At 43.8% G+C, this 124,209-nt stretch overlaps 13 protein-coding genes, 1 long non-coding RNA gene and 1 pseudogene across 20 annotated transcripts; 8 read left to right on the top strand and 7 right to left on the bottom strand.

Moving 5' to 3' along the window:
• Positions 1-2,347: 2,347 nt before the first annotated feature.
• Positions 2,348-5,331, bottom strand: LOC112881576. Of its 2 annotated transcripts, XR_003226493.1 has the most exons (4): positions 4,959-5,331; positions 4,404-4,831; positions 3,855-4,035; positions 2,348-2,747 (listed from the first exon to the last, which is right to left on the bottom strand). XR_003226493.1 is itself a non-coding variant. In XM_025946344.1 (3 exons), exons 1-3 carry the CDS (start codon positions 5,068-5,070, stop codon positions 3,913-3,915), a joined length of 663 nt encoding a protein of 220 aa, XP_025802129.1. In that variant the 5' UTR covers positions 5,071-5,330; the 3' UTR covers positions 3,587-3,912. The 2 variants fall into 2 exon arrangements, 1 of the variants encoding a protein (XP_025802129.1); XM_025946344.1 differs by lacking the exon at positions 2,348-2,747 and having other exon boundaries at positions 3,587-4,035; positions 4,959-5,330.
• Positions 5,332-10,681: 5,350 nt separating this feature from the next.
• LOC112883083 lies at positions 10,682-11,757 on the bottom strand. The gene is made up of 2 exons (XM_025948309.1): positions 10,857-11,757; positions 10,682-10,741 (listed from the first exon to the last, which is right to left on the bottom strand). The coding sequence occupies exons 1-2, from the start codon at positions 11,372-11,374 to the stop codon at positions 10,717-10,719; spliced, it is 543 nt and encodes a 180-aa protein (XP_025804094.1). The 5' UTR covers positions 11,375-11,757; the 3' UTR covers positions 10,682-10,716.
• A 3,091-nt stretch (positions 11,758-14,848) lies between these two features.
• LOC112883593 lies at positions 14,849-22,122 on the top strand (annotated as a pseudogene).
• A 2,120-nt stretch (positions 22,123-24,242) lies between these two features.
• LOC112879356 lies at positions 24,243-27,747 on the top strand. Its single transcript, XR_003226037.1, has 2 exons — positions 24,243-24,586; positions 26,990-27,747. It is a non-coding gene; the product is annotated as an uncharacterized LOC112879356 (long non-coding RNA).
• Positions 27,748-30,980: 3,233 nt separating this feature from the next.
• LOC112880072 (splicing factor 3B subunit 3) lies at positions 30,981-41,175 on the top strand. 4 transcript variants are annotated; one of them, XM_025944543.1, is made up of 15 exons: positions 30,981-31,368; positions 31,939-32,073; positions 32,187-32,266; positions 32,901-32,984; positions 33,705-33,810; positions 33,922-34,073; positions 34,169-36,080; positions 36,930-37,240; positions 37,983-38,301; positions 38,903-39,058; positions 39,156-39,294; positions 39,531-39,607; positions 39,789-39,910; positions 40,367-40,475; positions 40,554-41,175. In XM_025944543.1, the coding sequence occupies exons 1-15, from the start codon at positions 31,153-31,155 to the stop codon at positions 40,725-40,727; spliced, it is 4,092 nt and encodes a 1,363-aa protein (XP_025800328.1). In that variant the 5' UTR covers positions 30,981-31,152; the 3' UTR covers positions 40,728-41,175. The 4 variants fall into 4 exon arrangements, with proteins under 4 accessions (XP_025800328.1, XP_025800329.1, XP_025800330.1 ...); XM_025944544.1 differs by having other exon boundaries at positions 30,986-31,368; positions 37,986-38,301; XM_025944545.1 differs by lacking the exons at positions 30,981-31,368; positions 31,939-32,073 and having other exon boundaries at positions 32,184-32,266; positions 33,891-34,073.
• Positions 41,176-44,492: 3,317 nt separating this feature from the next.
• LOC112880729 (rRNA biogenesis protein RRP5) lies at positions 44,493-61,867 on the bottom strand. Its single transcript, XM_025945476.1, has 40 exons — positions 61,477-61,867; positions 61,144-61,361; positions 58,937-59,077; positions 58,668-58,844; positions 57,948-58,044; positions 57,064-57,176; positions 56,848-56,970; positions 56,697-56,768; positions 56,477-56,569; positions 56,216-56,326; positions 55,990-56,112; positions 55,449-55,637; positions 55,263-55,337; positions 54,943-55,079; positions 54,548-54,682; positions 53,676-53,815; positions 53,462-53,527; positions 52,984-53,090; positions 52,827-52,907; positions 52,681-52,755; positions 52,481-52,582; positions 51,741-51,894; positions 51,538-51,665; positions 51,051-51,134; positions 50,859-50,959; positions 49,827-49,980; positions 49,660-49,734; positions 49,431-49,581; positions 48,615-49,227; positions 48,226-48,286; positions 47,649-47,794; positions 47,387-47,570; positions 47,214-47,312; positions 46,815-47,146; positions 46,555-46,731; positions 46,203-46,299; positions 45,965-46,120; positions 45,629-45,865; positions 45,451-45,534; positions 44,493-45,040 (listed from the first exon to the last, which is right to left on the bottom strand). The coding sequence occupies exons 1-40, from the start codon at positions 61,673-61,675 to the stop codon at positions 44,918-44,920; spliced, it is 5,730 nt and encodes a 1,909-aa protein (XP_025801261.1). The 5' UTR covers positions 61,676-61,867; the 3' UTR covers positions 44,493-44,917.
• Positions 61,868-62,688: 821 nt separating this feature from the next.
• Positions 62,689-63,785, top strand: LOC112883067. Its single transcript, XM_025948286.1, has one exon. It carries the CDS (start codon positions 62,785-62,787, stop codon positions 63,595-63,597), a length of 813 nt encoding a protein of 270 aa, XP_025804071.1. The 5' UTR covers positions 62,689-62,784; the 3' UTR covers positions 63,598-63,785.
• Positions 63,786-64,798: 1,013 nt separating this feature from the next.
• On the bottom strand, positions 64,799-70,445 carry LOC112879379. Its single transcript, XM_025943618.1, has 8 exons — positions 69,984-70,445; positions 69,197-69,360; positions 67,893-68,098; positions 66,701-66,955; positions 66,503-66,589; positions 65,770-65,942; positions 65,503-65,612; positions 64,799-65,195 (listed from the first exon to the last, which is right to left on the bottom strand). The coding sequence occupies exons 1-7, from the start codon at positions 70,394-70,396 to the stop codon at positions 65,504-65,506; spliced, it is 1,407 nt and encodes a 468-aa protein (XP_025799403.1). The 5' UTR covers positions 70,397-70,445; the 3' UTR covers positions 64,799-65,195; position 65,503.
• Positions 70,446-75,710: 5,265 nt separating this feature from the next.
• LOC112880782 lies at positions 75,711-76,889 on the bottom strand. The gene is made up of 3 exons (XM_025945537.1): positions 76,524-76,889; positions 76,023-76,171; positions 75,711-75,920 (listed from the first exon to the last, which is right to left on the bottom strand). Exons 1-3 carry the CDS (start codon positions 76,849-76,851, stop codon positions 75,711-75,713), a joined length of 687 nt encoding a protein of 228 aa, XP_025801322.1. The 5' UTR covers positions 76,852-76,889.
• A 165-nt stretch (positions 76,890-77,054) lies between these two features.
• On the top strand, positions 77,055-81,018 carry LOC112879312 (DNA-directed RNA polymerases II, IV and V subunit 11-like). 2 transcript variants are annotated; one of them, XM_025943536.1, is made up of 6 exons: positions 77,055-77,176; positions 78,032-78,119; positions 78,577-78,666; positions 78,746-78,824; positions 78,913-79,008; positions 80,670-81,018. In XM_025943536.1, exons 2-6 carry the CDS (start codon positions 78,067-78,069, stop codon positions 80,712-80,714), a joined length of 363 nt encoding a protein of 120 aa, XP_025799321.1. In that variant the 5' UTR covers positions 77,055-77,176; positions 78,032-78,066; the 3' UTR covers positions 80,715-81,018. The 2 variants fall into 2 exon arrangements, with proteins under 2 accessions (XP_025799321.1, XP_025799322.1); XM_025943537.1 differs by lacking the exon at positions 77,055-77,176 and adding an exon at positions 77,564-77,624.
• A 383-nt stretch (positions 81,019-81,401) lies between these two features.
• Positions 81,402-87,192, top strand: LOC112880626 (DEAD-box ATP-dependent RNA helicase 52B-like). 2 transcript variants are annotated; one of them, XM_025945344.1, is made up of 7 exons: positions 81,402-81,559; positions 82,199-83,051; positions 83,145-83,228; positions 83,891-84,133; positions 85,047-85,214; positions 85,399-85,512; positions 86,427-87,192. In XM_025945344.1, the coding sequence occupies exons 2-7, from the start codon at positions 82,239-82,241 to the stop codon at positions 86,955-86,957; spliced, it is 1,953 nt and encodes a 650-aa protein (XP_025801129.1). In that variant the 5' UTR covers positions 81,402-81,559; positions 82,199-82,238; the 3' UTR covers positions 86,958-87,192. The 2 variants fall into 2 exon arrangements, with proteins under 2 accessions (XP_025801129.1, XP_025801130.1); XM_025945345.1 differs by having other exon boundaries at positions 81,440-81,563.
• An 8,959-nt stretch (positions 87,193-96,151) lies between these two features.
• On the bottom strand, positions 96,152-98,152 carry LOC112880780 (putative UDP-rhamnose:rhamnosyltransferase 1). Its single transcript, XM_025945536.1, has 2 exons — positions 97,703-98,152; positions 96,152-97,370 (listed from the first exon to the last, which is right to left on the bottom strand). The coding sequence occupies exons 1-2, from the start codon at positions 98,150-98,152 to the stop codon at positions 96,366-96,368; spliced, it is 1,455 nt and encodes a 484-aa protein (XP_025801321.1). The 3' UTR covers positions 96,152-96,365.
• A 2,032-nt stretch (positions 98,153-100,184) lies between these two features.
• LOC112880743 (coatomer subunit gamma-2) lies at positions 100,185-107,669 on the bottom strand. Its single transcript, XM_025945496.1, has 18 exons — positions 107,386-107,669; positions 107,094-107,191; positions 106,893-106,943; positions 106,367-106,480; positions 106,080-106,280; positions 105,878-105,979; positions 105,563-105,670; positions 105,263-105,493; positions 104,100-104,350; positions 103,849-104,020; positions 103,185-103,340; positions 103,054-103,104; positions 102,681-102,821; positions 102,405-102,605; positions 102,179-102,310; positions 101,925-102,098; positions 100,956-101,195; positions 100,185-100,647 (listed from the first exon to the last, which is right to left on the bottom strand). Exons 1-18 carry the CDS (start codon positions 107,432-107,434, stop codon positions 100,453-100,455), a joined length of 2,667 nt encoding a protein of 888 aa, XP_025801281.1. The 5' UTR covers positions 107,435-107,669; the 3' UTR covers positions 100,185-100,452.
• Positions 107,670-110,003: 2,334 nt separating this feature from the next.
• Positions 110,004-111,857, top strand: LOC112882276 (putative UDP-rhamnose:rhamnosyltransferase 1). Its single transcript, XM_025947294.1, has one exon. The coding sequence runs from the start codon at positions 110,247-110,249 to the stop codon at positions 111,735-111,737; it is 1,491 nt and encodes a 496-aa protein (XP_025803079.1). The 5' UTR covers positions 110,004-110,246; the 3' UTR covers positions 111,738-111,857.
• Positions 111,858-112,856: 999 nt separating this feature from the next.
• On the top strand, positions 112,857-113,267 carry LOC112880779. The gene has a single exon (XM_025945534.1). The coding sequence runs from the start codon at positions 112,857-112,859 to the stop codon at positions 113,265-113,267; it is 411 nt and encodes a 136-aa protein (XP_025801319.1).
• Positions 113,268-124,209: the final 10,942 nt, after the last annotated feature.

Genomic DNA, 124,209 nt, shown 5'->3' with positions numbered 1-124,209 from the left:
TCAGGCTGAAATTTACAATCTGCCATAAAAAACGGTCCGGATATGGATCGATTTTTTATGACTCCAAACCTGACTCAAACCGACCCGACTCAAAAATTATATATAAAGAATCGGGTTTTATCTGAACCGACCATGTGTTAGGACGGGATCCGGCCAAAAAAATCCAGCCGGATAATCGAGTCAGTTTTGCTCCGAAGGTCGAGTTCGTCCCTCAGTTTCGCAGGAGCCAACAATTTAGTCTTGCAACTCTTGTTTCATCCTTTAAAAAAAAAACTCTTGTTTCCAGGTGCAATCTAGTCTTTTGGACTGACTGGCTGTCCACGTGGCATCACCCGCTTCAGCCAAAAAAGTAACTGCAAAATTGTGATTTCTAATTACCTTTGGTTTGTCCGTATGGAGTATCCATCTTTCGATTGTATTGCCTGAAGCATGCACAAGACAAGGATACATTTCCCATGGGTACGCCTTGGGTGACATGGCACACTAATACGGATGGACAGTAAAAACGAGGGAGCACATTGAACCTGGAAATCTAAAAACGTAAGTTCCATAGGACTAAAATGGCCTATGTTAAAGTTGAGGATGAAATTGACCATCCGTGCAGAGTTTAGTGATGAAATCGCTTATTCCTCTAAAATTGTTCTTTTTATATTTTAATGCAAGGATAGCGTAGCTTGCGTGTAGGATGGAAATCTCACGGATGAAACTTAGAAATAGACACGACTATTTGTAGAGTCAAGTAAAAAAAAAACTCGGTGTTTTTCTTTTCGACCCGAACCTGAAGGATGAAATCGTCTGTTCTCCAAAAATTTATAGCCCGCTTCAATCTTGTCTGCACAAGCGTGACGGTCGCACCACAGCAGGCACGCACTCAGCCACTCATGGAAAGAGTACCAGCAGGTGCTGGTGCTTTCTGCATCGTCTCTGCGCAAATGCTCCTAGCTAGTCGCCAGCAGTAGGATTGGTCGGAGCAAGAGAAAAGACGTGCAGCTTGCTTGCTTTTCCTCAAGCCTCTTCCGGGCACACTTTTTGGTCTCCTCCTCACCCTGCTCGTTGCACCTCCATGTTGCTTTCAAGTGGCAGTGTGACACGCTCCACAATGCAGCCAACTTTTGTACTGCTTGTAGGTTTGCTTCGCCTTGCATGAGGGCAGCAGCTAGCATTTGCTGCTTTCTAGGCAAAAAGAGAGAGAGAGAGAGAGAGAGAGAGAGAGAGAGAGAGAGAGAGAGAGAGTACATCATCGTAAGATGATAGAATGCCACTCGACAGACGATCCTAGAAAAATATTAAAACATTCCTTGATGGTATCCGAAAAATTCTCCATGTCAAATAAGGGAGGCAAAATTTGCTAATATCATATAGGGAAAGTGCCATATAGAAAATCTTCTCAAAGTTTAATGACCTAAACGGCACCAAAGTACCTGCAGTAACCATTTACTATCAGGATGACAAGGTGTCGAAGATGAACTTATACCTTGATTGTGTACCCTCTGGCTTCATTCGTAATACTTTCCCTCATTTACCTCATTATCACCATGCTCTTGAATGGCCATAAATGTAGGAAGTGTTACTCTCGTTTTACATTCCACTATGAAATCATGAAAATTATTAATATGTATCTTAGGTTTTATGAGAAACTTATGTGGCAATGCTAGTCAATGTACTCATCGTCAGTCTTATTAACGTGTAATTCTCAGTCATGATGTATGCATATTCAAATAAGTGTAGCAGTATGCTTGGACAAAATGAATGTGCCAATAGTTAGTCCTGCTTTACGCCACACACAAGAGGAAATATGATTTCCATAAAGTAAGCTTAAAACTGAACAATCCTGGGTTTGATATCATAATACAGTAATCTCCTTTGAAAAAGAATACATTGTTCCTGGTTTAGAAACAGGTTTAAGATTATATGCAATGAAGACATAAGTATTGCTTCGCTAAGCTCGTTATGCAGAAGGCATTGGTTCAAAGGTATTCTAAATTCAGTACCTGATAAAGGAGATGTTTTCACCCCCAAAAGAGAAATGGTAAATCAAAGGAATAAAGTACAGTATGCTGACATCCCTCCATTCATGGCCACTTGGATTCAAAAGTGACATTTTATCTTCGCGTTTGTTTTTGAAATCGGAGTTCCAAAAACCTGCTAGTACCTGGCGGCCTTGTGATATTAAGCAGAGCAATGAAGTAAATTAGAGAAATTGAAATTTTCTTATGCTTTATTATCGAATGTAGATGCTGAAATTTGATTTGTACATATGGGATTAGAGCTGCCTTTTATTTTTGTAACTTTTGAATGGAAATACAAAAGCGTTACCACTCCACTCAGGAGTCATGCATGAGGAAAATATTTACAGGGCGACAGATTCGAAGACCAGAAATAAGCAAATTACATTCTAAGTATGGGAAAAGGCTATGTAAAACACTTCATCTCGATAAGGACTGACTAGTTTTCCAAATGCACCGTGCACGCAACCATATGCAAGGTGCACAAAAGAACAAATTAAATATGTGAATAAACACGCAACAAACTAACAAACAATCTTTTCTTCTTTTCACATGGCCTTCTTCCTTGTGTCGGCATCACCGGAGCAACGATGCCACTTGGCAAGTTCGTCTCCCTGGCTCGCTCCATCCCATTCACAGAGACTTGCTGGAGTTGGCTTCTTTTGACCACCTAATAGGGACGGCAGATTTTTACCCCATGGTATTCCTTGCATTACAAGTGAGTTACTTCTTCTTTTTCCCCTGAAGTTTTTGCAATAAATTGGGTCATTAGCAGTGGTAAGAAACAAGTGTGCCTTTGTTTGACAACAAGTCAACAATGATCCAGGAAATGGATTACTACTTTAGTTTATCAGACCTATGCCAGAAGCCAATTAGAAGCTCTACTTGTAATTATATTGAGCAAATTTTTATTGAGATATCCAATTTACAAATGTTATTATTTTTCTCAAATATTGTCTTGTACCCTGGGCTACTCGACAATGAAGCGTTTATCTTTGTAGATCCAGTGAACCTTTCATAAATGTTTGAAAAAAGTTTGTGATGTTCAGAACGGGAACGTTTCCCGGTTAGCTTAGTTTGCCGGGCGGTCGCACGGACACTTGTACTTCGCATCACCCGTGCACAAATGGCCAGATTGGTGGCATGTCACTGTGTGCACCTCGACACACAGTTTAGGGCGCAAAGTCGGCCAGCAGGGGCAAGAATTTCAGCGCAGGAGGGATTTTTGGGCAGATGTTGACTTTTGAATAGAACTTTCTTTGAGAAAAAGATGGCTAGGGCACTCTCCCCTTACCGACCAAGGCCTAACTGATTAGGGTTACACTGTTACAATATAGTGCTACAAAGGCTCTACACCCTACTAATTTAATACACTATGTTTAGGTATAAACAGTTTAGGATAAGCCAATTAGTTTATTTTAAAACGAATTTGATTGTCCTAAATTTCATATATATTTAAAAATGGAGGAAGTAATCGAAAAGAAATTCATTTAATTTAAGTAATAGAAAACTACTTCTAGCCTATTAACAAATCATTTGTTGAGTAAAATAAAAGTGTCATTCATAGAAATCCGCTCATGGAAAAAGGTCAAGAGGAGGAATTATTCATGTTCAGTTAATAACTTCTCGATTAAGCATTTCCTATTTCGGCACAAGTCAAATAATCTTTCTCTTATCTATCCGCTTGAACAAACCTAGCTATAATAATCCTTCCTTATCTGTATGTAATAAACCAAGGTCTAAGAACCCAATTATTTACAACCAATACAAACTATGTGCAGGTACGTGTGGTAGTGTACATTCAGAGTTTCAGACCACTTGGCCGTAGCATATCTAATAAGTTGCTACCTGCTACCATTGCAACTTGTGCTTGATGATGATACTCCATTCTGATGAAGTGATGAGATCAGAACCCATCGTAGAAGCCACCAAATGATATGTTGGCCCTGGTTGATGCTCCTCCTGCCCCCATCACGGATGACATGGCCTGGTTCAGCCTTGAGGTCTGTTGCACAACCTGCTGGATTCTCTGCACATCAAAGCATCTTCATCAGCCAAACTTCTCATGGATAAGACGAATAGGCTACAGCTGGAAGTTTCTGAATTTATAAGAACAAATAGCTTAAGCCGATCCAAGAATCTCCTAATTCTTTTTTTTTTAGCATAAGGACAAGATTGGATGGCCGGCGAATGCATTTAAGATGACAGGAACGCCCAAGTTGGGCCATCATAGTTAATCCAAGTATACAGAGAACCACAAGTAATAAGATAAGTTTAGTTGCCTGTCAAGCTCAAACCTTGCATATTCTGCATTAATTAGGTCAAAAGACTCATTCTAGAAACAAAAAGGGATTGTGGATTAGGTATACAAAGACAATACTGAATGAGTCATCGAACCTTATCATCGCCATAGAACTGCAGCTGGATCTTCTGCTGCTGCTGCCTGTGGTGGTGCTGCAGCCTGCCGCCGATCAGGAAGATGCAGACGGTGGCGGCGGCGAACCCGAACGAGCACAGCGCGCCGATCCCGTTCACCTTCAGCTTCCCCACGCTGAACACCACGCACTCCGGCCGCGCCTTTTTGTTTTCCGTCTTGACATCCTCTTCTTCCTCCTCGGCAAATTTGTCATCGTCGGCCTCCTTGGCGTCAGAGCTCTCGAACGCCTTCTCTTCCTCATCCTTGTCAGAGACCATCAGATCGGCAACACTAGGCACTGGTTTGGTCTCATCCAGCACGACGCCAATGTCCTTGCACTCGACGTCAGGCTCGTCGGCCACAGCAACATCTCCCGATGGAGGCAGAACATGTTCCTCTGTTTCTTGATCTGGCATGCAACCGATCACAAGAATAAGAGTCACTGCTGATCATGATCAGGATTAAGTAGATCAAGCACTGAAGTTTCCTTTTTTGTTTTTTTTGGTTTTTGAAAAAAGAGAGCTGAAGATTCTTACCATTAAGATGCATGCTGCCATGGCCCATGGAGAAGCTCCTCTTGTCAGGCAGGACCTCCCAGTCCCACAAATCCTGGCCTGCATCCATGGGAACACCTGCTCCTCTGTCCATGGCAAGCTGATGCAAGAACTAAAGCTGCAGGATCTAGCAGCTACACAACAGCACGAGCTTAGGCAGCAAAGAGTAGAAGTATCAAGGGCCTATATAGAACAGTTGCTTTCCAAGCATCAACTTGATAGGATTCCTGTCTTTCCCCTCTCTCTTCCTTCACTGCAGGGAAACAGGGTGCCAGTGGGAGGAAGCTATAAACGAGTGCAGGAACACGTCAGCATCACACACACGGCTTGGAGCTCCTTGCAGCAAGGGAGACGGCCGGGAGAGAGGAGCTTGTGTGTGGGCTTGTCCTTCCTGCTAGGTGACAAGGGTGAAAATAATGGCCTTTGGGGCCTACCACTCTGGACTTCTTCCTCCTTCGCACTCAAGCTTCCGCTGGACCGTTCTAGCAGAGCTGTGCTGTGCATTATTCATAGCAAATCCATAACAGGAAAAGTAAATCTTGCATGGGATGAAAACAATGGGCGAATATCTAAGTCTTGTTACTCACTCAAGCTGATAAATTAGGTAAAATATGCGATAATAATCGATCACTGATTATTCTCAGTAGGAATGATTTTCTATGATATCCTGGCATCTAATTCACATCAGAGTTACGTTCAATTCATCTGATCAGTAGCTCAGAAGAACTATGCTGCCTTGTAGGTTGTTTCCTGTATCATAAAGCTCCCATGTTTATCCTGTTTTAAGGAGACATGGCTAACCTTTGACATAAAATTCAAGAACATTCCCAGAAAGTAAATCACAATTAGATGCTGACTTTAAACAATAAATTGAAATATTGAATACATGCCAATTTGATATGAAACAAAGTGTGGTTTACAGGTTAATCAATAGGCAGATCTGGCGTTACGACACCACTTCTTTCTTTAACGTAATTTGACACAACACATCATCACGAAGGAGTTGTGAAAAGGAAATGAAGCCTAAAGAAAACAAAGACCGACCGGAGTGCAAACCAGAGCACAGGCTATGACAACGAGAGGCACGGTCAGAAGCTTCTGTAGAAAACCACTGTTAGAAATCTAGGCAATTTTCGGTATATTTTAATTCCAAATATTACTAGCAATTTCATGACATAGATGAGTGATAATGTGTTTAAGAGATATGTGCATGTGTTCATGTTATTCTCACTAATAAGCATGAACAAATAATTAAACCAGAATAGGTTTAGTATGTACCCCAAGGCGGGACCAGTGCCGGGGGCACCGGTTGCGCCGTTACCAGCTGGAATAGACATGCTATTCGACTGGCCTTGCTTGAAGTAGCCGAACTAAGTCGATGCAGGAAGGTGTTCGCAGTGCAGTCCCACGAACGGTTACGCCGGGAAGTAGACGAAGTAGTCGTTCGCACGAGCGGTTACGCCGGGAAGTAGACGAAGTAGTCGTTCGCACGAGCGGTTGCGCCGGGAAGTAGACGAAGGAGTCGTTCAGGGAGCGAGCAGTCGCGTCAAGACGCTCCCCAAAAACCTAATTGCCCGCGTCCCGTGCAGGACCTTCAGCGAGCAGAGGTTCCGGAGGCCCTGCTCTCGCTAGACCTGTGCGCGCAGTGCTAGCGGTGGGGAAAGCAGAAAGCAGCTGAGGGAGAAGGGAGAGGTCTCCTGAAGAGGAGTACCTTGAGAATGCTTGAGATGAGTGAGGATGAGAGGAGAGGGTGCTGGCTTATATAGGCACGAGATGACTCAGGTTCAACGAACCTGGACGTCATGAATGGCTTTGATGAGCGGCAGTTAATGTGCCTCAGGTTCAACGAACCTGGACGTCGTAAAGAGCCTTCAATGTCTGGTCATTAGTATCGACATTAATTCTCTGTTTTAATGCTCTTTACTGCAAAAACGTTCTCATCTCAGCACATCGCACCGCACGTCACGTCACGTCACGTCCGGCCGCGCACCGCACCGCACCGCACCGCACCGCCCCTCGCCTCGCCTCGCCTCGGCCTCGGCCACGGCCACGGCCACGGCCCGGCTCGGCGAGGCGAGCGAGCGCGCGCGCGTGTGGTTCACCGTCCTCCTCTTACCGGCTTCTCAAGCGGTATACACAAAGTCCACCTTTTAAGTCGGTTGAGATCCTCCTCAATTCCCGGTACGGAATTAAGCATTGATTCCCTAGCATTAATAGTGGGCTTTAAATTCTTTTAATTGATAGAATGAATGGGCCAAGCCCATTACTCCAACAATCCCCACCAAGAAATTCAAGCCGCACTAGAAATGCCCTCATTTCCTCATTGATATACCAGTATTCGACAGAGACTGTTAAGTTGAACTTCCATCTAGGACAAAGGCTACACTTATTCACAACTGTGCAATGGACTATGCCTTGAATTGCCAGTTTTGTGCAAACAAGTTTGACCAGAGCCCTACACTGGTACTAGGCTGCAAGAGCATCCCCGCGGTTTGGAGCTTATAAGTCATACTCCAGGCCCTTCTTGAGTTTTTAGAGAATACCCAGTTCTCATAGACCATGACCAGTAGTCAAACTCATATAGGTGTGTTCCTTTTAGATGTTCTGTAGGACAACATCTTTGTTTCAAGAAAACAACTCATTTGTTTTAAAGAAACCACCTGGAACACATTAAGGTATAGACCAACCTGCCATACAGATTAGAAGAGAAATGCACCTTATACACGGAATGAGCCCTTTTCATAAAGGTTCTCTTCTCACAGTCAGACTTTAGTTTGTTTCACCATCCTAATTCACGGGATCTCCGATCACATAGGACAGGTTTCCACTATAGAATGACTCACGTGGGTCTCAAGCCCAATTCCATAGATGCATTGTCTATCACATTTCGTGAAAAACCCTTTGTAAACTGATCTGCCAGATTTTTAGCCGTCTGAACATAGTCCAGGGCTATAACTCCGGAGTTCCTCAATTTTCTGACAGATTTCAACCGCCTTTTCACATGTCTAGATGACTTCATGTTATCCTTTGAACTGTTCACCTTGACAATTACCGTTTGATTGTCACAGTTCATTAGGATTGCCGGTAATGGTTTTTCAACTATCGGCAAGTCCATAAGGAGCTCACGAAGCCACTCAGCCTCAACAGTGGCGGTATCTAATGCTGTGAGTTCTGCTTCCATAGTTGACCTCGTTAAGATGGTCTGCTTGCAAGACTTCCAGGAAACAGCTCCACCACCAAGTGTAAACACATATCCACTTGTGGCCTTTATCTCATCAGCATCAGAGATCCAATTTGAATCACTATACCCTTCTAGTACCCTTGGGTACCCGGTGTAGTGAATTCCATAGTTCATTGTCCCCTTCAGATAGCGCATTACTCTTTCAAGAGCCTTCCAACGATCATCTCCCGGGTTTGAAACAAACCGGCTCAGTTTGCTTACAGCAAACGAGATGTCAGGTCTTGTAGCGCTCGCTAAATACATTAATGAGCCAATGATCTGAGAGTATCTCAGCTGATCTCGCATTATCCTTTTGTTCTTTTTAAGAATTAAACTGGCATCATATGGTGTTGAGACAGGTTTATAGTCGCTATAACCAAAGCAACTTAACACCTTCTCCACATAGTGAGACTGTGTAAGAATCACCCCACCATTGATCTCTTTTACCAGTTTTATATTAAGGATAACATCAGCTTCTCCCAGATCCTTCATCTCAAAATTTTGAGATAAAAACTCTTTGACTTCCTTAATCACATTAAGGCTAGTGCCAAAGATCAGTATGTCATCCACATACAAGCACAAAATCACTCCTTCAGCCCCACCATAGCGATAGTACACACATCTGTCAGCTTCGTTCACAACAAAGCCGGCAGAGGTCAAAGTTCTATCAAACTTTTCATGCCACTGCTTAGGCGCTTGCTTGAGACCATATAAAGATTTTAACAACTTACAAACCATTCCTTCTTGACCCTTTGATACAAACCCATCCGGCTGATCCATATAGATCTCCTCTTCTAACTCTCCATTGAGGAAAGCCGTCTTAACGTCCATCTGATGAACGAGAAGACCATAAGAGGCTGCCAGGGAAAGTAACACTCGAATTGTGGTCAATCGGGCAACTGGTGAATAAGTGTCAAAGAAATCTTCTCCTTCTTTTTGGGTATAACCCTTGGCCACAAGCCTAGCTTTGTACTTTTCAATAGTACCATCTGGCCTAAGCTTTTTCTTAAACACCCACTTGCATCCAACCGGTTTACATCCATAAGGACGTTCAACAACCTCCCAGGTTCCATTAGACATAATAGAATCCATCTCACTCCTTACTGCTTCCTTCCAATAGTCAGCATCAGGAGATGAATATGCCTCTTCAATGGTTCTGGGTGTATCATCTATGAGGTATACAATGAAATCATCACCAAAAGACTTTACAGTCCTTTGTCTCTTGCTCTTTCTCGGAGCATCATTGTTATCCTCCTCAGGATTTTCTACAAGTGTATGTTCATTGTGTTCTATCGGCTCAGCAGAGCCATCATTCTCGATGAACTCTTGCCTAGATGAACTTGTTTCATCTCTCATGGGAAAAATGTTTTCAAAAAATGTAGCATCTCTGGATTCCATTATAGTACCAACATGCATATCAGGTACTCCAGATTTCACTATTAAAAATCTATATCCAACGCTGTGAATAGCATAACCTAGAAAGATACAATCCACAGTTTTAGGTCCAAGCTTACGTTTCTTGGTTATTGGCACACTCACTTTTGCCAAACAACCCCATGTACGTAAGTATGACAGTGTTGGCCTTTTCTTCTCCCATTCCTCGAATGGAGTTATCTCTTTATTCTTTGTAGGAACACGGTTTAGGACATGACATGCAGTCAATATAGCCTCTCCCCACCATTCCTTGGAAAGTCCCGCTGTATCTAACATGGCGTTAACCAAATCCGTTAGAGTGCGGTTCTTTCTTTCGGCAACCCCATTTGACTGAGGTGAATAGGGAGGCGTCCTCTCATGAATAATACCATGTTCCTCGCAGAATAAAGTAAATAAATTTGAGAAATACTCGCCACCACGATCTGACCTAACTCTTTTGATCTTTCTCTCAAGTTGGTTTTCTACTTAAGTAGTGTAAAGCTTCATCTTTTGACTTCAACAAATAGATGTAACAAATCTAGTACAATCATCAATCAAAGTCATGAAATATTTTTTTACCACCTTTTGTCAACACTCCATTCATTTCGCACAAATCGGAATGAATTAATTCTAAGGGTGCCAAGCTCCTTGCCTCCGCGGTCTTATGAGGCTTACGAGTTTGTTTTGATTCAACACATACATGGCACTTAGAATTTTTGACAAAAGTGAACTTTGGAATTAAACTCAAATTAGCTAAGCGCATCATACAACCAAAATTAACATGACAAAGCCTCGAATGCCAAACATTTGTTTCATCAACGTTAATAACATTGTATGCAACTTTATTACAAACATCTGACAAAGAAAGACGAAACAAGCCTCCGCTTTCATAACCTTTTCCAACAAAAGTACCAAACTTAGACAAGATACATTTATTGGACTCAAAGACTAATTTGAAACCATCTCTACACAGAAGAGAGCCGCTGACTAGATTCTTCTTGATGGTGGGGACATGCTGCACGTTCTTCAGCTGCACGGTCTTCCCCGAAGTAAACTTCAGATTTACCGTACCAACACCAAGAACACGCGCATGCGATCCGTTCCCCATCAGCAAGGAGGAAGTCCCGCCGGTCTGGTAAGAAAAGAACAAAGAAGCATCAGCACAAACATGAATATTAGCACCAGTGTCAACCCACCACTCGGGTGAACCAAAGACTGAAAGAACAGTAGATAATAAATTACCGTACCCCGATGTTCCTCCAGGCTCGCTAATAACCATGTTGGCGGAGTCGTTGCCTTTGCGGTTCGGACACTTTGCAGCAAAGTGATCCGTACTACCGCACACATAGCAAGCTCCCGTCTTCTTCTTCTTCTTAAAAGTGGTTGTCTTCTTAGTCTTTGGTTGGTTCTGCGGTGGCTTTTTCTTGTTCTTGTGGGAGTTGTTCTTTTGAACAAGATTGGCACTTGAAGCACCAACAACTCCTTTCCCACGTATGTCCTTTGCTCTCGCCTTCTCCTCAACATCAAGAGTCCCTATGAGTCCATCTATTGTGAACTCTTGTCTCTTGTGTTTTAGAGAAGTAGCAAAGTCCCTCCAAGAAGGTGGCAGCCTAGAGATTATACCTCCGGCCACAAACTTATTGGGTAACACACATGGGGACTCTTTGCTGCAATTTTTGAGATCTTTTGCTAGAGTATGTATTTCATGAGCCTGTTCCACTACAGAACGGTCTTCGACCATCCTGTACTCAAGGAATTGCTCCATGATATACAACTCACTCCCGGCGTCAGATACTCCATATTGAGCCTCAAGAGCATCCCACAATGCTTTGCCAGTTGGCAGCCGGATATAAGAATCCACCAGGTTATCACCGAGAACACTTATGATCAAGCCTCGAAAGAGGATATCAGCCTCATCGAATGCACTCTCTTCCTCTGGAGAGAATTGCTCAGGCTTACCCTCTTTCACATGGATCACTCTCGATAGTGTTAACCATAGTATAAGCTGCTCTTGCCAACGTTTGTAATTTGAACCATCAAATGGTGGTGGTTTGATTGATGCAGCAAAGCTAGATACCGAAAGCCTATTAACAAGATTAGGTTTTTGGATTGTTAGAAATCTAGGCAATTTTCGGTATATTTTAATTCCAAATATTACTAGCAATTTCATGACATAGATGAGTGATAATGTGTTTAAGAGATATGTGCATGTGTTCATGTTATTCTCACTAATAAGCATGAACAAATAATTAAACCAGAATAGGTTTAGTATGTACCCCAAGGCGGGACCAGTGCCGGGGGCACCGGTTGCGCCGTTACCAGCTGGAATAGACATGCTATTCGACTGGCCTTGCTTGAAGTAGCCGAACTAAGTCGATGCAGGAAGGTGTTCGCAGTGCAGTCCCACGAACGGTTACGCCGGGAAGTAGACGAAGTAGTCGTTCGCACGAGCGGTTACGCCGGGAAGTAGACGAAGTAGTCGTTCGCACGAGCGGTTGCGCCGGGAAGTAGACGAAGGAGTCGTTCAGGGAGCGAGCAGTCGCGTCAAGACGCTCCCCAAAAACCTAATTGCCCGCGTCCCGTGCAGGACCTTCAGCGAGCAGAGGTTCCGGAGGCCCTGCTCTCGCTAGACCTGTGCGCGCAGTGCTAGCGGTGGGGAAAGCAGAAAGCAGCTGAGGGAGAAGGGAGAGGTCTCCTGAAGAGGAGTACCTTGAGAATGCTTGAGATGAGTGAGGATGAGAGGAGAGGGTGCTGGCTTATATAGGCACGAGATGACTCAGGTTCAACGAACCTGGACGTCATGAATGGCTTTGATGAGCGGCAGTTAATGTGCCTCAGGTTCAACGAACCTGGACGTCGTAAAGAGCCTTCAATGTCTGGTCATTAGTATCGACATTAATTCTCTGTTTTAATGCTCTTTACTGCAAAAACGTTCTCATCTCAGCACATCGCACCGCACGTCACGTCACGTCACGTCACGTCCGGCCGCGCACCGCACCGCCCCTCGCCTCGCCTCGGCCACGGCCCGGCTCGGCGAGGCGAGCGAGCGCGCGCGCGTGTGGTTCACCGTCCTCCTCTTACCGGCTTCTCAAGCGGTATACACAAAGTCCACCTTTTAAGTCGGTTGAGATCCTCCTCAATTCCCGGTACGGAATTAAGCATTGATTCCCTAGCATTAATAGTGGGCTTTAAATTCTTTTAATTGATAGAATGAATGGGCCAAGCCCATTACTCCAACAACCACCTCAAAAAGTTGAGATGCAATCCTAGATAGAGATGGACATTGGACAATCATGCTGGAGTCAAATTCACAAACTGACAATTTTAAGCCAGAGAGAGCGATTTCGTTCCTATCACGAGAGTTAGAGCTGCAATTCATCCACTCCAAAGAATTTTTCTTTTTCAACAGTACTTGTATTTCACAAGAATGGAAAAACTAATAACAATATTGTGATAACAAGCCTGGAAGAAAATCGGTCAATTTAAAACTAGATTGGCATAACTTCTGACGTGGCTTGGCAAAGCTACATTTTCATCTTTTTTAAATTATGAATACGAGCACGCTGAACACGATAAAATGGTTTTTATTACTCCCCACGGGATAGTGTTCTTCAAGGTTCAGAAAACCAAAACCTTACATTCCATGTAAGTTTCATAAACAGTAATTCAGGTGTTCAAGCAAATATTCAGGATTCAAAGCAGGCATTCAAATTCCAGTCAACTTTCAAGTGTGAAAACAAAGTTTCAGGAGGTTTAAAGATGCAAGACCGTTTCAAATAAATGTTTTAAGAGAAAACTTGGCAGGAGCTGTCTAACCACTTAAGGTAGAAAAGCAATGACAATTTTCATTTTCACGCTATTTTAGCAAAATCCAAAGGGATTTAGTGAAGAAATAATGAAGCTCCGGTCAACAAAAAGTAAAATGAGACACATTCAGACACCATGGTGCAAGATATGGACGATGTGCTAAGATGGAGATTACTGGTCCTAGTTACTAGGTACTGTTAGTTAATTAAAGCTGTACTTGTCTGTCAACCTGTGCTCCGGGCTAATTAGAACTAATAAAAAATAAGACTTATAGCTAATAATTATAATTATAATTATCTATCTCACATCCTCTTTCATCTATTAAATATTCTAGCATATACTCTAAAATACATATTTATCATTATCTAGTTGCAATAGATTTTATTTTGTATCACACCTCCATGTGCGTTTGATATATATTTAATTGAATCATTTGTGAATTGATATTCTTATCTCTTCCATTATACATAAATACAAACATATCATGGGTAGTATTTTTATATAAATAATAATATAAATAATATATTAATAATGATATAAATAATAATTTAGAATTTTATATTGGTGCACTTAATATTTTGTTATAATTATATAATTTGGATTCAGATTTAGGGGTTACTTTAACTTTTAATAATAATATTTGAATAATTTATATGCAAATTTATGGGGTTATTTGCATTATTTTTATAATGGCATAGGTGGGTAATTTATATGAAGATCAGGGGTTACTTTAGATTTTATAATGACAGAGGTGGGTAATTTAGATACATGTTTAGAGGATTACTTTAGTCTATTTTTATAATGGTAGAAGTGAGTAATTTATTAGGAAAGATAATAGATCCAATGATTATTATGATTAGAGTTGTCGGATTAATGACATGATATTTCTGATTTTTATAAGAATTTTTAGAATTTTTCTATTGTTTAGAGTGTCCATCTAGGATTGTAGGTGGTTTAATGTGCAGGTTTCAAAAGGAACCTAATAGTAAGATTTTGATTATGTTTTACTGATTTATAAACATAAAACGAATAGCCCCCGGGATCGATGTGTTGGAGGGTATGGAGGGACGCCACCTGGAAGTTGGAATTATTTTTTTTTGAAAATTATGGAAGTTGGAATCCCGGCGACCGTTGCTTCTGCTTCCGGGGAGGGACATCGGGCACGCCTTGACTGGGCACTGGCAGACCAGCTGCCAGTTGCGGAGGCGGCAGCGGCTGAAAGGCGACGGCGAGCAGCGGAGCAGGAGCGTTGTGTGGCTGCTGCTGTGTGTGGCGCAGCAGGCCAACCTCGGCCACGGAAGCTAGGTCAGCCGAGGTCCACCAGCGCTCAATTCTCCGGCCCACCAGCCCAGGGAAGCTGCAGCTGCGCAGGTTCATGAGGGGGCCCATTCTTTTTCTGTTCGCCTCCCCCTCCCCTCGTCCTCGGCGCGCCGCCGCGGGGCTCCTCCAGGGCCCAGCCGCGGCTGGCGCTGGGGCCGCCGCCCGTCCGCCTCGCCCCGCTCGCCGGCAGGGTACGTGCCGGTTGCTGCTCTGAAGCCGGCAGGTCCTGGCGGCTCGACCATCCGTTGCAATGGTAGCCCGGGAATCCAGCCAGCGACAGGCCAACACGTTCTTCTCCGCGGGCGCACGCAAAGGTCCGGTGATCGAATCGAACCCCTTGCTAATCTTGTTCCTGCTGGTTCATCCTTCCCGACAGCCCCGGCCGCTCCTTTGCTTTTACAGCACAAAGAGAGACGAGATTATGCTTTAGCTTTGGTCGTCAGGTAGCTTTGGTGAAATCGAAGCTAGAAACGCTGAGTCCCAATGCGCCTCCTTTGTGCAGTACAAGCACCAAAGTGATCACAAGGATCAGTAAGCTTCGTCACAAATGTACAGAGGATAGTTTTCTCTTTTTTTTTTACCTCATCACTTGCACCTGCTATCGCTATTGCCGACATTTCTCTAGAGCCCGAGTCGCTTTCTTGGCCTGAACCTTCAGCTCGGTGAGAAGTTCAGAGAGCACAGGTGCGTGCATATACATGTGCTTCTCTGCATTCGTTCATGTAATACCTGTGCTCAAGAGATGCCTCGCTCTAGCTAGTATGACTTGGGACCCAGACACCGATCGAACCAATGTTTGGTTGCATCCTCTCCCAAACTTTCTACAGAATATGGTGTACCTTTTGTGATTTGGTTATGCTGCAGGGTACTAGTAAACGAGTGAGTTTTAAGATAAAAAGGAAAAGGAATTCACAGGGCTCTGAACTTTTTTGGTCTTTATTGCTATAACCCAAGGGTAACTAATGCGTGGAAGATTGATCCCACATAATATTGGGGCTCAATGTGGCTGAAATAATTTTGAGTGGCATAGTAACATAAACATTCAGCTTCTCTTTGGCATATGTCCTTTGAGTGTGCTAGCAAAGCAAGCTAGGATGTTAATGCATCTTTTATCTTCTCATCATCTCAAAGCCAAAGATATGAACTGATTCAGTTCTCATCTGCACTGCAAATCAAAGTATATCTTCTCTTGCGTGCCTTGATATGCATGAAAATGTTAGGCTTGGTGGCCTTTAAAGACATTTGTCTTCAACTTATATAATCATTCTGATCATTAGCTATTCCATGCACATTGTTTTCTTATGACTTCCTCAACCTGGATTTGTTTATCCACATATACTGCTCTCAGAGCACAAGTCGGTGGTTTGCAATTTGGTTGAGCTGCAGGGTTAATAAAGAAATTCACAGAGCAGTGAACTTTTTTTTTTTGTCCAGGTTGCTAGCCCCAGGGTAACTAGTGTTTGGAAGATCGATCCCAAATAGTATTTGGGTTCAATGTGGCTGAAATTTAGGTGGCATTTCTTTAGATAAAAGAAATCTAGGTGGCATATTAACATAAGTATCGAGATGCAGCTTCTCTTTGGCATATAACCTTTGAGTGTGCTAGCAAAGCAAGCTAGGATGGCAATGCATCTTCTTTTCTGCTCTTTTCATCTCTGAGCCAAAGATATGAACTGATTTAGTTCTCGCCTGCAAACCAAAGTATATCTTCTCTTGCGTGCCTTGATATGCATGGAAACGTCAAGCTTGGTATCTTTTAAAGAACGTTGTCTCCAAGCCTTGATATGCCTTGATAATCATTCTGATCGTTAGCTGTTCCATGCGCATTGTGCTCTTACGACATCCTCAACCTCAACCAGTTTGTCCACAATTCCACATATACTGTTCTAAAAGCATATTGTGTGTGAGAGAAGAAAAGGGTGGTTATTGGTGGTGCTTCCTTCGGACACTGGTTGATCGGCACTGTGTGGCTACATGGATGAAAGAACTCAGAGCCAAGGTTGAGGATGTCAGCCAAAGGAACGTCCGGTATAGTCTCATCAAGGGCACTGGCCCCAAGCCTGCAAAAAGGGCTGGACCGTCAAGCACTTTGGATGGCATTGAGGAAACTAGGAGGCAGAAGGACCGAGCAAAAGTGGATCTTTCCCAACTGATCAACGAGGGGAATGACGATCTTAGAGTGATCGCTGTGTGGGGAACAAGTGGTCTTCTTGGCCAGACCACCGTCATCAAAGGAGAGTACAATAATCTGATGAGAAGCAAGAAGTTCAAGCTCTATGCTTGGATCAGGATTGTCCATCCTTTCAATCCACTGGACTTCCTTCAGTGCATCATGAGGCAGTTCTATCAAACTTCTCTTGAAGAAGCGCGGAAGACACAAGAAATAACAAGCATTGGGGCCCAGGTTCTTAAGAATATGGGGGTGATGAAGCAAGATGAGTTGGTTGATGCATTTACTGAGTATGTGAGTGAGAAGAGCTATCTGATTGTGCTTAATGACCTGTCCACCTTTGAAGAGTGGGACTGGATCAGCAAATATTTCCCAAACAACAAGAAAGGGAGTTGAATCATAGTATCAACAGAGCAAGGTGAAGTTGCAAGACTATGTGTCAGCCAAGAAAGTGTATTGTCAGAGCTCAAGCAATCATCTGTTGATCAGAGTATTTTTGCTTTCTACAATAAGGTAAATATTTATTGAAAGTTGAGGTTATGAACCATCCAATTAATTTATGTCTTGCTATCCATCTATAATTATCTTGATTAAATAAAAGTATTTGGGCTGCTGCATCTCATATTCTTTATGCTGCATTTTCACAGTCACTTGTATTAATATTTTTCAATCTTTTTTTTGGAATCAACCAACATAATAAAATGTGAAAGAATATGGAAATGAAATAAAACAGGATTACTTTGACAGTCAACAAACCAAAATAAGAGGTAGAAAGGGAACATTTTTAACCAAACCATCCACCCAGAGTTTCGAATATTATGGTTCACTTCGAGTGCTTGTCTCTGCTGCGATTAATGTCTGAGCTCTGAGGTGCAGTTGGACTAAACATTTGGGTCTGGGTGCCCCTCATGTTGTATTGTTGTGACAGAACGCCTGGGTTGTATTGGTAAAAGAAATGGACTGCTGCCAGTGCATGCCCCTTTCTCTGTTTGGATCCTCCCATGGGCATTATATGTGTACATTATAGGCATTATTATCTGTATTTCCGAAGCGGACTAGGATTTTGTTTGTACTAAGGATGCAGTTTAATTAGATTCATATAGCTAATACCACATTTAACGTAACTTTTCAAATTTAGACCTGCAAATTGTGCTACTGTTCTCCTAGTTCTGTATTAATTTCATACTTTTAGGAAAGTCCATATTAAGTAAAGAAAGAAAAATTATTACCTGGCCATCACAAAACCAGATTGTATGAGCTCAGGTTCAAAATAGGACTCCACATCCAATACAGTTCTAGCGGACTGACTGAATACATGTTAAACTGGGTTTAACTCTATAAAAGTAGCCAAGCAATACACTTCATTAGTATACTAGATTTCTTACAGTTTGAATTTGGAACAATACAATATTCTAATAGTTCGATTGTCAGTACTATAAATCAAGAAATAAAATAAGTTTGAACCATACAGATGCCTGTTATAATAACTTTTACTCAAATTTAGAGTTGATTAATCAATATGCATGCAGGTTGCAAACAATATTTAGGTTCTATAGTTTGCTGGATAGTCTCGTAACATTTTAAGAGCAAAAAATATTATTTAATGTTACAAATGGAGAGGAGAAGAGAGACTGAACTGCACGATTGTATTGGATAGCCCCAAAGAGAATAATATAGTATATGAAAGCACCCAAGCCCTAGAATGAAAGTACCCAAGCTCTAGAATAGAAAAAGGCTAAACTACCCTTGACTCGTACGTAATATTACACTTAACACCCCCCTCAAATGCAACGTGAATGCAATGACGTGGCATTTGAAGAGTTTGACACAATATAGTTGAACCTAGCAAGCAGACAGATAGCAGCAGCGACAAAAGATGGCTAGCGGGAAATCAGACCAGCAGATAGCAGCAGCCAGCAGAAACTGACCAAATTTGAATCGGCACAGCAAGGAGAAAATGGGTTGCAGCACAGCAACCGAAGATGATCCAGGCAAATGCAGAACTGCAGATAAAAGTGCGTGCAGTCTGGAGGCAGAGGAGGACAGGCGGTCGTCCTGGATGAGCAGACGGACAACCAGCGACGGGACGAGCAGCTGCGAGGAGGGGCAACGGAGATGGGGCCGCGATGGCAGCGGATGCAGTGCCGCGACGGCGGCAGGGAGGCGGGGACGGTGCCGCGACGGCGACGGAGGCAGGGCCGCGACGATTGAGCGCGACCTCGCAGACAGTCCGCAACGAGCGGACGTGCAGGGAAGATGGCGGCCACCTCCAGCAGCCGAATCCGCGACGGGAGAACGGCCGCAACGGGCCGAGTAGACGGCAGACGGCGGCAGCGACAGGCTGCACCGACCGCGAGGATGAAGACGGCGGCGGAGGAGGCGGGGACGGCCGGATCCGCGACGGACGGCAGCACGACGGGCGGCTCGAGGGACGCCGGCGGGCGGCAGACGGCGCCGCGACGGGCGGAGAAGATGGTGGTGGATCCGGCGCCGACGAGGAAGGTTACCGACGGGACCGCGAGACAAGGCGACGACGGACTGGCGGCGACGGCAACCGACGGGAAAAAAATGGGTACGCTGCTCTCTGCTGCTGCTGCGACTCGATCTACGTAATGGGTTTGGGGCTTGACTTGCCGCCCTTGACAACGCATCATGACGAATTGACGACGAGGGGACAACGCAGCATGACGAATTGACGACGATGGTGGCTGGCCGGATACCATGTTAGAATGGAGAGGAGAAGAGAGACTGAACTGTACATTGTATTGGATAGCCTTAAAAGGGGATAATACAGTACATGAGAGCACCCAAACCCTAGAATAGGAAAAAACTAAACTACCCTTGACTCATACATGATATTACACTTAATATTAAACACATACAAGATTGATAATGTGGCACAGAATTATTGTTCACTTTTGTTCAGGTTTATCAAAATGGAACCAAATTGACAATCCCAGGGTCTAGCTCAAATGAAGTCATAATCATCAGTACTGGCGACTCTTTGGTGCCTAGAGATGAGATTCTTGAGGATCAACATGTAGGCACCAATGACGAGATGGTCAGAAAGAGCCTTACTCGCACCGGGACAATTGCAGCTGCTTTGGAGGAATCTCTGCTCATCGGTCGAGAGAAAGAAAAGTATGACATTATCAATCTAATATCAAACCAAGATGCCCACCAACTTACAGTAATCTCTGTGTGGGGAATGGGAGGTCTTGGCAAAACTACTCTCGTCAAAGAGGTCTACCAAAGCCAAGAATTGAGCATCTTATTTGACAAACGTGCTTGCATCACAGTCATGCGGCCATTCGTTCTTGAAGAAGTTGTTAATAGTTTAGCTATGCAACTAGATGCAGCATTCTCATATAGGAAGGGCAATTTTGAAGAGTTGGCTAAACTTTTGGAAGGAAAGAGGTGTTTGATTGTCCTCGATGATTTGTCTTCTATTGAGGAATGGGACCAGCTACTACCAAAGCTCTCCAAAATGGGGAATACAAGCCAGATCATAGTCACAACAAGGGAAGAGAATATTGCAATGCATTGCTCACGGAAACCAGAAAACATACACAAGCTCAAAGTTCTCGAGTACAAGGATGCATTTGACCTCTTCACAAAGAAGGTACTGATGCAGTATATCTTTTGTCCATTGATTTCGTTTTTTAACTTATAAACACTACCAAAGAGATTTTGGAATAGGTGACTAGCATCGTTTACAAGTTGACGTAGTGGTCTTTTGTTTGTGCATTAACACACTGTGTCAAATACATTTTCTGGTGGGACTGTGGTAGTCAACTGCTAGGGATACAAACAGAACAAATATTTGTAGACCAACTAATCCAATGAAACCTGAGAAATCGTATGATTTGTGGTGAGGGGGATGGGTGCGTGGTGAAATGGCTTCGAAGCGAACGTTTGGCGTGGCAAGGCTAGTAGTAGTACTCAAGCGCAGGTTGTCAACGGATGGGCTAGGCTAGCGGTAGAATGGCAAGGACAGTGGCAATTTTAGCATGGGGATGACGAGAGGATCGGAGAAAGGGGGTGCTGGGCGAGCCCGTTCTCGGCCTGGAGATGGCACTCGTTCAAAAATTAAGTGAAATTTAAATGCACTAAAACTGAGGTGTTATAATTCACACGCATCGTATTGTCTGAAGCCGAAAGCATGCAAGGAGTAATGATTGCACGATATAGCTAGTCACTCGAATACGTAAATTATAAAGTTTACTGAATACATAATTGAAATTAGCAATACTTAAAAACTTTGTTTACCAACTACAGGTATTTAAGGATGCCACAAATTTGGATAACTATCCTGGACTGGCTGAAGAGGCAAAGCCCATTCTGAAGAAGTGCAATGGACTTCCCCTTGCTATAGTCACCATAGGTGGCTTCTTGGCAAAGCAGCCAAAGAGAGAAAACTGAACGAACATCTTAGCACTGAACTGGAGATGAACCAAGAGCTTGGGATAATCAGAACTATCCTTATGAAAAGTTACGATGGTTTACCGTATCATCTCAAGTCTTGTTTCTTGTATCTATCTATTTTTCCTGAAGACTACAGTATTCGCCGAAGACGATTGGTGCACCGGTGGAATGCAGAGGGTTACTCAAGCGAGGTGCGTAGCAAGTCTATGGGGGAAGTAGTTGATAGCTACTTCATGGAACTCATTGACCGAAGCATGATCCTACGCGTCAAAGAACCAAGAGGTAGTAGGAAAGGTATTTCCTCTTGCAAACTCCACGATCTCATGCGTGAAATCAGCATCTCAAAGGCAATGGAGGAAAATCTTTGTTTTAGAATGGAAGAAGGGTGCAGCTTAAACAACCAGGGCACCGTACGCCACCTCGCTGTAAGCAGCAATTGGGAGGGTGATCAAAGTGAGTTTGAGAGCATGGTGGACTTGTCCCGTATACGGTCATTGACGGTGTTTGGAAAGTGGAAGGCATTTTATATTTCTGATAAAATGATGTTGCTGCGTGTGCTGGACTTTGGAAGCACCTCAGGTCCTGTGCATTGTTAGATTCTTTAGCTTATGATCACTTCTGTTCTGTTAAGAACAGGAGAGAGATATAAGAGGAGTGGTTTTGTGGAGTGAAGCTAACAATATATATTTCTATATTATACAAGCTTAGATATGTAGGAGGGGTACATGTCCTTTTATAGGAATTTTAGGTCCGTGCTACAGTACCACTACAGTAACCGACATTATGTCAGCTAAAGCAAAATCCAAATTTACTAGTACTGGCAGTTGTCAACAGCTGCGTATAACTTAATGGCTAAGCAAAGTGCATTTGACCCTACTGGTCAAAACAAAACAAAACTCATAGATTATCTCACAGTGGATCATCACCTTGAGAAAATTGGGAAGCTCGTGCACCTAAGGTATCTTTCTTTAAGAGGATGTGAAGGTATTTTTCACCTGCCAGATTCATTGGGTAACCTGAAGCAACTCCAGACACTAGATATTACTAGGACACGAATAATCAAGCTGCAACAGGCCATCATCAAGCTTAGTAAGTTACAGCATGTTCGTGCGGGGGGACCTTATCATATATTATCCTCTTCTGGTGGCTCATATGATGAAATTCTGCTTAAACTAAGCGACTCAAACAAGCTTTCCATGTGGATGTGGACTGCCACTTTGATGGATTTTTGTTTTTCAATTTGCGGCCGCAAGTTTCTGGAGGGGATAGAGGGTGACTCAAATAGGCGTGATCTGTGCACTTTTTATTGGTGTGTCGTGCTCCCCATTATGGCGAGGCTTGCAGATCCATTTGCTGGTATTGTAGTGCCAAGAGGGATCGGGAAGTTAAAAGACCTTCACACTCTGGGTACCGTGAACATCTCACGGGGGAATTTGAAGGCCATCCTACAGGACATCAAAAGGCTCACCCGATTGCACAAGTTAGCGGTGACAGGCATCAACAAGAAGAACTGCCAAGAGTTCTGTTCCACCCTTGCCCATCTCAGCCGCCTGGAATCATTGTCAGTGTGCTCCTGAGATGATGCAGGCCTACGTGGCTGCTTGGATGACCTGCGCTTGCCTCCGAAAAACCTCCAGAGCCTCAAGCTGCGGGGCGCTCTGGGCAAATTGCCAGATTCGCTCGCGAGCCTCCAGAACCTTGTGAAGTTGAAGCTAGCATGCACCAGGCTAACGGAGGTGGATGGAACCATACAAGTCCTTGGCAAGCTACCAAACCTGGCCATCCTTCGTCTACGGTACGAATCTTTCACGGCTGAAGAGCCCAGTTGTTTCACTTGCTGTCGGGAGGCATTATTCCCGAGTTTGACGGTGCTGGATCTGGTATACTTGAATGGCATCAGCTCGGTGGAGTTTCGAGAAGGAGCAGCACCTAGGCTTGAGCTGCTATATTCCAATGGCGAAGTCTCTTTTTCTGGGCTGTCATCTCTCCGTAGCCTCAAGGAAGTCAAGATTGGTGAGCACTATCGTTACAGGCCAGAATGGTTGGAAGACGTGCGGGGCCAGCTTACCAGGAATCCAAACAAACCTGTTTTGAAGTTCAGAGAGTACTGAGGTGGAGCTCCGTACGCAGCCAGTCGATCCGGTGGTTTCCTTCACTTTGCTTGTTCACTATCCCCTTTTCCATTCTGTGTGTCTGAACGACGTTGCAATAGTATTTGTTTGGTGTGCGTGTGCGTGTGTGTGTGTGTGTGTTCATTTCCTTCTCTACTTCCTGTCGCCTGTGTCTCGACCTGATGCTGCCGGCGTGCTGATTGATTGCCCTGCAAGTTTTTCCTTTGTGTTATATATATATATATATATATATATATTGTGTATGAATCTGAATAAGTGGATAAATGGTATTTATGCTTCACCCTGCAGTACGGAGACTCGGAGGCAGTGGCATGTATTATTAGTTTATTACGAGCTGTACGTGCTTGTGCAAGCAATGAAGCAAGTACCGTTTGTTTGGACATGACTTGTTGCCAGTTTGTTTATTTTTCTAGCTCCATGATCTCTCAAATCTACGACTTGCAGTTTCTTTTAGTGCGTTCATGTGTGCGTGCATTCAGCTGCAAATCCAAGTATGCACAAGTCCCCGTTGTTCAGTCAGAAACTACTCTCTGATGAGTCGCGCACGCTCTGTGGCTTACTGATCATCATCATCACGCCTACTCCGGCGATGACCTGCTCCTCCGCCGGCAACGCCGGGCCGGGGCGGGGCGGAGAAGCGGCGGACGCGTAGTCGGAGTAGAGTAAGAAAAATTCTGTAGCGTGAGAGGAATTTGGCGCCAAGCCCGTTGGGTCCACCAGCGCCTACGGCCCGGCCCAACTAGCTAGCGATTGAGATTACCTGGAGCTGCCCTCCCGTCCAGCTTCTAGAAGCTTCCCGCCGCGCCGCGCCGCGCCGCCGCGGGAGCTTCGAGGCGGTGCCTGCCTGCCTGGCCGCGGGGGTGACCCCCACAAGCAACTCGTCGGCACCTCACCGGGGGCACGGGTTACTTTCTTCCCCTTTTCGGAGCGCTCCATAAGGTTCCGTTGGGGATTTGCTTCGTGGTTCAACCATTGGGATGCCTACTAGTACCTCCTTGTCCACCTGCGAATTCGGCCCGGGAATAGCGCGCCGTGTGGCATGTCATTAGCCCGTCCGTATGCGGCAGCGATGCCCAAGGAGGCGCGATCATCAGTCGGCGCCATACGGAATCTGGATCCTCTGGTATGTTCACTACTCTGCTCTAGTTTGACCCTCTGCATAGTGTGTTGTTCTGTGCGTATCTGTTCCTTCAATGGCGTGGCTCCCCCAAATAATTGTCGCTAGATAGGTAGCATATTAGCCAACTTCACGTTGTAAGGGGACTGTTTGAGAAAATGGTGGCTTAAAAATGCACTATATCATGGATTAAGTAATATTTGTATTTAATAATAAAATGCTAGATTACTTTTATACATATGAGCTTCTTGGCAAATAACATAAATCCTCATTTTTTAGTATTTTCATAGCCGTTTCCACTAAACTTACCATCAAATGAACCTTCCTTTGCTTGTTTGATAAATACTTGCAAATATCATTCAATATAAATTTTGCCTTTCAAATCATAATTATTACCCTAAGAACCAGTATTTTGTAAAAAGAACTACTTTAAAGTCTACAGATGTACCATGAAAATATCTCATACCTAATTTCTTTAAAAATCCACCACAAAAGTTTACATTATTGTTGTACATAGGAATGATAAGACTCTCTGGTGGCTCTATGTCGGCCGGATGTAACTTAAAAGAAGCTAAGTCTGTTTCCTGAAAAAAAAATGCAAAAGGAAAAAACCAAGCACAGCTCTGTAAAAAGGCATTTGTCTAGATGAAAAATATATATATATCTGTCACATTACTCTGCTTGCTGGCCATCATTCCTCATACACTCTTTTTTGGTACGGAATTGGCTCCTAGGAGCAGAAAACGGACCCAAAAGGTAGAGACACTGAGATAGGAAGGTGCAAAATCTTTGTCTAGTCTAATACATCAAAGACCTGCAAGGCAGAGGGTAAATAGGTGGCAGATCCCACAAGGAGTCAGATGGATCATTTCCCGTGTCAAACAACTCCTTATCCTGAACTCTGTCCATGCCGCCATTGGGGACTCTGTCCGTGTCAAACAACTCCTTCTCCTTCTTAATCTTGTCCACCTCTGAGCTTGCGGCCACCGAGCAAGCATTGTTGTTAGCCATGGTGCATCCATCCGTAAATGGCAGGCTGGTGTTGAGTGCCCAAGATTGTCCGTACTGCTGTGACGCCAGCTGGAGTTCTTCGCTTCCACTGATCAAGTATGGCCTGCAGACTTCCTCAGCTATGCTCTGAGCAGGGAGGATGGGAGTGCGAACTCCATTGCTGCTCATGGAGAAGTTGATGCTGGAGCTAGGACTGCTGCTGGGGCTGATGCTGCTGGTGGTCGTGGTGATGGTGCTCGTGCTAGTGCTGCTAGTTGCGGCGGCTGTGGTGATGGCGCCAGCACGATGGTATGCTGCGGGGAAGAAATTAACGGTAGGCGGGGCCGCATTCTTCTTCAGCTTCTTGTGGTTGAGGATGCCGCGGATCCTCACCGCGAGTGGTGAGTCCGGCGATGAGGCGTGCGCGCCAGCGGCGAAGTTGGTGCGCGTGTTTGCGCCCCTGAGGAGGCAAGCGGCCTCATCGTAGGCCCGCGCCGCCTCCTCGGCGGTCTCGAATGTGCCGAGCCACATCCGAATCTTCTGGGTGGTGTCCTTGATCTCGGCCACCCACCTCCCCGAGGGCCTCTGCCTGACGCCCACGAACTTGCCGCCGCCGCCGCCGCCACCACCACCACCACCACCACATTTGCTTCTCACTCTGGGGCTGGGCTTGGTTTCCTTTGTGACTGGCAGCTGGTAGGTGCATTGCTGCTGGGGATGGCTTTGTGGCAGCTGGAACTGGAGCTCCATTGGGAAGAATAGATCGAGGGCAAAAGTATCTTTGCAGGTGTTCTAAACTCTGGTCTGAACTTTGGGGGAGGAGCTGGTGTCTGAATATAAGGGGAGGCGCGATGTTGGGATGTTGGGTTTAGTGGGGGCCTTGTCATGTTCCCCTTGTCTCTGATGTCCAAATCTTCCTAGTGCGTTAGAGGATGGCTGAGTTTTCTAAGAGGGATTGGGGGCATTATGCTGTATTCCGTAGCTTATTTCAATGTGTTGATGTGGTCTTAGTGGCTGACATGTTTGTCCTTTACCCGGTTGACAAAATCAACCTTTGTTTCCCGGCCGTGAAACTAGCTAGGGTGACATGTTTGATGCTTCCTTGGTGTGGTTTACTGAACCATGGGTTTGAAGTTAAACCCCACCCCGTGGTCAGTCTTGTGGTTTATCTCTGAACTGTGGGCTGGGAATCCCAAAGAGTTACTGTGGTGTGGGCTTTGAACTTTCGAATAATTTACTGTGCATAGAAGTTTCCATCTTTCTTAAACAAATCCTTTTGTTGTTAGGTTCTTGACTTCAAGCTCTTCTATAGATCCATTTTAAGGGAGAGCGGTGGAAAATAGATCGAAATGCTTTGACTTCTATTGAATGCAGCTTATTGTTGCAATGAATTATCTGATATATCTTTTTATTCTGCAGGCCTTTGACACCTGCTGGTTCCATGAATATTGTATGAGATCCACAGAGGTTGCTGAATTTTTTGTGTACTACAATTTTGTAAGCCAAAAAAAAAATCTGCAGTTTACTGGTTACTTGTTCTCATGAGCCAGTCGCAAATTATAGAAGTTTCTATCTGGCCGGCACTGCATTAGATTAACTCAAACTGTGTGTTCTGTTTAAATGCTAATAGCATAATCTATCCGCTTTGTCCCTAGCTCTCTGCTAGCAGATATTTTACATGCCACACCATCTTCCCCAAGGAAACCGAGGCAGGTCATGGTGGCACGACCGTTTGCCACTTGGCGGCGCCATCGCATGGTTCATGTTGCTACTGACGACATGGGTGCCTGTCATAGAAGTAAACAAGAAAGACATCACCATATTAGAGTTGGAATTAAAGAATGGGCGGTGTGGTTAGCCACAATGCACACTGCAATGGCCGAGGCATGGTGCTTTGTTTAGCAGTCAGGTGCAACAGGGAGAGACCACAGACGTGGCTCCCATGTCTGAAGAAACATTCCTGGTGCTTGGTTCACCTGGAGTGCCTTTAAGAACGTTTGACCCGGGTTGTTGTCGCAATGTTGTAGTAGGCTTTGTTGAGTGTTGTTTCGTTCAGGACACTTCTAAGAACTTGATCTGTGGTGGTGATAAGTGGTAGCCATGTGAGGTGAGGGTTTTCAAGTAATTTTCATTCTTTACTGCACATTACTGGTTTCTGAAGTAGAAAGTTTCGTGGATGTGAAAGTGCGTTCATGTGTTAGTGTTACACAGTTAGAGATGGCAGTCTGCAAGTCAATGGTAGAGTTGGCATGTAGAGTAGTCAAGCTGCTGGTGACTTCATGAACAAAGTTTACATGCCGAAGTATTGAGCATGGCTGGTTAATCTATGTTGAGAAATGCAGATGTCAAAGTTAGTGGGCTCCATCATCTCCACTTAGAAAGAACTTTATTGTTAAACTAGTGCAGTACCGGCGAAAATTTTCCTTTTACAGTTTCTATCTAGAAAAAAAAGTAGTTGTGCATACTTCACATAGAAAAAAGAAGAAACCAGAAAGCCGCAAAACGTTTAGGCTTGCAATTTCAACTAAAATTTCAGTCACTGTGGATCACATATAAAATTCTTGGAACCAACAGGCAAAGGCCGGCAGAAACAGCCTAATATATTGTTATAGGTAGCCTCTGCTTCACCACCTCTGTTTCTCCGTAATGCACCTGTCCGGCCAATACTTCAGCTTTTCTCTGATTCTCGAGTGCATACCATGAAAGTTTCCTATTTTTTTAAGAAACACAGTATAGACGCAGACGCTCACAAATATACACGTGCACTCACCCTTATGAATACACGCATGCAACCCTGCCCTTATAAGTATCTCCGAAAGACTGAGCTGGCAAATCCTCGAGATTGACGAAGTCACCACCGGCGCCTCGAACGTCGCTTACCACTGAAACCACAACGTCATTAAATCCTAAAAGTTTCGCTCGCACAGGGAGTCGAATCCACCACTAGGCTATAGGCCCTTTCGCCCTTTAGCAAAATTTAGAATGTAGCCCCTTTCGCCCTTTAGCAGAATTTAGAATGTAGCTTGGATTTAAAATAAACCCTAGGCGATTTGAGATGAATTCCTCTATCCAAAAAAGAAACCTAACGAGTGACCATTTGGTATTAATTAATCATTTAATCCATAACACAGAGCTGAAGCTTAATTGACCAGTTAGACAGTTAAGCGCCTATGGCCAGCCTGCAATTTTATTGGCAATTTTGGCAGGCATGTAGCACGTCCTAAGGCTGTTAGAATGCCATGTGTGTTCATCTCGGGCCTTTGCTGATGTCACTTGCATTGCATCTCTGATGCTTATCAGTCAAATGGATGAACCAAGCAGAAAACCACTATCTATCAGGTTCAGCAACTGCTGCTACAAGGTTTGCTTATGGCATCATATATTTTTCACGCCTCATAACCGTGATCATACTCCCTCTATTTTTAAATATATGATATTTACTTTCTCGTATGAGGGAGCATTCCATATAATTGAGAAGGTAAAAACTGATTGGTGCTCTCAACCCAGCCAAACCATTTTGAGCCCCTTGCTCGATACATGAAATGTTCTGATATGATATGATATGATATGGCATGTTGTTGTGTAGGTTTCTCAGTTTCATATGTCACAGGTTTTCATAACATGTAGATTTCCCCACGCTGTTCACAAGCCACATGTAAAGAATAACTTAAAGCTTATGTTGTATTTTTGGCAATCATTAGGGAAATAAGGCTCAAATGGGAAGGTTTTATGATGACCTGGCATTATTGGTGGAGAACATGACCTTATATCCTTTGTTTTTTGCTAGCAAGATGCAAAATTACAACTTAGAACATTTCCACTGCAATATGTCTTTAGTTGAAACCTTTTTAGATTCAGTAACTAACTAAGAAATCGCTGCCCATACAAAAAGAATTCGCTCTGCTACGGGGGGCTCTTTCATCAATAATCCAAATTTCTAACCAAACATGCCGAGAGGCCAAGACCCAAAGATGTCTAATTAGTTAGAGATAGTTCATGGCCGCGGGAGATGTTTACAATTAATTTGTACAGTTTTAAGGTCGTTGTATGAACTCATATTGTCAGGATCATTAAGAAACTCAACGGTTCAATGTCACGTGATGGTTTTGCCTTATAAGATCCAAAATCATAAGTTTAAAGAAGAAGGGGAAATTCTCTGGAAGGCTCTCAAACAAATCACGCTTCCTTCTATGGTCCTGAAAAACTGAAACGCCCTTTTGTGACCTCCTTTTTATTTTCGTTCTTTTCCATGGCCCTCCCGTTAGACCCGTTAGGCCAATCTGTTAGGGTGTGAGGTTTGAAGTGAGAAGCAAAATTTTCTTGGACTGAACTACCCCTGCCATTCCCACACGCACCCCCGACCCCATCTCCCCCATCCTATCCCGTGAGCCCCTCGTCCTCTCCCGTGGCCTCCAGGCGGCGTTGCTCCGGAGGACCGGAGCAGAGGCGGGCGGCGCGCGGGCGGCGCCAGCGGGCGAGCGGCGTGCGGGAGGCGGGCGGCGGCGCCGGCGGGCGAGCGGCGTTGCTCCGGAGGACCCGAGCAGAGGTGAGCGGCGGCGTGCGGGCGAGCGGCATTGCTCCGGAGGACCGGAGCAGAGGCGGGCGGCGGCGCGTGGGCGGCGAGCGGTGGGCAGCGGCGTGCGGAGGGCTCCCCAGGGGCACGCGCGGAGGAGGCCCACCCCCAGGGCTGCGCGCGCGGCGGAGGCGCCAAGGGGCGCGCGCGCAACGCCCGGCGGCGGCCGCGTGCCTCCCGCCGCAGGTGCGCAGGAGCAGGCGCGCAGGGGCTCGCGCGCGCAGGAGCTCGGCGGCAGCCTTTTTGGCAAGGGGTACTATTGTCTTTTCACAGTCACTTAACTGGGAGTTAACTGCAGATGTAACGGCAGGGCCATGGAAGGGAAGGAAAATAAAATCAGGGTCAAATAAGAAGTTGCAATTTTGCAGGACCATACAAGAAAGCGTGATTTGTTTGAGGGCCTTGCATGGAATTTCCCCGAAGAAGAATCACCACCGAAAATGACATTTTTATTATGGAATAATGAAATTATTATTAGCATACTCTTCCGTCCGCAGTTGGTAAACAATTTCAAGTTGGCATTTTTGGACATTTGGCCCCAATTGAGGTGGTTGGCTCAATCAAGGATAAAATTAAATTTCATTTTCAACTTCAAATGCACAAATGCAGGGACAATGAAAACCCCAAGGAAACATATACACACGCACCAAAAAAAAATGAAGTGCTCCTCCTCCCTCCCGAAAACGGGTTACCTCAGAATACGCCAAAACCACTACGGTCACGTAATACCGCTTCAACAGATTTCTATAAAACCCAATAAACTGCCACTGACTAGTGGGCCCCACCAGCGCCGTGCTCCTCGCGCTGCCCCCCTCTCTTCGCTGTCGGTTCATCGGCTTCGCTAGGCGCCGCTGGATCCACCACCAGTTTAACTTGGCCTCGTCCCCCTCCCTCCCCTCCGTCCCACCAGCTGACCAGCGAGGCAAGCACGTGGCCGAATCAGCCGGCCAAACCCTAACCCTACCCCTTTCTCTCGCCCCGTCGCGAGGCCTCCCGAGGCTGCGGGCGGATGGAGGCCTCCACCGCCGACGCCGGTGGCGCCTCCGCCTCGTCGGCGGCGGCGTCCTCCTCCTCGGGCCCCTCCACCTCCGCGTCCGCGTCCGTGTCCGCCGACGCTGGCGCCACCCACTACCTCGCCAAGCGGGTGCTCCGGGGCAGCGCCGTGCTCCACGTCGCCGAGGGGTGCTTCCGCTCGCCCGACTCCGCCGACGTCGTCCTCGCCAAGGTCTGCTTCGCTCCCTCCCACTCCCGCAGGATTGCCGAGTCGTGTGCAGGGAGAATTTCGAGACGGGGAGTGTCTCCTTTTATGATTTCGTTTGCGGTCTGCTATGTGTTAGACTGTTAGTGGAGCGTAGGTGTTCTATGTCGCTGATTGTTGGGATGGTTTTCGGGAAGTGAGTATTCGGAGCTCCGGATCATCCAGTTGGTCATGATAATGCCGGACATTAGGTTGTTTTAGCCTGCAGTTTCAGAAGCGGAATAGCTTGTAACGTTGTCACCATATGGCAGCTTTGTTCATCATGACCATTTTCTCGGTCAAATATTGTTGTTAGTGAAGTTTGAATTGGGATGGTGGATGCTTGGGAGACAACTTTACTATTGCATATGTAGGGTGAATTAATGAATATATCTGAACAGAGATGTCTGTCTTACAAGGAATGCCATGCCTATATTACGAAAATAGCATATCTACCAATCTTGGGTTACAACTTAAAACTCTGCAGGGTTGATTTTACATAATGCTGCTGTTTCTGGTTCATGTTTCTTGTTTCACCTAAACGGATTTCTGCTGCAGGAAACTTCACTAGAGCTGGTTGCTGTTGGTGATGATGGTGTTTTGAAGTCAATCTGCGAACAAGACATGTTTGGGATTGTAAAAGATATTGGTGTCTTGCAATGGCACTCTAGGCACATTGGTTTAATTCCACAGGTGCTGTATTTTCTCACAGACCATAATGTTTGGCAATGTTCTCTCGCACACATTCCTGTCTATGATTGGTTTCAAAAGTGAGGGATTAATTACTTGATAATTTTCTTTTCCAGATAGAACACAAGGATCTTCTGGTTGTGCTTTCTGATTCCGGAAAGCTTTCCCTTCTTTATTTTTGTCCTGAGATGCATAGGTTGGTGACTTAGTGCTATTCACCTCTATATATTTATGCCTTTTTTCCTCTGTTGGTTGGAGCTAGATGCATAATTCTAAGTAATTATGCTGCAAACGATTATCTAGTCCTATACTGGTTTAATGATTACACATGCAAAAAGTATCCATAGGCACTAGCGAAAATTGAAAAATGTTATGGAGTTACAGTTTAGGAACAAAACGTAACAAATCACTTGCAGTATCCAACCCTGGAGTTTAAAATTCCAATTGCAACCAGAACTTAGAAGTGTTCATTTGTTTTTTGTACAGTAATTCTTGGAAGAGTTGTTGCCACATGTCCTTGGAACTTTTGGATGCCAGTTCACCTAGACTTGCCTTATATACCCCATCTTTCCCATTTGCTTCTCTCTCACACCTCCCTCTTTCCTTTCGGATACATCCCTGTCTGCTTTGCTCTCTAAGGCATAAATGGGCAAGCCCAACACTGCTGTTGGGTCCAGTTGACATGTTTGTCCAGAGTGGAGCATACACACTTTCTTCGCTGCAATTCATTCTCTGCAACTCTAATCTCATATTGTTTGACAATGAACACAGTTTCTTGGATACCATGTCCACAATTCAAATAAGTATTGACAGATATCAATTTACTGTAGGTTCTTCGCAATTGCCAATATTGAGTTATCCAAACCAGGAAATCTGAGGCATCAGCTGGGAAGAGTTTTAGCTATAGATCGAGAGTAAGTGCAAGTTTCTCTACTGAGATTTTTTTATACACCAAGTTCTCTAATGCAACTAAACCTAGCTCCTATTAGTCAGTGATGTTTTTCTCTGTATTTGTGCTATGCATTTACTTGATCATCAATGTTATGCCATCCCTTGTCCTGAGCAAAAGTTGCATGCATAATTTAAGGCAGTATTCCCATCATCAGCATTTGCATCATTTTTGTAGCCGACCAGTTTCTAAGTAGAAATATTCTAAAGATTATTCCAGGTTTAATGGCATAACGAAAATTCATCTTTCCTGTCAGAAACTGTACATTTTGTTGATGTCTAATTATGCTGACTTGACAGCTGGTGCTTGTGTGAGGTTTGGAAAAAATTACAGTTATCACTAGTTATGTGCACATGCATGCAACAGGCTGCTTAGCAATTTATGTCAGTATCTTGTGTTAAGATACTGTCAAATTTTATCCAAGCATTTGAACCACATTAGATGGTGTTTGAATATGATTTGAGGTTTTATGTGGCTTGGGTTCAATGGATCATGACTAGCTACTAGTATTTCTTAATACATGCATCGCTTTTTCCTGGAAGCTTTTTCTGTAAAATAAGGTTTTAAGCCTTTACTATAAGTTTTTCTTTATTATCCCTTGATGCTTGGCAACATACAGAGCACCTAAAGTTAAGAGATTCTTATTCTGAAGTTTCTTAACCTTATCTGCATGTTCTCTTGTCAGATCTAGTTTTGTTGCTGTCAGTGCGTATGAGGATAAGTTTGCTCTTATACATATTTCAGTGTGCCAGAGTCCTCATGGTTCTGGCAGAGGTGCCATTTATGATAAGGTGAGTCATTGAATGTTGTTAGTGACTTTCTTGATTCATGTTTCTTATCACAGTCTAATATCTACATTATATTATTCCAGATTTTGAAGATCTTCCATGTCATAATTTCAGAAATATTTTTATCCACCAGAAAATGAAGAGGATGTAAGAACTGTAAGTGGTGCATCTAGGACCAGCATCCGAGGTACAATTTGGACCATGCGCTTCATATCGACATCCCAAGGTGAAGAATACTATCCAGTTCTGGCGATGATAATCAACAGGTTTGTTTGGTATTTCACATAGTTGATAACTAGCAATTTGTACCTTACTAATTTTCTGGCATTCGGTTTTAAGTATTGTATTTAATTAATTCCAGGAAGGGCTCTGATGTGAATGACTTGTCATTATTTGGACATGATTCCAGCAGCGGTGTTATCAGCCACATCTCTAGTTATTCAGAAATCGGACCATTGGCAATTGACATATCAGAAATTCCTGAAATGCTTGGCTTTGCACTTCTGTTTCGTGTTGGTGATGCTTTACTGTTGGATCTTAGAAACCCAAGGAATGTCTGTTGTATCCGAAGAATTAGCTTGACAACTAGCCTGATTGGAGAGCCAGTCACTGTTGAAGATTCCTGTCCAGGATTAGATGTTGATGACGATGTGGCTGCTTGTGCTTTGCTAGAATTGAGAGATTCTGCAAATAATATACTGAAGGATGATGGTTATATGGACATTGATGGTGTTGACAGCAGAGGTAGTGTGAAATCAAGGATCGTTTGCTCATGGAGCTGGGAACCACCTGACCCTATCAGACAAGGATGGGCAAGGCTTCTATTTTGCTTAGATGATGGAGAATTCCATATTTTGGAATTTACTTCTGATGTTGAAGGAGTCAAGTTGTACACCTTTGAGTATGTTGATAGGAGTTTGCCATGCAAACCTCTTCTGTGGATGAAAAATAGAATGATAATAGGATTTGTAGAGATGGGGGATGGTATGATCTTTAAACTTGGCCATCGTAGATTGTTTCTTAAAAGCACAATTCAGAATGTAGCACCAATATTGGATCTAGCAATTGCTGATTACCATGGTGAGAAACAGGATCAGATGTTTGCATGTTGTGGTATGTGCCCTGAGGGCTCTTTGCGAGTTTTACGGAACGGTGTCAATGTGGAGAAACTTCTGAGGACTGAGGCTATTTATCAGGGTGTTGCTGGATTGTGGACTTTGAGAATGAAGACAAATGATGCTTACCACTCTTTTCTTGTGTTATCATTTGTGGAGGAAACCAGAATATTGTCAGTAGGACTAAGTTTTAATGACATCAGTGATGCCGTGGGATTCCAGCCTGATGTTTGCACTTTGGCGTGTGGTTTGCTGGCTGATGGTTTGCTTGTGCAAATTCACAGTAAAGGTGTAAAGCTCTGTTTGCCTACAGTATATGCTCACCCTGAGGGTGCCCCTTTAACTTCTCCAATTTGCACCAACTGGTACCCTGATGTCACTATCAGTGTTGGTGCTGTAGGACATAATATTGTTGTTGTCGCTACATCAAATCCTTGTTGCCTATATGTCCTTGGAGTTAGATCATCTTCGTCTTACCAGTATGAATTGTATGAGAGACAACATGTTCAATTGCAATATGAAGTATCGTGCATATCTATCCCGCAAGAGGGATTGAGATCTGATAATGTAACATTGAGTGGTGGAGAGCATGATGATTTTTGTAACAATCCCTCAGCTAATGTTAATGTCCGCAAGTTTGCTGTTATCGGAACTCATAAACCTTCTGTGGAAATCATCTCCGTGGAACCTGGAGAAGCATTAAGGTTACTGACTATTGGGACTATATCAGTGAACAATGCGCTTGGTGCTCCTGTTAGTGGTTGTATACCTGAAAACGTGAGGTTTGTTGCGGCTGAGAGGTTTTACATCCTTGCAGGCTTGAGAAATGGAATGCTACTAAGATTTGAATCAGAAGCAAGTGAGCGTTATTTTCCTGGTTCCTTCTACAAGGACTCTTCTATCCCTTCTGTTACTGCATTCCTTCAGTTGATTTCGATACGGAGGATTGGAATTACTCCTGTATTCTTGGTACCAATACATGATTCAGCTAATGCTGATATCATTGTTCTCAGTGATAGGCCTTGGCTATTACATGCGGCCAGACATAGTCTGGCATATTCATCCATTTCGTTTCTTCCTGCTTCTCATGTGACACCAGTGTCATCTGTTGATTGCCCCAATGGTCTACTGTTTGTTGCTGACAGCTGTTTGCATTTGGTAAGTTACTGTGACTGGTAAAACATGCAAAAACAAAAAATATGCATACATCTTTCTTTCTTATAGGGCATACTGAGTAACTGGACTGGGAAACCATAGTAGAATGACTTGAATTAAATTGCATGGTAATAAATATCTGAATAAGTATGGTTGTAAAGGCTGGTTTCTGTTGCAACAAGCACATTGAATGCAAATTAGTTGAAGTATCAGACTAGAAATTATTACTGTTGATTGAGGTCGTCTAATATAGAATTTTGGTCAAAAGCACATACAACTAGATGCTCCAATGGAAAAATATAAGTGGAAGAGGAAATTATTCCTTCTCTCTTGTTTCCCTTCGTTCTTCTATTTATTCATATTCAGTAACAACAATTTGGCAATGGTGCATGCTTCAGTATTTCCTTTTGTTTTAACAGTTCACGTTGGGAGAATCTATGAATTCTAGAGTTTTCCTTGGATTTATGACCACCTGTATTGGCAGTGGCAGACCTCTTAGCTCTCCTAGTATTGTTGGAACCTGCAACTAGAGACCTTTGTTTTGGGCAATTGCCTTGTTGAATTATTGTTTCATGTTTCATTTAGAATGCTTAAGTAGCAGTGCATCAGTATCTCAGTGTATGTCATGTGAAGTATTTACTGGTACAACATCAAATGCATGGTTTTAGTTCAGAACTACTATTTGAGATACTACTCCAGTGATGTTTGTTTTATTTTGTTCTCACTATGTGTGTGCCTGTAGTGTTCTCACGCGTGTATGTTTCTATAAGTGTGTCCATGTATGTGTGTGCTTATCTGCTGTCATTTGCATTTCAGTTTTATTGGTTAAAAGTAATCCATCTTCTTTGTCAGGTTGAAATGGTTCATGGGAAGCGATTGAACGCACAAAAGTTTTCAATTGGGGGAACTCCAAGGAAAGTGCTATACCATAATGAAAGCAGAACACTGTTGGTACTAAGAACTGGGCTAAGTGGTGCATCATGTTCTTCGGATATTGTCCAAGTAGATCCACAAAATGGGGTATTGCTTTCCAGATATAAATGTGAACCTGGTGAAACAGCAAAGTGCATGCAAATTACAAAAATAGGAAGTGATCAAGTTTTAGTTGTTGGAACTAGTAGATCTGCTGGACGGCCAATGATGTCAAATGGTGAAGCAGAAAGGTTCACACCTGATCTATCGTTTCTGATAAATTGATACAGTTTTGACAGATGTCTATGATTCATTAGCAATACTTCTTATTTGACTTGCAAATTGCAATACATAACATTTTTGCTTGTGTGGAGTGTAACTGTTGAGGATATCTTTTACCTTTCAATCTAGACTCAGCGGTATGAAATAGCAAGGTTTTATTCATGAACTTCATACCATGGTACTAAATCAGTGTGATTCTTTGTTGGGCCAGAAACATTTCCTGAAGTTAGTTTGAGAATTTTTTTGTCTATTTTAGTTAGCATAATACTAAGTTCTATATAAAGGTTTCCAGAATTGTTAAGGATTTAGATTTCTGTAAGCGTCTGAAACTACAAACCATGTTGGTCTTATATTTTCTCATACGGAGCACACGAGTTATGGAGAATTAACTTGCATTTCTCACTGGAATTTTGTAATAATGCCACATACCATATTTAAACATTAAAGTCATGAACCTGCATTGTTACATTAGAGTACAAGTTGTAACTAGTGTGTCTGGGATCAATAGTAAATGTTTCTCGCTGTAGAAGTTGTAAACTGGAACTGGATGTTGAAACAATTATTGTTCTTCATCAGGTTTCTGACTTCATCACTCTGGAATCTAGATGTGTTTAAATAGCTATCTGTGATTCTTATTGATTTTTTTTCTCAATGATCATCCGTGATTTTAGTTGAATGAAGCTAAGACTGGCTATTCTTTATTGATAAAAGCAGTACCAAGGGGCGCCTGATTGTTTTAAGCTTGGAGGCCGTTGAAAGTCCACGTGAGAGCAGTTCATTTATTCCAACTTCTAGTTTTAATCCATCTTCACATTCTGGCTCTCCTTTCCACGAGATTATGGGATATACAACTGAAGAATTTTCTAGTAACAGTCTGTGCAGCAGTCCTGATGAGTTTTGCTGCAACCAGATTCAAGCTGAACAAATGGCAGGACATTTGAGGTCATTGTCTCATGCTACATTGAGTGGTGCAGTTCTTGCTGTGTACCCATATCTAGATCGTTATGTGCTGGCAGCTGCCGGTAATACGGTACGATATCTGCATGCAACTTTCACTATATTGTGTCAAAACTTTGTTAAAAGGAACTGAACTCTCTTGAGGCAAATTATTTAAAAGGAAATTAGTAACACAGCATAGAAGCAAAATTGGGGATAACATCTCAGTCAACATTTATCTTGGAGAATAAGGATCTTGTGTGTAGAATGATGTCCTTGTCTTCATGATCTTTGGAGAGTATCAGAAGAATGTGTGCTGTAATAGATGAGTGCATGTGTTGGGAGTCTTGTAGAGATCTGTAGCTTAGTTCCTTAATGCAATAATACGCAGTTCTCCTGCATGTTGGGGGGGGGGGGGGGGGGGAGAAGGATTGCGGCTTAGCATCTGGAGTTGGGAAGATGTAAAAAAAGTATCTATGTCATTTTAGAAAGTTTGGAAGGAATATCAAAAGGAGTGTTACTCACCAGGAGAAACAGTGACTGTTATGTCATTTGACTATCTTTGTTCCTTTGTGATGCTATTTCTCATTTTCATTTCTTTTGTGGTGCTAAACATTTTCTTTGTGCCTTGATTGGTTGACTGCACTTGCTTATGTGAGCTAACATTTGTTCCTTTTCTTTCTCGATCTTGACAGATTTATGTATTTGGTTTTGCAAATGAAAATCCCCATAGGATGAAAAAATGTGCTGTTGGTAGAACAAGGTTTACAATAACTTGTTTGAAGACATTTGCATCACGGATTGCAGTTGGTGATTGCCGTGATGGTGTTCTATTCTATTCTTATAATGAGGTGATTCAATGACACATTCCTTATGGTTTTGTTATGTCATAGGGCTCTCTCTATTGTTAGTTCTAATCCGGGCTCCTCATTTATTGATTATTATCAGAGTCTTAGGAAATTGGAATTGATATATTCTGATCCTGCTCAAAGATTGGTGGGTGATATTGCACTTTTAAATTGTGAGACAGCTGTGGTATCAGATCGGCGTGGGAGCATATCTGTATTATCTTCCACAAGATTGGAAGGTAGGCACTAGGCACTTGGTGTAATGTTGATGCTACCCTTTTCTTTCTTCAATGGAATATTGAAATTACGTTTGTTGGCTTGTTCATAGTATTCCTGTTCAACTAGCATATATCCTGTGTTTAGTTGCATTTCTTTTAATTTTGTCTCTCAACATCTATTCACTATTTACAGTTGAAAGTTGCCTTTTAATGAAAGTACGTTTTTGTCTACTCATTTTTTAAAAACTTCTTTGCAGTTTCAGAAAGTCCACAGAAGAACTTAGCCGTAAATTGTTCATTTTATATGGGTGAAACAGCTATGAGCATTCAGAAGGCAAGTATTTTGTTGTTTCATAGATTGTTGATCTATTGCTTTGTGATTCACTACACTTGCTTTTTTGTACCAGTCCCTTGGAAAAATTCTCATCGTCCACTGCTTCCATGTTTCATATTTGAGAAATTTGTGGTTGATCCTATTTAGAACTAATGTAACTTATGCTTATGATTTATTGTAGGCTGCATTCAGGTATCGGCTTCCAATTGATGATGATACTGACCCGGTGCTTGAGTCTGCTTATGACTGTATTGTGGCAAGTACCTTGCTGGGGAGTCTCTTTGTCATGATTCCACTTACAAGGTATCTCAAGATACAAAACATTCCCATGCTTACCCTAATATCTGACATTTCAGTAACTCGCCCTAGACCATAAGACATGGATCTTAAGTGCATAAATTTTGCTAGGATAGATTTAAAGTATGAAGATCTATATTATAGCAGTACAATCTATATCTTTGCAATTCCCACTCTTAACCCATGTGGTTTACAGGCATATAATTCTGTCTAAATTTCTCTGGTTTCTAGCTCATGATCTTTTCCTGTCTTTTTATATGGGATAAAAAGAAAACTCATCAGGAATGAGAGCAAGAAAAGTTTATATCAACAATCATTTGTAAATTATTCCATTTACAGTTCATGCCCTGAGTTATTGTGATTTGCCATTTATAGACAAGAAACTACACTCATTTCATCTACAGCTATATGGGAGTTTGAATGTATGATACAGTTTCTGAAATGCATAAGTTGATACTGCAGTGAGGAGCATCGGCTGTTGCAAGATGTCCAAGAAAGACTCTCAGTACACCCGTTGACTGCACCGGTCTTGGGAAATGACCATGCAGAATTTCGTCAGCGCGGTATCCCGGTAAGATGTCACCATTATATCAGTAACTTTACCTAATACAGAAGTTTGTTTTCCTATTGCTTACCTTGTGATTTGCAGTCAGGAGTACCTCCCATTCTTGATGGCGATATGCTTGTGCAATTTTTGGAGCTCACTGGTGAACAGCAGCAAGCCATCCTTGCACATGCTTTGCCAGGGAAAGGGCCACGCAGGCCTGTCTCAGTCTTCGAGGTCTTGCGAACATTGGAGCGTGTTCACTATGCACTCAACTGAGGGTTTCTCCAAGCAAACTTGGTTGGCCTTGGCATTTTGAGATGGTCACAGCTGAGGGTTGATTAACCTTCACAGCTTTAGGCGGATGATTCCGATCTTTGGTTGCTAAAATGGGTGCCAGGATACTATCAGAATGTGCGGATGGTGATGCAACTGGAGCATAATAGTGAAAAACTCATAATGTGGTGCCTTGTTTGTGACTAGGCGAGTATCTTGTGGAGGCACCAGATTCATCGAAAGCCTTGTATGTACATAGGCAGCGCATGTTTGGAGAAAGGGCGTCGGCTTTGGTGGACTGTTGTATGGTGCCTCCTGACTAGAAATGCTATTCTTTTCGTTTGTTTCCTAGATAATGCAAGTTTCTCTGTAGGACTGTTGCCTGCTGGGCCAGTAGGTCGGATGTTGCATGAGAAGTAAGGAATAAAATGCATTAGCCATTACCTGCACAGGAAGTGAAGCGGATATTCACTTTGGGCCCATTTGGATGACACTGGTTAGTGCAACTGCGAGGGATGTAATATTCCTTAATGGGGACTTAGAAACTAGTGCTAGCTGCCTATTAATGAGATAACTAAAATGGTTTTATAGCATTAAGTAATTACCTAAGGGCCTGTTTGGTTGCTGGGCTAAGGCCAGCCTGGCTTAGTTTTCTGGCCTGGGCAGCCTAAGACTGGTTTGTTTGGCTGGCGTCTTTGCAACCGGTGAGCCGTCCGTCTTCTCACCTCCTCTCTTCTCCATCGGAGGCGCGTATTCCTACCACCTCTCTCCCCACCAGTCGGCAGGCTATCTATCTCATGAGTTTCTTTTCTCGATCGGCGGCACGGGTGATTCCCCAATCGATTTGACGCAAAAGCAAGCAATATGCTTTGTCGTGTTCCCTCTGAATCAAGCTGCAACGCCAGCACACTCTGCTCCTCCCCAATTGCCAGTACCCAGCTTCTCTCCCAAATCGACAAGCACGAGTGCAATCCAGTCCGTTCAAGCATGTGGTTCCGCTCTTCCTCCCTGCCTTGGCACCCAGCTCCGCGCGAGGTGCCGCTGCGGAGATGGTCACCACCGCGGCGGAGCAAGTCGTGGGCGCGGCAGCGGCGAGCAGCTGAGGGCTAGTTTTTTACCCTCAATCAGCAGTGGCATCTATATCTTACCCTCTTCTTTTAATATAAAGGGTGGAACCTATTTATCAGTGGATAGGGAGCTCCCTGAAGACCCTTCAGAGAGTGGAAGAAAAAATTTGAAGGTCTCCCCGAAATAGGAGCCTTAATAGAGGATTTGCTCGAGTATGTTTTTTATTCCACACTTCAAATTTAAGATGAAAGTTTATTTAGAGGGTCCGCTGGAGTTGCTCTGGTACATCTAATTCTAACTTCTAGCGGAGTCAGGCTAGAGGGACCTTGCTGCATTAGATAGGTCTGGGTTAGGTGCTTGGGCAGGCAACCAAACGCCACGAGGCTGCATCACGCAAGCCTGTCCAGGCCTAAACCAGGGAACCAAACACACCCTATGACGTTATGCAAGTAGAGTTGAGAGAGCAGGATAGGAGAAGGTAGGGAATACGGAAAGGAGAGAGAAAATAGACATAGTTACATAAATCAACCGTACTTCATAGAACTTACTATTTCATAGAACTTCCTATTGATAAATGGTAAAATAGCTATTTTAGTTTATCAACTTTATCCTATCGGTAAATTCATCCTTAAACTATCAAATCGGCCTATCTAATTTTCTCAAATTTTATTTTTGATCAAACTTATCCTTATGCAAGTGTAGTTCTCCAAATTAACACTGAAACTAATATAAAAGATCCAATTTATCCTTGCCTCCTACTTCCCCTTAACTTTTTAGAAACGCTAACCTAAACTTACATACTCAAGTGTTAGAATTTATATGCAGATTGTCTAATTTGAATAGCTAGAATTCAAGTTCTAAAAACAGATGATTCAAGTTACTCCATTGATCTGGAAATTACAAGCTCAAGTAAATTTTGCAATAATACATTGATGAAAATTGAGGAGGGAAGGAAGAAGCTAAAGGTAAAAGGAATATTTCGCATTATTCTTATGTTAATATGGGGAGTCACGTTACGATAAGGATAAGTTTGAAAAAAAAATAAAAGTTAAGGGATTAGATTGGTCTGGTCAATTTGAAAGTTGAGGGACGAACTTGACCCTTAGAGCAAAGTTGAGGGACTCAAACGTCTATTTTACCTTGATAAATTATTATTTCTCTTGCTCTAATTATCATCTAGTAATCCTCCAACTAACATTAATACGATATACTCCCTCCGTCCTCCGTCCCATGAAAAATGCATCTTGCCTTTGAAAAAAAATTCTACAAAAAGTGCAATTCCAAAAATTGCATCTTAACTACCTACCTAATTAAATAGTCAAATCTAATTTGCATGCGAAAACTAACTGCATGTGGCTAACAAATAAGAGCATGAGTCTTTTCAAGCCACCACTAAATTGTCTAAGAAAATTAAAATTACACTCTTCATAGGATGGAGGGAGTAACTCCATCAAAATTCAACCAGTGGCGTGTTCTCTTTTTGGTTTAGTTGTAAGAATGTAACAGTTGGAGCTTCAAATGCCGGAATTAGGTTTGCTCGGCTCATGATCATCAACGGGGTCATTACTTGATGTGGTAAGAAAAAAACAGACACAAGAAAAAGGGAGACGAGGAAGGTAGAACCAAGGATATCTAGATGCCACTAAAAAAAGAATATCTAGATGGATCCGAATTGTTGTCCTCTAATTAGGTTGTGACTTGTGTCCTCTCTTATAGATATTATAATAGGTGAGTGGCACATTCGTGTACTCGGGAATGCCAATAACTTATATTTTGTGCAGAGATGCATGATGACCTTGTGGCATAAACTTGACCCCTTTATCAGATTTTCTAGGGCGTGACAGAAAATAGGCTAGAGCTATCTAGGCATAAACTTGACTCCTTCATCAGGTTTTGACTCCTTTTGTAAGATATTTTTATTTTGTCATAAGTTAAATTTCTCTAACTTGGACAAAATTTATAGAAAATAATATTAACATCACCTCTCATACAAATTAAATGAAGCATCTGGCATATTTCACGATGCATTTAATGAAAGTAAATTGATGTTGTAGATATTGCATCTTTCTATAATTTTGTGCGAGGTTAATTTTTTGTACTTAGGATAACACTTACAAACCTTGGAGGAAAAGCTTTAAAGTTTCAATACAGCAAGCGCCTAAGAGAGGAATTTGATTTTCAGTCCCAATCCCTTGTTTGGTTCAGAGAGGTAATTAATAGAGTTAAGATTAAGACGGAACTCAAATCCTCTATTTGAAAAGTTGTATAATCATGATGAAGAATGTAGATACATCCATCTTCTACTTATAAAAGCATAATGCCCACCCAATTACCACCCCTCTTAGAAAAGTGGTCGGTGTAGGGTGGACCTCTAAACTCACGCTTCTCATCCTACCAAAATTCCCACTCTTTTCAAAAAAAAGAACTCCCACTCTCCCTACCTGGCATATCAAAATCTCCACGGATTAGGAATTCATAACCCTTGACAGCAATGTCATATATAAAGATGTAAAATTACAAGCATGGCAGCAAAGGGATTTTAAAATTTATGGCATAGAAGAGATTGTTTCAAGTTTTGATGATATAGAAGAATTTTGTACGCGCCCACCAAATAACGCAACAGTCTGCGGTTCCTTCAATCTCCTGAAAGGAGTGCATACCAGAATGTACGAGGAAAACTTAAGACTTTCACTTTTCGAATGAACCTCCAAACCAAAAAAATGAGATTAAAAAAACAAAAACCCTGACTTTTGGGTGATACGTGGGACAATATCGCAATCTTCAAAACCTAAAAACCTTTTATGACAGTTTAGTTTTTTTTCCTTTCAAACATTCGGCATTTTCATCGACATTATCACAACAATGTTCAATAGGTATGCCTGTCGACTGGATACAAAATATTGCTCCACAAATCACGATAGGGAACTTCCTAACATTCTCTCTTGATTCTGTCATGATCAAAATTGTGGACCTGGTGGGTTAACAAATCCTCCATTCTTGGCCGCATGTCTGCGGACATTCTGATTCTAGCCGTGTCAGCATCTTACTCCTGGAAGCAAAGATCACTGTAGCAAGTCGCGCACTGCATCGCCAGTGGTGGCAACCGTTCAAAGTCAGGGGTAGCTTTACTGGCTTTGTGACGGCAGCGAACTCTCAACATATTGCATTGCCTTCTGCTGCACATGCTGAATCCTTTCATTGTCTTCACCCAGTGATTTCTCGAACTTAAGGTACTTTTTGAACAAGAACTGCGAGACAATGAACACAAAGATCAGTGAAAATAATAAATGGTCCCTCTTGTTATAGCTTTTGACAAGAAAACTGTCGAGAACCGCAAAACCATAGCAGAACAAGTAACAATCCATCCAGAAGTGATTCAAGAGATCATACCAGCACTACAGCAAAAGGAACAAACATATGCTAGAGTTCAAGATTGAACCACAAATAAGAAATAAGCCTATGTCCAATCATTTCAAGGTTGAGTTTAGCAAAGAAATAACAAAAAATAAAAATAAGTAATATTTCACTCATTACATCGAGTGCACCCAGAAAAATAAGCTGCATGGTGAGAACAGTTCTGATTGAAGTTTCCGCATATATTTGTTATCATACAACATATAGCAATAAAATACTAAAATCCATGGGGAGTTAGCCAAACCTGCATCTTTTTTGGAGGTAGGGTAAGACAAGTAGCCCTATCAAATAATGCACGTATAACTTCTATGTCACCAAGGCGGATTTCCTACAAAATGTCAATATAAATGTAAACAAACTTGCATGATTTGAGAACACTACAGATGACATGATTTATATATGAAGAATTTAATGCTCCTTACTTGGTCTAGATAAACACTCCAAAGATCAGTTCTTTTTGGGTACTCCCGTAAGATTAGTTCAAATCTGGACCTTCCTTCTTCAGGCACCCCACACTTGAATTCTAGAATAGCTGTCTGCGAGAGGAACTTTATACGCTTTCTCGGTGGCAAACTTAGAAGGGCACGGTTTACAACAGCTTTGATGTAGTCAACATCCTTGCCTTGCTTGAGGGCAAACTGAATACGGCACAACCATATCTGCAGTTACATTATACAAATCATAATTATGCTCCAGATACAAATAGGATATAGTTCACTACCTCTTCCGCTCAAAAAAAAAGAAACTGACAAACTAACCTTGCAAGAAGTTTTGAATCTTTTGGTCATTCTATCAAGCAGTTCATCTGCAAGTTGGTACTGCTCAGTCCTCTCATACAGTGCGAGAAGAGCCAAGTGCAACTTCTTGTGATCACAATATTGCAAAGCTCTTTGGAATACCTTCTTGACAGCATCCTGGTGTACATCAACAGATGTATCAGTATATCCAAGTGCTACAACAGAAAGGAACCCAAAATATAACATTGCTCAATTTTACCTCCCGTGGGCTCCCATATTCATTCTCCAGATTAAAATATGCTACCCAAACATTAAGTCTCTCCTCCTCTTCTCTGGGGATTATTGTTTTTAAAGCCCTAAATGAACGAGGGAAATTGTAAAAGATGCAAACTGATGCAGCCAAAAAGTTTGAACAGAAAAAGGAAAAAACATATAATTTTAATCCACAGAAAACAAAGGGTAAGTCCCAAAAGAATGTTTCAACAAGGAAAATCTACATCCTTTGGAAACGAAACCAACAGAAAACTACCAAGATGATAAAAGAAAACTACTTCCTATCACAAAGATTATTTTGAACAATATTAGAATTAATGTTTGGACTGCAGACAGACCTCTCCGCTACTGCACGTGCTTTGTCAACATCTGCAAGGTCTAACAAACATGCCATATATTTTATCCAGACAAAACTACTATTCGGGGAGCTCCTGACCAACTTCTCAAAATCATCTGGAGTTCTTGGTATATCTCCCTGTAAAGCCCTTTCCTCCAAGGCACTAATTTCTAATTCCCTGTTGAAAACCATATAAGCATGTAAAGTCTGATGTATGTCAAAGAAACAAGGTCATAGAAGTAGAATGAAATGTCTGGATACCTTTGTTTCCTTGCTTCCTTCTTTAACCGTTTATCACTCTTTTTATCATTCGCTTCAGTTCCATTGGCAATTTCATGACCTTTATCACAATTATCCTCTAGGTCAGAACCTTCAGATTCATCCAAGGAGACCTGAAGAGGCAGCACAGAAGCCCTTGGTTCTGCTGTAGGATGAACTAAAGTTCTGTTGTGATATCCAGCCATCTGAGAGGCAATGCTGATGTCCATAGGAGCAATTTCATCATCCTCATCATCATTTGTACCAGCTGTTGGACCAGAATCGAAGTAAGATTTCTTCATTCCAAGGGATACTCGGTGCCGCTTCTCATCAATCTGAATGCAAAGTAGCGAATTTTAAAATGCGCAATGGCAAGAAGGCATGACAAAAGATAGACCTTACCTTCAGAATTTTGGCTTTAACCATATCACCAGCTTTATGGCAACAGTTAATATCTACGACTGGCTCATCAGAAAGTTCTGATACATGGCACAGCCCAACCTGCAAAAAGAGTGGTTATAAAATGGTACACACAATAATTTCAAAAAGCTCCGGAGTCTAATGACAACACCTACCAATTCACTGCTGCTAATTGTGATAAATAATCCATAGGATTCAACCCGCTTAACTTGGCCGTCAATGATGTCCCCAACATGCAAATCACTATAATTAATATCATCTGGCTTTTCTAATTTGCTACCAGTGTTCTTCCTAAGTGATGCCTCAACTCTCCCTGATGATGGGTCCGCAGACAAGACCCTGCAGTTTTTTTTTGTTAGATTCAACGGAGAATATATTTGTATTTTACATGAGCATTTGCAAATGGTAAGATCTCACCTTCCATGTACAAGCTTTCCTATGGGGAAATCCTTCTGCGGATTTTCAACATATTCATCTGATAAATTTGACAGGGTAATCCTAGCCTCAACCATTCGAGAAAGCATAATAAAACATCCTTTGGGATTAACATTCTTCACGTATCCCTAGAGTGTTAACAGGACAGCATATGTCACTCCACAATACAGAAGATACATTTCATAATAGATGGTCACTGAAAAAACTAACTTTAGTTCTTGGCATACTACCCTTCAACAATAATAAATATATAAAAAAAAGCTTAACATCTTGTATTCATTTATGGATGATTTTTTTCCCAACAGGTAGCAGTTAACCTTTAGAAAAAGAGGTAAAAGACACATAGGTATTCTGATATACAGCATATAGAGAATTTGCCCAGAGTTAATGTGTTTTGCCACTGACACTATTTACAACTTTTGTACGAATGAAGTAATAAATTGAATTTTTCAGGAATGATAAACTGATATATGTTAGAAAGTACATTACTAAATTGAATTATACTCTACCTTATTCACATGTAATGAAAGTACGTTACTACAAAAATGGGGGAAAATACCTTAATCTCAGTTCCAGGAAGCAGATCCTCTATCTTCTCAACACGATGCATACAGGTCGCCCTATAAAACAATTCATGGCGTAAATGCCAGTGGTAAGTGGTAGGTATACTTTATTCTCGACAACATTATTACAAGATTTTCCCTAACAAGGGCTTGCTTGGCTGCATGGTAGTGGCTCAGGATTTTATCTCCGAAAGTGAGACATCTGGGCCAATACTCCATATTCAAAAGAACAGCTACCATCAGCTAGAGCTAATACTACTACATACTTAGATGTCAGTTTGGAGTACAATTTCATTTTTTTTAAATGAAAGAACACTTATATAAATGAAATAACATTGTTCATTAATATCTCATTAATAAGAAAATCATGACAAAAAGCACTTACCCCTCATCAAATAGTCTTGAATTGCTAGAATCTATGCGAAGGTTTGATGAACGGAGTGATAGATCAACTCGAAGAGATCCTTCAGACGAGCGGCTCACAGAGATGACCTTGCACTTCACAAATTGACCCTCATGGAATCCAGACAAGGGTTCTGCCACCCATGAGTCGACAATTTCAGTATAATGAACCCTTCCATGAAGATGAGGTCCGATCTGAACGACAAGCCCACCAACACCAGGTAGAATTTTTTGAACACGTCCACCAATGATATCTCCTTGTTTTGTTTGTTCAACCAAAGAGGACTCTGATTGTTGTATTTTGTCTATATTATGTTGTGCACATTGGTTATCAAGTGCTTTCACCCTAAGCAATCTTTTCTCCCGGTTCACACTGATAACACGGCCTTTTACTGCTTGGCCTACACTGAAACGCTGCTGGAACTCCTTTAGTTCGCTGGGCTCAGAAGAACTATCAAGAATAAATAAATGGGCCATAACATTTCTTGATACAGTTAACCAGACCCATTCCTTATCCACCTTGACCACATAAGCACGCACAACAGCATTCGTGGTGTGATTTAGTTCTTTACGAGCAGTTGATTCTTCAAACTCACCTGGTTCAATTTCCAGTAATAAAGATCCAACAATCAGGAAAGAAAGCCATGTCAAACATTAAGAAACACAAAAAGGTAACAATGCAAAGCAGCCAGCACAGGATTTTAGTGATGGATGATCTGAAGGTAAGCCATATGACATACATTAGATAATTGTTTATTATGGAATAGACAAATTTGAAAAGACTACAAGTAAAGCGTACCCTTAAGCATAGACGGTCTAATAGACAGTTCCCATTTGAAATTTTTGCCACTCTTTCCAGAAGGTTCAGCCTCTGCAACAATTCTGGCTGTAAGCTTTTGCCCGATTCTGAGTTTACTAAATGGATGCTCAGCAGAATCCTCTTCAAGAACCTATCAGAAATGTATCACTAATTAGTGATTAGACAATATTACATAAGAAAGATATCTCAAGAAAGGTCTGATGTCTACCTCAGTAATATGAATTCTTCCATGAAGATTGGCACCAAATTTCAGTACAAGTTCTAGTGGCTTGATATCAATAACCTGAGGTCCAAATGATTTGTGTAAGCAAAGTTTGCAAACACAGAAAATAGAAACAGGTGTCAACTTTAGGATCTGAAATGAAAATAATTGACCTCTGCTTCAACAAGTGACCCAACTTTGTAGTCAGATTTCTTCTTAGCCCTTTTAGAACCAGAGAGGCCAGAATCCTGGGCTGATGCCTTTGGGAGCAGGATGAGCCTTCCAGAAGGGTCAGAACTTGGGGTATTTCCCACAATCACAGTAATGCTACAATGAAAGTGAAGAAAAACAAGTGGGTGACACAGTTGAAATAAGAAATAACGATATAACTATGTATCCTACAACAGTGGCTTTTTTAGATCATTAACTAAAAATGTTCGTAAATACCGAATTCATAAATCCAGGACAAGATTGGTATGGTAGGCTGTGCCAACATTTATACTTCCTTTTAAAAATAATAAGGCATGATTTGATTTGGAAGCCTCCAAAACTAGATTTGACTCTTAATTTCTGTTATAATCATACAAAAGTACATTCAAATGTGAATCCAATGATATAATTCCTGTATAACAAAAATTTATATCATGTGCCGCTAATTGTTGGTTAAAAAGTACGAGGTTTGACTCAAAATATGTGCACACCTAACAAAATGAAATGGAGTACCAATCAAGTGTCTCTAATACCAAAAACCTTATCAAGCTCAACTCAAGCAAGGTACAAGCTTTGCTTGAACACAAACAATCAGTCTTCTTTATTGTTCCGTTCCCATGTTCCTGCTTAAGCTATGATAATTGCAAGCTCGAGCAAATATTAAATCTGTAACTCCAAAAGAATTTATATCAAGAGACTAATTATAACATTTTTCTGTAGTGCTACAAATAGAAAGGCTCAAAGTTCCCTCAGTGTTAACATCAAAGCTGACCAGTAGGGTACTTAATTTTACTCGCTCCGTTCCAAATTATAGGTCGTTTTGGTATTTCTAGTTACATAGTTTTTGCTATGTATCCAGACATAGTGTATATCTAGGTGCATAGCAAAAATTATGGATTTAGAAATGCCAAAATGACCTATAATTTGGAACAGAGGGAGTAGCAGCTAACAATGCCAAAAATTGAATTCAAAACTGGCAAAGTTCCAAAAATTACCGTTGCCCATTATCATAGCGGTGGCAGGGAAGCAGTTGTGAGTTGTAATCCATCAGTGGTGCAAAACCAATGGCATAGCTGTACTCGGGGATCGAAAGAACCTGGATTAAATAAAAACACAAAAGGGTAAAATAAATTGCAATCAGCCTATTATTCAACAAACAAATTGGTCAAATGGAGTAATTTGCTCACCACATAGCTCTCTTTGACTATTTCCACAACTGCATTCACTTCCTCATGAAGCTCCAAGTCTGCAACTGCAGCCCTTTGGCGTTTCTATAAAGTGCAAAGAAGAAACATAATGTAAGTTTTGATAATACATGAACAGGACTAAATATAATAAAAAACTGCACCTTGTGCTAATTAAAACGTAAAGAAAAATTGCAGACTGAGTTCTGGATAAAGTGTTCATGATGTGATCCAGAGTTAATCTATACTGCCCAAAGCCAATGTGCACAAGTTTCTAACAATCACCACACATATGAAGGGCATAACAGCAAGCAATATATAGGCCATAATAAATTACTGATAACTTCGCACAAGACCATAATATATAGACCACACACAAGACGAACAAGCATGTAACCTATTTCAGGCACCTGCAATGCCTAACCTGTGTACAGTGCATGCCTGGCAAGGTATATTACTGATAACTTCGCACCAAAGGTACAATTATTACCTTTTTTGTTGCGACATTTCTGGCACTACGGACTAGCTCTGGTTTAAGGGATAAGTTGACAACTCCATCAGATAAATCCAAAACAAGACCCTTCACAGAAGATCCCACTTCTAGAGTACTGCCACTGACTGCAGCAACAGAAGGAAAAAAATTAGCATGATTGTAAGTGGGATGGTTAATATCATCAAAGGAGAATTACTTACGTTGATGATGTTCAATTAAACCAACAACATCCGGATGGTCATTGAAGTTAAGGATAATACCATATTCTTCTATTGCTCCCACCTCCCCCTTAACTAGGCTACCAATGCCAAAAGCGTGAGTCCAATCATGGCTTGAGTACTTCAATGCAGCAATCTATATCACAGAGGTAGACACAAGTGACAAGTGTATGTTAAAACATCATTACGAATGAGCTTAACATATGAGAATCATAAAAGCTAAGATACAAAAGGTACATCAGTTAAAAGTCCAAACTCTTAAATAATGAAATTTTGTTACAGATTTACTGGTGGTGGTATTTTAATCCAAACCCTAAGTTATTGAACAAATTACCCGGCTCTGACCAACAGTGTCATATGTCCAAATTATCACTAATGATAATGAAGTCCCCACAGCAAACTCACCATGTCCTAGGTTATCTTATAGAAGACCCACATCTATCCAATATGCACAAGCACATGAGCAAGATGCCCCATGTGTACACATTAAAAGAAAAGGAAACTAGCAATTGAAGAAACAAAGAAAACAAGAAACAACAGTTACAACAAAGGAAATAGCCATTAGCTACCCTGGTCCCCGCAAGAAAATATTAATTACTTAGCAGGTTCCACAAAAATCTCACATGCCCACACATCGAAGCCACTACTATTACAAGCTACCAGAAGATCAATGAAAACTTTTCTTCTACATGAAGTAAGAGGTAATTGTATTTTATTATAACCTTCTGATCCAAAAGAAAGTATCCTCGAATAAATGAAGAATCCGTTGATGAGCACATTGACTGTTGAAGTGAGAGTTTTACTCTAGCAGTTTCTGTGTTTACCTATTAGGGGGAGGAGAAACAAAGATTTAGAAGAACAAAAATAACAGATGATGATAACAAATATATATATATATATACCAGGAAATACGGAGACATACACTGAGTATATGACTCTGAACGGACTGGCCAACATAGAACACATCAGAAAGCTTTTCTACCCGCCTATCAACTGCCTTTGTGAAACAAGAAAAATTAGATATTCTCTTCAAAAAAGAAAGAAAGGCAGAGTTGAAAATTTTCTTACTTTGTCCTTGGGAGAGAAACCAGTCAAATGTCCAAGAAAGCGGACAAAACAACCAGCTTCTATGATGTTGCAAATATAACCCTAAGAGAAAAGAACTGTCAGCTGAGTTGATCATTAAAAGCTTAGCAAAAATAACTAGAGAAAAATAAAAAATTACATGCACTACAGCTCCAGGATGCATCTGCAATATTTCTGAAGGAATGTCACTTGCGCTATCGATAAGTGAGTGCTTTGCTGAAAGAACTAAATTTTGGCCTTCGATATCTGCAGAGCATGGTATTAGAAAACCAGAAGGAAAATTAGCAATGTGAAATCAATCTGAAGAACAACTATCAGTATGATGATGACAAGCTACAAGACTGCATGCATAACAGTGAACGGAAAATATGCCGTTGTAACATTCTGTTCACTCTTTCATAAACCATACAAGATACTCTGTCGATATTGGTAATGATATAATGATTTTAGAATTTCTTTAATATCATTTCCATATAGAAAGGTAAAGCCAAAATTGAAATCAGAGACTGTCAATGTTCTAAACGTCGACTATTTATGAAAAAGTAGCACAGGACAGCAAGAGGATCCTTCTTTTTAATATGCATTTAATAAGAAATGAAGAAGTTTGTTGACTTCACCGAGAACTAGGAGTTGGTTGAACTCATGCCCAGGTTTCAGCAGATTCTTCAACTGAGCAGCTTGACCTAATGAAAAAAAACTCAGTGGTTAGAGCACTAAACATATTATGAATAAACTGCAACAGAGAATATGAGTGCACCCACAAGAGGGAGGGAAATTTCTTGATTCAACAAAATAGTTACAAATCACGTAACATAATATATTAGGGTATACCATGATGGTCTGCCAAATGTTCATTTAGTATTGTCCCCTTGGAGAAGCCATTTACACTGACAACAACAGCTGCAGCAGTAAGTCGTTCCACAACACCAGAGACAATAGTACCTAACTTTGCAGTATCTGCTGGAATAACCCTACATGGGGCAAAAATAAATGCAAAGTTAAATGTAAAGCTACAAAATACGAAAAATGACCATTCTGGAAAAATTCCGTACAAGTTTGAAAACAAAGCAGAGAACTGGCAGGAACTTTTTCTTGTTTAAAGATGAAATTCATAGTTGCCAGGTGGGAGCATTACCCAAAAAGGGACTCGAAATCAAAGAAATTACCCAAAATATAGAAGCTCAAAGACACAACTTTGACATCATGTGGTAGAGGTGTCCAGTTAGACCATTCACAAACACTTTTGCGATGCTTATGGAAAACTTCAGCGCAGAGTACACCACTAAATGAAAAGTTTAAAAGTATCATGTAGATAACTGGTGATACTACATGTCCTGATGAGCCTAATTATTTTCTTGGTCTACAGCAGGTCAAGTTGTTCGTCTCCATCATTTTACTTTCTCCATCAAAATACTATTTTCTAAACTGGCAAGTCGTTTTAAAGCCCCACCATATCATCCTATTTACCTAAACACGAAAAATACTAAAATGCTGGGCCTGGACCTCCACTGATGAGAATTGAGACTTTATAATTTTAAAACCAAATAAATCTTCAAAGACAAGCAGAAAGATGACAGAAAATTTTCGATGAAAGAATAAACTTCAAAGAAATTCTAAAAATATATGCTTGGCTGTCATGTCAAACAAAGCCAGTTTATTAACAGAGCAGGAAAATAGAAACAAAAAAGTATGACAGAACTCACCTATTATGAGATACGATGAAACTAATGTTTATTCTCCTTGAAGCAGGGAGCACACTGATAATTCTACATTTGACGACTTGCCCAACATGATAAACATTTTCTGCTTCAGTTCCTGCCTCTAATCCAAGCTCAGATCTGATAGCAATTCAAACGGAATCAAGAAAGCAGATGATTCAGAATCATATAAATAAAACTGTGAAAAATAGTATTTAATAAAACAATGGTGCCAAGAACAGTAAAGGCCATCCACCCTCAAAGCCAGATACACACTACTAAAATCAATAAGTTTCAACCATCACTTTTAATTTATCTAACATGAGTTTGTAGCAAAAATCAATTTTTGACTCATAGCACCAAGCTGACGTACTTCAGAAGTAGGAAATGGAGATACTAACCTGCTAACAAAACCCTGAACTCCATTGTAGAATTTTACAAAGCAGCCGTGCTTTTCAATTTTTGTAATCCATCCATGAGTCACTAAACCGATTTTAGCATCAGCATAGGATGCTAGCACATCAAGTTTTGATTTCACCTGAAATAGATCCATAATTTTATTACTGGACTCTCTCAGAGAAAACAAAGAACAGATATAAAAAGGATTATGAGCTCTATCTTTGATTCTTCTTATCTAGAGAAGAATTAGTAAAGCTTTAGAAAATAATAATATGTACTGTTGTAAATTAGGCACCAGAAATTCTCAATAAGAACACAGTACCAGAGACTTCTTGTATGTCACTGTAACTCTCTTGGATTTGCAGCCCAATACACGGAATAGAAGCTCGGCTCCAGCCTACATGAACAAACTCAGTTCATTCATCATCATATTCAACATGGTTTAACATAGACATTTCATGTGCAAACAATTGGAAGAGGCATGAGCAACAAGAAATCACAGCAGCACCTTAAATTTCTTGGGTGGTTTCACAACATGTTCCAACTCTGACATGTGGGGAAGCGGGCAAAGTGCTTTCACACCACTGGAAAACTGCACAATTGCACCAAATGGCTCAACAGTAGCAACCTTAGCTCTCACTAACATTCCAGGTTTAACATCATCATGAGTGAAAACAGACCCTTCAAAAGCACTGTCCTGCAAACACATAGAACATAGAGATCCTCATGTAACAAATATCAGTTGCCTATATTACAATGCAAAAATGGATATATACATAACATGCTTGTTCACAACAGTGTAATTGTTTTAAACCAAATGAAAACCGATTAACAGAGTGCACAAGTTATAGATTCAAAAGGTCTAATGCACCAGTGGATGCCAAAAGGGGTGTGACAAGAGCTAAGAAGCATAAAATATCTGAGTATAAAAAATTAAAAACTTAAAAATCCAAGGGAAATAAATCAGAACATAAACTGTAAGTGTGTTTCCCAGTGTTCCTTTTGACGAATAGCATCACTAAGAAAAATGAGTGGCATGATGTAATTACTTTTACGGTGCCAATTGCAACCCCTTCAAGATTCCTCACTCCAAGTATACGGACGCGTAAGCTACTGCCTTCCTTAAACTTCTTCTCCAAGTTCTTCACATCCTTGTCTGACACGTCATATATCTGAGGATCAGGTTGCAATATCAAAATATTAGAATGAGTCCATGTGAGCTCTACAGCAATCAACACTGATGCACAACAAAATATTCATTAAAGTTTCACATACACTAATAAATCCAGGTGATGGAGTTGAAGAAGGTATTTCAAGAAAAAGACCAGCCTTTTTATCTACCCTCAGCACCTTTGACTTATCATAGATATCTCCAGCTTTTAGATTCTGCATACAGGGAAAAATCACCAATCAAGAAAGAACACTGAGAAAAATAACAGCATTCCACTATTTTCTACTGAAGCCAACTTTACAGGAATAAAGGGCAATATCCAAGAATGCATCGAACAGATTATTACGCAAAACCAGCCAACTTACAATAGGGGGCACTCCAAGATGAAGTAGATGTTTGTTCAATGTAAGCCCAACTGCCCTTGTTGATGGATCAACGAATAGGATCCGTGCATTTACCTAAAAGTACTTGCAAATTACTTATCCAAAATAATCAAAGAAAAGAAGAATCTCGGAGACATTGCAAAAGTGTAGGCACCATAGCCACGACAATTAACAATAATGTAAAGAAGAAATTATTGAATACCTTCTTATTCTTACTGTAATCATCTTTCCAATTACCAGAGGGGAAGGGATTCGATAAATTAAAAATGTCAACCTGGCAAGAAAACACAGACACTGTGAAATGATAATACAAACCCAAAAAATTGTCACTAAACCGTTAAGAAATCACTTACTGTTCCACTGAAATAAGTAAGAAATGATAACATGACTCCATTTTCAAGAACTGAATGTACACGTGCATTAACCATCATCCCAGGAATCAAATGATCGATGGAAAGGCCTTTCAGATCTTTAATCTATACAGAAACAACATAAACAAAAGTTAGAGATAACTCAGATAACAATGAAAATAAAGATCACTAAAGAGCATTTATAGTGCTTTGCCATACAATAGATTTAGAAAGCAATTCTTCATCTGAACTCAAGTGAACAATAGCCCGAGTTTTGTCGATAGCCTTCACAACACATTGTATCAGTTGTTTGCGCTCAATCTTCACATTTTCTGTTCAAGAGAACAAACAGTTAATGAACTCCTGAGTACCTCCCAAGAAACGATATCATTATCAGAGTTGGGAACAAATTAAGTATACAGACCATAATTAATTATCACAAATCACAATAATGTTTGTCCTGCTAGCAAGCATAAAAATCTATAGAGACCAGTCTACAGCTACATTTTATATACTCCAAACTATACCTTGTAAAGTGCATGCACCATAAACAAGAAAACAACAAAGAAACTCTAGAGAGCTAAACTGTTTATATGCATAAGTACAAAAAAAACAAATGAGAAAAGGTTTAGGGCCTGTTTGGCATGGCTCTAGCTCTGAGATCCATGCTGGAGCTGAAATTTGTAAAATATATTAAAATATTTTATATTTTTATTTAATCTAAAACAAAAGTATAATGACTCAGCAAAAGACCCTTGATTTATTTACAACTCTAGCTCCAAGAATTTCTGGAGCTGGGTATGAGCAGCTCCAAGAACTCCACAAACTTTTTGGAGTTGGAGCCATGCCATACACGCCCTTAGTTCATTTGTATTTTTCCCACAAAATGTAAGCTTTTAGAGATCGAAGTTCTGAATGTACACAACTATGTAACCACAAGCTCATAAGCTACTAAGCTTGCCAGAAAAGGGAGTGCTGTTCAAACAAAAAGAGAGAAAACAGAACTTCTAGATTATTGCTATAGCAAAATGCACGGTTATTTAAATATGCCAAGGAGAAACATCAATTTATCACAATCTGATTAAGCTACTGCATAAGTATACCTTTGTCAGCCTTTTGCATAAATCCACTAAAGGATGGTACTCCAAAATGAAGAATGTAACCATGGTCCTCAACACTTTTAACTTGGGCAGTAAGTACCTACGAAAACATATACATGAACATCCATCATTAAATACAAGAATCAGATCAGAGCCTAACCATTTCAAATGGGAACTACTCCCATTCTTGTTGTTTGATGTTTTAGACCTTTGCAGGCTCCATGATGCAACTTTGACCTCTACTTTTATAACTTTACATAAATATAGATTATAGGATATTAAAATTAAACCTTTATGAATGCATTTCTAGAAATACAATTTTCATATAGGAAATCCCGATGGTTTTAAACATATTAATGGTCAACTTTAGGAAGTTTGGCAGAACAGACTTTAGGAGGTTTGACTAGATCTTTGCTGGATGTATATCCTTAATATATGCTCCCAGACATATCTGCAAGCTTGACTGCATACCCTAACAAGTGATTCTGATTTTGCATGTAAACGTGTGCCCCAATTTTTTTCCAAAAAACATTAAGTTCTGCTCCATTATGATTTCAGTAGAATAATCAAATTATTGAATCAAAAACAAACACTGAAATGACTGTGAATTACAAAATAAAACATATTTAGAACCAAGGTGCGCAATGGAACATAGATGATTTTTCTTCTCCAAAAATCTCAGCTGTTATCAAGCACATCCAGAGCAGAGTAATTAAAAATTACCATTCCTTCTTGCAAGGCATCCAGAGAAAGTCCCTTGTACAGCTGGCTTAACCGTAACGATAGCCAAACCCTTCTGTTTACTTTTCCTTCTTTCTTGTCATCATCAACTCGCATGACAATACAAGGAACAAGCTGACCAACATGAACGACTTCAGCACATATACTGTTCTCATTATCCTGCAAAACAATATCAGTTGGACTCACCAGATAACAAATCACTTACAAAGAAACATCAATTATGTAATAATTTAAGAAAAGCTGACACCTACCTTACGATTTTCCTTCAAAGCAATGTCACATACATCCTCTGAGCGCACAAACCCTCTCATTCCACCAGGTAGACTTAATACAATATCTTTTTGGTTAACCTCAATCACAACACCCCAGAGCTTCATGTTTGGTGAAACATTCTGGCAAAAGGAAAAATACATTGTCACCAACTAAGGCCATTTTACCACATGTTCCAAACATTTCAAGGTAACAAAATCAGAATAATCACAGCAACATCACCCGATGCATAGCAAGCAACATATATAACCTAATGTCTCATTTGAAGAAATCAATGGCACCCCTGCCAGCCTTACCTCACCTAATGCCATGAACAATCCGCATGTTGAACTACATTACCTTGCTTCGCATCACAGAGCATAATTTTTACAATATCCCAGCAACTGCAACTGAAACCGTCCAAAACAGGCTAATCCAGTAACCTTTCATGGAGAGTGTTTAGTTCAAAACTCTGTTACACGGACACGGCTGGGAGGCCACGTATCGGACACTGATACGGCACCAATACGGCTTGGAAACGTGTTTGCTGTGTGTCCAGAAAATTATAAAACATCAATGGTTCGATACGTGGGCCGGACACGTATCTGGACGCTCTTTTGGATACGGCCCAGCCCACTGAGCAAGCACCAGCCTCCTGTCTAATACACCACACGCATATCTACCCCTGACCTAGCATGCAGCCGCCGGCCAGCGCCTGCCCGCCGGCAAGGAGCACCAACCACCGTCGCAGCACACATGAGCCCCACCCGTCCGCGACGAGCCCCCGGAGAGGACGAGCATGGACACCCAGCACGCAGCAGCATGAGTTACCCTTTCTCGATCTAGTGTTCTTCTGAATTGTTTTTTTTCCTGTCCATTTCTTTTCCTCTTTGATTCCATCCTTCCCATTCTGATCCAGAGACTTGTTCTTGATTTCTTGAGGGGTAGATGGCAGCATCGAGCAGTGCTAATGCTAGCACTAGTGGTAGCATAGGTTCTGAGGCCACGACCGACATCAAGGCTCCAATGTTGCCTGCTATTTATCTGTGTTGGAACTTTTATTTCTCATTATTATGAATTATTTTGTGTATTGTTATTTATTTATTTCTTCTAAAAAAAATGCTGAAACGTATCCGTGTATCAAGGTTTTTGGAGAAGATGACGTATCCGCATATCCGTATCAGCCTCGATACTGATACACGTATCCGTGTCTGTGTAACATAGGTTCAAAAGTATGACAAAGATTGAATGGGATGTGTGTGAGCATGTGTGCTACAGGGCTTGATTAGTCACCCACCCATCTGAGACGATTCTGGGAATGCATTGACAAATATGTGTGATCTCACCAGTACTCGTTAGACCAAACATGCCAGACCTCAAACAGTATCAGGGAAAAGTGACAGCATAAAGGTGCCTGGCTATCAAAGCCTTCAAATAATTCTGTGCTCAATTGGACAAGGCCAGAAATAGATGATTAATCTAAAAACATGGTGTGTGAGACTGAGGTTGCTGCTCCAAATTTCAAACTTGCTAAGGGCTGAATAAAGTGGATGAAAAAATATGCACTTTGCAAATCATATAACTTGGAAAAGTGTGGCAAGTGAGACAGAATGGAAAAGACCTCAAGAATTGTGTGATCCAGATTCTTGCCATTTTTCTCACTCAAAGCTTGCCAGGCAGTATTCAATGTGGAGCGGCACCTCATGAACCCAGTTCATGCTACCAGGTAAAGATAAATGCATATAGCAATTCAATGGTGCTTTCGAGATTTTGAAATTTTAACTAGTATTAGTCTACTTGCACTTCGAAAGCACACTCCAGCTGTCTGGCATGTGTTTCAAGGGTTCAAGGCTGTTAGGCATATGACTATGGGAATTTGGGAGGGAAAATCCCTAATAGTGTCCTGCAACTGAACTACTGGAGCGAATCACACATTACAGCATTAGGAGTTACAGCATTCCATTCTACCTTGTAAGGTTTCACTACAACCTGACAGCCACTTGCTATAACAGGTTGTCTATTTGTATTTTAGAGGGTAGATTGCACAACAGACTCATTAAACTTAAGCCTATACGGTGTTTTCTGATCTCTAATCACCAGATAAACGAGCAGTTGAATGTGTGGTTACCAAGGTTACAAACCTATGATACAATTTAATTCGAAGGTCAATCACATTCCTACAAAGCAACTGAGTTTCAGAGGGGAAAACCTTCACTGTGATGCGATTAGCAAATCGTGGGAGCTTCCCAGTGGTGGCCCCGCCGAAGAGTGTCCCCAAGTCATCATCCGCACCGAAACCAGACGACTCGTCGACCTTCCTCTTCCTCTTCCCCTTTCCCTTCCCCTTCTTCACCTCCCTATCGAAATCCTCCTCGGCCTCCGCGCGGGCCTCCGCCACCTCGTCCTTGCTGAGGAAGCTGCGTCCCCCTGCACAGCACCCCACAAAACACACAGCAACACATCAGCGCAGAGCAAAATTGGCACGACGCAAGCCGCAAAAAAGGGGAGCCGAAGGAGCGGGGACGCTCGGCTCGATGCTTACCTCTCGGGAAGTCAGCCTCGTCGGACGCCGCCGCGAGGATAGCGGCGGAACCCGGCTGCTGCCGCTCCCCGTCGCCATCCCCTTGCTCAGCGGCAGCCTCCTTCTCGCGGTGCTTTTTGAACTGCTTGCGTTCGGGGCCCAGGTCGGTCTTGCCGCCGGCGCCCTTCCCCTTCTTCCTGTCGCCGCGCGGTGGCGCCATGGCGGCGAGAGCTCGAACCTCCTCTCACGCGTCCCGGTCCGCGCCGATAAGCCCTGGTAGACTCGTCGCGGCGTGGCGCTGCCTGCTCGCTTGCGCCGGCTGCTCGTCCGCGCCGCTCGCCGTCAGCACGGAGTCGCGGCGTGCGGGTAATGGCGGTGCCTGCCTGGTGCCTCCCCTCCTGCGCTTGTGCTTTGCGGGGGGACCGGGGGTTAGGGTTTTAGCAAGTCGTGGGCTGGGCTAGGGTTTAGGAATGGGGGTATCTGGTGTTTGGGCCCATTTGTTTCCGCTCGCATGGGTCGGCCCAACTTGAGTGAGGCTCCGACCGGGGGGCTCTTGATAGGACCGAACTGCCCATGTCTTTTTGTTTGTCGGCAAGTAAGTGATGATTAATTCATTTTATTTTTTGTAAAATTTAGATAGAGAGAACTGTCCATTTAATCTTAAAGGGTGATCTCTCAAAACTTTTTAAATTTAATTGTTTCCATTAGTGTTTCTTGAAAAAAAAATCGGAAGCAAGGGGAAAATCATGCTTAAATTCTAAAGGAAAGACCCTTGCTGCCTAATAAACCATTTTTTTCTGCTCAAGATATCGGCCAATCTGTGGCTCCACCATCTGTCATTTCATTTCATGCTGGTAGGGTAGGGAAAAGTCAAATCCCATCATATTTTCAAAAAAAAAATGAAACTTATCTTACTTATGCCCACATTATGGTCCGTGCAAAAAAAAACTTATACTCTCTAAACGTTATATAGAAAGCTAGAAACATCGAGATGGTCTATACGGAGGAAATGTCTAAAAATAAAGGTGCTATTTGCAAAAATCAATTAAATTTTGCATCTGTCTAGCTAAAATCAGCGGTTGCAACGGCAAATGGGTGAGCGGCGAGCCCCACGGAATAGGATTCCGACCTTGACGCGGACTCGGAGCCGAGTTCGAATCCGACTCGCCCGGTCACCCGCGGGTCTACAAAACCAGAAGTCCAGAACCTCGCGGCCGCACGGCGCACGCGCCATTCTCCCGTCACCGCCCTTCTTCTCCAAAGCTTCCGATCCTTCCCCTCCTAGCGTAACCCGCTCAGCGCTCAGATCCATCTGCAAGCGGCGGACATATGGAGCCGTCCTGCTCCGCGGCCGCGCCGCTCCCGGTGGCGTGGCTCCAGGGCAACGTCCTCGCCGAGTACCTGCGCTTCCTGCCGTCTCCACCGCCGGCGCACGTGCCGGTGGCTTGGCTCCACGGTGACGCTCTCGCCGAGTACCTGCGCTTCCTGGAGGAAGCCGCGCCGTCTCCACCGCCGGCGCACGTCCCGGTGGCGTGGCTCCAGGGCGACGTTCTCGCCGAGTACCTGCGCTTCCCGGAGGAAGCCGCGCCGCCGCAGATGCGCGTGCCGGTGGCTTGGCTCGAGGGGGAGGTTCGCGACGAGTTCCTGCGGTTCCTCGAGGAGTCGCGGGCCGCGGCTGCTGCTGCTGTTGAACCGGAGCGGCAAGAGGCGCGTGACGGCGGCGGCGGTGCCTACGATGACGGCGGCCTCGCGGTGGACGACGACCACGAAAGCTTCGTGGACGACGGTGGCGAGGATGGCGACGGCGACGGTGCCAGCGCCAGCGCCATGGAGGAGGACGACGACGAGAGCGGAGTCGGAGGCGCCTGCATGGAGAAAGACGACCAGGACGCGGAGGCGGTGCTCGAGCTGCTGCTGCCGCACATCCTGAACCTCCCGGCGTTCAGGGCTCGCGCGGCGGCGGCGGCGGCGGCACCGGTAAAGCAAGAACCCGCGCTGGGGTTCGGCTTCGGCGGGTGGCTGCAGCGCGGGGTTTCCCTGATCGAGGCGGATAGCAGCAGCTCGTCTTCTAGCTCTGACGAAGAGATGAGCTCCGTTGAAGAAGAAATCGAAGAGGGCGCGATGCGAGCAGCAGCTGCCTAGTGATTGCAGATTCAGACACTAACATATCTGACATCTCCTGATTATTAATCTGCTCTTTGATCATCTGAAAACAGAGTAACTCTGTATCACGGTTCAGCGTCAGACACACACACAACTCCTGATTTTTTTTCACCTATCAGTTCGCGATCATTGAAAGCATAGTTTGCTAATCAATGGAGAAATTCAGTATTGTGCATGATTCAAATTTTGAAAGTTGTTTTCTTGGGTTTTCGTTGTTCTGCCAATGCATTCAGTATCAGCCAAACTTCAGGTGCCACAATCCGTTATAAACGACAGATCAAGGGTAAACGAAAAATAGCTGTCTTGCAGAATTGCATCAGGAAAACATCATGAATTGCTCCTTATATTCTAATACAGTTCTCTTTTCTGGGCATGTGTTAGGTCATTAAGTAGCCTCAAGTATCATGTATAATCCATTTGGAAAAAAACATTATATAAGGTATAGTGAGACCCGTCATATAAAAAGGAATCTTGTTATTTAGAAATATATGAATAAAATTTGCCTAAAAAGTTTTTTCCATAGGTGGGGCTAATTCGCGAGACAAATTTAATGAGCCTAATTAATCCATAATTTGCAATGCTAATCATGAATTAATATAATTCATTAGATTCGTGAGACGAATTAGCCCAGAAGTTCTGCAATTAGTTTTATAATTAAATTTTATTTAATACTTCAAAATTTTCTTGGACGTGCCAAGGCTAAAGTTCAGCACTTAAGAACCAAACGCCCTCAATCAATAAAAATAAATACCATGCGATACATGGAAAGCCAGGAGCAACAGCGCAACGCCTGAAGTAATCCCTGAGCAACCAGAAGTAAACGAAATTCATAGACAAAAGTGGAATCACCTAGAATCGAAAAACAACAAAGAAACCTCAACTAATGTTGTAATAGGGGCTCTGCCTCCTACATGTAATGTAACCTTTCAAATCATGGAAAGAAAAGGATTGTTCCCAAGTTAAATAGTTGCATGATGATACAACAAAAGATAAAACGAAAGACCATTAAGGGGCTGTTTGGATGTCTGCCTTAGGCGCCACACCGCGCCTAAGGTGCGGCGGCCGATTTGGCCGCCACACTTGCGGCACGAAATGTGTAGCGTGGCGTGGCGTCTTAGGCAGGCATCCAAACAGCCTCTAAATGTGACTCAATTAGGCAATATTGCCATAGTTGAATAGATTGACATAAACTCATATCACATTCATTGGCATAGTGAGCTCGTCAGTCGCAGCTGCAGGAAAAATACATATGGGAGCCAGAACATATGAAAACTTCTCCAAGAACAATGTTACACATCAGTTGGTTATTATTTTGCATCTAGCATCACTGAGGACTACAGGGGACCTCGTTATATAATCATATAAATGACCGCCGCAAACTTGTGTTTTGGCTTCAAATTCTATCCAGCAGGCCAGCACAATTGAAGGATGTTGTAGGCAATTTGCTCCTAGGAATTTCATAAGACAGACTACAAGTATACAACAATGGAGAACTGTGTTGTCGACGGCATGCTGAAATAGAAGTGGCAATCTTTCTTGACCGCCATCAAAACTGAACATAATCTGGGCACGAGAAGCTGCATGATAAATGTGCAGGAAAGATCAGAAAATTACCAATAGCTAATTATTTCAATGGAAAGAAGAAAGATAAAAAATACTAGTAGAAAAAAGATAAAAAAACTTATTAATAGCTAATGATTTCAAGGGGATGAAAAAATTGCTTAGAAAAATACATGCATTATGTCTAGTTGATTACAAATCATTATTGTCATCTAAGAAGCGATTACTTTTGCCTTATTAAGAATAAATTTTTGTGGATAACAATGTACTTTTGCCTTAACAGTATTCTACAGCTACCACATAACTTCAGGTGCGGTATACTACCTCAAACAAAGGCAGCAAGCCATCTCATCTCTGAGCCGTTTCCATTTGATAAATAATAGATCTTTTTCCACTTCTCTTCTGAAAAACTCTCACGCCGAATGATCTTTTGCCTGGCCAAGTAGATTTCCAATGCTCATTGATTGAACTAACAAGTAATATATATACTTGGAAACTTGTGCGAGCATATGCCAGAGTCAGCCAAGACAGAAAATCCAACACTATCACCAGATTCTTTTTTAAAAAATGCCAATTTTCTAGAAGGACTACCTCATATAATAGTGACACACAGTCTCAGCTTCTTCTAAGGTGTAACGTGGAAACATCAAACGAGCGTCAGAAGGAACATCTGGAAGATCCTGCCGTAGTTTGCCAACAGCTGTTGAGTGTGAAAAGGCTCCTACCATCATATCATTGTGCAACATTGACCTATAAGCATTGACCTGTTGAAAATTAAGAAACAAGTGTAACATTAAATGCGTACCTAATTACCTTTTGTCTTTATTAGTGTAAAAGCATCAACTGTGGTACTGGACCAAGCTAATCGTACAATTCTCAAAATTGTAGTCACAAGACATACACAAAACCTCATCTTATATATGAATTTTTCAAGACCATAAACAGTTGCTATCATGAGCTGTGAAGCAACTGATATATTAAGTAAAACTTGCTATTATGAGCTATGAACTATGCACAGGGAATCAAGTACTACAGTTCAAGAAGTGCTACAATGCTACACATTGAACACACCTGGTAAAAAAACTCCCAAACCATATACTTGCTGTATTAGGCAACATAACAGAGCACATGAGAGGTTACAGAAGATAAGAGAATGAATACACAGAAATGGGTAAGAACCTTAACAATTTTTACTAACCACAAAAAAAAACATGAAAATAAGCAGAAAGGATATGCAACTATTTTCTACTTTCAAATGAGGACGCTGAGGGGCATAAAGGAATGTAATGCTTGAACATTGTGTAAGCAGCTCAGTGCAACAAACCATTGTAAGCTCCTTCGCATGGATTGGTCGACAAGATCTAACAGTTACGGGCTCCTGAAAGTCACTGAATGTAAACCAACTATTGTACTGCAAAAGACAAAGAAAACGTTCCATGTAATGGGGTGTTTAATCCATATAACCATCAGTAATTGACGTCACAGCAGCCAGTTCAATTATGATCTCAACACTCGAACATACCTGATCAATTGCAAACAATACAGGCACGTCTTTAACAAGGGATAGTTCCTTCCTTAAGCGAACTACAACACCAACAGAAGCATGCGTGTGGGTTATCCCAGTTTGAATGAGATCATACAATGTGGACCCTTCAGGCATTTCCACTGTGTCAGCCCCTTTCATCTTTCCAACACCAGCACCTTCTCCCAGGGGGATAGGCTCGAAAATTTGACATGGTAATTGTAGTAAGCGTGTTTCGTTGTACTTCAAGAAATCCTGAAGCAGCAATAGAAACATATTTAGAGGATTTTTTTTCCTATCCAGCATGCTTTAGTAGAAAGGTATTCCTAGATATGCATCCTATTTGCATGATACATCTGAGGCTTAAGATGTACCACGTTCTAATTAAAAAAATAATGTTGTAGATATGCCGTATATGCTGGCATCAATTATCTTTCAAAATATTCAGATTGGACATATATAATTGATAAGTACATAAATGTATCAAAAGCACTTTCATGGCATTGATTTCAATAGGATCTATAAACATGCCACGGTAGAAATTAGTGGTGAACTTCGTGTTTCTTTTGAGAGGGTGAGCTTCGTATTTTGAGGCTGAGTATGTTCAAAACATCACAGATCATCTGCTTTCTAGCATTAATGTGTACGCTTAATAGAGAATCCATGGAGCCAAGTAAGATAAAAACGAAATATATGCAATGATAACGCATAAGTTTTGTCCTAATAACATATTACCAATAAACTGAAATTTGAGAAACCCAGTTTGCTATACAGTAGGAAGTATGAAATGATGATAGAAAATAGCATGAGTAAGACATGTTTAAAAAAGAAAATCAAATCTTTAAGCAAATCAGCAACCTTAACACATATTATATTTCGCAGTGACAATTTGTAAACAAAAGAGGCTCTAATAATACAAGCTTAGATTCGATGTTAATTAATTTATGCATGACCACCGCTCAACACATTGTATTCTTGGATCTGTTGTCACAGTTGATGCTTAATACTACATCAAGAATAACACAACTACCAAAATTAGGAGTGCGTAGGCAGATTACAAACCAGTAAAACCAGCAAAACGTATAACAGTGCATTCTATTTGCATCCATAGAAACTGAAAAAAGAAAAGAGGAACGTGCAAGATAGTCTATTTGAGGTAACCAGAAAATACAAATCACACAGAGCTTAGCACCTGCAAGATCTTGGCAGCTTGTATTGGTGTATCAAAAAAATCACTGTATGTGTTTCTATAGAAGAATCCTCCATGAGTCCAATCCTTGCCTTGTGGAACATAGAATACCAGCCATCCTTCAGTACGTGCCCAGTGGACAAGCATCGCAAGTGCAATGCTTTTACCACAACTCCGTGGGCCATCCAAGACTATTTGTTTTTTGATATCTGAAAGCAGACAAGCCGGAATTGGAAATATGGGATACAATGTTGCATCAAATATACATACACATACGCAATTGCATTGTACTGAATTTGTTTAGCAATGGCAATTTGCTCAGAGGGAAAAAAACTCAAACCATGATTCTCATAAATAAAGCTTAATTATGATTATGATGCAAACTAAAAAACTTTAGTAACATATGGGATATAATGAAAAATATTATACACTTTCAAATGCATGGGGGACATAATGAAAAATATTATGCACTTTCAAATGCATGGGGGCCGCTAACTAAAATATGTCTGCAGCAACAGTATCAATTTAGAATTTATACCAGAAGATTAAGCAATGGACTAGGAAATTGAACAATTTCTTTGCTATTAATCTGGCTAGGTGGAAAATAATACCACTTCTAGAATTAAGAAACCTAGTTCCTCAATGTCTCGTACTTTTCTTTTCCTCTGATGGTATACCTTAAGAGCCAAAAAGGAACTAAGCCGAACCCATGGACACATTACCTTCATTTCCAATGCCAATTTTGAGAAAAAAGAAAGTTGTCATACCACTACATCAGTTAAGTAAGGAAATTGGACCTTTTTCTCGCTATTAATCTTGCTATGTGAAAACTCATACCAATTCTAGAATTAATAAACCTAGTTCCTCAATGGCTCTTTCTTTTATTTCCTTCTGATAGTATACACTCTGAGTCAAAAAGGAACTAGGCTGAATCAATGGATAGTTACCATCATTTCCAATGTCAATTTTGAGAAACAGAAAGTAAAGTTGCCATACCATTACATCGGTTGAATGAAACCACAAGTCTGATGCATGCTAATTGTTAACAGGAGCAGCATTTGCTTATTAATATTTTTCGCAAGAGATTAGCATGATGCCAATGCTATCTGCAAAAATTGTGTTCACTAGAATCTGAAAGAACCCAAATCATCCATGCTAACAAAAGCTTAATCAGTGCAAAGCATACAGGCAATGTACATACTACATGTAAATTGAAAGCACAGCATGTTTCTTCTGAAGCTAACACATTAATAAGAGGGAGCAGCATCCAAGAATCCAATATGCGTAAGTATCAACACTTTACACACCTTTGAGATTGATTGTAACGGCCGGATCAACAATCCTACGGAAGTTATCCCGGAGATCTAGGAAGCTCTTCCTCACCATTACAGCACACCGTCTTGTCTCCTGAAACTCCTTCATCATCCCTGCTGGCAACCCTTCTGGTAACATGGCATTCCATTCATCCAAACTGAAAAGAAATCCCACATGACATAGAAATGAAAGAAATTAATGTTCCAAAACAATATCCAATAGCATCGAAAAAAATCAATCTGAGCTATATTTAGTTTCCTGATTGCAGCGATGCAGCTTATAGTAGTAAATGAATACTCTTTTACTTCAGACAAAAGAGGATACTAGAAAATACCACAGGATACAGTATGTTGCGACTATCTAAGTTGAAACAAGGTAACATTTCATCATTTAGGCATACGCATTCAGAAAGGGGTCGCAATTTAGTCAATGATGAGGAAAGCATCAAATGGACTCAAAGTTTGCGAAAATGAAACAGATCACAAAACTTGCTCAAATCGACGTAGCATCTAACTAGCATTAATCCCCAAACTCCATCATTGGATCATAGATGAAGCAATGCACAGAAAACTCTACAATGGATCAATCCTAATTAAAATGGTTTCTGACCAAATCCCACACAATCTACCATTTCAAATTTGGATACCACAGTGATCGCTACCTGAAAATTATTAATTTGGCCAGAGAGATCGCCCGCAAGATCCAAACCTCATTAGCGGTACCAACACAGAGAAAATCCACGCGCATTTGGATCCAATTGAGAGGGAGGAGGGTGCCTACGTGAAGTCGACATAGACGTTGGCGTTGCGGTGCGCGAACGACCCGAACGTGTCGGTGAAGGCGAAGAGCGGGCGGCCGCCTGGGCCGACGTCGAGCGCCGGGTCATAGGTCGGGGGCAGCGGGTCTGTGGGCAGCTCGAACTCGGCGTCGAGGTCGTCGCCCGCGCCCCCGGCGGCGAACTCGTCCCCATCAGCGTCGTCCGCCGACGCCCCGCCCCGCGGGTCCTTGGCGCGGACCTTGCCGCGGTTGGACGTGGACGACGCCGGCTTGGCCCCGCCCTTGGCCTTCGCGTAGGACCGGGAGGCGAGGAGGAGGGAGGCGAGCGCGGCGGGCGGGTCGGGGAGCGCGGTGGCGCGAGCGCCGCCGGAGGATGCCGCGGCGGCGGCGCGGCGGAGGAGGGGGCGGAGGAGCATTTCGGCGGCGGGGTTTAGGCCGGACGGCGGAGAAGCGGAGAAGGGTTTGGACTTCGGAGCTTGATTGGACTCTTCCTGGGTCGTCTTGTGGTTGTGGGGGTCACTAATGGGCTTTCGTTTTTTTCTTTTGAGCATCTCTTTCGGTTATTAATGGCCTAATGGGCTAGATATGCCGAAGGCAGTTTGGCCCATATAGAAACCAATGGATAGTCTGGGCTCTACGTACGAATTTCCCGAATCGATGGGCCGATTCTGAGATGGAATACGGGGCCTGCTCAAAGTCTCCAAGAGTCGGCGAAGTAACTGCACACAGGGCCTCTGGAACGCGAGGAAATTACACAGCTGATGAGCGATATTTCCTAAAAAAAAAAAGCTGATGAGTGATGTTCAGGAGACTGAACCTAGGGGTTGGTTAGCGGCTATTTTCAGGTTTCAGCTTGCTAAAGCATGAGGAACTGACGAGGTTGGTGGTCACTCTTTGGGCCATCTGGTATGCTCGTAGGAAGGCGATCCACGAGAGCTTTTCTTTTCAGAGTCCTCTATCTACTCAATGCTTTGTGAATAATTTTATAGCCAACCTGGAGATGATCAAGACGGCGCGGACGTCGCCGGTGAGAGGTACCCAAGGTATCCCACCCCGGTGGATCCCCCCACCACCGAGACTTGTTAAAATCAATGTCGACGCAGCCATTTCGAAGAATTCAAGCAAGGCAGTGGCAGCTGCCATTGCTACGGACGCTGCAGGTAATTTTCTGTGAGCGTCTGCGCTGGTGAGGCTAGTTTGGTTGTTAAGTCCGCCTCAAGGCGTTTGTAACTCTTATAATTTTGTTGCTGAATAAAGAGCTATGCCCTCTCAAAAAAAAACTGCACACAGGACACAAGGAAGCAAGGAAGTATGAACAAAACATAAAGAATGGACAAGATACAAACAATTCTAATCTCGTCTTTGTAAAGCTCCTCTTGTTGAATGTCCTGCCGACCAAATAGAAGATACTCTCTCTATTTCCAAATTATGGATCATTTTGGTTTTTCTAAATACATAGTTTTCTATGGAAAATTGCTCACATGCTTGTTAAACTCTAAATCCCTTATATTTTCTATACACCTAAACAAAACATACATTATGTTTAGATACATAACAAAAACCATATCTATCTAGAAAAAGCCAAAACGATCTACAATTTAGAACAGATGATGTGTTAAACAATATAGATATTATGCGCATAGTTAGGGATCATCTAGCGCGGACATAAATAAAAAATGGAAGAACAATTGCAGTAAATATAGATTTTTCAGGTAAGCTTGCCAGCACATGGTAGCTCAATATGGTATTAGTAATAAAAGCCTAGTTGGAGTAGTGGCAAACAGAATTTAAATAAAATAAAATAGTGGCCAATCATACATTTCATGTTTGAGGTCTGAGGAAGCTTTCCACACAGGGAATGCTTTGAATTGTCCATCTTTCTCGAGGCTTTTGAGTGGTTAGTTGGTGCATAATAGATCAATTACTCGAACATAGTGTAAAATTGTGTTTAAGTCAATTGGGGTTTGATAAGAAGGTCATTTGCGTAACCCTGGATAATATTCTACATGATCCCGATCCATTTAAGAGTCTTGTGCATGTTGTAAGCAAATTATTGTGCGATGGTGAAATATCCTAAGTACATTGTTGCACAGATATCTTGATTTTGGTTGTGCAAGCTGGTATAGAGCTGATTGCAAATGTTACTGAAAAGATTCGTCAGGGAATCTATCGTATCACGGATAATGATGTCAGTGAGCGTGCTTTTTATCAATATGCTAAGTATGTTTGCCATTTGAATGTTGCAAGAAAGTTGTCTGCTGACTTGGCTGTTTATTGGGACACAACTTACAGAATGCTTGGGGGTGCCTTGTATTACAATGAGGTTTTGAATCAATTTTGCATCAACTTATGAAATATTTTCTTGTCAGATTTTCATCTTGGTGATGAAGAGTGAAATAAGGTAGTAGTGATGCAAAAGTTTCTAAAGCCACTTTATGATATAATTTGCACTTTCTTGAAAGCAAAGTGCAAAACTGCCAATTTGTACTTCCTTGGAGTATATAAATTTTATCGATTGCTAGATGTGACAAAAGAGCATGATAACTTCATGTCTGCTGTGGTGAAAGATAATGTAGCAAAGTTTGATCAGTATTGGTCAAAGTATAGCCCAGTTTTGGCTTGTGCAGCTATTCTTGATCCTCGTTACAAGCTCAACTTAATAAGCTATTGCTTTCGGAAGATCTACGGCGTTGATGCTACCCAACATATCAATGGAGTTGTTGCGTTGCTGCACAGATTGTTGGCGGAATATAAGCAGTCTTTTAGTCCATGTCCAGCTGCCAATTATATTGTTACACATGCTCCACAAGAACAAATATCAGAGTTAGATTGGTATTTGGGATCGCCCGCAATGGACCTAAACACTGATTTGGATATCTTGGAGTTTTGGAGTGGCATGTCTAAGTGCTACCCTGACCTTGCAAACTTGGCTCGTGATATCCTTGCCATTCCTGTCTCCACTGTTGCTTCTAAATCTGCATTTACCATGGGGGGGGGGGGAATTTGAATCGTAAGAGGAGTGCGGTCAGTCTATATTTACTTGAGATGCTGATCTGTCTCCATGACTGGACGTGTCCAAAGGACATAAATGGTATGGAGCTGCACCATATTAGCTTAATTATTCCTTCTTGATATGCTGCTTGTCAGCTTATGCAATAGTTATTTAGCATATAACATATTTATACTTCTGTTTAGATTCTTAGGAATTGCTGCAAATGTTATAGAAGAGCAAAGATTCCGGTAATTCTGATGAGATGAAGGTGCTCATAATGCTGCTGGTGATTCCAATGTCACACTGCTGCAACCCAAACATGTTCTTTTGTCTACTGCTGGTTGGTATTCAGTCTTTTAATTTTCGGTGGGCTGCATGACATAAACATTGTTTGCCTGCTGCTTGGTTGGCAAAATTGCATGCCTTGATGTTGGACCCGGAGGTACATGTTGCCTTGTTATCGTTGTACTAGAGTCTGCCTGTTATGTTACTTCTGTGTTAGATTGAATTTGGACTTAAATTCTCATGTTGGTATCTGTGTGACCATGTTGTTTAATGGGCATGATGATGCGGTGCCCCTTAACTGGTGTCTTTGAAACATGTTGAATTGTAACTTTGGCGTGGCTGTGGACACCTGTTGTCCTTTCTATTTTGACCACGGAAATGACTGAAAGAAATCATAGCAAACACTTGGTGGTAGCCAACTAGCTAGGCATAGAGCGGTTTATCCGTGGTCAGTCTGATCTTGGGCAGGTCATGGCCGTAGTTGCAGGGGAACGTACTGCAGGTAGCGCCGTCTTCCCTAGGCTCGTGCAGAGCTTCACTTCTGCCTTGTTGTTGTTGCACGGCTGTTGACCGGGGTTGTTTGCAGTAGATGCTGAAGTCTTCAGAGTGACCAAAAGAGATTGTGAGTTGGATGTCTCCTAGAGACGTTGTTGGAATGTGAGGGCTGATTCTGGACAGCACATGGTACCGTGAAGACGCCGGGACTGATCTCATCACCACCAGAGACTCTTTCAGCTGCTCAGCACTTGACACCACACATCGTTGCTGCGCTGCTCATAGATTTGTCACATTTGCGCTAGGACTACTATGCCAATTAAACTGATCGGGCCAACCGCCCGACCCCAACCCTTGCATCCACTCTATGGTTGGCTTGACAGTTGAGTGAACCCTGAACCTTAATATTGTACCGCATGTGCAAATTTCTCACTGAATTTTTGAAATCTTCTTTTTACAAAGATATCTCCTAGTGACTGTTCTGGATCCATTATGAAAATATTTTTTTTACTGTATAACTCATTCCATTTAAGATAGTATATTTTTGTAAATATTACTTGTTCAAGGTAAGAAAATTTGACTTAGAACAAATCTATAGGTTTATATTTGTGATAGGAGGAAGTAGGCCCTTGCGAGCAAATGCACATCACTATGCATTATGCAGAGAAGGATGCATTCAGGGCAGCCTTGTCAGGTCCAACTTGCTACGAGGGAAAAACATGCACTGACAACAAACAATTCCAAGGAAACATTTTAGTGCAAATTCAAAGAGGAGTTTAGGTTTTTTATTCGAGAACAATTTGAGTGCCATCTCTTCCATGACTGCTTATTGACATACATAAGGACCACCCGATCTACCAAAATACTAATCTCATGGTGAAATGCTTGATGGGATGAAGACTGCCATCATTCTCTCTTTGATGGCCACCTGATTTGTAGAAAAACAAGTTATACGGATTCATTTAAGAAATTCCCCTAAAAAATGCAATTTTATTTTTCAATGGGGTTGGATGATCTAGTTCTTAATATTATTGATTTACTTAACTGACGACAAAGTCGACACCAAATCTCTTGATTTGGCATAGGGGCTCATCATGTCCCTACGGTGAATCGATCTTCCTTTACATTTTTGTAACTCACTCTATCTTGTTTTTAGTATTTATCTAAAATAACTGATGAATTTTGAATTTTCCATAGTTTATTATGCAATTGCTTTACAAACATATGTAGTGTAGTAAAAAAAGAAATAAATGGAATTAACACCTTCATGCTTTACTATAAGTCTATAACTACAACTCAAGGAAGGTATCGTTATCTCAAGCAAGTTTCTGGACTTACCTAGTTTTTGGAAAGTTATAGACAAATGAAAGTACATACACAGGACAGGCAGTAGCACGCAGCACGTCATAATTGAACAATGATCAGCATGTGCAAACCTACACAGCTGACTTGGTTATCCTAATGTGATACTCGCATCACACATCATCATCATCATCATCATCGTAAAAGACTTGATGGACAAGAGGATCAAGTGATCCAAACAACAACACGTCAGGAGGCATTACATGCATGTAACTCACGAGACATAATTCTACTCATTTCGATATTCGTACAACCTGTTGGATGCAGAATAGACAACTATCTGGGCACACGTAGGTATCCGGACGATGGACGGGTCTCGCCGCCGAGAGCGATGCACCCCTCGCATGTGATCCTAGCATCCAACACCAGCAGCTCCAGGCTCACGGCCCGTTCCATGACGAGCCTCGCGAACCCCACGTCCTTCTTCCCAGCGCCGATGCGGAGCTCCTCCAGATGGTGGTGCCTGAACTCGGAGGCACCTCCCATTCCAGGTCATGGAGCTCCCTTTGGTCATCGGGCTCGAGCTCGCGGCATGCGTGGTTGTCGTAGACCTGCAGGGCGAGATCGACAAGCAAGATGCACGTGTCGTCTATAAGTTAAGGGTACATGGCTCGAAAAGGAATAGACGCTCTAGATGACAGTGTGCGTATCTGGATGTCGAGGAACTCAAGGAGAGGTGCAGCCTGGAGAAGGAACATTGTCCATGAGAGGTCGCCTTCCGGAAACACGTTCATCAGATGGAGCTCCTTTAGCTTGCAGCTGAACGCAGCTCCCAGAGTCCTCGGGTTCTCCGGCTGCACCCAAATCTGTCGAACAATCACCATCATCAATGTCAGACACAGCTTCACTAGCATCGACCAAAAGCCAATTAGCTAAGAAACATGCAGTTAATTAAGTCAATTACATACCTTGTCATTGCCAAAAGCCAAACAAAGGATCCGCAGGTGATTGGCGTTTTCCAGGAGCTCGCTCAAGGTGAAGCTCAGCTGCCATGTCTGAGCCTGGTTGTCGAGGGTTATTTCCTGGAGGGACGGAGCTGATCCGGGGCTAAATGTGACTGTGCAGGACGCGGAGGTCCATCCAGATCAGGTCGACCAGCCTCAGGGCCTGGATCAGATGAACCCTTTCAGCAGGAGGCCCTCCAGATGTAGCATCTTGAGCTGCGAGCGCGGCGCATCTATGGCGAGCACGGACGAGGGGTCGGCGAACCCACAGCCGTCGAGGCTGAGGCTCTCCAGAGCCGCGCACGTGTCGAGGAGCGTGCCGACGTCGGACGGAGAGCGGAAGCACAGGCTGTCCAGGCTGTACAGATGATCGCGCCGCCGACCAGGCGGCACGCGTCGCGGAGGTGGTCGAGTTTCGTCAGGTACAGCTTGAGTGTCAGGGTCCTGATCGCCCGCCGCTCCCGCCAGCCGCAGTGGGCGTGGCGAGGAATAACCGCAGGGCGCCGGTGAAGCTGCCGGTCGCTTGGCGCCGGACTTGGGCAGTGGTGCGTCCACGGTCCGCGGGGACGAAGGTCCGGACGCTGATCGTGAGATCGGAGAGCATCAGCGGCAGCATCCTCCAGCGCCTCGAGAGGACGCAGGTGCTGGCGAGCGAACGCACATCGCCGCGGAGCCTCTCCAGGACGAGGAGCAGGATGTGATCAGGCAGATTGCTGAGCCTGTTGTGGCCGTCACCGTCGCCGCCGCCACGCCCATCTTGCCGCGACGGCGACGTGACTGTGCCATCTGCCATGCAACTCAAGAGCGCACGCAATGAAAAAAACCGTACATCGTCTGCCCCTCCTGCGGGCTAGCTAACTAATTAGGCCTGTAAACTTTTTCGTTCAAATCCAATCGAACTCGAAGTCGACCAGCCAAGTCAATCCGATGCAGATTGCAACTCTGCAGCCACGTTTGTTCAGACTTGCAGCTGAATTGTCTGTTTGGTTGGTGGGATGGCTGGAGATGGAATGCAGCGGTTGCATTTTTACTGGTCGGGCAACGGTGGAACGGAGCTCGCCTCCCACGCGCGCGCAAGCACCGGTGCCCGTCACCGCCCGCCCCTCTCCCCTGTGCAGGTGACTGACCGCCCCTCTCCCCTCCCCTCTGCCGCGCGCCCCCCCCCTCCCCCCCGCGCCGGCGACCGGCGAGCGCGCGCCAGCCCCCCTCCCCGCGCGGCGCCCCCCCCCCTTCCGGCGGCGGCGGAAACCGCCCCCCCACCCCCCGGGCGCCGGATCTGCCGCCCCGCCCCGCCCCCCCGGGCACCGCCGGCGGCGCCCGCCCACTCCCCCACCCCCCGGGCGGCGCCGGATCTGCCGCCGCGCCCCCCCACCCCCAGCGGGCGCCGCCGGCGCCGGATCTGCCGCCCCGCCCGGCGCCTGGAGCCCCACCCCCCCACCGCCCCCCGCCGCCCCCCCGGGCGCCGCGGCGGCCTGGAGGCGCCACCCCCCCCCCCCCCCCCCCCCCGGGCGCCTGGCGTGGAGTGCGGATCCACCCGGACCCGGATCGATTTCTTCATTCCTGTAGGTAAGCAACCCTAGCACATGATTGGGCGGGCCGATCTCTCTGTTCACGGGAATCTTGTCCTCCGCGCCGCCGTGCCCCACGAATCCGAGTCGCGCGTGCTCGCCAGTCCAGCCGTTTGTTGTTGATTCGTTTGCGCGCGCGGTTTAGAGTGCCGATACGAGCTTATTTCTACTCCCATCATCAGAACGCAGACGAATTCGTTTGCGGAGGTTTAACTGAACCCTAACCATGTTTTTTTTCGTCAATGAATCCGTCTCTGACATGGCAACGCGGTCAAATTGTGAAATATGACGGGTTCTATTTCATTCGCTGTGTTGGGTGTACGTACTCAAGCAATTTTTGGAACCAAAGTCTGACTGCTGATATTATACCCCTTCTCTCTGTGGTCTGATGAACCACGCTTGCAGTGATTGAAGCAGGAGGCGCCAGGAGTTAACCGTAGATGAATGCCCCAGATCGCTATGAGCGCTTTGTCGTGCCCGAGGGCACCAAGAAGTGAGTCTTTCCCCAGACCTCTCACTTGGTTTCAATTGATCTTTGTTGGGTCCTTGGTATGGCTTCTTTAGTTGTTTGATACTCAGAAAGCAGTGAGATGCATGTTTCAGGCAATGCTACAACACATGCTTATGTCAGTAGTCATTTCTGCCTGTCCATGTAAAGTGATTCATTTGGCATAAACCGTAATGTTCTGAATGTTTGATGATAGAAGCAGTGAGTCGCATACTTTAGGCAATGCTACAGCGCTTGCTGATACCAGTAGCCATTTCCACTGGTCTATGTAAAGGGATTCATTTGGCACTGTAAACGTAAACTTCTGAATGTTTTATGTTTGTCTCTTGGTTCTCTTGCTCGCAGTCTATTAAAGCTAGGGGTTCAATTGGCTGTAGTTGCCCTTTGTCATTGCACAATTATCTGTAGGGTGTGGTTGTGGTACTGAGAACCATCTGTGCAGGGTGTCATACGAGAGGGATACAAAGATTGTGAATGCTGCATCCTTCACCATCGAGCGTGAGGACCACACCATTGGCAACATCGTTCGCATGTAAGTACAGTAATTCTTTTAGCATGTCTTGTCCTCTTCTTTATGTTTTATGATGCCCATATGGAGTGATATTCTGCAGGCAGCTGCACAGGGACCCAAATGTGCTCTTTGCTGGATATAAGCTCCCTCACCCTCTTCAGTACAAGATTATTGTTAGGGTATGATGCAAATTCTGTTTTTTTTTCTAATTCTTTTCTTCACTCAAGGTTTATTCAGCTTTATCTCTTATTTTTATTGTGTGGACAGATCCATACTACGAGCCAGTCTTCCCCGACACAGGCCTACACCCAGGCTATCAATGATCTAGACAAGGAGCTTGAGTACCTTAAGCAAGCTTTCGAGGTCTGTTTCTGATATGCTCACTCATGCTCTCAATTACTTTTGCAGTAATTTACTGTCGTGTCATGGAATAGTAAGGAACAAAATGAGAACGAACAGTTTAACTTGATCTCTACTATATAAAAGAAAGTGCCTCCTGCTTCTGCTGCTATACATTTGGATGCGAAATTCTTTGATACATTGATTATGAGATTTCAGATATGGTGTTGTTTAATCTGGCAAGCTTAATAAATATGAATGCACTCTCTTTTACCCCACCCAATTGAGATTGAAATGCTGAACTTGGAAGCCACCATGACATTGGATTCAGATGTGTTGATAGTTTACATGGTATAAATATCCACTTTCACCAAAAACTTGCTTGATATACTAAAGAAATAATTTGGGCCCATACATTCCTCGTATTTTGACTTCATACTCCTTACCCATGCTGTCCTCTTAACAATATGCTATCAAGAGCATCATGGAACCCATATATTTTTGCTTTATGATATAAAGAAGTGCCAAAAATTTTCTGAGATGACACATACTTATGCTGCGTGCTTTCATTCAATAAAATTTACATAGCATTCTACCTTCAAAATTTTTTTTGCAGCCTTAAGTCATTCTGGCATTCTTTGTCTTTTGGAAGGATTATCTCATTACCTTCCCTTCCCATGCTACTCATGTACAAGTTTTAAGTTGGTAATTGTAACACTAGGAAAAAGAATCTTTGCAGGTTTCACTATGCAAGTTTTTGTATTAGTTTTTTCCAGTTGCATGGCATGACATTTGGCAGTTGCATATAATATAGTCGAATTTTAGTTTCCCCTAATTCATGAACTCATGATGTATAGCAAGTCAGAGTGTGTGGGGAAAGTTTGTTTGAGAATACCCTTTTGTTAAGAGCAATTGATATGGGAGTAGAAAATTGTTGATTTGATATAAATTTGATGCACCTTTTGCCATTTTGAAGTATTTGGGAAGTTTTCATGTTATTTTTGAAGAATCATTTGCCTTTCTGTTTTCAAGATGTAGATGACTGAAGTAACACCAATGACATGTCCTAGCATGCATTTGCTTATCTGCGTTGAAGTACATGATTACACAAAGTCACAAACACATTAGGAAAAGTAGACCATAGGTGCATGCCTTATATGTTCTGTTTTTGATGCATCTTCTGCTAGGTACAAAGTGCTAAATAGCAGCCTTATACCTTGTAAAGAAACTTTTAAGTAACAGCCTATGGAAATTTGAACGTGTAGTTGAAAGTTGGGACTTTTGAACTTTGTTGTCACATTACTCTTCAGAATTTTGGCAAAGTATATTCCTGTTAATTAAACCTGAAGCTACTAGTAGGAGTTAACTAGATCTCTGTTTGTCTACCTGATGCTTGCTGATTACCTGGCATATTTTGTGTTGTGCATTTAATTGTTTGCCTTTGTACAAAACCATGTGGCAACTGATGCTAGGATTTAGCAAGGTCTGCTGTGTCATGCTAAAAATTACTGTATCAGCAATGTTCTCTGATTTGTGTCTTTAGAAGTTTAATTTGAAACTGCTTTTGGCAATGCATAATTCCTTTTGAAGACATCCGTGTCTCACTTTCAAGATGTTATGATACCTGTATGCTGCATCGGATCAGTACCTATATGGTACTGACGTTCTGAGTGTTGTGTTTCCAGGATGAGAAGACCAGGTACGAGGAAAGGGCGAAGCAGGGGTTCTAAATCCATGGTGCCGGAGACCTGACCTTAAAAACTCGGCGTGTTAGTTTTATCAGAGGCGCGAGTCGCCTTGAAAGTTGAAACAATCGCACAGGGATTGTGAGCATGATGTAAGACTGGCGTATGACTCGTAATGCTCAAGGATCTTGTAAGTTTGTAACATGATTCCAGACTGATCCCTGAACTACCAGTCAGTACTCAGTACCTTGTCTGCTGTTGAACCTGTGCCAAGAGTCCAGGGCAGGGCAGCGTGGTCAATCTGCCGTTCTCAATGTGAACCATCAGGCTTGTGCCAGTTTCATCTTAATGCTGCGTCATGGTAAATAAACGTGGTAAAGAATGGTAGCAGTACAGGTATTTCACAGGACAGCAACACAACAGTCTGGAACATTCCCAACGGTAGTATCTTCAGGTTCCACGCTCACATGTTTCTTCCTCTTGGTGAACGTTGTCACGTTGCTCAGCCCATCTGTCTCGTTGGAGCTCAGGAGGTTTCAGATCTGGACTGCGCCCCCTCTTCCCCCTCGATCCGGTCCGTCCGTTACCCATCCGACGGCTCCCGCGCCCGCACCGCGCGCGCCGCCGACCCCAACCCTACAGTCCCCACCCACCCCGCCACGCCGTCGCTGCATGTGGGCCAGCACAGAAAAAAGGCCCCTCAAGAAAACAAAAAAATTAAATAAAACCCTCCCCTTCTTTCCTTCTATTCCCCGCAACAAAACAACCCCCCAACCTCTCTCTATCTCTCCACTTGTTTTCTTGATCTCCGCCGCTTCCTCGCCTCTCCTCTCCCCCGCGTCTCTAGGGTTTCCACGCCGCCGGATTCGAAACCCGTGCTCCCGAGCAAGGTTGGTGAGCCTCCTCCTCCTCCCCTGCTAGCCCTCTCCGGTCCCCTAATCGGCGCGGCCGTACCGGGTGCTGTTGTTGCTGCCGCGTCGCGGTGGTGCTGCCGTCTTGCGAGGTCTCAGATTCGTAGGGTTTTAGGTGGGAGGAGCGGGGGTAGGTGGGGTAATTCGGGCTCGGTGCCTCGCGGGTTGTAATTGGGGCGGGGACGCTGCTGCTTCGAGGGGAATTCTAGGTTTAGCGCTCCGGTTGGATTTGTTTGGTTTGGTGAGTGTTTTGTGGTTGGATTTTGGCGAGCGTGTCGTTGCTTGCGTGTGGGACTTGTTATGATTCGTGTTTTGCGATCTTCAGCGCTGCAACCCGCTGAAGGTTTCTCGAAATTTTCTTAACCGCTTTTTTGGGGTGGGTCGTGTCCCTAGATTTGTTCTCGGTTTAGGGTGAGGCCTCGGGAGAGTAGTTGAATCTTTGAGCAGAATCTGTTCATGCTTGGTGCAGTTCTTTGGCGGTGTTGGTTGAGCCTCTGTTGGCCAACCATACAGATTCCTGTGCTTTTTTATTGGCTGGTTCTGCTTTTATGCTCATTTATTTTCTGCAGATCACTTTATTGTCCCCTTTAGCTAATTTGCTTTGCAATTACGTTTCAGTGACCAGCGGGGCAACTCCATCAAGTGACCTGTGCTAATTATGCGATCTTCATGGGCTGACTCAGTTGCGAACGCCGAGGAATCGGCGCCCGCGACTGGTGCTGCTAACGGATCCGTTGCTAATCACGGCAACCCACGCCCCACCCGCAGCTCCTACGTGCCTCCTCACCTTCGTGGCCGTCCGGCTGGTGCTGGTCTTGACGCCCAAGCAGGCTCTGTAGCACCAGCGCAAGGTGGCCCACTGCCCTCAGCTCCCGCACAGCCTTCTGGTCCAGCGGCTGCTGTCGGTGGCCCTCGCTGGGCTGGCATTGTTAATGGTGGTGGCAGTGGAAGTGTGGGTGCTCCTCGCCAGGGTTATGGCGGTGGGGGCCGTGGTGGTGGAGGCGGTGGCGGTGGGGGTGCCTGGAACTCCCGTCCTGGGGGTTGGGACCGCAGAGACCGTGAGCCGGATCCCTTTGCCAAAGCTGAGGCAGAAGAAGTTGACTTCGAGGGTGAGAACACTGGCATCAATTTTGATGCCTATGAAGACATCCCTGTTGAGACCAGCGGCCACGATGTACCCGCACCAGTCAACACATTCGCAGAGATTGATTTGGGTGATGCGCTGAATGAGAATATCCGGAGGTGCAAGTATGTGAAACCAACACCGGTGCAGCGTTACGCCATCCCAATCTCCATCGCTGGACGGGATCTTATGGCCTGTGCACAGACTGGGTCTGGAAAAACTGCAGCCTTCTGTTTCCCAATCATCAGTGGCATCTTGAAGTCAAGACCACCCCAGAGGCAGCGTAGTTCAAGGACTGCATGTCCTCTGGCTCTGATCTTATCTCCCACTCGTGAGCTTTCAGTCCAAGTATGTCAAACAATAATTGTTTAGTCAGTAGTCATGTAATGTAGATCTCGTTTTAAACTTTGGTTGGTTTTCTTGTGCCATTTGATGCCTTAGATCCATGAAGAAGCAAGGAAGTTTGCATATCAGACTGGTGTCAGAGTCGTGGTTGCATATGGAGGTGCACCGATAACAAATCAGGTACCTCTTTGTTCATGATGTGTTTGGCTGGTAATGGTTGTGGTTCCTTCCAGTTTAAATTCCCAATGCATTTATGTCTTCACTTTAGATTCTTAACAATACTATTTCCATGAACTTTAATGGTTACATTCGTGTTTTGCTGTAACAATGAAGTGGAATTTACATGGTCCTTACTTGCAAATATTGTAGTTGTCCTTAGTTGCAAATATTGTAGTTGTATTCTACTGCAAAGAAGGAAAAAGGCCTTGTCTCTCTCCATATTGTTGTTAAAGTCACATGGTTGTGCTGGTGTAGCAAAAATAGATATGAAGTTTTCTTCTGACTTAGTTTGCTAGTACCCTTGCCACACGGAGTACGTAGAGGTCTCTGGAAATGTAAGCAAACATGTCATAAGCCAAATTTAGGCAATGAATTTATTTAATAAACTACATCAATACTTCTGATTATCACATTAATGCAAATGAGAGTTTTTGTTAATCAAAGTTTTTTTGTGGGGGCTTGACAGAGACATGAAAAGCGATTATACAAGCTGTTACCAATTCATGCATCTTTAATGTTCTTATGAATCTGAATGCTGTAGCTGCTGGCTCCTTTTTTGTTCGTAGCACTTATGTGATGTGAAAATCATGTTTATTTATCATGTACTTTCCTATCTATTGTAGCTGAGGGAGTTAGAAAGAGGTGTTGAAATCCTGGTGGCAACTCCTGGACGCTTAATGGATCTGTTGGAGAGGGCTAGAGTCTCACTGCAAAACATTATGTATTTAGCTCTTGATGAAGCTGATCGAATGCTTGATATGGGTTTCGAGCCACAGATACGTAAAATTGTTGAGCAGATGGACATGCCTCCACGTGGCCAGAGGCAGACAATGTTGTTTAGTGCTACATTCCCAAAAGAGATACAGGTTTGTTTCTTTCCAGTTCCGCCTCCACCCTTTATATTACTCCACTATTGTCTATTTTTATAATTCTAGTTGTTCTGTACATGTAAGCAACCTGTGGGTTTGTAATGTCTACACTATATACGTGCATGTGTAACTGTTTATCTAATGGTAATGAGTTTCTTTTTTGCTCTCAACCAGTATTTAATAAAAAAAATTAAATGTAGGCGTGACAAACCATAGTATCTGTTTCCTTTTATGGTAGTGGTTTCCCAGCAAGGGTCTGACATTGTTTTTAGAGTTACGGATCTATGCTTGCGTTGCATTGCATAATTTCAGAGTTTCACAAATACGTAGGATTGCGTTGGAATTGGGTTTTTTTTTTTCCTAGGATGTACATATGCAAATATGTATGGACTGCCTGGAATTTAGTTATTTTGCAGGATGCATGTAGTGTTTGTTCCTATCCATTTCCTATGGAAACGCTTCGTAATGAAGCTCTAAAGCTTCTACGGATGTACCATTCATACTTTGTTCAAATCTCGTGTGTTTATAGTGCCATAACTTCTTTAGTACTATTCTGTATGTAGTGGTATTGCTTTCTCTTGGAAAAGCCCAGTTCAATTATTCACTGTGTTAGGCATGGATGGTTAACTATATGTGCGCCATTACATTTGGAGTAACCTGCATGGGAACAAATTCTGAAAGCTGGAGCACGGACTACCCCCATCAATTAATTCATTTAGATCACAGCTTGGTTAACTATGTCTTGCATGCCAAAGCTTTTTGAGGAGAGCTGATTTTACTGTCATTTCAGACTGTTTTTCTTTCTGAGATGACAGGATTAAATGATTAATTCATCACATGTTTGCTGCTATAAATACTCTGGCATACTGATTTTTTATTGTGCTGAAAATTTTGTATATTTGTTATGCAGAGGATGGCTGCGGATTTCCTTGCTGATTACATCTTTCTTGCTGTTGGGAGGGTTGGTTCAAGTACCGATTTGATTGTCCAGAGGGTGGAGTTTGTCCTAGATGCAGACAAACGTAGCTACCTCATGGACCTTCTTCATGCGCAAAAGGCTAATGGTACACATGGGAAGGTAATTGTGTTTTCTAGGATTTGTTGTTTCTTAGATTGAACCTGATTGATTTTAAGTTTTGAACACCTATTAAACTTAGTATAAGTAATTATTATAATTTGTATTTTGTTATTTCCAAACGTTTTTACAGTTCTGAGCTCATGATGCTTTGCTCCAATGTTTTTGTTTAATTTTTATGATGCAGCAAGCTCTTACTTTGGTCTTTGTGGAGACAAAGAGGGGGGCTGATGCTCTGGAGGACTGGCTGTATAGAAATGGTTTCCCTGCAACTAGCATTCATGGAGACAGGACACAACAGGTACAGATTTGACTTGCGTGCATGCTTTTCACCTGCTGGCAAAAAGTTATCATATAGTGCATAGATTTGTTATAATCATGTAGTACTTCCTCAATTTGAAAATACTAAGTGTATTTCATTTCGTGAGGACAAGACTTTAGTAGTACATAATTATAGTGACTTAAACTCAATATTATTAGTTTCGTATTACAAAATTCTACCAATCTATGATTGTGATTTAATATCACATGAATGGCATTTAATAGAGTCGTTGGTCAAAGCCTTGTCCTAATTCAAGCAGGAGTAGATAAGTTTAGAAGATATTATGGGCAGTTCATTGTAAAAATTGGATTTATAAAAATTGGATTTATAATTGTCACAATTATATCACGAGTGAACTCATCATGAGCAATTTGTTACTTCCGTTTTCGTTGCGACATCATTGTGCATCTGCTATATCTGCTAAATGAATGAAACTTGAAATCTGAGTATATGGTATGTTTGGCTGATGCTCTAAAGATTTGGAATTTTTTTCTGGGTTTTTGATACTTTAAAAGTTTCCATTGTTGTGTGCTTTTGAAATCTAAATTGAACTACTACTATCTGCTGAAGTGATACTAGTACAAAAGAACACGTCTTGGTGCTCTGCTTCTATTTGCCAATAAAATGAAAGTCTCACTTTCTTTGTTGCTCTGGGATGATATTGTACTGGCTTCCAGCACAGTTCATGAAAAGAAAGTTGGATATCTGAAGAAATAGATTCAATGTTCATCTTCATGAGCTACTGAAGTTTGATTGCATATGTTCCTATTTTCACTGTATTGTTTATTTTTAACCTGTAACTACTTCAGTGATGTGGCGATTATTAAATTCTACTATTGTAGGTTCCTTAATACCATGTTGACCATATATCGTACTGTTTGTTCATTGTGCAGGAAAGGGAGCATGCTCTCAGATCATTCAAGAGTGGAGCAACTCCCATTCTTGTGGCAACTGATGTCGCTGCTCGTGGTCTTGACATACCACATGTTGCTCATGTGATCAATTTTGACCTCCCAAATGATATAGATGACTATGTCCATCGTATTGGAAGGACTGGGCGTGCTGGCAAATCTGGCCTGGCGACTGCATTTTTCAATGAGAGCAACATTTCGCTGGCAAGGCAGTTGAGTGAGCTCATGCAAGAGGCCAACCAGGAGGTTCCTCAGTGGCTTGAGCGGTACGCTGCCCGTTCAGTCTACGGAGGTGGCGGCGGTGGTAGAAACCGCAGATCAGGTGGCGGTGCCAGATTTGGTGGCCGCGACTTCCGGCGAGACAGGGGCAGTGGTGGGTATAGCGGTGGCGGTGGCGCTTATGGTGGTGGCGGCGGCGGTGGATATGGGGGGTCATCGGGATATGGTGGTGGCTACGGAGGAGGCGGCGGCGGCGGCTACGGTGGTGGTCAGAGTACGAGCGCTTGGGACTGATCTTGATCCGTACTAAGCGTGAAGTTGAATATGAATCTGCAGTGATCAATTGGTTCCCTTGGGTTAAATGGATGCTTGGAAATGAAATTTGTATCTTGACTGGATGAGTATGGTGTTGGGAAACGTCCCCTTCGCCTAGTGTTCTGGTTTTAATCTTTTCGTTTATGTTGTACTAGGAATTGGCTTGTGTGTTCTTTTATTATCTGGATTGTTGGGCTCATATTCCCCGCGTGCTCCTGCTGTCTGTTTCTCTGCTGCTGTCTGTTTCTTCCCGATATGTTAGTTTTTGTTTACGATTTCAGTCTTATTCACGGGGTAATTCTGCTTTGATTGTTAATTGTTAATGTGTTCTTTGATCTCATGCAGACCTTTGGTGCTCCAGCATTTTTAATTGTGACTTAGTGTCTACGTGTTGCTATATTTTGGTTATATTTGTTCCCACTAATCTAGTAAGATTTTGCTGTTATCATTAGAAAGAAGATTAGGCAGCACTAAGATCCTAAAAGGATGCACCTAACTAGCTCTCATATTTGGAATATCTGGATTTAGGATCAAGTGTTATTGAGAAACAAATGCGATGCTGCCAAATGGAACCAAATGTGTGATGGCCATGGCCGTGACCAAATCACACAAATGACGTCCCTCATTTCCTACCTGATGATCTCCACTAGTTCCATTACGATCAACGTTTTACCAAATCACACAAATGACGTCCCTCATTTCCTAACTGATGATCTCCATTAGTTCCATTACGATCAACGTTTTGCCAAGATGCGGCCACACAACAGGCGCGCACGACGCGCTGCTCGAACCCGTCGCACACCTCGCTGCTGGCTGCAGCGGTCGCCTTGTTCTTCCTCACCGCGCGCGTCCACAGCATCCAGTAGTTTCGAGTGATGTGACACTCATGACGACACCTCACAGCGCGACGAAGAAGCTCGTGTGCTGGTGGTCTTGTGTGCGGCATGCACAAGCAGCTACCAACAATTTGATGAAACCAGTAGTATCCATGGCCGCCAGGATCTCTGCCTGGCAGGCTCATGACACATGCGCTGGGCAAATTCTTTCTTTCTTTTACCCTTCAAAGAAGTGAAAAAAAAACTTCAGTCACATTGCAGCATTTTCTATTTCAGAAGTTTGAACCATCGCTGATGTGTTGCTGGCAAAGCACCGATGGGATGGACTGAATCAATTGAAGCCTGAAGCATGAAGATTTGCAGTCTATGCAGCGAGCAATTTTGTGATCTGTCAGACCTGGACACCATCAGGCAATAGGGTTCATCAACCTGTCAGGGAATTCCTGAAGATATCAACCGAAAGGAAGTCCTGAAGATTTGGGATGGACTGTTAACCGAGCAACGAGCAATTTGGGGGTCTTTTAGACTTGGACATCATCAGACAGTAGAATTGGGCATCCTTTTTTAGTCCTCCTTTTGCCTTATCATCATATCAGTCACATAGCATCTACCAGCAGTGCTGTATTTTGGTTTTCAGAGGTTTGAACCGTCACCCATGCGTTGCAGGCTGGCACGGATGGAATGGACTGAATTAACTGATGCCTGAATATGAGGATTTGGAGTCTTTACCGGGAGCAATTTTGGGGCCCGTCAGAGTTGGACACCATCAGGCAGCAGAGTTCATCAACCTGTCGGGCAACTCCTGAAGATTTTCAGTATATGCTGCCAAACATCATTGCAGCAGGAATGCAGGAGAAGAAACACATTATGCGTAATATGGATCCCGAACTTATTCATCTATATTTTTTTGAGGGAGGATTATTCGTCTATATCACCAGCAACATAATGATTCGCACAAAATTAGGTACTAGATCATTCAATTTCACTTTTTTTCTTTCATTCCGTTTCTTTCATTCAATTTCACTTTTTTTTCTTTCATTCCGTTTCTTTCATTCCGGCTTACGACGAATTAAGTTAGCACTGCCTGCAAGCCTTGTTTTTTTGTTACTAATAGAGAATGTTAATTTTTGCTTGAAGTGTTTTTTTTTCCGAACACTCTAGTCAAGTACAAGGGCTATATCATGAATGTGAAACCCTGAAATTATTCTACCTGAAACTATGCTACGAGCTCTCAGATTAAAATCGTTTGAACACTCTGAATTTAATGAGGCTCTGTTGCCTCTCAGACTTGGGCATAATTTGCATCTTCAGAATTCAGGCACAAGTCCCTGCTGTTGGATAATGATCTCAGGCTAACTAGAAGCCCGAGTGTGACGGACACGCCCTGATTGGGGGTGCTCAACCGACGATTGGTTCAGCCCCCGTCGCGCAGCGCATATAAATGGACCGAGTGTGAGACCCTATGGACCAACATTCAATGGAGGAAATCCACTCTGGTCCCATGTTCATCAAGATCCGATCTACTGCGCGCTGACGGCGACGGGAAGAGCTGCACCACTGCTACAGCGCCATCGCCGCCACTACACCGACGTTGCTGCCGTCATGTCGACCTCAAGCTCGGCGAACTACGTACACCGGTGAAGCATCTACTACTGGTTCATTAGATATACGTGTTCTAGTTCTAGATCTAGTATTCAATCATGTTCATTCACGTTCTTGCTTATGTAAATCTCACACCTGCAGGTCTCCTTTGATCCCCATCTTGCATCAGCATTGCTGGCATTCAACATCCAATGGAGCAGAGAAATCACAGCAGTCGACATTGTTGCCTGATGCCATCAGTCCATCAGTTAGAGATGTTCAGATATGTGACTAATTCTACTCTCCTACCGGGCATCAAATGCAACCCAAGGGAGAGATGGAGGAGGGACTCACTTCGGAGTTCGGACCCTTCATCGCTCCTCTCTCCAGCGAGCCGCCATGAACATCGCCCGCCATTCGTGGCTCGCGAAGACGCCGAAAGGGAGCAGAACAACGGCATGGAGCCGCACTAGCAGCTGCATCGCCAGAGGACCTCCGTTCGTGAGAGTCGGCGGATGCAGCAGGAGGGCGCATGAGCTCGATGACGCTCGGCGGCGGCGAGGATCGACGACGGTAGCTGGCCCGAACTTTTACGAATAACCCCCTAATTTAGGTCCAGTATTACAAATAACCTCCTAGTTTGGATCATAATTAATAATCGCGATCTGATTTTATGCACATAACCCCCTTAATATTTTGCATAAAGGTCCTTACTATTTACAAATAGGCTTATTTCTTTAGGTAGCTGGTTCATCTGTGGTACCTCGTCGTCTCGGTCCACCGCCGCCAGTCACCGGCGTCCTTCCACCTTCCCAACCGGCCGAATAATCTCTCGCTCAAGATCTAGCTCCAGTTTCTCACTCTTCTCCTCAGAATCACGCGGCGGGAAGTGGAGGCAGCCACGGCGGAGACCGCGCGCCCTGCTGGACTTGCCGGAGGTCGAGGGACTTCCGGACGGCGCCGAGTCGACGGCCGACGTCTCGCCGGAGAAGGTCGGTCTGCTCAAGAAGGCGTTCTACGGCCTCTCCGCACCGTTCGCGCAACTCGTCGCGGAGGCCTGCGCCGGCGGCGACGAGGCCGCGGCCTTCTCGAGGAAGCCCGACTGGATCGTCCTCGACTTCGCGCCACGCATCCATCCTCCGGTGAGCAACAATCGCCACGCTATGGGAGGCGAAGAGAGGCCAGCTTGTGGAGTTGTTCGATCGGGTACATGGAGCGGCTGCGCAACTGCGACGAGCGCTCGGTTTACATTGCCGCGCGGCGGCGGCGGCGGCGGCGCCGGCTCTGGCGAGTGACAATGGCTTCGTTCGACCTCGGCCTCCTCCTCCGCCTCCTGCGTTGCGTGCAGCGGGTGGCGGGGGCACCTCCCTGTAGCGCGTCGCCTTGTCTTCCTCGCTGCGTGCGTCCAACTCCGTGTCCGCCTCCATGCTGTTCCGCGCTTCCAGGAGAGCCCTTTGACACTGCGGTGACCGCGTCCGCGGCCGGCGCGGCGGCACCTCCCTGCCGGCCGGTTAGTCACCTATCAAAATGGGCTGATTTCACGCCTTCACGGCACAAAGTAAATGGGTGGCATACAGGTGAACGAATGCATATGCTTGGGTTTCTTACAGTGAAGCAGGGATCATGGATCTGATAAAAAGAACTTGTTCCTAATTTTCAGGTTGCCAGAAACCTGAAAATGTGTTAGTGTTACAGCAAGCATATACGTAATGAAACACTAGTTCCAAATTTTCAGGTTGCCTTTCTGAGAATGTAGTGAAACTGATACTGTAATACTGAAAAGCAGTCCCATCTAGATCCTGAAGAAAACTGTTGCAAGAATGAATGTCCATATACCGAAGAAAGGGACGCTGTCAGCGAGAAAACATTGCATTCTCACTCCATAAAACTGAAGAAAACTACTACTGCAAGAATATTGTGTTCACTGTCCCAGCTGTGACATACCTGAAGAAAGATCCCAACCATGTGTGTTCTGAACTACTCGCATCAATCAGCTGAGTCTGCCATCTATTTGCTTACCTCCATGCAGCAACTAACAACTTGATGAAACCAGTCCACGGCCACCAGGATCTCTGACTTCAGGCAAATGACACAAGCGCTGGGCAATTCTTTTTATCCTTCACTGTATTACAGAGAAGCAGTGGATCATCGATCTAAATACTTCAGAAACTTCGTAGATAATAGAAGACCATGATCCAAATCCATGCTACATTTTTGTTGGAACGAAACATGGGGAAAGAAAACTTCAGCCATTGAAGCCTGAAGATGAAGATTTGGAGTTCTATACAACGAGCAATTTTGGGGTCTGTCTGACTTGGCATCATCAGACGACAGAGTTCATCGACCTGTCAGGCAACTCCTGAAGATTTCCAAGATGCTGTCGAGTATCATTGCAGCAGGAATGCAGAAGAACGGTCTGGAGACGACCAACGCACCAGCCAAGTACAGACAGCAGACAATCGGCTCATCACCAGCAAGATTTACAAGCTCGCTACTGCCACCGATGCTACTTGTGAGTACTACAGTTTCGTCTGGCAGAACCATGCTCCCCCTAAAGTCGAGTTCTTCGCGTGGCTCCTACTCCAAGAACGGATTCAGTGCAAAGCCAACGTGAAGAAGAATGTGCTGGAATCCGACACTTGCAATCTTTGCGGCCGATCGGCGGAAACTGCAGACCACATCATCTCCCAGTGCCCCTTCTCGCAGCGCTTCTGGATTCACTTAGGATGGAACCCGACTGCCATCCCGTCAGTTAACTGGCTATGGGAAGTTCAGGACCTCAGGGGCAAGGAGAAGCCCCGGCGCGATCTCTGCCTACTATGTTCCTCCTCTGCTATTGGCATCTTTGGAATCACCGACATGGAGTGGTTTTCCGAAACCAAACTCAGAACCTTCGCCACCTCCTGCTTGAGTGTCACGCTGCAGCACAGCTATGGCGATGGCGCTTGCCTCTCCAGCAACGTAGTGTCATCGACTACTGGAGCAACTCTTCCTCATGTAATAGAACCTGCAAGTGTTTTGTTTCGTTCCCACCCCTGCAGTCTTACAAACGGCATGTAACCACACAAACTTTCCGTCACCGGCTTGCCGGCATCTATGGAAGTTGATTCAGGAGGGGACAATTTCGTCTCCTCCCCCCCCCCCCCCCCCCCCCCCCCCCGGGTTGGTTCCCTCAAAAAAGAAAAAAAAGGAATGCAGAAGAAACACAAAAAGATTCACACAAAAGTACTAGATCAATCTTGAAATCAATCCCAGTTTCACACAAAAAGAAATGTGCCACGTGGCCAAGTGGATGAATGTTAAAGCCTGAAAGTATTCTACCTGAAACAATGGTATTAGTTCAGATAAAAATCTTGAGAAATGAGAACACTCTGACTTCAGACTGCAGGGTTCAGTCTGTCAGGTAAAACAATAAATCCCAGTAGATCTCCTTTGGTGCTCGATCACATCTTGCATCGCATCGGCATTGCTGACATTCAAGTATTCAACATTCAATGGAGCAGAAAAAATCAGAAGCAGCCGACATTGTTGCCAGCTTGCTATCAGTCCGTCATTTAGAGACCTGTAGCTAGTTCTACCGGGCATCAAATGCACTGCCAAGGGAGAGTCGAAGGAGAGGCTCACTTCGCGCCCTGCACCGCTCCGCTCTGCGGCGAGCCGCCATGAGCATCGCCCGCCATCTGTGGCTCGCGAGAACGCCGGAAGGCGGCTACTTACCAATGGAGCCGAAGAACGGCAAGGAGACGCAGGATAAACTGCATCGCCGGAGGATCTCCGGTCGTGCAAGGGGGCGGCTGCTGCAGGGGTGCGGGAGCTGACGACGCTCGCCTAGTCGCCTGGGACGCACGGCGGTGGGATGGACGAGGACGACAGCTACCATTTTCGCCAGGGTGACATTTTACGAATAGCCCCCTGTTTTAGATCGTGACTATTGCGATGTAATATTTTACAAAACACCCCCTAAGTTGGATCGTGATCAATAGTCACGATCCGATATTTTACAAAAAGCCCTCGGCGAAAAAATTCAAATTATTCCCCTCAAGCATAGCCAAAGTCCACATAATCCCCTAAACTATATTTTGTTTATTTTACCCCTAAACTATGCCATTTGGTTTAATTTAACCTCTAATATAATTTTTCTTTTTTATTTCTCCATACACAAGTGTGGTATTAGGTTCAAATTTGGCGAGATGATAGTAGACATCATAACCTAAGTTAGAAAAATATAACATAATTCTTTTATCATTGTTTTGATAGGCTAAGATGTTTAATAATAAATCAATCCTTTTGTATCTCAAGATTATACGAAAAATAATGACGAAAAATTCATAATATAGTTTTTGACATACGTTGTGATGTCCACTACAACCATTCAAAATTTTAAATTGAAACTCAACTTGTGTATGGAGAAAAAAACCGACAAACGATAATAAAGGGTAAAGTGAACCAAATGGCATAGTTTAGGGGGTAAATTGAATATAAAAATAATTTAGAAGGTTATGTGCACTCTTGAGGGGAGTTATTTGGACTTTTTCCTTTTTACGGCCGGCACTTGTTCAGCAGGCCCCGCCTAACGCCGCGGCGGATGTCAATTGGAACCAACGGAAAGGATGAAGGGTACAGGACCTCTCTGTTGTGATTAGATCAGAGTCTTAGCTCGATCAAAGTATCGCAGTACGCATAGCAATAAGACTGTTCGATTAAAATAACTATGCCTGGACAAGCACCAACTGATGGCACTACAAATCAGACATGCGATCCCAAAACAAGATTAAGGCACGGTTGGAAATGATTCGTGTTTAATGTGAGGGATGGGTAAGTACGGTGATAAAACACCACCACCGCAAACTCTATTATTTTAAGTAGTAGAGATAATTCACATAGCTAAGAATGTTGTGTTGTAGAGAGGAAGCCGGAGAATTCAATGTATCGAGAGCGCCGATAGAAAGCTCTTGATTACAGGAAGTCAATATGAAGACAAGTTTCGAAAAGAGGAGAAGAGCTGTTTGTTTGCTCTAGTTGCTGAGCTTATGGGAATGATTTGAAGCATACAAGAACATGGCTTGGTGCATGCTCCGACGTGTTAACTGCACACGACAGTACAACCCAACAATGCTCAGCATGATTTTTTTGATTTCCTCCAATATTTCAGCGTTCCCCTGCACTGTATAGATTCCTGCAAGAGGAACACAAGTTACTCTTAATACTACCCATGGAACATTTGAATGGCATCCCAGGCATGAGAGTATATATGATAGTCTTGGTACATTTATCTAACCATATAACAGTTGCTGCAAGTCATCCCATAAACTGTTCATGCCTCATTCGTCTATCGTGAGTGCACTCATGTGTTGTGGATGCATTCAGCTACACAAGTGAAAGCTCGCCAATGTTTCAATAGCTCACTTGCTAGCTGCTTCAAAGAGAACACACGTCACTCTATATCTCTGGTTACATTTTGTCTGGCATCCAAGCCATGTGTGTGTGTGTAACAATCTTGTAAGCATACAACTGTTTGTACAACATTCAAGTATCATGAGTGCATTCCGGTTAAGCTCGACCTTTTCACAACGCATCAGTTAAACACCTGTAATTTGTTGTTGGATTCATTCAACTGTAATCATGCTACTGTTGCTTCAAGGCATCCTTCCCACTCATTCGTGTATCCTGTGACCGAGTACACCGCACAATCATATTCTCAGTATCACGCCGCGAGGAGCGGATCCACGTGGGTGATTCAACAACATCAATGCGCAGCCACGGCGGCGAATCCCTCCACCATGACGCGCTTGTCGGTTGTCCGGCTACCGATGATGAGCAGAAACCGCCGCGCCCGTCCGCCATTGCCAGCTGCAGAGTAGGCGGAGAGGGCAACTATATGTTCTAGCTCGAATCAACTACAACAACAACTTCGATCTCGGCTGCTCTCTGTATAACGGAAGAGGGATGACGACTGAATGAGACAAAATTGCATGAACAAAATTTGTCAGATCTTATATGATGAATGTGAACCCTCTTAAAAAAAAGAAATATGCATAAGAGAATCAAAATTCTAAAGGTGCATAAGAGAATCAAATTTCTAAAGGAAGCAGCATGTCCACTCCGCATCATATATAAGCTCTTGTCGACAAAGACTACAACAGGAAAACTTATTGTGAAGGATGGGAGCGGATAGAAACATTAGAAACCATTGGCATTCTCACCATATAGCTCGCCGAGTTACCTGCAATAGATGAGTAAGCCACACGACTCAAAGCTCAGAATGATATTTTGGTTACCACCAATAGCCCAATACTTCAGAGTTCCCTCCCAAAATATACAACTCCTTTACACCTAAACATAGAGACACAAGTTGCCCAAACTATTGCAACATTTTTTTTTAATGCATGCCATCCAAGTCATGGGAGTATATATATAACAATATACAGTCTTGGGTGTTGTTCTGGCTTGTAAGCATCCAACCGTCGAGGCAAGTCATCCAACAATTGTTCATGCATCATTCGTCTACCATGAGTTGGTTTGACGAGGCACCAGTGTTCTGTTTAACTGGTACTAACGTCTTGTGACCTGAAGGAAACGAAGGAGGTGCTGTAGTGCTGAACTGATAGCACCATACATGATAAAGAAGCGAGCCTCTTCCTTTTTCTGCCGCCCTGAAATGAAGAGATCTATCATATCATCGTCTGAACAGGACTAGACATTTATAATTTATTCAGGAGTTTGGCGACATCAAAATGCAAAACAGTGGCATTTCTTCTTCAGAGCGTTGCTGACAACCATCAAGGGAACGGAACTGTATGACTGAACTCTGAAGATCAGATGGAGGATGATGTTTCATGCTCGGGCACGGAGAAATTATATTTCACAATTAAAATAAAATAACCAATTCTTCAGTTTCCCAGATCCCAAACAGATTTGACGAAACATTGTTCAGACTTCAGACACGTTCACAAGCAACACTTCAGACCTCTCATTTGTAACGCTGCAGGTACTCGACCAGCTCATCGGCGTATCGCTCCTGCCTCACCCTGTCCCCCACAACCTTCTGCAGCTCCCTTGCATTGCGCGCGAGCTCCACGCCTTCCTCCTCCGCCATCACCCGCCGCACCGCCGCCGCGACGTCGTCCCCGCGGAACGACCCGTCGTCCTCGTTCCTGGGCACCTCGACGCCGACGCCGCGCGCCGCCATGGCCCGCGCGATGAGGCCCTGGTCGGCGACGAACGGCAGCATCACGAGGGGGAGCCCGAACCGGAATATGCTCTCGACGGTGGAGCCCCAGCCGCAGTGCGTCAGGAACGCGCCCACCGCAGCGTGCGCGAGCACGCGCACCTGCGGCACCCACCCCGTGCGCACGACGCCGCGCCCCGCGACACGGCGGTCGAACCCGTCCGGGAGGAGCTCGCCGGAGTGGCCGACGGGGCGCCGGAGCGCCCAGAGGAACCGTGCGCTGGAGAGCTCCAGCCCGAGCGCGAGCTCCCGCACGTGGTCCGCCGTCACGGGCGCCTCGCTCCCGAGCGCCACGTAGATGACCGACCCCCGGGGCTGCTCGTCCAGCCACCGCACGACGTCCGAGAACGATCGGTCGCCGCCCGGGGCGTCGTCGTCGCTGCCGACGAGCTCGTCGGGCAGGAGGAGGCCGGAGGGGACGACCGGCCTGGCGTAGAGCTTGGTGAGGAGCGGGAACAGCCGGGGCTCGGCCTCGGGGCAGCTGCGGAGGACGATGAGGCGGCAGCAGGGGCGCTGCATGTCCCAGAAGCGGTCCATGTCGGACACGCCGGAGTCGTTCGGCCGGAACAAGGGGGCGATGGCCCGGGCCTCGTGGCGGCGGTGCGCGATGGTGGAGGGGAAGTCGATCCACGGCGGCGGGACCATGTAGTCCTCCGCCGTGCTCCGCGGGTGCGCCTCGTTCCCCTCCCGCGATCCCAGGAAGGCAAGGATCGCCGCCGGAAAGATGACGAAGACGGCGCATGGGATCTGCCAGCAGACAAGTAAATAAATGAAGTAGAAACAAAAATGTTCTCTCCTTCTCCTGACAGAGGAACATCACTTGAGAATCTTTTCAAGAACTTCCTCTCAGATTCGATGTAATAGTAAATGTTAACGGTTAATTTTATCATTTGGATCTCCCTAGCTATCCAATATGAACAAGTGTGCATGTCTCGTAAAGCCGAGAATTCTTGTCGGAACGCATCAGAGACTGAGAGTATTGTCGTATCATCGTATGGGCGTCCCATCCCACCTGTTGCTGACGGCGAACAAGTGGCTAGACCGCTAGAAACAAGCGAATGCACTACGCTATCGCTCACCTCGTGTTCCTCGGCGACTGGCCAGATCCAGTTCTGTGCGAAGTCGTGGACGATGAAGTCGGGCTTCCTCGAGAACCCCGCGGTGGCGTCGCCATTGGCAACGAGGTCGGCGAACGGCGCGGCGAGGCCGTCGAAGGCCTTCTTGAGCAGGCCGACCTGCTCGGGCGGGACGTCGGCGGTGGACTCGGCGCCGCGGGGCAGGCCCTCGACGCCTGGCAGCTCCAGCGCGGCGACGCGGAGGCGCGCGGACAGCTCCGGCGGGACGGCGCCCAGCCTGGCGGCGTTCCGCGGCGTGGACACGAAGGTGACGGCGTGGCCGCGCCGCGCCAGACGCTTGGAGAGCTCCAGGAACGGGATCATGTGCCCGAACGCCAGCCACGGGAACACCACCACGTGGAGAGGGGAAGGAGAGGCGGCCGCTCCTCCATGCTTGGTCCCTGCTGTTACCATGGCCGGTTCTTGCTTCTTGGGCGGCGAGCTGGACACTGTTTGCAGTGAAATGCACAGTGGAGTGCAGGACACTGTACACACACACGAACAAGTTGTTCATTTTTTTGTTTTTAACGAAAAAGATGTTCATGTATTTTGTATACATTTAATAAAATGTAAGATAATATTTATATATGTCTTATTATTTTGACCGTCTGCAACCAATCCGATCGGTATAGATGTGGATGTGATTTGTTCTCATCATTATTTATGAGGTACTCCTACTCTAGACTATAGTTGAGATTTCTCCTACCAATTGCCACGTTTTTGAATCATGTCTAGTCGCACTCATCTTGAGATAGTGAGATGTGTTAGTATGATTTTAGCATTTGTAGTTTTCATGAGGGGTCTACTTTTTGTCATCAAATCTGATCTTTTACTTTTTCAACGTAAGATCACTATCTCAAACTCTTCAATCAAACCTTCTAAACCTAACAAGGCAACATCACCACAGACAGCGATGGTTCTCCATGTCACTTGTATGTGTATCAGCTCGAAGCCTCTGATGCAAGTTGGAAAAGTAGCGGAGTCCAAAAGATTGAGTTTTTCTTGAAACTATAACGAGCTGGACACTGTTTGCAATGAAATGCACAGTGGGAGTGCAGGACACTGTGTATACACACACACACGAGCAAGTCGTTCTTTTTTTTTGCGAAAAAGGTGTCATGTATGTTTTATATATAATAAAATGTAAGACGATAATACTCATATATATTTTATTGTTTTATTATTTTTTTAGAGAAAAGATCGAAGTCCCAGCCTCTGCTTGAAGGTATGCAGGTCGAGGTTCGACCCCGGCAGGCTGGCTCCCAGCTCTGGAGCCAACCACCGAGCTGCAAGCTTGTCTACATATATCTTATTATTTTGACCGTATGCAACCAACCCAATCAGTGTAGATGATGTGGATGTGATTTGCTTTCATCATATCTGTAGGGTACTCCCACTCTAGTCTGTAGTTGAGATGTCTCATGCCAGTTGTCATTTTTATTTTGTCATGTTTTGAATCATATTTGGTCACACTCGTCCTTAGATGGTGAGATATGTTCGTATAATTTCAGCATTTCTAGTTTTCATGAGGGGTCTACTTTTTGTCATCAAGTCTGTTCTTTTAATTTTTCAATGTATGGTCATTATCTCGAACTCTTTAATCAAACCATCTAAACCCAACAATCATCGGTAGGGATACAAGTTATATTTATTTTGGGTCACTGGATTGATAAAAAATTTGATAAAATAAAATAGAATGGTATTATGCTTAATTAATTTAGGAGAAGAGATAAATTAGGATGGCTTATTTACTTGATCCATAAAACCTTGAGACAGCGACGGTTCTCCTCGTCACGTGTACGTGTATCAGCTCGATTGCTCGAAGCTGTAGGTGCCACGTCAAGCTCAGTTCAGAAACTCCTTTTTTATATATATAGCTCCAGCCTCGAGGTTTAAATTGGACCGTTCAGGGATCAAGTTGGAAAATTAAAGGAGTTCGAAAGATCAAATTTCTCTTGAAACTAATGATTAAAATCATGGCGAAATGACAGGTGATCTAGAAGTCGTTTAAGTTGCAAATACCCTGCTAAAATATCACTAGAATTTATGCCCCCACTATACTCGATACAAGACGCTAGTTTGGATAGGAGGGAACAGAGAAGCGTTCAAACGCCATTTAGACCCTTACAATTATTTTCATAAATTAGACCAAAACAGGTCTTGTAGGTGCTAATTCGCATTTAGACCCTCCCCATCTCCTTGTAGCAGCTTACATGGATCACTAGAAATCATATTGCCGTATAAGGTTTTTTTCAAGAATTACCTGGGGGTGGAACTTGGCAATCCGATTTGCTAATCTGTTAATAGCATGTTCAATACAAAATTGCAGGTGCTTCCAGTGTTCCTGCAAGGCGTGCCTAAGGCATGCGAGCTCACTCATCTAAAGAGCCGTCAAGCTGACGTGAAGCAGGAACCAAATTGTACAATGAAGAGAATGCGCAAGATATCAGAGGGCAAAACTTCGCTTTGAATATTATTACATATACTATTCAGATTTCAGTCCATACATAAAGAAATTGTACAGATCCAAATCAACCAAAAAGTGTTTTGACGTATACTAGGGACTGCCAGGAAGAACTTCGGTGCAACAAAAGATGGATCCAACAGGAAACCAAGCTTACATATACTAGAATTAATTGAATTCCCTCAAAGAGCTTTCGGTAGTATGAAAGCCGAAACAAGAAGAGTCAAAGAAAAACTCTAATGCTCATGTTTTAGCCATTAGCAACAATCTCGTGGATCTTGTCACTGATCTCTGGATCGTCTGACCTGACCGCTAGCTTCATGGCCACCTCCTTCGAAGAAGTGATACCAAATGACAGCCTCACCAAGACTTTCACGTTACCGATAAATACGCCAGAGAGCAGACAAGTGTGTGACCTTGAATTGCTTGGGACAGCGTCAGTACCCTACAAATCAAAAGGCAAATGGTATCGTCAGGTTAAGGTGACAAGTAATGCTAAATACTGCATTGGGTATAAATCACAGCGATAATCAGCAGGAAAGGAACTGGAAATCATGGTAATAAATAGCTCAAGGGGAGAGCATGTCTTTCAGTTGTTTTGGGTTATTTTGAACTATCAATTCAGTCAGAAATTATTGGAAGCTATAATGTTATCAAATTTTTCTCTCTGCATAAGGCCATGGGCAAAATTATTACAAGTCAGCTTATTATTATATGGCCATGGGCAAAAAGAATGATAACAGAAAGACTAACCTCACAAGGCTGCATGCCAAGGATGCTTATAACAGCACTTACAGCCTCAGCCAAGCCCTCCCTCACTCCAAGTCCATACTCATCGACCCGCTCGCTCTCTGGATCCATGCTTTCCCAGGCATTTCGGAAGTTGGATACTCCAACCTTCAACATATAATCAGCAGAAACAATTTCAAGATCTTCAAGCTGGTACTCGTCTTCAACACCATCATCCTCAGCTTCACCTGTGGATGGATCAACCTGAAACACAACAAAATGAGTCACAACCCATAAGCTATTATTTCCCAAATGAAATTGGAAATGACTAGCATTTAAAAAAAATTCTCTGCCTAGATTCAAGTGAGTATGTATGTCATATGATTTTATTTAGAACTATTTCAAATGTTTTCCCATGTATTTGCAAATCTATATCCCAGTTTAGTGCATTAGCCAAGAACACCTGAGTACCAAATTAACAGTTTAATTGCAAACTCTGTGCTAGGCAGAAGCTAAATCCACTTGTATGAGTAGCAAAAGAAAAAAAACAAAAGGCAAGCAAAGCAGAAGTATTCTGAGTTCAAACATTATATAGGTAGGACAAACACCAAAATCTTGTGTTTGATCAAATTACAGCCAATAAGGTCGGTATGAGATGATTATTGGCAGAACTAGCTAGGGACCTGGCTGGAGAACCAGATTAGTTCTGCAAGTAACCAGGTTTGATGAATCTGGTTCAGCCTTTTTCCTAGGAATAACCTGGTTGAGGTAATTCCAGTGAAAAAAACAGGTATGAACCCAAAACTAAAGGGCTTTATAGTATAAGATCACCAGCTAAATTTAAGCGCTATTTCCTGAAGCAGGCCAGGTGTCAAAAATGTCATCAGGGACACTAAACCTCAAATCAAGATGCTTAGAGAAGGGTATAAAAGACAACATAACGAAAGCCACAAAGGTCTGTCCAGTATATTGAGAAGAGTATAAGACACAAACCTCCTTAACAATGAATTTTAGTATATTCGAGAACTTGCCGGTGGCAATGACACCTTCTGGCTTCTCAAAAGCCACAAAGGTCTGCCCAGGGGAATCATAAGGTAATGATTCTAAAGGCTTCGAGGCAACTTCTAAAAATTCATCAGCCTCTGAAGCATCAACAAAAACAACCACCTGCGAAATTGAGGAGTTAAGAAAGGCACTTAATCATAAAAACACATGATATGGAATTACATATGAAAGAAGTGACATACCTGTTCAAGTAACTGTTCAGGAATTGTATTGGTACAGTTGTATTGGAGCACAACATGCCCATCATAAATATGCTTCACAACATTAACTGAATATTCAGTCTCAGCTTCAGTCAATTCTACAGGTGCTGATGACTGGAAGAGAGAATAAAAGGTTACAGCACATGAATTGTGATTCAGCCAGTGCATATGCTTGCCTTCCATATAAGCAAAAGTAATCCAGACAAACCTTAAATAGCTTTCCAAAATCAGCGAATTCAGGAATGGATGAAAGAAGCTTCTCATACGATGCATCAACAGTTGAAACTGGGCCACTGACAGCAGATGCTGGACCAGTTGGTTTCTTGCCTGTAGACTTTTTCTCAGCAAGTGGTTGTGATTTTGTCTCCTTTGGAACAGATGAAATATCAAAAGGTGCATCCGAAGGTTCCTGTAAACAAGTTACCATAGCATAAGGTGCCAGGGAGATAGAACAAAATTTATATTTAAGTGACCTAAGACATACATAATTCCGCAGGCTTGTCTGCAAGTTTACTAGTGGAACATCAAGTGAACCAAAGAGAAACTCGTTGACATCCTTCTCAGTCTCACCAACTGTAGCTTCCCCACCTAACAATTTGAGGTAAAGGGTTGCTCTATCACGCACCTAGAAAGATAAAAATAGCATATCAAATGTCAGCAAAGAAAACATTCCTATCTAGGAAATAAGAATCTAACAAGGCCATTTATCTAAACATAACTTCCGTTTTACAATTTAGACTTAAACAAAGTTGCCAATGATGTCGGAAACAGTAAATGAGGAAGGCGCACAGTGGAAAAGGTCACTGAATTATACAAAACAGCATATAAGTTTTTCATGGGTGAAATTTTGCACTAACCTCATCATCACCATCAAACAGGCAACGTCTCAGCAGCACGAATATGCGAGGCTGTATAAAAAGAATGTAAGTGCAGCAGAGATTTGATGGAGCAGAAACATATTGTAGAGCATGAAAAACTATGTAAGTACCTTGAGTGAGTCAACCAATGCGCCAAACTTTGCCAATGTGCTGACTGCACTAGCTCGAACTGTAGCATTTTCAAGTATCACCCTATTGTATATATATCGTATGTATTTACTGGGATCTGATGTTTTTGGGCCTTCATTTCCCAAAAAGTGAAGTATCTGTCACAAGATTTAAAAGAAACACAATTTGATTATAACATAAAAAACTACCATGTAGCTCAGGGTATGCTAGTACATCATTTCTACACTCCACTTTAAAGGGGAAAGGGAAATAACTATCCACAAGCACAACATAAAATATATAGCAATATACAGAGATGGCCCACTTATGTAGTTTATGAACAAATATTTTGCCAGTCCATAATCAATCTCAGTGTAAATATAGGAAAATACAAAATGCGTTCAGTTACAGTTTTCAATCCAATTAGGTTATTATATCTACAGAAAAAGAAAACAACCATCTCTAGACAGCAGAAAACTTATAATTAGAGATATAATGTATGTTCAGCAATTGCGGTTTTCAAATTGATTAGCCTATTATGTATACAGAAGCAAAAAAAAACATCTCTACACAGCAGAAGGTACATATCTAGACAAGGAAATTAAGTCAATATCTTACTGCTATTTTCCAGATTTCATGCCTACAGAATGATTAATAGATGATTACCTGAGTGGATAAATAGGTGAATTCACAGTCTTCTATGAATTCACATAAGTGAAATAAACCACTTTCTTTTGCATCAGGAATATCTCTAATGAGTATAATAATTGAATCAACTATGGCTTTCTTGTACTCAAATCCACCCTCTTCTCGTAGAATATTACTCAAGAAGTTCATGCTGGACAAAATATATGAAAGTTGCTCAGATGAAAAAGGTAGTTTAGGAATAGTACAAGAAAACATACTACTATACATACAGTGAGCGATATTTCAGAGGGAATTTCAAGCACAGGGATCTTATTGCTTCGACAACAACGATCTTGAATTCATCAGCAATGTCTGACATAAAGTTGGTCATCTGTTTCATTAAACGATCAACACTTGACTCGTTGCCAGTCTTCAACAATGTTGTAATCGCAAGGGTTGCAATGCTCCTGTTCTGATCAGAGATTAAGCTCTCCATGTCTATGTTACAATTTGTGACAGCCAAAGGATGAGTTGATGCAACCTGTGCAATTATTAACACAAGCACTCAGTAAAAATAATGGAATACGATTATGACAAAAAAAAAACCTACAAGAACCCAAAGTCGTACTATCAATAAGCAAGTTAATGCCAGATAAATTTTCCATGACAGATCAGTCACACAGGAAAAGATATCCTAGTTTTAACAAAATTATGGAAATATATATGGTTACCAAACAAACAAAAAGGGAAAAGATAAGTGACCGTTACACTCTTATCATATGTTGCTACTCTCATCATCTGTTGCTTTCTATGGTAATAGGAAGAAATAAATGCAGTTTCAGAACTTTTTACAAAAAAAAAAAAGATGTGGAGGCATCATAAAAGAATGTAATTCTGTAATTTCTGAATCTTGCACCCAAAAATGGCACCAATTCAGTTAATAACCAAAACTCCAAAAGATATGTCTTTGTCCTACCCAATGGTCAACTATTATGGATCACAATGTATAAACAATCATAGAACCAAGAATTCAATGAAAGAGTTGTTGAGGCACAAAGCATTGACTTGATTGAACAATCAAGGAGTTGATAGATTGACAGTCCTATCTTCCAGCTATATTATATGGCTACTGGGAGAATTTAAAGCAAGCACAAACTGAATGTTGTGGTAAACAGATTATCCAAGATTATTAACTTTAAACATTCAAGCTTTGGACCTTTTTAGGAAGTCTATTCATGTAAATGCAAAGTCCTTCTCAAGCCAAGATAAATATTAATACAGAACAGATGAAAATATGAATATTGCTGTATTATTGGATTTCGGAGATGAAAAGGAAACCCAGAAATCTGAAAACCATAGATTCTGTATTGGCAGCTACTACACGATCAAAAGTTCAACTTAAATGAGATGACCATAATATCAAGAATAGTTATATCAAAATAAGAAGACTAACCTTATTAAGTGTGCGAACAGCTGCAAATCTGAGAACAGGTTTAGATGAACTTAAGAATAACTGCAGCACAGTTATTGCAGGTGTGAGCTCGCGGCTTGTGACACCATTCAGTTCAGTTATTGCTCTTGCAGCCTCAAGTATGACCATCTCTGCTTTGTTCCTGAGACAGGACTCAAGGAAATCAAAGAAAGGACGATCTCCACCTTGGTTTACGCCAGACTCTCTAATCACCTGTGGATGGCACATATTTCAGATATCTATGGTCTATCTATATAAATCTTGCAGAATTAGAAGACATACCTGGCTAGTGTACCGAATAAGCAGGCACTGGGCCAAAGGTGAGCGAACTGAACCCCTGGTCAAACTAGTAACAAGCTTGCTGACAGCCAATCGGTCATTTTGTCTAATCTGAAATGTCAAGTAGATGATGTTATAACTTATATGTGGCTTGACTTCATCGTGAATAACATAATGCTCCTTATTATTGCCCATAAAGTAGCAAATAAACTAGGGCTGGATAGTTAAGATTTGCCAATTGTTTGATTCATTTGACTATTTGGTGATATTATGGAGATGCCCATCCTACTTAAGAGAAGCACAAAATGTTGAACTCACTTGGTGAAGAAGAGCAAGGGCATGAAACTGCACAAGAGCAGCTCTTGACTGCACAGCCTCCTGAACTTCATTGCTCCATCTTTTCACAACTTCCGGACTTGTCTGCCAATGAAAAAAACATGCAGAAAACATAATCATAAGGATGTAAAGCTGCCGGTAACAAGATATCCAATAAGAGCACAAATATAACTGCAGGACATACCTGAAGCAAGTAGATGCCACTAACAAGGGCCGCACTGGCAACAACAGGATTCTTATCAACAATGGCTTGCTTCAAATACCTCTCGATTTGGGTGAGAAGTGTTGAGTCGATAATACGACAAAGAACTCGAATAGCGTTTGCACGGTACATATCAGTTTTGCTATTCATGTCCTTCATCAAAGAGCTGGTGACTATGATAACCTACGCCCAATAAAACACAAATGAAGTCACTCACATTCCATAGGATGCATAGTAGTACCACAAAGTAGCAACCAAGATTCACGAACCTCATCAGCTGAGGGCGAGAGTTCCTTGATCATGAGATACACCATCCTCCTAAGCCCTGCATCCTTGGATTGGAACAGTTTGGTCGTTGCAAAGAAGACTTCCGTGGCCTCCACCTACAAAATTTTCCCACACTCATGTACCTAGACCACATTCACATGTCCTGGACTCACAATGGCCACACTAATGTACTGAGGAAATTGCACTACCTCCACACAAGCGATTTTATGTACTCTCAGATCGCCTTTGTATTTTTGAGTGTTCGGAAAATGCGCAACTTAATGTATACTCTGCACATCAAGCTAGCAACTAACCCCTCACCTAATGTCATTCAAGGTACAAGGTGCCAAACCTAATTTTGCAAGTACCAACTTCTTTATGGATGACTAGGGATGTCAAAACTTCACACGAAAATTTAAATGTATATGACGAGTAGCTCCAGACTACTTATCCATGTATATGATCAGTTTATACATCTAGGCCCAGCAAAATTATGATCACGGGAAGATAAGCCACATGCCACTGTACCTTGGTAAAAGTGTCCCCCTGGTTGAGCAGGTATAGAAGCTTGGTGATAACCTACAGACACAAGCAGCAAGCATCAGAAAACACACGGCATTTACGCGAGCCTGCGGATGAAGGCAAATCCACATTCCCAGAAGCGCAGCGAGAATGGTATCGCGAGATCCCGCGGGGAGGGGGATGAAACGCGACTGGGCAGACGGGCACCTGGCAGCATCGCCGCGCGTCGAGCTGGGGGTCATGGAAGACGCGGGCCTCCTGCAGCACGGCGCCCTTCTCGATGCCGAGGAACGGCGAGTAGTACTCTGCAGCAGCAACCAAGCAAGCAGTCAGTTAGCCAGCGAGCCGCAATGGTGAAGGGCGCGGCGATCCGTCCGGGCCGGATCGCGCCAGATCTAGGGCCCGGCGAGCGCAGATCTGGGCGCACACGCGCGCGCGCACGAGCGCAGCGAAGTGGGGGAGAGGTGAGGGAAGCGGGAGGCGAAGGGCGCGCGCGCACCTTCCTCGTCGAGGTCATCGTCCTTCTTCACGACGAGCGGCTGCGCCATGGCCGCGGCTGCTGTCGGGGCGGCGCGCGCGCGGGAGGGCGCCCGAGCCGGCGGCGCTGGGGCGGGGGAGCGGCGGGTGGCGGCGGCGGCACGAGGGGTTCCCGCGAGCGGCGGCCTCGCTGGATTCGGAGGAGTGAGGACGGGGGGAGGAGGCGCGGGGGCTTACAGGAGTGGAGAGGCGGGCAGCATGGATCTGAATCTGGCAACGAGAAGGGGCGGGGGTAGTACCAGCCTGCCAGTCGTTGAGGAAATGGGGATCGTTTCCTTTCCTTCGGACGCAATTCAACCATGGACAGACACCGACGCGTTGATCTTGATCATTATTTTTTTAAAGAAAATTACTGTTACATATATTTCAGATAAATGTGAAAATACATACGAGATGAAATTTGAAGTTAAGCAATTGCGTGACGGTTTCGTAATTTATATGATACAGAATGTAGGATTAGTTAGGATATAATTAATCTAATAAAAAACTTCATCATCAACATTAAGATAGTAAATCTCACAAGGTTTTTGGAGTCATCCATCAACTTTTCATCGGCGTTTTATGCACGGTTAAAAATGTGTGCTTTGCGTCTCATTTAGCACCTAATCTTGGTGAAGCAAGATAGATGTGTTGCTGGATGAAAGAATAATTTTTGTTAATGTACTTTAATCACACGTATTATTTAAGTCGTCGATTATAAAGTTTAACTCATACTAAATAATATATAATATATTATTGACTTCTAAATGGCCACCTCTGATCAGAAAAATTATATTATACTTATTTTCAAAATAAGTAATTTAAACTATTATTTTTTATTATAGTATTTTTAAAGAAGACTCACCTATCCACTTTGTCCATCTAACCAGGGTTTAAAATTTAAGCTCCATAAACTCCATTTACTACTTCGAACTATTTAGTTGGTCTAATCTACTTCATTTATTACCTTACTGTCATCCGGGCAAATTTCTTCACCTAGAATAACGGCAACAACGGTTAGCACCTCTACGGCGATAGTCGGCTCGCTGAATAAGTTTGTCATCGAATGCTTAGGCTAACGCTGATCCATTTTGCCATATGTTTTGCGGGGCGTATGTTCAAGTGTTTCTTTTCATCCATTATGCCTCACGTCGTCACGCGGGTCGGCAGGTGCTCTCGGCAAGACCGTGTAGGACGTACATGACGTACCTCCTAGTTTGTGCTTCTTGTTGTGGGAGTGCTTCGGGTTAAAACACCACCTCTCTAGCTGAGACTGAGAGTGGTGGTTCTGCCTTCTCCTAGACTTGAAGTCGGAGCGGATCTAGAGGTTCAAGGGGGGCTCCAATCCTCCCTATAGCTGGTACATCAATGGAGGCAATATGAAGGATAAGAAAGAAGAACATGGAAGGAAAGAAGAAAATAGAGTTGGTGGAGGAAGGAGGAGCTCCTCCTCAAACTCTGATGTATCCATCACTGTCAAGTTCGATCGTATCATCAAGGCTCAAACCAAATACGTGCTTATGATGGAAGCTAGACTTAGATTGACTGGCATTTAAAAAGAGGAGCTGACTTTAGACAATGAAAATAGTTTTTTCCTCAATTTCAATTAAATTTTGTTACAACATCTATGTAAGATTTGGTTATTTTCGTTTGTGCTCACTCGAATTTTGTCAACCAATGGATAAACTATACACAATGCATGTCATTTTGTGAAACTACAAAAATTCACGCAATTTTCTAAAGAAAAAAACAATTTATACAACTTTTTTAGACAAAATTTAAAATACCTTTCCAATCTAAAAATAACTTGATTCATGAAATAAACAGCAGTTCGCATGTGGAATTAAAAAATGAATTCAACTAACTATCACAAAATTTATGCACTTTGATTTTTTAAAATAATAACTATTTAGTAGGAGTATGAGGAATGAAAAAACAAACTCAGACAAAATTTCTATACAAATTGTACACACTTTATCTACCTAAAAATTAAGGTTATTTTTGAAATAAATCTACTTAAATTTGTGAAAGTGATCAATGAACAAATTAAAAAAGCTTGATCAAGTGCATTTTAAATATTAGAAATAAATTAATTGAGAACATCAAATTATAATTGAAATGATAATATTAAAATGCATAAATAAATAAATAAAATAGATGAAAATGAGGACACCAACCTATGAAACCAGTCATGCAAATTAAAAATCCTAAAAGACTCTAGGGCACATGAAACTAGAAAACAAAGAAACCAAAATTCAAGCGGTCTGACTCTAGCACGGAAATGGGCTGAAACTATGATACAAACAAAAGGGCGAGCAATATTCTACCCACGAGCGCATATAAAAAAAAACACAACAAAAAACACATATTGCCAAGAACATTTACATGCTCTGAATCACAGCCTGACAAATTGATTCTTAGCTACTAGGAATTTAGAAAAAAACATTTGAGGAATGCAAACTATTGAATCTTAGCATTGCCATTGGACTCTCAATAAATATATGATCAAATAAACATAGCCCATTGTCGTGGTAGCATAGTGTTAAGCACCCTTCTTCTAAAATAGTCAAATCTAATGCCACTAGCTGATCACCAACTGATGTAGAGCCAATAAGATATACTCTGATATTCGCAAGCAACTTAAGTAATCAATAAAGTAAATAAAGTATGATTCACGTGATAACGACGAATCCTTTGAAATCTGCAATGCCCATTTGTTTGTACAATAATGTCACTGGCCTCACTGCCAATCTGCCATTATAAGCAAGATCCACGAGTTCGTAGTTCTTGCATTTCATTGTTCACAATCACATCGATCGAGCTCCAAGAAGAAGGCTACCATCCATGGCAGAGACCAAGAAAGACGAAGCTTCTCCCCTGCACGTGGTGGTGTTCCCATGGCTCGCCTTCGGCCACATCATCCCCTTCCTCGAGCTCTCGGAGCAGCTCGCCAAGCGCGGCCACTTCGTCACCTTCGTCTCCGCCCCGAGGAACCTCGCCAGGCTGAGGCCCGTCGTCCAGGAGGTCAGGCCGCGCATCCGTCTCGCGCCACTGCCCCTGCCGCGCGTCGAGGGCCTCCCGGCCGGCGCCGAGTCGACGGCCGACGTGCCGCCGGAGAAGGTCGAGCTCCTCAAGGTCGCCTTCGACGGCCTCGCCGCGCCCTTCGCCGCGTTCCTCGCCGTGGCCTGCGCCGGCGTGGGGACCGGAGAAGGGCACGGCAGGAAGCCGGACTGGATCGTCCTCGACTTCGCGCAGCACTGGCTCCCGCCTATCGCCGACGAGCACCGGGTGCCGTGCGCGGCGTTCTTCATCTTCCCCGCGGCCTGCGTCGCGTTCATCGGCCCCAAGGCGCTCAACGACGCGCACCCGAGGTCCGCGGCGGCGGACTTCACCGTCCCGCCGCCGTGGATCCCTTCCCCGCTGTCCCATCTCGCGTACCGCGGCCACGAGGCCGAGTGGATCGCCGGGGCGTGGCGGCCCAACGCCTCGGGCGTCTCCGACATAGCCCGCGTCTGGGAGACGACGGAGCGCTGCCCGCTCCTCGTGTGCCGCTGCAGCCGCGAGGTCGACGGCCCGCTCTGCGCCCTCCTCGGCGACCTCTACGGCAAGCCCGTCCTCCCCTCCGGCCTCCTCGCGCCGCACGCTGCCGCCACAAGCGCTTCCTCGGCTGCCGGCGCCGACGGTCGCAATGACGACGACGAGGAGACCGCGGGCCTCATGCGCTGGCTCGACGCCCAGCCGGGGAGGTCCGTGCTCTACGTCGCGTTCGGGAGCGAGGCGCCGCTGGCGCCGGAGCACGTCCGCGCGCTCGCGCTCGGGCTGGAGCTCGCCGGCGTGCGCTTCCTGTGGGCGCTCCGGAGGCCGATCGGGGAGCAGCGGCCGGAGCTCCCGGACGGGTTCGAGGCCCGCGCGCGCGCCGCCGGCCGCGGGCTGGTGCGCGTCGGCTGGGTGCCGCAGGTGCGGGTGCTCGCGCACGCCGCGGTGGGCGCCTTCCTCACGCATGCCGGGTGGAGCTCCCTCGTGGAGAGCTTCCTGTTCGGGCACCCGCTGGTGATGCTGCCGCTGTTCGCCGACCAGGGCCTCACGGCGCGACTGATGGCGGCGCGGCGCGTCGGCCTGGAGGTGCCGTGGGACGGCCGCTCGTTCGGCGGCGAGGACGTCGCGGCGACGGTGCGGCGGGTGATGGTGGAGGAGGAAGGGAAGGCGCTCGCGCGCAACGCCAGGGAGATGCAGGGGGTTTTCTGGGACACGGCGAGGCAGGGGAGGTACATCGATGAGCTCGTCGAGCACCTGCAGCGGCGCCGCCGGAGAGAGCAGGATGCACCGTGCACGTAATGCTCCAGTGGCAAGCGCCAACCTACGGAAGGTTCCTCGCCATCCGGCCTCCACTCGCCATGGGTTGTTGGAAAATAATATCAAAACATGATCAAACGCGAGATATGGTTTTTATGCCTATGAGTTGCTATATTTTAAACCCCTTTGGCACAACTTTTTGAAAAGTTTAAAAAAAACTCTACCAAAGGAATATTTTTCTCTGCAGTTTCATCCATGAAGCATCTGGTAAAACTATTTCCAGCTTACACTGGAGAGAAGAAGTTAGAAATCGTAGTTTCGCCTAGTTTCTCCCGCAGGCTCAATGTTTCGTCAAACGATTTTAAAAACAATTTCAGCTTCATCATAGAAGTTGCTTCACGGAGAAACTGTTTCAGTAGGTATTTTAGAAGAAGGTGAAACTATACAAAGGCAACCTTACTACTGATGAAGTCACGCTACGACAATGCCTAGAGACATGAGAGAAAGAACATCAGCAGGAGAAATGCATACAACATTACAGTAACGGGCCAGCACTTGGGCCTGGGCAGTTGGGCAAAAACCAGCACAGCACGGATGCAAGGCACTATCGGCCCAAATAGAGAGAACGCACACAATATTCATCCACGGTTTACGCCTTCACTACTGCAGCGAGCCAGCGACAGGCTTCGTGACACTAGATCAGATGATGTACATGACACTCCCTCCTCTTCAGAGACAACATGAACCCAAGTTACTGTCAATGGATAAAGAAGGCGCAGATCGTGCCAAAGAAAACGAAAAGAAAAAAAATCATTTGAAACCCATGTGATGGGCGTTGGACTCCTTGGAGACTCCATACATTTGCCGTTCAACTCCTTCCCAACTCGCCCGCCCTTCGTTTTCGCGCCAAACTGCCCCTCCTATTTCAGGCTAACCAACCAGAACAGTGACGACGTACGGGACGTGGACTGGCACCAACTCATCACCACCGGCCGTCCGGCCCGGCGGTCCGGCCGGCGCTATATATATAAGAGAGAAGAAGAAGAAGCCGAGAGAGTCCTCGCAAAGCTACGCCGCCGGCCTCGATCAGCTCGCCGCCGTTGAGCACGTACGTCCTCCATCGATCTCCCGTTCGTCGTCACAACGAGGCGTCGTCGATCGATGTCGAGGCTGCAGAGGTCGTCGGTGTCGTTCCGGCGGCAGGGCTCGTCGGGGCGCATCTGGGACGACCCGCTGCGGGGGGGCCTGGACCTGAAGACCCTGTCAACGCCGAGGTCCGCGACGGCGGCGTGCGCCGCCGCCGTGGCGCCGCTGCACCACCACCACCACCACCACCCCGTCGACGCCAGCATCGTCCTCGCCGGGGACCCCTCGCCCCGCGTCGTGTCCCGCTCGATGATGCGCCACGGCGGCGGTGCTGTTGGGTTCGGGGACGCGGGCGCCTCGTCGTCAGCTGCAGTCGTCATCGTGGAGAGCCCGGCGTCCACTACGCCAAATCAGCAAATAGGAGCAAGCAATCTGAGACAAACCTCTAAGGACACGTCTCATATTACAGAAAGAGAGACGCGCTAAAAATGCGGGCGCGGCGCTGCGTGGGGTGGGAGAGGGTAAGAGATAAATGCGAGACGCGCCGTGGGAGGGCACGTCTCCGATCATTTTGAGATCTGAGATGCGACTTAACGTGGCTCGTCTCGCATTTATTCCCACCTCAATGCAAGACACGCCGTGGGAGGGCTTGTCTCCGATCACTTTATAAAGCCACAGAAAGTAATGCGAGACGAGCCTTAGTAAGGCGCGTCTCGCATATATCCAGGGCCCCCAAAAGGGGGGGCGGGGGGGGGGGAGGGCGCGTCTGTAGCGTACAATACATTACATATTACATTACATTACATGGAATCAATCCCTTGAAACCGAACGAACCGGCTTACATTACATTACATTAGTAAATCCAGCAATACATTACAATGTCTCAAATACAAATAATCTCACAATACATTACAATGTCTAGCTAAATCCAACAATTATTATTACATCGATATTAATTATTAGATAGATATTAAATCAGGCAATGGCGCTGGCTTACGAGCGCTAGCAGCTTCGCGAGCTGAATCATCGTCCTGCCCCCTGTAAGCGTTGTTGTTCCCCGAGCCACAGCAGTTTAGGGTGACATTGGCTGAACAGTCGCTGCAGGGGAGGCAGCCGCCGAAGCAGCTAAACAGCTTCGACCAGCTCGGAAATTTCATCCTGGACCAGCTCGTGTTTCGTGGGTTCTGCGAGACAATAGAAATCGATAGAGTACTACCACTAAAGCAAACAAAGAGAAGCTTCCTCCGTGGATTTCGTGGGTTTGCTGATGCAGATTCAGGCAGAATGTGATGATTCCAACAAATACATGCAACAATGGGGGGTACCCGATCCTTATGCGTGGGGGATGTTGGTGGTGAAGGGCGTTGTGGTCCCCGTGTCGTAGATCTGCGGCTGGTGGTGGAGAAGCTCGGGGATGTTGGTGGTGAAGGGAGCTGTGGTCCCCGTGTCGCAGATCTGCGGCTGGTGGTGGAGAAGCCCGCTGGAGGAGGCGCCGCAGATCTGCCGGTGGCGACCGCCGTGATCTCCGAAGCGGTGCACTCCGGGAGCGCGGCGGTCTCGGAGGATGCGCCGAGGAGGGTGATGCCGAGCGCCGCGGTCTCCGGCACGCTGGGGAGGGGGATTTTGGTGGTGGTGAGGTCCTCGGTCTCCGGGACGCTGGGGAGGGGGATTTCAGCCGTGCTCATCTCGTTCAGCAGTACATCTCGCGACTATAATTTCTTTCGTTAAATAGCCGGGACGCGTCTCGCTTTACTTTACTGAGACAAATGGGAGACGCGCCACTGGATGGCGGCTCTCAGATCATGCGGATGGGAGACGCGCCACTGGATGGCGCGTCTCAGATCATGCGGATGGGAGACGCGCCACTGGATGGCGCGTCTCAGATCATGCGGCGCGTCTTGCATTTGTTCCCACCTCAGATAAGACCCGCCTGGGGGTCTGGAGGTCCGAACAAGCTGTCCGAACTTGCAGTCTGATACTTTGGTGGTGCGGCTGGGTGGATCTGGGGAAAGTGGTGCTGACGGATGTGCGGCTGGGTGGATCTGCCGCGGCGGGCGGTGGAGATCTCGTGGGGAGCGTGTCGCGGCGGGCGGCTGGAGCACGATCGAGCCTCTTCTTGCTGTCGTGTGTCGCGGGGGCAGTGGCAAGGTACCTCCGACATGATATCGATTCTTTTGGGCCAATAAAATTTAGCGCAACTCTAGATCTAAATGACCGTCGTACTTGAGCCGAGCGGGGCCTTTTATGCCCAAGTCAAGTCTAGCTATTACTACTATACGATTATTTCCCTCCCGTTTTCCAAACGAATTCACCCCAACCAGTCGAGCCACTCGAGCGAGGCCGCCGCCGCATCCATCCCATCTTAATGTGTTTCTCGTCCATCACAACTATACACATTTTGGTACTTTAGTGCAGTGCTATAAGTAGAGTTAGAAAAACTCATTCTACTGCCTTAATTAGTTTTCTTTGTCCATTTAGCCTTGGAATAAAATTTTGGTTCGATTGACTTTCAAAAATGTTTGAATTTTCCTTTTGGTTCACCATGTAATAATTAAGTTCTAAGTTCAAACTTTTATGGCTAGAATAGGGCATTATAACTTATGTTCGAAAATACACCAAGATTTTTTCATGATTGTCTTCGGACGTTAAGAGCATCTAATACTAAATTAATCCGAGATAAATCATATAGCATGAAAAGTAAAGATGAAAATCTTAAAATATTTTTTCTAGCACATGATATCATGTCATTTGCCATCTAACAATATTTGAACTTAAACACTAGTTGTGTATGGCCTCAAACTATGAGAATCCTAACATTTTGATTTCATATTCTATATAGATGTCGTATCGGCGTTGGATGTATGGTCCATGCCTTTGCAAGGAGTTTATGGATGGTGTTCAAGCCTTCATTAAGAACGTGAAGAAAGATATGGTGGACAATGGTATACAGTATCTTTATTGCCCATGCAAAAATTGCAAAAATGAGAAGCGATATCTTCAAGAGCACATGTTGAAATCACACTTGATCAAACGTGGATTCATGGAGGATTATCGATGTTGGAATAAACACGGTGAAGAAGGACTTAATGAAGCAGAGAGTAGGGATTCCTATGTGGAGAGGGAGGTCCATAGCGTTGTCGAAGAAGAGGACGACGATGTGGACGAGGCGGATATACTAGGGTTGAGCAATGCCGACATCATGGAACAGGTACTAATCAAACCCAGCCCCATAATAAAGCTTACAATTAGTATAATAAGGTCGTGCTAATATGACTTTTCATGTCTGGCTTGATAGGTTGATAACACAGAGGAGATGGTTTGCAATGCTGAGAGACACGGCGACGATGAGTTCAAAGGAGGCGAATTCGGAAAGTACAAGAGGATGATCGAAGACTCTAAGAAACCTTTCTATCCTGGTTGTGGATTGAAATACTCAAGGCTATTTGCAATGGTGAAGCTTTTCCAGTTGAAAGCAATCCACGGATGGAGTGATGGCAGTTTCAAGGAGTTGTTAGCACTCCTTAAGGACATGCTTCCACAAGGCAACACCGTCCCTGAGACCGTTTATGAGGCCAAACAGATTATCTGCCCGTTGGGATTGAAGGTGGAAAAGATCCATGCGTGCAAGAATGATTGCATTCTCTATCATGGCTCGAATTATCAGGACCTTGAGAAGTGCCCTGTTTGTGGACTCGATCGATTCAACCGTAGAAAAGATGGTGGTGATGATGAGGACTGCAACAGAACAAAGGGCGGACCTAAAAAGGTGTTTTGGTACTTTCCAATTGTTCCACGATTGGTGCGCTGGTTTGCAAATAAAAAGGAGTTAGAATTGTTGCGATGGCACAAGGAGAAGCATAAGGTGGACGGGTTGATAAGACATCCTGCTGATGCCACACAATGGCGGAACATAGATTTGCGATATCCTAAATTTGCGGAAGATCCGAGGAATATTAGGATTGCAATGAGCACAGATGGCATGAACCCATTCATGAACAATAGCACACATAACACCTGGCCAATTGTTCTGACGATATACAACCTTCCGCCTTGGTTGTGTAACAAATGGAAGTACATTATGCTGTCGGGCTTGATACCGGGGCCACATCAACCTGGGCATGACATCGACACTTATTTCAGTCCTTTGGTTGATGATCTGAAGTTGCTGTGGTGTAAAGGAGTGGAGGTCTAGGATGAGTACAAGCGTGAGTACTTTCAGCTTCGAGCCATTTTGTTCGCGACTATCAGTGACTCTCCAGCGGCACGAAAATTGTCCGGACAGAGCAAGAAAGTAGGTTGCGGGTGCCCACATTATTTGAGAGAGACAGACTCTGAGTACTTGAGTGAGTCAAAAAAAAAGTGTACATGGGACATAGACGCTACCTTGGAATGAAACACCCGTTCCGGAACATGTGTGATCACTTCAACGGTAAGGCCGAGAAGAGGCATCCTCCACCGCATTTCTCAGGTCATGATGTCTATGAAATGGTTAAGAATGTCCATGTTGTCCTCGGTAAGCGGAAAGGAGAGAAGAAAGGCAAGAAGGGCAAGAAGGTCGTTGTTGAAGAAGATGACATGTGGAAGAAGCAGTCGATTTTCTAGGAGCTACCGTATTGGAAGGACTTAGACGTCCGTCATTCTATTGATGTGATGCACGTGGAGAAGAATGTCTGTGAGAGCCTTCTCGGCACATTGCTTAACATGGACGAAAAAACGAAAGATCACGCACATGCACGAGCTGATCTGAAGAAAATGAAAATTAGAGAAGAGTTGTGGCTCAATGATGACTCCGTTAAAGGAATGGAGCTGCCCACATCATGCATCACCCTTTCAAAGAATGAGAAGAAGGAGTTTTGCGAGTTCTTGAAAAGTGTGAAAGTTCCAACTGGCTACTCAACCAACATCTCGAAGCTTGTATCAATGTCTGATCTAAAGCTATCTCCCGGCATAAAGTCTCATGATTACCATGTATTGCTGACGCAGATGATTGCCGTAGGAATTCGGAATATCCTACCGGTCAATGTTCGGGAGGCTATTATGAACCTTTGCTTTTTCTTTAATGCAATTGGTTAAAAGGTTCTAAGTGAAGAAGATCTTGAGTCATTGGAAAAGTAGCACTATGAAACTTTGTGTGTTCTTGAGATGCATTTTCCACCTGCCTTTTTCGATATCAGCCTTCATTTCACGGACCATCTTATCAAGGAGATAAAGCTACTTGGTCCTGTGTTCCTTCACCAAATGTATGCGTACGAGAGATTCAACGGCATTTTGAAGTCACTAGTAAGAAATCAAGCTTTCCCCGAGGGCAGCCTGGTACAAAGATACTGTACAGAGGAAGCCATTGAGTGGGCCCTAAACTACGCTGACCCGAGTAACCCGGTTGGTGTTCCCAAGTCTCGTCATGAGGGGAGGATCACAGGCACGGGGACGATCGGGAAGAAGGATATTATTCCAGATCGAGATTTATTTCATAGGGCTCATTTCCACGTGTTGCAACAAATGGACATTGTGTCTGAGTACTTTGATGAGCACAAGGAGCTGTTGCTTAGAGAGAATCCTCTACATGGTGAGTCATGGTTAGCAAAGGAACACATGAACAAATTCTATGGTTGGCTCCGGAATCGAATTTCACGATCAGATACTCCCATAAGTGAACAACTCAAAAAGTTGGCTCTTGGTCCTATATTCACCGTTATGACATACCAAGGGTATGACATAAATGGATACACGTTCTACACCGAACGACAAGATAAGAAAAGCATGTATCAGAATAGTGGTGTACGTGTTGATGCTTATGATGTTAACGGAGAGGACAAAACCGCGTACTATGGTCAAATACAAGAGATATGGGAGCTTGACTTTCACGGTTTTAAAATTGCTCTTTTCCGTTGCAATTGGGTTGATGCAAATAGAGGTGTACAAAAAGACAAGTACGGGTTCATTAGTGTCGATCTTAGCCGTCACGGATACAAGACGGACCCTTTCGTCCTCGCACAACATGTGGCTCAAGTGTTCTATGTTTCTGACACAACAAACAAAAGACTCAAGGTGGTTATACCTGGAAAACGGCGAATCGTCAGTGTTGAGAATGCGGTCGAGGAGAAAGAGTTTGATCAGTTTGATGAGATACCTCCTTTCGCCACCTCAATGATCAAGCCAAGAATACCATCGGCCAACGAAACTCCCTACTTGCGCAATGACCATAAAGAAAAAGTCAAGAATTTCAAAAAACCAAGGGAACAACGGAAAGTAGCAAAATGATTGGGCACAAAATGTATATTAATTGTTCCTTTGTCAAGTATGGGAATTGTGTGACTTTAATTGTTCCTTTGTGAAATATGGTAATTGTGTGACTTTAATTGTGCCTTTGTGAGATATGATAATGTGTGAATAATTGTGAAATACGAATTCAGTTCTGGAAATACGAATTCAGTTCTGTAACTGAATTTTCAGTTCTAGAACTGAACCATTCAGTTCTGGAACTGAACAAATACAGGCAACCAGCTCGGGGGCATCAAAGGTGAGACGCGCGTTACCTACAGCGCGTCGCGCATATCACAATGCGCGACGAGCCGTAGGTAACGCGGGTCGCGCATGGAGATGCGCGACGCGCCTTAGGTAAAGCACGTCGCGCATTAAAATGCGCCCCTCGGCCTTCTTGGGACTTAGGTCAAATTTTTGAATCAAAACCGCCGTCCTCTCGCGCCGCCCGTCGTCGAATCGCCAAATTTTCACACCCGTTCTCTGCTCCCCGCCGCCGCCGTCCTCTCGCGCCGCCCGTCGTCCTTGAGCCACACCGTCACTCCCTGGAGGCCGTCGTCCCCGGCCCCGCAGCGTCGCTCCGCGCTCTCGGCGCCCCTCGGGCCCGAGCTCCCGTCCCCGCGAGTGCCGCCGCCGTTGAGCCTTCCCCGAGCTGTCGCGCCGTCGTCCCCGGCCCCGCGGCGCCGCCCCAAGCCACCGTAGCGTCGTCCACTGCCGCCGTAGGTGAGCTTCCCCCTTTCTAATTAGTCAGTGTTCATACCCTGTATATGGATGTACGAGGCAAGAAACATCTTCCATGGACACACATAATGTGCATACTGCTCCAGGCATTGTAGCTTCTTGTGGTTGCAGGACAAGATCAAATTATGTTTTAAAAAATATGTTAAATCAACATACCAAATTATCATATTTATCCTAATACATCACTACAGTATCATATTTATGTTAAATCAACTTAACCAGCGAGGCAGCAAAAATATGTTTTGCTACACAGAATTCAAAACAAATCAAATTATCAAGAGCAAAAAGAGACCAACCTAGCCAAATTAAAAAAAGAGCGGTTAATGACCAAAGATTAAGTCATATATTTCAAAAAATGGAGATTACTTTGCGAGAATATGTATCACTAAAGCATTAAGCATGTCTAGGCCTAGGTATGGGATTCATGCGGTTACTCTATGGTTGTATCTGATTCGGAGCGGTTACTTTATGGTTGTATCTGATTTTTTTCTTTCTCGTGTAGCACGATGTCCAGTGGTCCGGACAGTGTGCAGCAAGCTGCAGGCGGCGAGGACAGTGTGCAGCAACCTACAGATGACAGAGCATCATCAGAACGGCCGTCACGGTCACAGTCAGGAGCTAGCACGTCTGGTGCCGGCAGAAAGAAAAGGTCACAGACAACGTGACCATCAGATGTGAAAAGTTGTGGCCGAGTCAATTCTGAGGCAGCACCCGAAGACCCGTCAATCTTGGTGAGATTAGGACGGGTTTGTGGCCTCGCTGCCCGGCAAAGGGTGCCACTCACCTTGGAACATTTCGATGACTTGTCTTGGGATGACAAAAAGAGAATCTTTGAATATCCGATAGAGTTGCATGATAAGGCTACGAAGCATGCTATGAAGATCATCTCTAAAGCCTGGAGGAGCTACAAGAACAAGTAGAGTGTTGTCAGTTACTATTGTCATTTACTAACATTTTTTCATTATCTACTGTCACTTATGCAGATTTATTGTTTTATCGTGCAGGCTTTTAAAGTGTTGGAAGAAGAAAGAGAACCCTTTTGACAAGTATGCGGAGTTGACCAAAGAAGCCTGGGACGAGCTTGTTCAAAAGTGGAATACTCCCGAGTTCCAACAGTCAAGTGAGTATTTTCGGGGTCTCCGAGCGCGGAACGAGCTTGACCACCACCTTGGCTCAGCGAGATATGCTGGAAAGCAACGCAAGTGGGAGCAGAAGGATGAGATGCTGGTAGAGAGGGGCATTGAGAATCCCTATGAATCGTTTGAGGGACGGCTGACACCATTTATGCGTGCTAGGTCAAAGCTCACGGAGGATGGCAATATCAATTTCTGCAGCACGAGCGCTAAGGAAGTTGCTCAAAGGGCTTTGATGGAGAGCAGCCAAGGTTCAAATGAAGGAGTGAGGGAGTTTGATGCGCTCACCAGGGCTTTGGGAACCCGTGAGCAACGGGGTCGTGTCCGTAGTGTTTCCAGTTAGTTGACCTGGAAGGAGGGGTTCCCCGAACACAAAGGCAGATACCGGAAGCGGACTCGAGACTCCTCATCAAAGGTTGACATAGATGAGATCAAAAAGCAGGTGAAGATGGAGATGTTTGGAGAGCTGAAGACCATCTTCGAGTCTCAGGGATTGTCATTCCCTGGTTTACCGGGGAGTAGGATGAGTGAAGAGAGAAGGGACAGCTTCGCTTCTACTGCAGCAGGTGCTTCTCAGAGTAGAGGGACAGAGAGGCCATCAGTGCCTACATCAGTGGAGCCGGATACGATAGATGGCTTGGCTCGTCCGACCCGATGCAGTCTTCTCGTGCAGCTGGTCGGAGATTCATCTCGATTGGAGGTCGGGAAAGGGCTTGTGTATCCCGGTATGTCCCAGCTTGAAGCTGTCCAGGTCAGTGCATTGGTCTTTGCCTCTCTTTTCTTTTCTCCTATTTCTTTTTGTTTTTTTCTTTTGGTTTGTACAACTTGCTTGAGATTTAAAGGCTTTATTGTTGTTGTTGTTGTTGCTGCAGGTCAGGGCTGATTGTGCTGTGGTCAAGATTGACTTACTGCATGAGTTTGCTAAGAATATCAAGCTGGATGTGCCACCAGATGACATGACCACCACTTTGCGGGATGCAGTTGCGAGAAGGGTTCAGTGGCGGAGAGCTGGTATTGATATTGATCCAGCAGATGCAGATTCAGTACCGACCACTGAACCTCAGCCACAGAGTCCTGCAGTGCCACCGACGTTTTCTGAGCCATGGCCACAGCTGCCGGATACATGGGAAGCGTTACCAGATCCGCATCCTCCTGTCCCTACTCAGCCTCAGATTACCCCCCTCCACCTGTTCCGACAGAGCCAGCTACCGCTCCCAAGAGGCCAAGCAAGGCTAATCCTGTGAGGAAGAAGCGGAGTAGGCCGATGGCGACGAAGTGGGAGATCTCAGAGGGTAAGAAAAAGGTGGAGCGGATAAAACACTCGGTTACAAGGGCTTACACTTCTGAGAATCCAAAGTACAGGGTTGGAAAGTCCTTGCTTATTGTCCCTGAGCTTCGGACAACAGGTCAATATTGTGTGGACCTGCACAACTACTACATGCGCAATGTCAATAAAGCCCAGGAAATCATGGTGTCATACGAAGAGCGGCACTTTCTGCAGCTTGAGGGTAGCGGTAACATCTTTATTGTTGCCTTCTGCGATTTGTTCGACCTTTTCAACCTCGACACTTTGGATCTTTCTCTCATTTGGTGCTTTGCATTGTAAGTCGATTAAGACCTGTTTCCATTTCGATGCATTTGATATACGTTCAACAATTTAAGTTGTTTCTATTTCAATTCATATGGATCGTGTAGGCACATGCAACAAGAGACAAGGCGTCGAACCGGAAAGAAGTGTGGGTACATTGACCCACAGATGATGACGGTGACAGTAATGAATTCAGATAGAGATAGTTTGGTCAGGTACGCACATGCAACGGTTAAACTTGTTTTCATTTCAACTTGTAGCCACATGTAATCACTTGTTTCCATTTAATACATGTAACCGCTTGTTTCCATTTCAACTTGGTTAGGTACATGGTGAAGTGCATGCGAGTACATGCTGACAAGGAGCACATTGTGGTGCCGTACAACCCAGGCAACCATTGGGTTACACTCATCATCAATGTCAAGAGCAAGCAAGTCTTCTACCTTGACTCGAGCATTCCATCAGATGAGTCGGGCGCGCCTCAGATACGTGATTATTCTCTAGTCATCTCAATCCTTGACGAGTAAGTTTGTTGTTTGCTTTAGTTTTTATCATTTGCCCATTTCAGAAGCATTTGTAATATAACATCCGGATGTCTGTGTTTAGGTCTCTTGACAGGCATCTTAGGGCTGAAGAAGGATACAAAGAGCAACGTCAAGTTGCGTTTACACATCACACCGCGTGGACGGTAACTACTATAACTAAATCGCTTTACTATTACGATGTTTTCTTGGTTCTAAGTGTCGCAAAATGCTAATTTCTATCTATCTTTGACATGTAGTGCACACGGCAACCCTCGGGTAACTCATGTGGGTTCTATGTTTGCCACAACATGCTTCTAGTTGCAGAGAAACCGGATTTCACGGTAAGAATTCTCACGTGTTCTAATTAAGTATATCTGTCTTCATCTTGTATTATAACTGCTTGTAATTATATTTCGAAGGACGAAGATGATTATTTCAATCATACGACGCTTGGTAACGTGAAGGATATCCGAGAGAGGCTAGCGGGGTTCCTCACGATGGAGGTGATCAACCCAAAGGGGGAGTTCCATTTATTATAGCACGGCAGGCGACATTGAGCTAGATTGAGACTTGCTTTCCATGTCTTCTATTGTTCTTATCAAGTACATGGTGAAGTGCATGCGAGTACATGCTGACAAGGAGCACATTGTGGTGCCGTACAACCTAGGCAACCATTGGGTTACACTCATCATCAATGTCAAGAGCAAGCAAGTCTTCTACCTTGACTCGAGCATTCCATCAGATGAGTCGGGAAAGCCTCAGATACATGATTATTCTCTAGTCATCTGAATCCTTGACGAGTAAGTTTGTTGTTTGCTTTAGTTTTTTGTCATTTGCCCATTTCACAATCATTTTTAATATAACATCCGGATGTCTGTGTTTAGGTCTCTTGCCAGGTATCTTAGGGCCGAAGAAGGATACAAAGAGCAACGTCAAGTTGCGTTTACACATCACACCGCGTGGACGGTAACTACTATAACTAAATCGCTTTACTATTATGATGTTTTCTTGGTTCTAAGTGTCGCAAAATGCTAATTTCTATCTATCTTTGACATGTAGTGCACACGGCAACCCTCGGGTAACTCATGTGGGTTCTATGTTTGCCACAACATGCTTCTAGTTGCAGCGAAACCGGATTTCACGGTAAGAATTCTCACGTGTTCTAATTAAGTATATCTGTC

Source organism: Panicum hallii, chromosome 2 (assembly GCF_002211085.1).
Source record: "Panicum hallii strain FIL2 chromosome 2, PHallii_v3.1, whole genome shotgun sequence".
Taxonomy (NCBI): Eukaryota; Viridiplantae; Streptophyta; class Magnoliopsida; order Poales; family Poaceae; genus Panicum; species Panicum hallii.
This window is presented reverse-complemented; position numbering and strand designations above follow the sequence as displayed.

Bases quoted from the DNA above. Each gene is read 5' to 3' on its own strand.
- LOC112879312 (XM_025943536.1), top strand. From the start codon at position 78,067: ATGAATGCCCCAGATCGCTATGAGCGCTTTGTCGTGCCCGAGGGCACC. The intron at 78,667-78,745 runs GTAAGTACAGTA...GATATTCTGCAG, and splicing joins ATTGGCAACATCGTTCGCAT to GCAGCTGCACAGGGACCCAA. The intron at 78,825-78,912 runs GTATGATGCAAA...TTGTGTGGACAG, and splicing joins AGTACAAGATTATTGTTAGG to ATCCATACTACGAGCCAGTC.
- LOC112880779 (XM_025945534.1), top strand. From the start codon at position 112,857: ATGTCGAGGCTGCAGAGGTCGTCGGTGTCGTTCCGGCGGCAGGGCTCG.
- LOC112880780 (XM_025945536.1), bottom strand. From the start codon at position 98,152: ATGGTAACAGCAGGGACCAAGCATGGAGGAGCGGCCGCCTCTCCTTCC. The intron at 97,371-97,702 runs GTGAGCGATAGC...GTCTGCTGGCAG, and splicing joins CAGTCGCCGAGGAACACGAG to ATCCCATGCGCCGTCTTCGT.
- LOC112880626 (XM_025945344.1), top strand. From the start codon at position 82,239: ATGCGATCTTCATGGGCTGACTCAGTTGCGAACGCCGAGGAATCGGCG. The intron at 83,229-83,890 runs GTACCTCTTTGT...TATCTATTGTAG, and splicing joins GTGCACCGATAACAAATCAG to CTGAGGGAGTTAGAAAGAGG. The intron at 84,134-85,046 runs GTTTGTTTCTTT...TTTGTTATGCAG, and splicing joins CATTCCCAAAAGAGATACAG to AGGATGGCTGCGGATTTCCT.
- LOC112883067 (XM_025948286.1), top strand. From the start codon at position 62,785: ATGGAGCCGTCCTGCTCCGCGGCCGCGCCGCTCCCGGTGGCGTGGCTC.
- LOC112880743 (XM_025945496.1), bottom strand. From the start codon at position 107,434: ATGGCGCAGCCGCTCGTCGTGAAGAAGGACGATGACCTCGACGAGGAA. The intron at 107,192-107,385 runs GTGCGCGCGCGC...TTGCTGCTGCAG, and splicing joins CGATGACCTCGACGAGGAAG to AGTACTACTCGCCGTTCCTC. The intron at 102,311-102,404 runs GTTTGTCTGGAT...TCTCTCTTCCAG, and splicing joins ATTTTGGAAAGCTATTTAAG to TCATCAGCACCTGTAGAATT.
- LOC112880782 (XM_025945537.1), bottom strand. From the start codon at position 76,851: ATGGCAGATGGCACAGTCACGTCGCCGTCGCGGCAAGATGGGCGTGGC. The intron at 76,172-76,523 runs GCGGGAGCGGCG...CGTCCTGCACAG, and splicing joins CGCCACGCCCACTGCGGCTG to TCACATTTAGCCCCGGATCA. The intron at 75,921-76,022 runs GTATGTAATTGA...ATTGTTCGACAG, and splicing joins TGGCTTTTGGCAATGACAAG to ATTTGGGTGCAGCCGGAGAA.
- LOC112883083 (XM_025948309.1), bottom strand. From the start codon at position 11,374: ATGGAGCAATTCCTTGAGTACAGGATGGTCGAAGACCGTTCTGTAGTG. The intron at 10,742-10,856 runs GTACGGTAATTT...TTTTCTTACCAG, and splicing joins GAGCCTGGAGGAACATCGGG to ACCGGCGGGACTTCCTCCTT.
- LOC112880729 (XM_025945476.1), bottom strand. From the start codon at position 61,675: ATGGCGCCACCGCGCGGCGACAGGAAGAAGGGGAAGGGCGCCGGCGGC. The intron at 56,327-56,476 runs GTAAGTTGGCTG...CCCTGTATGCAG, and splicing joins ATCTTGGAGTGCCCCCTATT to AATCTAAAAGCTGGAGATAT. The intron at 54,683-54,942 runs GTTAGTATCTCC...AATTGCTATCAG, and splicing joins GTTCAGGGTTTTGTTAGCAG to ATCTGAGCTTGGATTAGAGG.
- LOC112882276 (XM_025947294.1), top strand. From the start codon at position 110,247: ATGGCAGAGACCAAGAAAGACGAAGCTTCTCCCCTGCACGTGGTGGTG.
- LOC112880072 (XM_025944543.1), top strand. From the start codon at position 31,153: ATGGAGGCCTCCACCGCCGACGCCGGTGGCGCCTCCGCCTCGTCGGCG. The intron at 36,081-36,929 runs GTAAGTTACTGT...CTTCTTTGTCAG, and splicing joins CTGACAGCTGTTTGCATTTG to GTTGAAATGGTTCATGGGAA. The intron at 39,911-40,366 runs GTATCTCAAGAT...TTGATACTGCAG, and splicing joins GTCATGATTCCACTTACAAG to TGAGGAGCATCGGCTGTTGC.
- LOC112881576 (XM_025946344.1), bottom strand. From the start codon at position 5,070: ATGGACAGAGGAGCAGGTGTTCCCATGGATGCAGGCCAGGATTTGTGG. The intron at 4,832-4,958 runs GTAAGAATCTTC...GTTGCATGCCAG, and splicing joins TGGCAGCATGCATCTTAATG to ATCAAGAAACAGAGGAACAT. The intron at 4,036-4,403 runs GTTCGATGACTC...TTTGATGTGCAG, and splicing joins AGTTCTATGGCGATGATAAG to AGAATCCAGCAGGTTGTGCA.
- LOC112879379 (XM_025943618.1), bottom strand. From the start codon at position 70,396: ATGCTCCTCCGCCCCCTCCTCCGCCGCGCCGCCGCCGCGGCATCCTCC. The intron at 66,956-67,892 runs GTGCTAAGCTCT...TTGCTGCTTCAG, and splicing joins AAGCTGCCAAGATCTTGCAG to GATTTCTTGAAGTACAACGA. The intron at 65,943-66,502 runs GTTTGTTGCACT...AATTTTCAACAG, and splicing joins ATGCGAAGGAGCTTACAATG to GTCAATGCTTATAGGTCAAT.